This window comes from Phaseolus vulgaris, chromosome 7 (genome assembly GCF_051622355.1).
Source record: "Phaseolus vulgaris cultivar YP4 chromosome 7, ASM5162235v1, whole genome shotgun sequence".
Lineage (NCBI taxonomy): Eukaryota > Viridiplantae > Streptophyta > Magnoliopsida > Fabales > Fabaceae > Phaseolus > Phaseolus vulgaris.
This window is the reverse complement of record NC_143504.1, coordinates 9,184,577-9,314,803: the sequence shown is the minus strand read 5'-3', so window position 1 is coordinate 9,314,803 and position 130,227 is coordinate 9,184,577. Positions and strand designations below refer to the sequence as shown.

General features: G+C 30.1%; 9 protein-coding genes and 2 pseudogenes across 13 annotated transcripts; 9 read left to right on the top strand and 2 right to left on the bottom strand.

Annotated features, from left to right (window-relative positions):
• The first annotated feature begins 12,411 nt into the window (after positions 1–12,411).
• Positions 12,412–15,103, top strand: LOC137827995 (receptor-like protein EIX2; annotated as a pseudogene).
• Positions 15,104–29,831: 14,728 nt separating this feature from the next.
• On the top strand, positions 29,832–33,386 carry LOC137827994 (receptor-like protein EIX2). Of its 2 annotated transcripts, XM_068634385.2 has the most exons (3): positions 29,832–30,225; positions 31,075–32,562; positions 33,124–33,386. In XM_068634385.2, the coding sequence occupies exons 1-2, from the start codon at positions 29,913–29,915 to the stop codon at positions 32,544–32,546; spliced, it is 1,785 nt and encodes a 594-aa protein (XP_068490486.1). In that variant the 5' UTR covers positions 29,832–29,912; the 3' UTR covers positions 32,547–32,562; positions 33,124–33,386. The 2 variants fall into 2 exon arrangements, with proteins under 2 accessions (XP_068490486.1, XP_090161325.1); XM_090305199.1 differs by having other exon boundaries at positions 29,843–32,562.
• Positions 33,387–45,873: 12,487 nt separating this feature from the next.
• Positions 45,874–48,202, top strand: LOC150025764 (receptor-like protein EIX2; annotated as a pseudogene).
• Positions 48,203–50,855: 2,653 nt separating this feature from the next.
• LOC137828843 (receptor-like protein EIX2) lies at positions 50,856–52,830 on the top strand. Its single transcript, XM_090304254.1, has 2 exons — positions 50,856–52,116; positions 52,563–52,830. The coding sequence occupies exon 1, from the start codon at positions 50,934–50,936 to the stop codon at positions 52,098–52,100; it is 1,167 nt and encodes a 388-aa protein (XP_090160380.1). The 5' UTR covers positions 50,856–50,933; the 3' UTR covers positions 52,101–52,116; positions 52,563–52,830.
• Positions 52,831–56,903: 4,073 nt separating this feature from the next.
• On the top strand, positions 56,904–59,708 carry LOC137829003 (receptor-like protein EIX1). Its single transcript, XM_090304435.1, is given in 3 exon segments — positions 56,904–58,028; positions 58,031–58,117; positions 58,120–59,708. Coding segments are annotated over 3 exon segments (2,631 nt in total). The 5' UTR covers positions 56,904–57,010; the 3' UTR covers positions 59,646–59,708.
• Positions 59,709–61,277: 1,569 nt separating this feature from the next.
• Positions 61,278–62,824, top strand: LOC137829783 (multifunctional methyltransferase subunit TRM112 homolog B). The gene is made up of 2 exons (XM_068636696.2): positions 61,278–61,417; positions 62,192–62,824. Exon 2 carries the CDS (start codon positions 62,239–62,241, stop codon positions 62,605–62,607), a length of 369 nt encoding a protein of 122 aa, XP_068492797.1. The 5' UTR covers positions 61,278–61,417; positions 62,192–62,238; the 3' UTR covers positions 62,608–62,824.
• Positions 62,825–66,276: 3,452 nt separating this feature from the next.
• Positions 66,277–69,575, top strand: LOC137830033 (receptor-like protein EIX2). Its single transcript, XM_068637117.2, has 2 exons — positions 66,277–69,115; positions 69,249–69,575. Exons 1-2 carry the CDS (start codon positions 66,487–66,489, stop codon positions 69,350–69,352), a joined length of 2,733 nt encoding a protein of 910 aa, XP_068493218.1. The 5' UTR covers positions 66,277–66,486; the 3' UTR covers positions 69,353–69,575.
• A 5,414-nt stretch (positions 69,576–74,989) lies between these two features.
• Positions 74,990–78,132, top strand: LOC137828341 (receptor-like protein EIX2). Its single transcript, XM_068634864.2, has 2 exons — positions 74,990–77,705; positions 77,840–78,132. Exons 1-2 carry the CDS (start codon positions 75,074–75,076, stop codon positions 77,941–77,943), a joined length of 2,736 nt encoding a protein of 911 aa, XP_068490965.1. The 5' UTR covers positions 74,990–75,073; the 3' UTR covers positions 77,944–78,132.
• Positions 78,133–78,653: 521 nt separating this feature from the next.
• Positions 78,654–81,931, top strand: LOC137828421 (Exostosin family protein). 2 transcript variants are annotated; one of them, XM_090305345.1, is made up of 3 exons: positions 78,654–79,405; positions 79,487–79,769; positions 81,159–81,931. In XM_090305345.1, the coding sequence occupies exons 2-3, from the start codon at positions 79,521–79,523 to the stop codon at positions 81,708–81,710; spliced, it is 801 nt and encodes a 266-aa protein (XP_090161471.1). In that variant the 5' UTR covers positions 78,654–79,405; positions 79,487–79,520; the 3' UTR covers positions 81,711–81,931. The 2 variants fall into 2 exon arrangements, with proteins under 2 accessions (XP_090161471.1, XP_068491092.1); XM_068634991.2 differs by having other exon boundaries at positions 78,714–79,405; positions 79,516–79,769.
• An 8,143-nt stretch (positions 81,932–90,074) lies between these two features.
• FAB1D (FORMS APLOID AND BINUCLEATE CELLS 1A) lies at positions 90,075–100,863 on the bottom strand. Of its 3 annotated transcripts, none has more exons than XM_068636693.1 (13): positions 100,560–100,863; positions 99,086–99,344; positions 98,945–98,978; positions 98,202–98,861; positions 96,704–96,848; positions 96,294–96,635; positions 94,668–95,498; positions 94,161–94,477; positions 93,676–93,802; positions 93,386–93,523; positions 91,628–92,950; positions 91,063–91,329; positions 90,075–90,679 (listed from the first exon to the last, which is right to left on the bottom strand). In XM_068636693.1, exons 2-13 carry the CDS (start codon positions 99,324–99,326, stop codon positions 90,356–90,358), a joined length of 4,749 nt encoding a protein of 1,582 aa, XP_068492794.1. In that variant the 5' UTR covers positions 99,327–99,344; positions 100,560–100,863; the 3' UTR covers positions 90,075–90,355. The 3 variants fall into 3 exon arrangements, with proteins under 3 accessions (XP_068492794.1, XP_068492795.1, XP_068492796.1); XM_068636694.1 differs by having other exon boundaries at positions 98,202–98,855; positions 100,560–100,820; XM_068636695.1 differs by lacking the exon at positions 100,560–100,863 and adding an exon at positions 100,392–100,473.
• A 10,259-nt stretch (positions 100,864–111,122) lies between these two features.
• On the bottom strand, positions 111,123–113,382 carry LOC150025763 (uncharacterized). Its single transcript, XM_090304396.1, has 3 exons — positions 113,144–113,382; positions 112,844–113,048; positions 111,123–112,766 (listed from the first exon to the last, which is right to left on the bottom strand). The coding sequence occupies exons 1-3, from the start codon at positions 113,371–113,373 to the stop codon at positions 111,123–111,125; spliced, it is 2,079 nt and encodes a 692-aa protein (XP_090160522.1). The 5' UTR covers positions 113,374–113,382.
• Between the last annotated feature and the right edge of the window lie 16,845 nt (positions 113,383–130,227).

The window sequence follows — 130,227 nt, the reverse complement described above, 5'->3', positions numbered from 1 at the left end:
TATGGTACAAAGGAAGACTTGGTCTTGTGTTACTGTAAAAGAAAGATTGGTTGATTTCTCTTATTCAGACTGGTGTTTGGAACCTCTTTGCTGTATGAGTTATCTGAGAGATTGATGTTTGGTGATTCATATTTAACATTTTTTGTCCAAGTTTGGAAGTTTGTGGTGTGTTTTGTGTAGGGATTTTTTCTTTTTGGCTTCTGATTCTACTTGGCAAGGTTGAGCTAATGGTTTTGATCTCGGGTTACAGTAAAGAAAAGGTTATTTGTTCTATCCCACTCAGTTTGGTGTTGGAATCTTTATGATGTATGAGTTTTGAGAGATGGATGTTTGGTGATTATAGTTATGATTTGGCCACATTTGAAAGTCGTGGTGTACTTTGTGTAGGTTCATTTTGGTTTTTTGGTTCCCTCTCGTAGGGTCGGTTTGTTGGTTTAGACATTTGGATGTTTGGCGTACTTTTGGTTACTGGCAAAGTTCTTGTTTAGTTGTTGGTTTTTGTGTCCTAATTATTAGAGGGTGCGTGCACCCCTGAAGTGCCTCATTTTATTTTATTTATTCTTGACTAATAAAAAAAATTAAATTAAGCTACAATGACAACCACTTCCAGCACTAAGAAGCTAAGTATCTAGATTTTTTTATTATAGATGTTGTATTTGTTGCTTTGAGAAACCATTTTTGCCTGGTTTTGTTATTGTTCTTTTCTCTCTTTTTCATTTGTTTTATGTCGAGTATTGTGTGTGAGAGAGTGTTAATAATTGTGGTTTGGAAAGATATTATTTTACACCATCTCTTTTATTTTATATCCACTTGACAATTATTATTTATAATAAAATATTATATTACAACAATAAAATAATTATAAAAATAATGTTATAATAAAATAATAATTTATAAAGTTGTAGTTTTAATGCAATAGAAAGGTGGAAGTTTCAAAATATCACGACTCTTCTTTTAATATAAGGTCCTTATATGTTAACACCATCCACAGTAAAATATTTTATCAATAAATTAATATTTTAATTATTTTTTAATTTAAAATATTATTATATTATTATAATAGTTTGTTAAGAAGTGTATGTATGTTACTTTTTGGGTGTTAAAAGAAACCTTTTTCTTTAATATAAATTTTTCTGTATGTCAAATTCTAGTTATATGTAATAAAAAATAAAGATAAAACAAATTCTTTGATTTTTTTTTGTCCTATGCTAACATTAGAGTAATATAGTTTAAAAAAAAATTGATTGATTTAATATCTTACTTATTTCGTTTTTTTTATATCATTTGATAGATTCTACTCAGAATTAACTTTAGAGCAATGAGACACATTTTTTTTTTATTGAGACTTCATAAAACTAACTTTTGAGAAATGAGATATATTTATCTTATTCAAACTTTAAATCTCATTCTAAATGAAGAATTTTACCATTAGCCTAAAAAACCATTTAAACAATATAATTACACTATACCTAATTTCTCCTCCCAAATGTTTGGCCTCACTCGATTGTTCTCCTTGAGTTTGTCCCACAATAGTTTAACGGGGAAAATAACAAATGAAATTGGCAACATGCAAAATTTGGAGTCCTTGGATTTTCCAGTAATAATTTTTGGGGTGAAATTCCTCATGACTTGTCCAGTTTATCCTTTTTGAGTTACTTAAACCTGTTCTTCAACAATTTGACAGGCCAAATACCGTTAGACACACAAATGCAGGGGTTCAATGTCCTCAGCTATATAGACAATCGTGATCTTTGTGGACCTCCACTTACAAAAAGTTGCTCGCAGAATATGAAGCCTAAAGACACAAAGCCAACACACACTAATGCAGAAAAGCAAAACGAGTGCGACTATTTTACATTTATAAGGGCGGCTATATAACCACATTTGATGAACACGCATTTGTAAATGGAATAGATAAGAAGGCGACTATATATATATAGCCACATTCGTAAATTTGATTTATAAATGCGACTATTTACATAGCCGCATTTATAAATCGCATTTACGAGAGGCGTTTAGGGTTTCTTTTATTTTTCGCTGTTGATTGAGTTTCTAATCAAAGTTCTCAACTTTGATCTTTTTCAAAGAGCATGGTCATTATTTTAGCATTTCTTTTGATCTCTTGGTGCATATTATACATCTTCGTATTTCATCCCAATGGAAGTCCAAAAAACGCAAATAAAAATCTCTAATGAAATGCAAATATATGACGGAGCAAGGCGATAACAACGACGAGGAAGGCACAACAAAAAGCGTAAACAAAAACCTTCCCAAGCATGACCTTAGCAATGACATAAGACAAAACATAAGAGAACTGCAAAACATACAAAAATCAATGGTGAAGAAGAAGAGAGGAAGATAATGCTTACCGATGGCACGAAGACAATGCAAAGAAGAGAGGAAGAAAAGAGGAAGCACATAAGAAAAACGAAGCACGAGAGAAAGGAGAGTATCAAAACGTAAGTGACGCGTTTCTGAATTAGGGTTAAAAGGGTTTTAAGAAGGCAACTATTAGTAAAGCCGCACTTGTAAATCAAGTGTTTGGATTTACAAGGGCGGCTATTTGTACAACCGTCATTTTAAATCAAAACGCTTTGATTTACGAGGGCGGAGCAACCGCCCTTGTAAATCAAAACGCTTTGATTAACAAGGGCGACTATACAAATAGTCGTACTTACGCTTTCATACTTTCTTCCTCTTCTTTCGCTTTTTTCGATGTTCTTGCTCTCTGTTCCTCTCTTCTACGAGCTGCATTGTCTTGTTTTCATGTCATTGTAAGTTCGTTCGAACTGTGCTTCTTTTTCTTGTTTTCGTGTCATTGTTAAGTTCGTTCGTTTCTCTTACTTTTTTTGTTTCTTGCATTGGTCAAAATATTGTTTCATTGCCTTCGCGTTTCATTTCTCCCTCGCTCTGTCGCTGCTGCCGCCACTGTTGTTGTCGCTTCCGTGCCACTCTCAACGTTGCCTTCACGCACATGGTTGGTGTTTTAGACTTTTTTGAATTTGTTTATTTTTTATTTATTATAATTTGAATTTTTTAAAATTTATATTATTTTGTATTTATTATTAATTTATATGTTAGTTGTTAGTTTTAGAATAGAATTTTCGTGTTGGTATTGAGTTCGAGGGTGTTCTACCCTGGACAATTGATACGTGCTGGTTTTGAGTTTGGGGGTGTTCGACCCTGGACAAACGTGTGAGATAGAACACTTATTGGAAACACTTGAATGACTATTACAGAATATAATGGATCAAAATTGGATTAATTTTCTTCGCATAAGTGATGAGTATGAAAAAGGAGTAGAAGAATTTATACAATTTGCGCAACGTAACACGAATAATATTTGTCATGATGGAGCAAAGATCAGGTGTTCGTGCGTTAACTATTTGAATGGAATGATATAGTTAAAATAATGAGGAAACACCTTTTATGTGATGGGTTTCTTCGTTCTTATACAACTTGGACATGACATGGTAAAATATTAAATTTACCTCGTGTTTCTGTAACTGAAAAATAAATTGATTTATTTGAAAACGAACAGATTTATTTTGGGACTGTTTATGTTTGAAAACATTTATAACAGCCAAGTTAATCACGAGATTATGCAGATTGATTTTCCAGATACACACACTGATTTTAGGAGTATATTATGAAACACACAAAACAGTGACCTTCAATTTTATAGGCAAGTGATAAAGGTTCAATTATTAGCTTGACAATCAATTGGGTAACCTATCACAATCAACCTGTTCCAATTGTATTTAACAGATAATATATCTTCTTCACATAACCAAGCTGATTTTCCAGAAAATAAGAACTGTATAAACAAGCCTAGAAAGAACAAATTTATTTTTAATTGAACAGATTCAATTTCTGGCAGATTAACAGATAAGCGTGAATTAGAGTGCAGAGATTAAGGGAGAATGAACACCAAGCAATTATACTGGTTCACTCCAATGAGCTACATCCAGTCTTCACTTAAACCAAGGTGAAATTCACTAAATCACAATTCAAACAACCACAAACACCACTGTTCTTGAACCCTACAAGAACTTTGGTACACTTGCTGAAAAACACTATTTCAGCACACACACTCTTCAAGAAACCCTATCAAGAAGAGATTACAACCACACTTTTACAAGAAATGAAATGTGAAACGAATACACCTGATAGAGGATGCAGAAATCTGCCTTAACCCAGTAGAACAGATCGCTTAAACAGTAGCAACACCTCGCACCAAGCTTTAGAACCAAACAAGAACAAGCACACTTTTGATTTTGGAAATCTTTCAAGAACAAATGCTAATTCTTTGTAAATCCTTAATTCTCTGATGCAAAACTTGTTTTTTTTTTCAATTGTATTATCAACCTTTAAACGCAGGAACAAGCTTTCTTTTTATAGAAAAAACAACTTATAACAAATTTTCAAAAAACAGTTAAAGCTGTTATAAAAAGAACAGATTGAAAATAAAATGAACATATTTATTTTCAAAAGCAGTTAGAGAATTTGTTATGTGAAGGAGACTCAGTCAACCATTATGGTGTAGGGACAAAACGAAAAACCGTTTAAGATAGACATGGCACCAGAGTCAAAAAGAATCTATTCATTTACAGATGAACAGATTTATTTTTCAAAACGATAACAGAAAAGACTTAACTATTAAAACACAGTCGTTTTGAAAGAGTGAAGACTTAGTCAAAATACTTGATGCACAAAATCTGATTTTCACAAGACTTAGCCAAAGCATCAGTTTAAAAAAGAATCTGTTTAATTAGAAAAGAACAGATTTATTTGTATGCAGTAAAGGTGTTTTTTGCAAAACATGTGAAAAACAGTTTAAGAAATTTTGTTCTTGCTCTTATCACATGGTCAGGGGTTAAGAGGTGAGTTACTCAGCAAAAAAACCTACTCTTAAACAACCTCTAAACTCTACCTAAGACATTCTTAAAGCAAATGTAAATATACATGACATGTACACAAATGTCTTCATCAAACACATGTCTTGAAGGGCGACAACCATCTTCAACAGTATAAAGTATAAAAAGATACATGCATAAAGGCTTAAGCAATAGCAAAAGTGGGAGAAAAATAAATTGCATAAAACATCTTTCAAAATCTTCCAATACTCAACCCTAATATCAAATAATTTATAGCTATTTTTAAAATAGTATTTAGTTGGTAGTGAGATTATTTTTTCAAATGAGACCATTAACATAAATATTTATTTATAATTAACTATAAACTTTGGTAATTATTTAATTCATCAAATTATCACAATTTTTTTTATCATATTAATTAAATTACTTACAAATTTTCCACTTAATTTTTTTACCATAATTCAAATAATATTAATTGATCTCTAATTCTCTACCTTTCCTTTTTTTATTTTTTTTTGTGCTGAAAATTTGATAAAACTTAATTCTCTAATTCTCATGTTGTTTTACTAAATGGTTTTCTTGTTGCACCAATTATCTAACTAGTTATTTTTTACACTTCTTTAATCCACCTTACAATTTTAGAAGTATCACTTTGAAAGACACGATGACAAAGAAAATAAAATCTCTCATAGATAAAGTCATAAAATTTAAAATGTAAGATTAATTCATTTTTTTAAATATTTTTAGAAAAGATCTTCATAAATTAAATTTAAAAATAAGTTAAGAAAAATAATTCTAAATTAATTTACAAACTCAGTAAATTTGTTCCTATCTATTAACATTAGATTATTATTACTCACTTAAGAAGCTTAATACCGGAAAGAATTTTACTAGAAAAATAAATTACACTTCTTATTCAGGAGTGGTTTTGGTTTGTATGTTAATTTTGTGAATATTGTAGTATAACACAACTTTATATATTTTAATATAATAAAAACATTTCAAGCATCAATCTGATTCTTGTATAAATTTATTTAAATATGTTAAAAATGGTAGATGTTAATTTTATTTTCAATATTTGATTATATATATATATATATATTTAGTGATTCATCTCTATTGAAAGATAAAGTGTTACAAGAGATTCGATAGAAGTATACAACGATTTTTTTTTATGTATTTACTCTCAATGATTAGAGTTAGCTAACAATTTTATATGGACTTGAACGTAATAATTTTTAGTAAAGTTTATAATTATTTATGTGTTAAATTGTCAAGATTTTATTTTGAAAATATTTGCTTGAGAACTATGCTTATTGTACAGGGTATGTTATACAAGTAGAAAAATGAATATATCACAATTTTATTTTAAAAAAAATACACTTTCTATGACGGTTATTATTAAACCTGTTATAAAAAATATTACTTTTTATAACTGATTTGTCTTTAACCATCATAGAAAGTAACACATTCTATAACGATGAAAACATTATTTGTCATAAAAATAATATATTTATAGTTAAAATATTAGATGTCATAAAAAATAACATATTTTATGACGGTTCTTTAAATCTAACATAGAAAACAAATTTCTATGGTCATTATAAAAAGTACAAACTTTCTATGTTGCATGTATCTATAACGAATCTAAAATCGACATAAAAATATTTGTTTTAACCGTTATTAGAAGTGTTTATTTCATTAGTAATTTTTATCTAAATAACATTTAATATATAAAAGTAGTTATTATTTAAAAAGAATTATATTGAAAATAAAAAAATAAATCATAAGTTATTATCTTATATGTAAAAAAGTATTACATATGTTATTTAAGTAAGTAAAAAATAATATATTTTGTTTGACCCTATAAAACAACAATATAACATCAAAATTTTAAAAGTAACAAAAATGTTTGCAGTCTTTAAAAAAAAAATAATATGTATAAAGACTTAAAAAATATATTTAAGTTAATTATTTTATATTAGTTTTAAACTATGTAAAAATATAAAATAAAAAGTTTTGATATAAAGTATCACAAGAAAGGGAAGTTCGTGTATATATATATATATACTACTAGAAAAATGAAATATTTTATGGGCCAAAAGCGGACGCAACAGACCAAAAATGGATGCATAAACGTTGGATTTTCGTTGGTCAGCAGTTCCACGTAAAAAGCTTGGAAGCAAATCAAAATTAGCATGGGTCAGCGAGTTCGACGCACATTGCGTGGGCCAAACCTACGCAAAACGGACGCAAAATAAAATATCGCCTATGCGTCGGTTTGGTCGACGAAATGACTAAAAAAAATAAAAATAATATCAGATGTTGCGTGGGCCTAACCCACGCAAAAGCCTACACAAAGATTAAATAATATTAAAAAAAGTTGGTGTGGGCCAAAGGCCGACGCATAAAAGGATTAAAAATAATAATTTATTTTGTTTTCTAGCTAGTTTATCCTGTAAACAATAAATACCAACCAAATCACATTCATGTGGATTGTAAATATAATATTAATTCAACATAATCAATGGACATATCACATAACATCAAACATTCATTCACAAGAACAAAGAAGGGTGTAGCTAGGTTGGTTCATTCACAATATCTTCTTCTTTCAACACTTCTACATTTTCAACAATTTTCAAGGAGTTTGTGGCCACAAAATAATTTACAAGCTGCACCTTCAATTAATTTCTCTTGCACTCCAAAATTCTACATTTAAAGTCCAAAATCCTACATAACCGACATTCATCTTTATCCAAAAAATGCAAAGTCAAACCCTAAACATGCAATTTTTAATCATCACAGTTTCAACTCATTCAGATTAAATGAATGTTATTACGTTCACATACCAGCAATAGCAGCAAAACAACCAACACATAACAGTAACACATTACAACCCAATAAAATGAATCAAAAAAATTTGAACCTTTAAACATTTACCTCCGGCAGCAACAATGGAGCAGGAGCTGAACCGCGACGCGACGCGGAGGATGCAGTCACAAGGAGGAGGCTCGCGGAGGTGCGAAGGCGCAGAGGACGCTTGCAGAGGCGTGGAGGAGGCTCGCGGAGGAGCGGTGGAGGCTCAGAGGAGGCGCGAAAGAGTCTCGCAGTGGCAGAGGAAGGTGAATGAGAAATTAGGTTTTGAAATTGGGGGAAACTGCTAGGAATGTTGGGAAAGTGGGGGCAACGAAAATTTATAAATAGGTCCCAGCATATGTCGGTCACATCCGACGCATGACCGACGCATACGTTAAATTTTTTTATTTTAATTAAATTTAAAATTGAAATCAAAATTTAAAATTTAAAAATTAAATTAAAACTTTAAAAATTGAATTCAATTTTTTTTTTAAAAATATAAATTTAATTTATATAACAAAAAATTAATTTAATTTATAAAAAAATTAGTTTCATTTATACAACAAAAACTTTTTTAATTTATAAAAAACAGTTTAATTTAATTTATACAATAAAAAATTAATTTAATTTATACAAAATATTTAATTTAATTTATAAAATAAAAATTTACTTTAATTTATACAAAATAATTTAATTAATTTCTACAATAAAAAATAGTTTAATTTATACAAAATAAAACTAATTTATACAACATAAAATTAATTTAATTTGTAAAAAAAATTAATTTAATTTATACAACAATAAATAAATTTAATTTATACAAAAGACTAAATTATTTTATTTTATACAACAAAAAATTAGTTTAATTTATACAAACAAAATTAATTTAATTTATACAACAACAAATTAATTTAATTCATACAATAAAAATAAATACATAATTTAATTAAACTATGGTTTAAAAAACCATTTATCCTTACAAGTGTTCTTTCTATCTATTGTTATGTACAAATAATCAATTTATTAATATCTTGACGGAAGCAAAAAATAACTCTTAAGGTATGATATTGAAAAAAAAGGTTTTCTTTCAGATAAAAAAAATTCCAATAAATTAAGTATAATTTGTATGTGACATAATATCTACTACCACGAATATCAATGAACCCTATTACTGAAATTGCTCATGATACCCTCTTTTAGCCCTTATAATCCACTTCTTACTTCAACTTTGACCTTTCTAAGTGTAATAAAAAAAACAAGTACAAATGTTCCACCCAAAATTGCAATGGACTAGGGTTATGAACTTATAATCCAAAATCTAATAATCAACTTTATTCCATGATTTTAAGTTAATTCTATATACTATCACGAATATCAATGAGTCATATTTTTCAAATTGCTCATGATACCCTCTTTCAGCCTTTACAATGCACTTCTTAGTTCAATTCTTACCTTACTAACTGCAATAAAAAACAAGTACATATGTTCCACCCAAAATGACAATGGACTAGGGTTATGAACTTATAATCCAAAATCTAATCATGAACTCTATTTCATGATTTTAAGTTCATTCTATATCGGACCAAGTCGAAATTTACTTATTTATTTTACATTTATTAAGAACTAAGTCTACTAAAATTACTATGTCAAAGACCTATTATTTAGTGCATTGGGAAATTGTATTAACACACTTATAAGGAATATTGCATATGTGTCATCTCGTCACTTAAAACTTACTACATTATTATGTGTTTCAGTTGAAAAACATCAATTTCTTTTCAAGATCATACTCAGTAACTATAAAAAGGGCATTTATAGAGCATGTAGTCAACTTTGAGACACTTTGGATATTGTAGCAATCTAACAATTAAGAATAAGTTACTTACTCACGCACTGAGTCTTAATATGTTTGTATCATACACATTTTCGCTAATTCTTTAAGATAATCTTATACTTCATTTATGAGAAGTAACATCTTTAAAATTATACTGGATATCAAAGCAACATTTAAATTTATTTAAGTTACTAATCAAAAGTTTTATCTAACTTTTTTTTTCTTAAGGCAAATAAAACAGTTTTAGATAAAATTGACTCTCTATTTTTAAATACATCCATTACATTTTACATTAATTAATTACTTCATATTAAATTTATATTCTTAAATTTATGTATATTTTATAATATTTACAAAATTTAAATACGTTTTTTCTTTTACTATTTTTTACTCAATTATTATTTTTCTACATTTTTTTAAATCTTTATAAACTTTTTAAGATAACTTCTTTAAATAATTTCAAAATTAAACACTACATCAATTAAATAAATTTAATTTAACTAATTTATATAAAAAATTTAAAAAAAAATTTATGACAATATATAAATCAAATAAATTTAAAATAAATAATCTTTAAAATAATAAAATAATTTATATAACATTTAAATAATTTAAATACGTATTTTTTTTACTTAATTATTATTTTCTTATTTTTTTTAATTCTTCCTAAACTTTTAAGATAATTTCTTTAAATAATTTTAAAATTAAACACTTAATTAATTTAATTTAACTAACTTACATTAAAAAAATTATTATAATATTAAAAAAATAGATTTAAAATAAATACAATAAATAATTAAATATTAAAATATTTCTTATAATGTTGTACATTAAATAAATTTAAAATAAATAAGTTTTAAAAAACTAAAATATAAATATGCGTCAGTCTTAGCCGATGCAAATTGTTTTTTTAAGTTATCGTCGGTCATGTCAACGCATCAATTAAACTTTGCGTCGGTCGTGGCCGACGCACAATTGGCCACGAAAATATTTGACAGCTAATTTCTTATTTTCTTGTAGTAATATATATATATATAACTATTTTAATTATTTATTTATCACTTGTCATATATAATTCAACTTGTGAATTAATCAATCATAAATACTACAAAGAAATATCTACACGAAGATAGAATTAGTCAAATAATAATGAATGAGAGAATGTTGCCACCATACTTTTCCAAATTTCCACACATCACACCAAACTTTTCGCTGTGGATGGAACAAAAACAAGGTATTCTTTGGAAATTTATCTCGATACAACACCAGTGCAAATGATCCTTGTTATCTCACCCTCATACTATTATAGGTCTATCATTCAGTAAGGTGATATCGGTTATTAGAAATATGCGAAAGTTCACTTTTTTATTATGATAATAAAAAATAAAAAATATTTTTTATTATAATTATTAAATTAAATTTATAAAAATATATTCACAAAAAATAATTATTTTTTATAATTTTATTGTAAATAATTAATTTAATTTAAAAAAATACTTTCTAAATATAAAAAAATGACAAAAAAATTATATTAACAAAAAGAAAATTAATACCTAAAGTCTTAGTAGTTAACTAAATACCAATTTAAAATTATTTATTAATAATAAAAACTAATTTATATACCAATATTTTTTTTAATATATAAAATAATATTTAATTTAATTAATATAAAAATTAATAATTTTTATCTTTAAATTTAATTTTTATTTAATAACTTTTTAGTAGTGTAGTATAATTTTTTAAGTTTTTTAAGTTAGGTAAAGTGAGGTATAGGGATGAGGAGAGTATATAAACATTTTCTCATCTTAGTCGTTATATAAGTCCCGTTTTAAATTAATAAAATATACTTAGTTTATTAATTAACCTGAAAATTTTATATTAATTTTTTTAGTTTCCTAGCTTACTTCTAAAACATACGTTTAATCTTTTTAGTCTTTTTTTTTTTATAGATTTACACCATAAATGAAAATAAATACTATCAATTTTTTTTAAATCCGTTAAAAATGTCTTAATACAAACGTCTTCTTTGGTGCCTGATCCAAAATCGTTTTCTGGAGGGGGAGACATTTTATCAAGCTACATTGGCATTGATTGGTTGTTGTGCTGACTGCGAGGAAATTTCGTATCGAAATCATGTCAAACCTAAATACATTTTGTCCTTGAACACAAAATTTTATTTCTGATTGGTTTTTATAAATTTTTTTAGTATTTTTATATTATTTAACAAACTTTTAGTTTAATTATGTATAGTAAATTAAAAGTGTTTTTATTATATGATTATTCTACCAGTTGGATCCAAACGGAATCTAAAGCTGACATGTTTAAAATGCATTGAAATCAAGAGGAAATTAAAAAATTTAAACTGTATACAAAGCTAAGTAATACATCCTTAAAACATAAGATACATTGGAGAAAAATATACGTAATTATTATATATTTATTATATCAAACAGAATACTTAATATTTACTTGGAATATCTTTTGTAGGTATCCTCCAAATAACCTATAAAAAAAAGGAGAGCTTGATTGAAATAGAGCTAAACAAATCTGAAAAGTGAAAGAAGAACAGCATACCGGGATAGCTAAGTGAATGAATAAATTATTCAATTGGGTAGGTGTTTTATCCCCTGCATTTTATACTAGAACAATTATAATAATCAATAAAAATTAAAATATTTTTATAACGTTTTGATTAAAATAATATATATTTATATCCAACTTTTAATTGTCTACATTTTTTTATTATTAAAAGGAGACATGGACATGCAACTGTAATAGATATGAAAGATTTGTTGAAGGACAAAGTCTAATCTAACCAGTTTAAATATTAGTACCCTCTGAATGAAGTTAAAACCATCCTAGCCCTAGTTTGCCCCTTCATCTCTGGTACCAATGAATGCCTTTTCCTCTCAACATGCAATCATTTTGGCATGGTTACTGTGCACACTCATGCTAAATACTGGCACGTGCAATAACTTCACTATTGGTTGTAACCAGAAAGACAAGTTGGGTCTCTTGAACTTCAAGCAAAGAGTAATAGATCTGTCAGGTGTGCTCTCTTCGTGGAACCCTGATCAAGATTGTTGTCAGTGGAGAAGAGTTAACTGTGATCACATCACTGGTCGAGTCACTAGGCTCAATCTTCCATGTTCTACAACACTTGCAAATTACATTGACAAAACAAAATAAATCACACTGTCTCTCAGGTTCTATTCACCTATTCTTATTGTTGGTGGAGTTGGAATTTCTGAATTACTTGAATTTGAGCAATAATGACTTCTTAACTCTTCAATTTGATTCTATACATCAGAATTGTCATAACCTGTCTGTAGTTTCTCATTTTCATCTGTCTCTCAACTCTTCTCTTCTTGGTTATCTTGCCATCAATAGTCTTTAGTGGCTTTCTCGCATTTATTCCTTGGAATATCTCAACCTCGGTGGAATTGATCTTCACAAGGAAACTAATTGGCTTCAACCACTCACTATGCTTCCATCACTTTCAGTACTCATTATGTGTCATTGTCAACTTAAGGACCTTAGTCCATCTCTTCAATATGCCAATTTTACTGCACTCAATGCTCTTGATCTTTCAAAAATGAATTTAGCTCAGAGTTGCCTAAATGGTTATTCAATCTTACTTGTGGTATCTCTTATTTAGAATTTGAGAGAAATTCTTTAAGAGGCCAATTACCTGAGGCGTTGTTAAATCTTCGACATCTATAATACTAGAACTTGCAAGGAAATAACTTGGATGGGTCCATTCCTCTTTGGTTTGGCAAATTCCAATATCTAAAATATCTTATTATTGGAGTGAACATGTTTTCTGGACCCATTCCCCCAAATTTGGGAAATTTATCATCCTTAATTCTCTTGAGTTTTAGCTCACACCAATTCACAGGAGTGAGAGAAATTTTGCCAAATTGTCAAAATTAAAGACATTAGCTATATATTCCTCACCACCACTAATCTTTGATTGTGACTCCCACTGGGTTCCACTTTTCCAACTTGAACGATTGGCTCTCGGATTTGCAGGTCCTAACCTTCCAGAGTGGTTGTATACACAAAGATATCTTAAACGTTTATCTATTTTTGATTCATCATTTGTGGCCAAAAGCAAATTTTGGAATTTTGTATCAAGAGTGAGTGAACTCGATTTAGAATATAATTTGATAGTTGGGAACCTGTCAAATAATGTGTTGTTGAACTCTTCATTCGTCAGTCTAACATCAAATGATCTAAAAGGTTCCCTGTCTCGATTATCATCGAATGTGGCGATTTTCGATGCATCGAACAACTCATTATCTGGAACCATTTTTCCTCTCTTGTGTGATCATAAGATGTTGAATGGAAAAGGCAGTTTGATCTACTTAGACATCACTCGTAATAATCTATCTGGAGAGCTTACAAATTGTTGGAAGAATTGGAAATCATTGATTCATGTTAACTTGGGAAGCAATAATCTGACTGGCAAGATACCATCGTCAATGGGCTCCTTATTTAGTCTCACCTCACTTCATTTGCATGAGAATAATCTCTATGGCACGATTCCTACCTCGCTACAAAATTGTCACTCTCTGTTGATCTTTAATGTGCATGAAAATAACTTATCAGGAAATATACCAGACTGGATACCACATGATGTTAGGGTTCTCCAACTAAGGTCCAATAATTTTAGTGGTAACATCCCAACACAGATTTGTCAAATATCTTCCCTCATTATTTTGGATATATTGCTGACAACATAATCTCAAGACAGATACCAACCTGCCTACATAATATAGCATCTTTAGTTTTCAACAATGCTTCAGAGAGCAGTCTTTATTTTTCCTTTGCTCTTTCTAATTCTCTAACATACTTCTTCGGAGACAGTCTTGAGCTGGTTACAAAAGGTCGAGTATCAGAATACCGTACAAACTTGCACTTTATGACCTTAATTGACATGTCAAGTAACAATTTGTTCGGAACAGTGCCTCCCCAAATGTTCAGCCTCGTTGGATTGTGCTCTTTGAACTTGTCTCACAATAAATTAACGGGGAAAATACCATATGAGATTGGGAACATGAGAAGCTTGTGTTGAAGATGGTAAACCCAACAGCTTGGAGTCCCTTGATCTTTCAACAAACCAATTTTGGGGTGAAATTCCTCAAGGTTGGCCAAGTTGTCCTTTCTCGAAGTCTTAAACCTATCATTTAACAATTTCAGTGGTAAAATTCCATCTGGGACACAACTTTAGGGGTTTGATGCAGTGAGCTATATTGGCAATCCTGATCTTTGTGGACCTCCACTTACCAAAATCTGCTGGCAGGATGGTGAACATAAAGACTCAAAGCCAATAGATGAAGATGAGGATAAAGATGAATTTTTGTCATGGTTTTATATTGGAATAGAGTCTGGATTCGTCACTGGCTTTTTGGGAGTCTCTTGTGCCCTTTTCTTTAATAGAAAATGGAGGCATGCTTACTTCAGGTTTCTTTATAATATGAGAAATCGATTTTATGTCATGGTGCTCATCAAAATGAATTCTTCTCGTTGAGCTCAGACATATTCTTGTGAGTGAAACCATGCAGTTCAAATACTTATTTAAACTTCATCATTTCTTTGTTATAAATCATAATTTTTCTCATTTCATTCGCATTACATGTCTCAAAAAATGATGAAACGTTTTTCATTTTTATTTAAGACCATCAAGACATTTGGGATTTTTCTTTGTTTAGTAGTTTTAGTTTTGTTAGTGTGGAATAACTGGTTGTTTTCGGTTTGATTTTTAATAGGATTAAAACATCCATGAAATTATTATATTTATTTACTTATTTTATTGATAAAAAAATATTTTAATTTTAATTAAAAAAAGTTGAGAAAAAAAACGAAAAAAAGAGAGTAGAACTAGGAGTAGAAACATTATTTCGTGGATATTCTACGATGAATTCAACATTTAAATTTTAATGACAAACACTTTTTAAAAAATAAGGATAGAAATATAATTTAATTAAGGATATTCTATGATGCATTAAAAATGTGAAGTAACAAATATTGTACGTAAGTCCACTCAAAGCTTCTATGCATTTTGATCTGTTTTACTTTGGTGATAATGCGTTTATTATGTTATATCTTTAGGGCTTTATCGTTTCTGAAAAGAAACAAGTCATGAAGTGAAGGTAAGAGAAGAGCTATTAAGCTACAATGACAAGCATTTCCAGCACTAAGAAGCTCAGTATCTAGATCTGTTTATTATTAGATGTTGTATTTTTTGCTTTGAGAAACCATTTTTGTATGGTTTTGTTATTGTTACTTTTTCTCTTTTTTCATTTGTTTTATGTTGAGTATTGTGTGTGAGAGAGTGCTAATAATTGTGTTTTGGAAAGATATTATTTTACACCATCTCTTTTATTTATATCCATTTGACAATTATTATTCATAATAAAATATTATATTACAATAATAAAATAATTATAAATATAATGTTATAATAAAACAATAATTTATAAAGTTGTAGTTTTAATGCAATAGAAAGGTGGAAGTTTCAAAATATCATGAGTGTTCTTTTAATATAAATTTCTCTATATGACAAATTCTATTTAATCAAGAGTGGGTCAACTTATATGCAATAAAAAATAAAGATAAAACAAATTATTTGATTCTGTTTTTTAGTCCTATGTTAACATTAGAGTAATATGATTTTTTTTTTAAAAAAAAGAATTGATTGATTTAATATCTTACTTATTTGATTTATTTGTATATCATTTGATTGATTCTAGTTAGAATTAACTTTTGAGCAACGAGACACATTTCTTTTTATTGAGACTTGAAAACTAACTTTTGAGAAATGAGATACATTTCTCTTATTCAAACTTCAAATCTCATTCTGAATGAAGAATTTTACCATTAGCCTTAAAAAACATTTAAACAACAGTATTACACTATAGCTAATTTCTCCTCCCACATATGTTTAGTTTTACTGGTTTGTTCTGCTTTAGTTTGTCCCACAATAGTTTAACATGAAAAATACCAAATGAAATGAATTTGGCAACATGAAAAACTTGGAGTCCTTGGATTTTTCAGTGAACAATTTTTGGGGTGAAATTCCTCAAGACTTGTCCAGTTTATCCTTTTTGAGTTACTTAAACCTGTCATTCAACAATTTGACAGGACAAATACCGTCAGGCACATAAATGCAGGGGTTCAATATACTCAGCTATATAAGCATCTGTGATCTTTGTGGACCTCCACTTACAAAAAAATTGCTCGCAGGATGTGAAGCCTAAAGACACAGTGCCAACACATGAAGATGAACATACATATGAATTTGTGTTATGATTTTTTATTGGAATAGAATATGGATATGTGACGAGCCTCTAAGGAGTTTGTTGCGATATTTTCTTCAACAGAAAAATGGAAACACGCATACTTCAAATCTTTTTACGACTTGAGAGATCAACTTTATGTCGCGATAGTCATCAAAACAAATTCCTTGCGTCTCCCTTGAGGTTTATCAAATTGCTCGATTCTACCAATAAATAAAACCTTTCCACCTTTTCCGTTATGACTCACCTTTTCCGTTTTCTTGGCATAATTGGGAGGTTACTTACCACAATTAATTGTAATCAAAGGGAGGTTACTTACCATTAATTGTTTTTATTATTTTTGTCTCCTAGAACCACTATATATAGTGGCTTACTTCAAGCAATGTAATATAACAAACAACAACATACACTTGCTTCCTCTCTCTTTTCATATACTCTCTATTTCTTCTCTTGGGTGTAAGTGTTTAACCCATATAGAGAGAATTTGTTTTGGGACTATTTATCTATTAGTCGGAGAGGAATTCATTGTACTCCCAGTACCATTATAGTGGAAGTTTTGGCTCTCTCGCCGGTGATTTTTTACCTCTATTTAAAGGGGTTTCGCACCTAAAAATTTCTGGGAGGTATCATTCTTATTTTTCTTGTTACTTTAATTTCTCATAATCTTTGGTTGAAATTATCACGCTTCCACACACGATATGCCTACAAATTGGCATCAGAGCTTTTCGATAATTCAACCAGGATTTGTTTTTCAATAATGTTGAAATTCGATATTGAGAAATTTGATGGCAAAATCAGCTTTGCTATATAGCGAGTCCAAATGCTAGCGGTTCTCACCCAGAATGGTTTAAAGAAAGTTCTGGCAGGAAAAATGATGAGGCCAACCACTATGACGGAGGAGCAGTGGGATGAGATGAATGAAAAAGGCATTGTTTGCAATCCAGTTATGCTTGTCCCGTGAGGTGTTGCGTGATGCCATCAACGAGAAAACTGCAACAGGCATATGGAGTAAATTGGAGTCTCTATACATGACCAAAAGTCTTGCAAACAAACTCCGGTTAAAGGAGCGACTCTTTACACTCTGAATGTCCGAAGGTACTCCCATCCAATCTCACCTTGATGAATTTAATTCCATCATAATTGATTTGGAAAATTTGGATGTTAAAATTGATGATGAGGATAAAGTCGTTCTACTTATTGTTTCTATACCACCCTCGTATCGACAATTCAAAGAAATTATGTTATACGGTAATTATCTTACCTTAAGCTTTGATGATGCCAAGACTAATTTACTAGCCAAAGAAAAATTTGATACAGAAATTCATTCTGGAAGTTCTAGTGAAGGATTAGTAGTTAGAGAGAGAAACCAAGAGAAAGGTAGGAACAATAAATATAAATCTAAGTCAAAATCAGAGGCAAAAATTCCAAATATTTTCGTTATTGCAAGAAAAAAGGACACGAAATCTCTGAATGTTATAAATTAAAAAATAAGCAGGTTAGAGAAGATAAGGGAAATGGTAAACAACCAGAAAAATCTGTCAAAGCAAGTATTGTTGAAACTGAATCTGATGGGGATTGTTCTGTAGCTTCCAACACTGAACAAAGATCTAAAAATGAATGGATTCTTGATTCTGGTTGTACTTTTCACATGTCTCACAAAAGAGACTAGTTTACCACATATGAACCAGTTTATAATGGTCTCGTTTTGATGGGAAAGGATGCTCAATGCAAAGTTTTTGGTGAAGGAACAATCAAAATCAAGACATATGATGGAATTGTTAGAACTTTAACAGGTGTCATATATGTCCCTGAGTTGAAACGAAATCTCATTTCCTTAGGTACCTTTGAATCTCATGGGTGTAGATACTCAGCTGAAGGTGGAGTTTTAAAAGTGTCTAAAGGAGTTCTTGGTTACTAAAGGTAATTCGATGTGATAGTTTGTATGTGCTGCAGGGTTCAACAGTTACAGGTTCTGCAGTGTTGCCTCACCCAACAAAGATAACACCAAGTTGTGGCATATGAGATTAGGCCACATGAGTGAGAAGGGAATTTTAATCCTCAAGAAGAAGGGTCACCTTGGTAACCACTGTACTGGAAAGGTTGATTTCTACGAACATTGCATTTTTGGTAAGCAGAAAAAGGTTAATTTTTCTAAAGTCATACACAGAACCAAAGGTACTTTGGATTATATTCATTCGGATCTTTGGGGTCTGTCAAAAGTTCCCTCCAGAGGTAAATGTCGTTATATGATGACAATTATTGATGATTTCTCACAAAAACTTTGGGTGTATTTTCTCAGACATAAGAATGAAGCATTTTCCACTTTTAAAGAGTGGAAATTATTGATTGAGAACCAGACTGGCAAGAAGATAAAGAGGCTAAGGACAGACAATGGCCTTGAGTTCTGTTCAAATGAATTCAATGATTTCTGCAAGAAGGAAGGCATTTCCAAACACCTCACCATCCCAAGGACTCCACAACAAAACGGGGTTGCATAAAGGATGAATAGAACTATCCTGGAGAGAGTTCGTTGCCTGCTCTCCCATTCTGGTTTGAGAAAATCTTTTTGGGCTAAAGCGGCTTCAACGACATGTTATCTGATAAATTGTTCTCCTAACATATCAATTGATTGCAACATTCTAAAAGAAGTTTGGTCAGGTAATCCTGTTAATTATTCTAATCTTAAAATATTTGGTTGTCCTGCTTATTCTTATGTAAACGAGGGAAAATTAGAACCTCGTGCTAAGAAGTGCATTTTCTTGGGTTATGGTTCAGGGGTTAAAGGTTATCGTTTATATGGCCTCGAATCTCACAAAGTAATTTGCAGTTGGAATGTGACCTTTAATGAAAATGCTATGCTCTCTTCTGTAAAAGATACTATCATTTCCTCAATTGATGTAGATGATCAGGAAGATGCTCAAGAGAAGGTGGAGTTTGAGATTAAAACACCCGCTCATGAGGAAAACGTTCCCAATTTCTCCAGTACTCAAGATGATCAAGTCATTGTTATTGATGGTACAAATGAACATTTGAGTCCACATGAGCAATGCCCACCTCAACGACGAGGGTTACCACAACCGTGGTCTATGGCTCAAGAACTTCCACAGCAGAGACCAAGAAAACCGACTCAAAGATTAATTGTAGAATCTGCCAACATTGCTTATGCTTTAACTATTGCACAAGAGATGGGTGAAGAAGGTGAACCATGGGAACTGGTGAAGTTACCAGAAGGAAAACGAGTCATTAGTTGCAAGTGGATCTTTAAGAGAAAAGAAGGGATCTCTGGTGTTGAGAGTACAAGGAATAAAGCAAGATTTGTTGTAAGAGGTTTTGATCAAGAGAAAGGTATTGACTTTAATGAAGTATTTTCTCCTGTTGTTCGTCATACTTCAATACGTATATTACTTGCTTTAGTTGCGTTGTATGATTTGGAGCTGGAACAGTTAGATGTGAAAACTGCTTTTCTTCATGGTAATCTTGAGGAAGAGATTTACATCCAGCAGCCTTAAGGGTTCGTTGTTCCTGGAAAGGAGGACCATGTATGTCGTTTGAAGAAATCTCTCTACGGCTTGAAGCAATCACCAAAACAATGGTATAAGAGGTTTGATTCTTTCATGGTTGGACATGGCCACTCCAGAAGTAGCTATAATAATTGTGTTTATTTTCAAAAGACATTCGATGGGTCATTTATATACTTGTTGTTATATGTTGATGACATGTTGATTGCCGCAAGAGGTAAATCTTTAGTTAACAAGTTAAATGCCCAGCTTAGTAGTGAATTTGATATGAAGGACTTAGGTCTTGCCAAGAAAATTTTAGGAATGGAGATCAACAGAAATCGTCAAGCTGGAAAACTTTTTCTATCACAAAAGAAGTATGTTCTTAAGATGCTTGAAAAATTTGGAATGCGAGATTGCAAAGCTATTAATACTCCAATTTCCACCCACTTCAAGTTGTCACCAGATTAGTGTCCAAAATCAGACGAGGACAAAAGGCACATGTCACATGTCCCGTATTCAAATGCAATTGGAAGTCTCATGTATGTTATGGTATGTACTAGGCCTGATTTAGCTTATGCTGTTAGCATTGTTAGCAGGTTCATGCATAATCCAGGAAAGGCACATTGGGAAGTCGTTAAATGGATACTTCGTTATTTGAAAGGTTCTCCAGATCTTGGTTTGGTATTTGATCAACATAAAGTTGATCCCGGAGGAGCAGTTGGCTATGTTGATGCTGACTATGGTGGTGATTTAGATCGAATAAGGTCACTTTCATCCTACATTTTTACCTTATGTGGTTTTGCTATCAGTTGATATTCTTCACTTCAAGCCATTGCGGCTTTGTCCACCACTGAAGCAGAACATATCTATGCTAGAAGGTATCAAAGAGGTTATATGGCTTCGAGGCTTGGTAAGTGAACTTGGTCCTCAACAAGATGTTTTTGTTATATTTTGTGATAGTCAGAGTGTTGTCCACTTAATTGTAATCAAAAGGAGGTTACTTACCACAATTAATTGTTATCAAAAGGAGGTTACTTACCATTAATTTTTTTTATTATTGTTGTCTCCTAGAACCACTATATATAGTGGTTTCTTTCAAGCAATGTAATATAAAAAACAATAGCATACACTTGCTTCCTCTCTCTTTTCATATACTCTCTATTTCTTCTCTTGGATGTAAGTGTTTAACCCATATAGAGAGAATTTGTTTTGGGGTTATTTATCTATTAGCCTGAGAGGAATTCATTGTACTCCCAGTATCATTATAGTGGAAGTTTTGGCTCTCTCGTCGGTGGTTTTTTACCTCTATTTAAAGGGGGTTTCCACCTAAAATTTTCTAGTATCATTCTCATGAGTTTGTTGCGATATTTTCTTCAACAGAAAAATGGAGACACGCATACTTCAAATCTCTTTACGACTTGAGAGATCGACGTTATGTCGCGATAGTCATCAAAACAAATTCTTTTTGTCTCCGTTGAGGTCTATCAAATTGCACGATTCTATTAGTAAATAAAACCTTTCCACTGTTTTGATGTTTTTATATTTTTGGGTCTTACATAGTTTGGGCCTTATCTGTTTTTATCAAGCCCAATACAATTTCTGTTTTCTCTTTGTATTATAAAGTTTGGCATCATTAGATGCACAGAGGTGAATAATACAAAAACTATTCTTTTCTTTCTTCTTTTTGTTCTCTATGCATCCTTATCTTACTTATTAGTAAAGTAAAGGAATCTCATATATTCAATAGTTTCATTACTCAATATCGCAGAATCATAATATCATAAGTATTTCTCGATCATACACTTGTAAAAGGCTACACACCCATAAAGGTATCATAACAAATATATAATTGACAGTCAAATTAAAATGATTTCAGCGTAGACCGTCTAACACCAATAAAATTATATTATAGATAAGTTCAGATGACCTTAAGTTGTCTCCCAATGAATCCAATGATAAATTCAATTAAGATAGTATCCAAAACGGATCTGCAATTAAACTGGTTAAAAAATAATAATAAAGTAAAAGGGGGTTAAGATTGTTGTGTAAAAAAAAAATAGATGATTTGAGCATACTTAAACAATGTACTTATTATGATGGTGAGATGTGGTTGTGATATACAAATGTGTTTATATATGTGTTTATATGATGTGAATGATTTTATATCCATATATTGTATATTTGTTGTGATTTTACAATAAATTCTTATGTTTCTGTTTAATAAACTATTACTTGAACATTTACCTTACTACCTCATCCATATTAGTTTAGTTTGTCAACACATTAATACAATATCTTAGTTATACTTTAACCTAAAAAGAATTTGAAAAAATAAAATTTTGAAAAGATGAAATTTCTAATAAAATGAACGATTAACACTTTATAATCTATTTATAACTTTTTATTATTTATCTATTATAAAAAGTATACTAAAATTTTAGTTCTCACAACTTTTTTTAAATAAAGTATATATATATATATTAATAATTTTATTAATGTGTTTTTCATGTAAGAATGTTTAATAATTAATAAATATAAAAAAAAATCTAAGTGAATACATTATGATATAATTTAATATTATAATTCTAACCAAAACTTATTATTTATATTTAACTAAATGAATTCCTTTATTAATCTTGAAAGTTATAAGAGGTGAGAAGAAAAGGAAAAATAAATAATGTTAATAACTGATAAAAAAAAATTAAGACTAATATATGTGGAAAATTTGACAAGTTACATATCCATATTACTTATTAAACTTGTCAAATTTTCCGCATATAGAATACTACTAAATTTCTACCCAAAAAGATTATTGCGTGTTGAATTAGTCAATTAATGACAAAATATCATAACTGTTTTTCCAATTTAAGTCAAAAGTCAATCCATGTTGGTTGACTTACCTGTCCTAAATGATTCTAACAAATTTTCCTTTTACAATGGAATTGAATCAAAATATGATACAATCACAGTACACTTGCTTGTTGGTTAAGAGTAAATAATTAGAGGAAAAAAACAGAATAACTTGATAAAGATAAATAGGTGAAAAATAATATTACATTAGTTAATTAAATATAAATAAACGAGAAATAAAATAGAGGGATGATTTACAAATTATATGATTTGATTGATTTAAGAATAAATATACTCTATATAAACAAAATTATAAACCTTACTTTTATCTACATTCAAAAATAATTTAGATAATATGAACATTTGAAAAAAAAAATATGAATAACTAATTTGATTTTTTTTTCATGTATTAAATATGATATGAAATTTAATTTTATTAGTTTACTTTTTTTTTTTTTGTGTTGTGAACTCTGAATTATACACAAGCAGATGTTAATATAAGTGAATGAGCATATTAGACTACTATATTTTGGGCTTTAGTTCGGTAAATATTATATTATATAAGTTTTAATAATGTGTTTTGTCAAAAAAATTAGGCTTTATATTGAATTTTGTAGAATATGTAGTGTAATTGTCTATAATTTTTAGGATGTTACAATTGGTAAACTAAAAAATAATATACTTTAATATTTTATAAATAATTATGTTTATAATAAATAATTAAAATAACAATATTAAAATAATAAATAAATTTAATAAATTTATATTTTAATATAAATTAATTTATTTGATATATTTATTTTAAAATGTAATTTTTATTCATTAACTTTTATAATTTAAAATTAATTTTAAATTAAATATATTTTTTTTAAAATTATTTTTGTTCCTTAATTTATTTTGAAAAATGATTTTATGAATATATTGATATAAAATATACAAATCAAATTAACTAGAATTTTTTTAGTCTAAATCACTGCATTTCGTTAGCTGAGAGAATGATAACAATTGTTATAAATTTTATTATTTAAAAAATTCTAAAGAAAATGTGGATTTGAATTTTTCTTTCAGATTTCGTTTAAAATATATATCTATTATTGATTTTTTTAAATAATATTATTTAACTTTTTTTAAAAAGCAAATTTTAATTACTTATAAAATAAACTTTTAATTAACGAGCAAATACCGCTACAAGGAATTTTTCCACCTGGAGATACTAGTGTGCATTGAACTGGTCAATAAAGGAGGAAAACTGTCACTACAATGCTTGTTATTTGATAGATCACAAAATTTCTTTTTCCTACTAATGGAACGTTATACTTGTCCAAAATTTGTCAAAAGAAGTGGAAAATATTCAAGTCAAGAAATAGATTCATCACTACGAAATGACCCTAATAAATATCATAATATTAACTGGAGTTAAATATATTTTTATATTATATTAAAAAATTAATTTTTTTCTTAATCCAAACTTAACTTTTTACTTCTTCAATACTCAATACTTATAATAAAACTAATTATTAAAATAGACCTCTCCAGTATTTTATTTTTTTCTACATAACAAACTTTTAGTTTTAATAATATTATAATATTCATGTTATTCATGAATTAATATGAAATACGTTTAAAAAAATTAAAATAACATTTGTAATAATTTTTTTACTACAATTACTTAGTTTGAATTAGAAATGAAAATTAACGTGAGAAGGTATGAACGATACATATATTAAACCATATTAATTAATATATCAAAACCAAATCAATAAAAATAAGGCATACACATATAATTATCATATCACTCCTCAATTTGCTATTATCTGCTTGTCGTGATTTATTTGCAACACCACAACAGTGATATATTATTCAACTGATTTTTCGCTCAAATATTAATTAATTTTTCTCTATTGGCCACAACTATTAATAGGAAACGCATAAAATACACAGCTTTAATGAATTTAGAAATAAATATATATAATAAATAATAATTTTAAAATTAAATAATATGAAAAAATATTAAAATAATAATATTGAGAATTGTAATATAGTTATATAAAAATGTTAGTTGTTGTAACAGTATAAAAAAAAAAAGTAGAAGCCAAAGACCCACCTTCACACACATTCTTTCTTTCTCTCTCTCTCCAATTCTCTTCTCTCCCTCTCTCTTAATTTCTTTCCCAATCTTCATCTATTTTAGAATCTGATCATACCACGCTGTAGCAGAAGAGTTAAGGAACATTTCTACCCGATCAGATTTTCAAACAAAGTAAGTTCACTTTTACTCTAAATATCCTTTGTTCTCTGTTTTTCTTTAGGATTTAGTCATCAATCTTGGTGGGGTCAGTTGAGAAGTTTAATCCTCTCAACTTATTCTATTATATACTGAAATTTTGTTCTGTTTGGATAATTTGCATTAGGCCCGTAAATCTTGAAGCTTATCCAAACGGTGGGGAATAAAATTCTAAAAGTTGCTTGGAAAGCAAGCAATTGAGGTAAGGGAAGCTAAATTTAATTTTTAATAGCACCCTAGGATAGAAGATCTGAATGCGGAAGGGACGTGGTCCCAATATTCAATTCCTCTTGCAGAAATGTTGTGTGTTTATATATTGGGTTGTTTGTTTGTATATTATTTAAATTTGTAAAAATATTATATTTTGATGATTTAGTATTAAAGTGTTATTTTTTTCATGTCAAATAGACTTTTGAATATTGTGGATCAATTTTTGAATGATATTGTATGACGGAATGGTATGGAATTGAATTCATACATTTGGGATAATGTATGGACTGATGTTTGCTGTGTATTAAGTATTGATGCCTATATGGTAACAGAGATCTCCGAGCTTCACTGATGATCTAAGTCACATAGACTAAGATATTAGGTGGTGAGAAGCTGATGGGGGAGTTCATGCACACCGTGACATATGAGATGCACGGCTTGAGTTGTATTGAACTTACCCTGATCCTTTCTGTTGGATTCGCTATAATCTTTGGATCAGGTGTTAGTCTCTGGTAGGACTTACTTAATACGGGTCTTCCGGAAGACGTTGTTTGTTGAATATTCTGGATGTGTAGATCCATGTGAGATCTATGTGATTGGTTTATGTTGGAATTTGAAGAAGATTGAATAATTGAGAAATTGGCCATGTAATTTTATTTTCTCTTTTAATTTAATTTCGTATATTATAAAATTTTATTTTCACTAGCTTACCCTTGTTTTTTGTGTTGTGTTTAAACTGCGATGACTGTACTATGTACACGAGCAGATGACCATACAGGTGCAGGAAAGCCTTAGAGGTTTCAGAGTTTTATTTTGAGCTATGGATATGTAAATATTTATTTCTATAAATCCTAATCATGTATTAGGAATGTTTTGAAAAAACTCCAAGTTTGTATAGAAATACGTAGAACTTGTATTGAAATATTTAGATGTTATTTTCTGGGGTGTTACAGTTGTCAATATATCATTATTTTTTGGATAGATGTTTAAAAATCAAATTCATGATTGAATAACATTATAATCTATTTATAACTTTTCATTATTTATCTATTAAAAATATATATACTAAAATTTTAGTTCTCACAACTTTAAAATAAAGTATATATACATATATATTAATAATTTTATTAATGTTTTTCTTGTAAGAATGTTTAATAATTAAGAAAGATAAAAAAAAAATCAAAGTTAATATTATGATATAATTTAATATTATAATGCTAACCAAAAATTAATCTTGAAAGTTATACGAGGCGAGAAGAAAAAGAAAAATGATAATTGTTCTTACAACAAGGACCAAGAACACTAGAATCAGGTTGACAAGATTAACTCTTATACAAATCTTCCGAACTTTGGGCTGGACTCTCTCGGTCTCTTCTTGGGCTGGATACTCTGGGCTTCTCCTCACATTGGGTGCTCTAGGCTTCTCCTCAAGGTAGATGCTCTCGGCTTCTCTTTCAACTAGATGCTCTCGGCTTCTCCTTCAGCTAAGTGCTCTCAGCTTCTCCTTCAGCTAAGTGCTCTCGACTTCTCCTTCAGCTAGGTGCTCTCGACTTCTTCTCCTCACAGGTGGGTGTGTGTACCTGCAAGGCGCTCCGATGCCAAAGTCAGATATAGTTTTATGTTCATCAGATAAATTGAATCTTTCTTACCTCTTGAGTTGAACTTCTATTTATAAGGGGGCTTAAGAGTTACTTGGGTCTTTTCTTTTTGCACCTAACATTTTGAAAACACACACATGTATATTTGGGCCTATCTTATGGGCTTTGCTATAATCACTAATTTAATTTTACTTATTTACTTTTTATATTTAACCTTTCGGTTGAGACTTTCGGTACAACCTTTCGGTCGAGACTTTCGGTACAACCTTTCGGTCGAGACTTTCGGTACAACCTTTCGGTTGACCTTTCGGCCTAGACAGTACAATAATAAATAATGTTAATAACTGATAAAAAAATTAAGACTAATATATATATATATATATATATATATATATAGAATACTACTAATTTCTACACAAAGATTAGTGCGTGTTGAATTAGTCAATTAATGACAAAATATCAGAACTACTTTTTCAATTGAAGTCAAAAGTCAATCCTTGTTGACTTACCTGTCCTAATTGATTCTAACAAATTTTCCTTTTACAATGGAATTGAATCAAAACATGATACAATCACAGTTACATTTTTTGCTGAGAAAAAAAAAATCACAGTTACATTTGCTTGGTTAAGAGTAAATAGTTAGAGAAAAAAAAATATAGTAGAAATAACTTGATAAAAGATAAATAGGTGAAAACTAATATTACATGTTAAATATAAATAAACGAGAAATAAAATAGAGGGATGATTTACAAATTATATGATTTGATTGATTTAAGAATAAATATACTCTATATAACAAAATTATAAACCTTACTTTTATCTATATTAAAAAATAATTTAAATAATATGACAACATTTGAAAAAAAATTAGTTTATGAATGACTAATCTAATTTTTTTTTCATGTATTAAATATGTTATGAAATTTAATTTCATTAGTTTATTTTTATTTTTTTTATATTTTTTAACTCTGATGATACAAGTAGATGTTAATATAAGTGAATGAGCATTTTAGACTACTTATTTTGAGCTTTAGTTCGATAAATATTATATTATATAAGTTTTTTTTTTGTGAAAAAATTTAAGCTTTATATTGGATTTTGTAGAATATGTAGTGTAATTGTCTATAATTTTTGGGATGTTACATTTGGTAAACTAAAAAGTAATATACTTTAAAATTTTATAAATAATTATGTTTCTGATAAATAATTAAAATAATAAATAAATTCAATAAAATTATATTTTAATAATTTATAAAGTAATTTAGTTAATATATTTATTTTAAAATGTAATTTTTTATTTATTAAATTTTATAATTTAAAATTATTTAAATGAAATATATATATATATATATATATATATATTTATATATTTAAATTGTTCGTTAAATTATTTTGAAAAGTGATTTTATGAATATATTAATATATAAAAATGTTTTATTATGCAAATCAAATTAACTAGAATTTTTTTACTCTAAATCACTGCATTTGTTACTCTCTTCCTCTCTTTTTTTTTTTAGTTTTTTATTTCCCACTCAATGCAAAAACAGCATAATGGGGTGACAGATGACAGAGAAATAAAAGGAGGTAGTTAGCTGAGAGAGATAACAGTTGTTATAAATTTTATTATTTAAAAAATTGTAAAGAAAATGTGGATTTGAATTTTTCTTTCAGATTTCGTTTAAAAATATATTTCTATTTTTTATATTTGTATTATTTATTTTTTAAATAATATCATTTAACTTTTTTAAAAAGAAAATTTTAATTACATATACAAAATATAATTTTAATTAACGAGAAAATTATTTTTTATTTTTAAAAATATTTTTTTAAGAAGTTTTTAATAATAATAATACACAATTTTTGAAGTTAGGTATTAAAATGGGATGAGTATGTAATTTTTTTTATCCAATACTCATCTCAGTCCTTATATATGTCATCGTTTTAAATTATTAAAATATATTTAAATTATTAATTAACTTAAAAAATTTATATTAGTAGCTTGCTTCTAAAACATACGTTTAATATTTTTATTCTTATTTTCTTATAGAATTACACCATAAATGAAAATAAATAATATCATTTTTTTATAAATCCTTTAAAAATGTCTTAATACAAACGTGTTCTTGGGTGCATGATCCAAAATCGTTTTCTGGGAGACATTTTATCAAGCTACACTGCCATTGATTGGTTGGGCAGATTGCGAAGAAATTTCGTATCGAAATCATGTCAAACCTAAAGACATTTTGTCCTTTAACACAATTTATTGTGATTGGTTTTTATAAAAAAATTCGTATTTTTATCTTATTTAACTAATTTTTAGTTTCATGATGTATAATAAATTAAAAGTGTTTTTATTATATAATTGTAATAATTAATAAAAATTTAAATGCTTTTATAACGTTTTAATATATATTTATATCAAACTTTTAATTGTCTAATTTTTTTATTATTAAAAAAGAGACGTGGACATGCAACTGTAATAGATATGAAAGATTTGTTGAAGGACAAAGTCTAATCTAACCAGTTTAAATATTAGTACCCTCTGAATGAAGTTAAAACCATCCTAGCCCTAGTTTGCCCCTTCATCTCTCTGGTACCAATGAATGCCTTTTCCTCTCAAAATGCAGCCATTTTGGCATGGTTACTGTGCACACTCATGCTAAATACTGGCACCTGCAACAACTTCACCATTGGTTGTAACCAGAAAGACAAGTTGGGTCTCTTAAACTTCAAGCAAAGAGTAATAGATCTATCCCGTGTGCTCTCTTCGTGGAACCCTGATCAAGATTGTTGTCAGTGGAGAGGAGTTAACTGTGATCACATCACTGGTCGAGTCACTGGGCTCAATCTCCCATGCTCTACAACACTTGCAAATTACATTGACAAAGAAGATAAATCACACTGTCTCTCAGGTTCTATTCACCTATCCTTATTGTTGATGGAATTGGAATTTCTAAATCACTTGAATTTGAGCAATAATGACTTCTTAGCTCTCCAATTTGATTCTATACATCAGAATTGTCATAACCTGTCTGTAGTTTCTCAGTGCGCCAACTCTTCTTCTCTTGGTTATCTTGATCTATCACTTAACGACAATCTTGCCATCAATAGTCTTCAGTGGCTTTCTCGCATTTATTCCTTGAAATATCTCAACCTCGGTGGAATTGATCTTCACAAGGAAACTAACTGGCTTCAACCACTCACTATGCTTCCATCACTTTTAGAACTCATGATGTCTGATTGTCAACTTAAAGACCTTAGTCCATCTCTTCAATATGTCAATTTTACTGCACTCAATTCTCTTGATCTTTCAAGAAATGAATTTAGCTCAGAGTTGCCTAAATGGTTATTCAATCTTAGTTGTGGTATCTCTTACTTAAGATTTGCGAGAAATTCTTTAAGAGGCCAATTACCTGAGGCATTATTAAATCTTCAACAGCTAGAGTACTTGAACTTCGAATTTAATGACCTGGATGGACCCATTCCTTATTGGTTGGGAAAATTCCAATATCTAAAATATCTTAATATTGGACTGAACAAGTTTTCTGGATCCATTCCCCCAAATTTGGGAAATCTATCATCCTTAATTGTATTGAGTGTTAGCTCAAACCAATTCACGGGAGTTGTGTCTGAGAGAAATTTTGCCAAATTGTCAAAATTAAAAACATTAATTATATTTTCGTTACCACCATTAATCTTTGAATGTGACTCCCACTGGGTTCCACCTTTCCAACTTGGACGATTGACTCTTGGATTTGCAGGTCCTAACCTTCCAGAGTGGTTGTATACACAAAGATATCTTAAACGTTTATCTATTTTGAATTCATCATTTGTGGCCAAAAGCAAATTTTGGAATTTTGTATCAAGAGTGAGTGAACTAGATTTAGAAGGTAATTTGATGTTTGGGAACCTGTCAAATAATGTGTTGTTGAACTCTTCATTCGTCAATCTATCATCAAATGATCTAAAAGGTTCCCTGCCTCGATTATCATCAAATGTGGCGATTTTCGAAGCATCGAACAACTCATTATCTGGAACAATTTCTCCTCTCTTGTGTGATCATAAGATGCTGAATGGAAAAGGCAGTTTGATCTACTTAGACATCTCTCGTAATCATCTATCTGGAGAGCTTACAAATTGTTGGAAGAATTGGAAATCATTGATTCATGTTAACTTGGGAAGCAATAGTCTGACTGGCAAGATACCATCGTCAATGGGCTCCTTATTTAGTCTTGCCTCACTACATTTGCATGAGAATAATCTCTATGGCACGATTCCTACCTCGCTACAAAATTGTCACTCTCTGTTGCTCTTTAATGTGCGTGAAAATAACTTATCAGGAAATATACCACACTGGATACCACATGATGCTAGGGTTCTCCAACTAAGGTCCAATAATTTTAGTGGTAACATCCCAACACAGATTTGTCAAATATCTTCCCTCATTATTTTGGATATTGCTGACAACATAATCTCAGGACAAATACCAACCTGCCTGCATAATATAACATCTTTAGTTTTCAACAATGCTTCAGAGAGCAGTCTTTATTTTTCCTTTGCTCTTTCTAATTCTATCACATACGTCTTCGAAGACGGTCTTGAGCTGGTTACAAAAGGTCGAGTATCAGAATACCGTAATAACTTGCACTTTATGACCTTAATTGACATGTCAAGTAACAATTTGTTCGGAACAGTGCCTTCCCAAATGTTCAGCCTCGTTGGATTGTGCTCTTTGAACTTGTCTCACAATAAATTAATGGGGAAAATACCATATGAGATTGGCAACATGAGAAGTTTGGAGTCCCTTGATCTTTCAGCAAACCAATTTTGGGGTGAAATTCCTCAAGGCTTGGCCAATTTGTTCTTTCTCGGAGTCTTAAACCTATCATTTAACAATTTCAGTGGCAAAATTCCATCTGGGACACAACTTCAAGGGTTTGATGCAGTGAGCTATATTGGCAATCCTGATCTTTGTGGACTTCCACTTCCCAAAATCTGCTGGCAGGATGGTGAACATAAAGACTCAAAGCCAATAGATGAAGATGAGGATAAATATGAATTTTTGTCATGGTTTTATATTGGAATAGAGTCTGGATTCGTCACTGGCTTTTTGGGAGTCTTTTGTGCCCTTTCCTTTAATAGAAAATGGAGGCATGCTTACTTCAGGTTTCTTTATAATATGAGAGATCGACTTTATGTCATGGTGCTTATCAAAATGAATTCCTCTGGTTGAGCTCAGACATATACTGGTGAGTGAAACCATGCAATTCAAATACTTCTTTAAACTTCACCCTCTCTTTGTTATAAATCATAAATTTTCTCATTTCATTCGTGTTGCATGTCTCAAAAAATGATTAAACGTTTTTCATTTTTACAACATTTTCTTTTTAAGACCACCAATGACATTTGAGATTTTTCTTTATTTAGTAGTTTTAGTTTTGTTGAGTGAAATAGCTGGTTGTTTCGGTTTAATTTGTAATAGAATTGAAACATCCATGAAATGATCATATTTTTTATTTTTTTATTGATAAAAAAATATTTTAATTTTAATTAATAAAATTGAGAAAAAAATGAACAATAAAAGAGTAGAAACATTATTTCGCGGATATTCTACGATGAATTGAACATTTAAATTTTAATGACAAACAGTTTTTAAAAAATAAGGATAGAAATATAATTTAACTAAGGATATTCTATGATGCATTAAAAATGTGAAGTAACAAATATTATACGTAAGTCCACTCAAAGCTTCTATGCATTTTGATTTGTTTTACTTTGGTGATAATGCGTTTATTATGTTATATTTTTAGGGCTTTATCGTTTGTGAAAAGAAACAAGTCATGAAGTGAAGGTAAGAGAAGAGCTATTAAGCTACAATGACAAGCACTTCCAGCACTGAGAAGCTCAGTATCTAGATCTATTTATTATTAGATGTTGTATATGTTGCTTTGAGAAACCATTTTTGTATGGTTTTGTTATTGTTATTTTCTCTCTTTTTCATTTGTTTTATGTTGAGTATTGTGTGTGAGAGAGTGCTAATAATTGTGTTTTGGAAAGATATTATTTTACACCATCTCTTTTATTGATACCCATTTGACAATTATTATTCATAATAAAATATTATATTACAATAATAAAATAATTATAAATATAATGTTATAATAAAACAATAATTTATAAAGTTGTAGTTTTAATGCAATAGAAAGGTGGAAGTTTCAAAATATCATGAGTGTTCTTTTAATATAAATTTCTCTATATGACAAATTCTATTTAATCAAGAGTGGGTCAACTTATATGCAATAAAAAATAAAGATAAAATAAATTATTTGATTATGTTTTTTACTCCAAGGTTAACATTAGAGTAATATGATTTAAAAAAAAAGAGAATTGATTGATTTAATATCTTACTTATTTGATTTATTTGTATATCATTTGATAGATTCTAGTCAGAATTAACACATTTCTTTTTATTGAGACTTGAAAACTAACTTTTGAGAAATGAGAGACATTTCTCTTATTCAAACTTTAAATCTCATTTTGAATGAAGAATTTACCATTAGCCTTAAAAAAACATTTAAACAACAGTATTACACTATACCTAATTTCTCCTCCCACATGTTTAGCTTTACTGGTTTGTTCTCCTTGAGTTTGTCCCACAATAGTTTAACGGGGAAAATACCAAATGAATTTGACAACATGAAAAACTTGGAGTCCTTGGATTTTTCAGTGAACAATTTTTGGGGTGAAATTCCTCCAGACTTGTCCAGTTTATCCTTTTTGAGTTACTTAAACCTGTCCTTCAACAATTTGACAGGACAAATACCGTCAGACACACAAATGCAGGGGTTCAATATACTCCACTTACAAAAAATTGTTCGCAGGATGTGAAGCCTAAAGACACAGTGCCAACACATGAAGATGAACATAAATCTGAATTTCTGTTGTGATTTTTTATTGGAATAGAATATGGATATGTGACGAGATTCTTAGGAGTTTATTGCATTATTTTCTTCAACAGAAAAATGGAGACACGCATACTTCAAATCTCTTTACGACTTGAGAGATCGACTTTATGTCATGATAGTCATCAAAACAAATTCCTTCCGTCTCTGTTGAGGTCTATCAAGTTGCACGATTCTACCGGTAAATAAAACATTTCCACTGTTTTGGTGTTTTTGTATTTTTGGATCTTACCTAATTTGGGCCTTATCTGTTTTGATCAAGCCCAATACAGTTTCTTTTTTCTCTTTGTATTATAATGCTTGGCATCATTAGATGCATAAAAGTGAATAATACAAAAACTATTCTTTTCTTTCTTCTTTTTGTTCTCTGTGCATCCTTATCTTACTTATTAGTAAAGTAAAGGAATCTCATATATTCAATAGCTTCATTACTCAATATCGCAACCCTTGGAATCATAATATCACAAGTATTTCTCATCATACATTTGTAAAAGGCTACACACCCATAAAGGTATCATAACAAATATATAATTCATCAACTTAAAATGATTCCAGCGTAGACCGTCTAACACCAATAAAATAATATTATAGATAAGTTCAGATGACCTCAAGTTGTCTTCCAATGATAAATCCAATTAAGATAGTATCCAAAATGGATATGCAATTAAACTGGTTAAAAATTAACAATAAAGTAAAAGAAGGTTAAGATTGTTGTGTAAAAAAAATAGATGATTTGAACATGCTTAAACGATGTACTTTGTGTTATACAAATGTGTTTATATATGTGTGTTTATATGATGTGAGTGATTTTATATCCATGTATTGTATATTTGTGGTAATTTTACAGTTCTGAAGTTTCTGTTTAATAAACTATTACTTGAACAATTACCTTACTACCTCATCCATATTAGTTTGTCAACACATTAATACAATATCTTAGTTATACACTTTAACCTAAAAAGAATTTGAAAAAATAAAATTTTGAAAAGATGAAATTTCTAATAAAATGAATGATTAACACTTTATAATCTATTTATAACTTTTTATTATTTATCTATTGTAAGGACCGAGAAAAATAGTCTTAGAGTAGAAATGGTACAATTAAAATGGCACCTGAATATTTTATTATTAAAGTGAAAAGGCTATATAAATAGAAATTTAGTTATTCAGGTTTCATTTTAAAAAGAACTATCATCTCTCTAAAAACTCATTTTTCCTTTCCTCTGCCTTCTCTCTAAAATCTCGACCTCCTCGCTCATCTGTTTGACGATCGGAGTCCACCATTGGACTCGTGGCAGCGAAGACTACAAGACTGCCCAATCAGAATCTCTTATAGAGTAAGTTCAGTTTTGTTCCTCTTTTTCCTTTTCTCTCCATTCTCTCTAAGATTCTGACCTCCTCTTTCATCAGTTTGATGATCAGAGTCTGCCATTGGACTCCTGGCAGTGAACTCTACAAGTTTGACCGATCAAAATCTTAGATAGAGTAAGTTCATTCTTGGCTCTTTTTCCTTTGAGTTAGTTTTGATTTGGTTGGGTTGCCTTTTAATTTAAGTTTGCATGTTAGGTTTTTATCTTCAGAATTAGTCTCTGTTAGCTCAGGATCCTAGTGATGTAGTTAGATTTGTGATTAGGACTCTGTGGTGCAGGTTAGGGTATCCTTAAGCTTTTGGTGGGTTTGGAGCTCTTAGTGAGCATCTGCTAAAGTCCAGGTAAGGGAAGCTAGTTTAAAATCTTCAATAGAACCCTAGATTAGAAGATTTGAATGTGAGTGTGACAGGGTCACCAATTCCAGATTTTGTTGCAAGATTTCTTGTTCTGAGTAGATGGTAGTTTGTTTGAAATTGACAGTGTTGTGATTGAGAATTGGTTGTTTGATTTAAATGGTTTTGGAATTAGAAATCATATATATGTATAAATGGACATAATAACTCAATGATTCAATGAGAGTGATTGTATCATGCTGAACATGAACTGTCAATGTAATGTGTAGAATTATAATTTATGAATTGAATGAGGTATTGATTTATAATCTTATAGGTATATTAAGTTATGCAGAATTTTTCTGCATATTTCGCTCAAGCTAGCAAGTTCTAGCTCAAACTAAAATTATGGGTGCTCTCTGGAGGATTTTAGCTCAAGCTAGCGAATTCTAGCTCAAGCTAAAATTCTGGGTGCTCTCTGGAGGATTTTAGCTCAAGCTAGCGAATTCTAGCTCAAGCTAAAATTTTGGGTGCTCTCTGGTGGATTTTAGCTCAAGCTAGCGAATTCTAGCTCAAGCTAAAATTCTGGGTGCTCTCTGGAGGATTTTAGCTCAAGCTAGCGAATTTAGCTCAAACTAAAATTATGGGTGCTCTCTGGAGGATTTTAGCTCAAGCTAGCGAATTCTAGCTCAAGCTAAAGTCTAAAAATAAAATAAAATAATAATAAATAAAAATATTAAACTAATTTTTATTTGCTTTTAAAGGATTGATTTATTTATTTATATATAGCTTTTCTTATAAAGTATGTAAACTTTTATTTCATGTATAGTTAATTGAAAATCTCTTTAATTGGAAAATTATATGATTAGTCAATGAATTGTTGTGTATTTTGGATATTCTAAACGTTGGTATGATTTGATTGTTTGATGTGGATATTATGAGGTTCAAAATATGAATTCTAATCGAGACATAGTATTTTCAGGAAAGAAAATACCGTGTTAAGATTGTTTAGGATGTGCATTGACTAGGGATTCGTCTAGAAGGAGATATCCTGACTCTCCTGAGATAATGGAATCATATAGATGAAGTTATTCAGGTGGTGAGAGTCGAAGGAGGTTCATATGAATGAGTAAGTTGTTTGAAAGATAATTAACTTGACCTGTTATATGAATTAACCCTGTCATACTAGGAGAGAGATGATATTGAGATTAATTATGCGCATAGCTGTGTGGATTTCACAGTGATGTAGTATGACAGGTGCAGATCTCTGAGTCAAGTGTCTATGTGTTATGAGTCAGTAGAAGTCTGACATGAGAAAGATGAATATTGAAATTGTTGATAGACACTTGATGGTTATGTGAAATGCATGAGAAATGATGAATTTATGTGGATGTTTAAACTCATATTTGTGTTATAAGTTTTAAAAATACCTAGCTTACCCTTTGTTTTGTTTTGTGGTTGTTTTTCTTTGATCTGTGATGATCGTGTATTTTACACGGGAGCAGATGATGTTACAGGTGATAAAGTTTCTCGGTGAGAAGATGGATAATGGAAAATGTTTATTTTTCTTTTGAAATTTTGTTTTAAAATTTATATAAATGTTTCAAGTCTTATGAAGAGAGAGATAATTTGAAACATTAAAATAATGAAATTTTAGATATATTTGTATTATGTTTATATATTTATTTTAATATTTCATACAGATTATGGTTATATATATGAAAAAATATAGGCATGTTACATTTGGTATCAGAGCAGTTCATCCTTAGGATGACCTGAGGGTAGTGGGTTCATTATGTTTCTTCTGCTTATAAATAATTATTGGAGTCTTAATTAAAGCTATAGTGAAAGGTTTTCAAATATTTTTTAAAAGGTTTTTGAAATCTTGTTTGTGCTATAGTAAATGTGTGTTCTAAATGAAAATTTTAGTATTAAGAATGAAAGGATCTTGATAAAGTAGTGAGGGTGCACACTCATAACTGAATCGAGATGATTCTCTATCTTAATTCTAAAAGTTTGATGTTTAGCATATATTAAATTTTTGTGTGATTCATTTTATTTTATTAAGTGTTTTTGTATTTGATTGAAAGTTGTCTTTTAGATTAACAGTTGTACATCAATAATTATTTTGGTATAATACTTTATATTATAAGTATTATGAATTTGTTGATAAACTTAAATTCTAGATGATTTTGAGATTGCTTGCCTTTGTAAGATCTAGATGTTGTCTTCTAAATGAATTGATTCTTTATCAATTACATTTTTATGGGAATAGGAATAGAAATAGAAAACAATAGTTTCAAAAATCCCTAGAAAGTAAAAATGGATAGTTACCCTATAAATGTAGAGCAAGTGCAAGTTAGATTTAGTTGTGTCAAGGTTTAGTTTCAGATACATATAAGTTATGAAGAGTAAATAAGCAGTATGTTGAAGGTTTAAAGATTTAAGCACGTGTTTCCATGGGAAGTACCCAAGTTAAGTTCCAAGATGAAAGTATGAATTTTCTTTGATCTGAAGCTTGGAAGATGTTAGTGTTGATAACACAACATAAGATGGCTCTAGCTGAACAACAAAGCTTAAAAGAAAATTTGAGATTTTATGGAGAAAGAAGTTTACAAGTTGATTATATCATTTTGAGAAGTATCAATGATATTGAGAAAGAAGAAAGGTGAGATATCTTAATTGTGTTTAGATTATAGTTAGACAAAGAAAATTGTTGAAAAGGAGCAGACAGAGAAATTACTTGGAAAAAAAAAATCATGCAGAACGGATGTTGTTTAGTTGATATGGATTTGAAAGCATTGTGTGATTTGAAATTGACACACTAGCTTATGCCAAGTATGTAGGAGATGAATTGGATATTATTCCAGGAATGGATTGGCTATCTGCCAATCACATTTTCAAAGGTTGTGCTCAATGAAAGATAGTGTTTTCAAATTCCAATGAGTTAGAATCTATGTCTACTCAACAAATGTGGTCTGAACTGAAGAAAATATCAAGTTGTTTTATAATTTTTGCTCAGATGGGAGTTAAGAATGAAGATGAGATGAGTAGTATAAATGTGGTGAAGGAATTCGTGGAAGTATTTCCTAAAAGAAATACCTGAATTAACTCTAAAGAGAGAAGTAGAATGTTACATTGATCTGGTACCTGGAGTTGGACCAATGTCAATCGGAACTTAGAGAATGACTCCAACTATTATTAAATATTATTAATATTATTTAATATTATTTAATATGATTAATATTATAAATATTTATTAATATTATAAATAGTGTTAATATTATTAATATTATAAAAAATGTTAATTTTATATATATTTTTATTAATACTATTTATATTATTAATGTTATTATTATTGATATTATTAATTTTTTTATATTACTAATATCATTAATATTATTATTATTAATATAATACTATTTATATTATTTAAATTATTATATTAATATTAATAATATGTATAAATTAGTTATGATTATTATTATTTATGAATATGAATTATGTTTTTATAATTTTTCATATTATATTAATATTTTTAATATTATGTATATAATTATTATGATAATAGTTGGTAGGTAATAGAGATCAGTGGGTGATAGTTCGTAAGTAATAGAGATTTGTGAGTAATAGTTGGTAGGTAATAGAGATCCGTAGGTAAAAGTTGATAGATAATAAGATCCGTAGGTAATAGTTGGTAGGTAATACTGAATTTACCTACAGATTCAGAATTCGTGGGTAATAGTTGGTAGGTAATGCTGAATTTACCTACGGATTCAAAATCTGTAGGTAATGTTGTTCGTAGGTAATATCCATAGGTAATGCTGAATTTACTTACGGACTCAGATCCGTGGGTAAAAATTCGTAGATAATACTGATTTTTTTTGTAGTGTTTTAAATTAAATATATATTTTTAAAAATTATTTTTGTTCGTTAAATTATTTTGAAAAAAATGATTTTATGAATATATTGATATAAAATATAAAAATCAAATTAACTAGATATTTTTTACTCTAAATCACTGCATTTCTTACTCTCTTCCTTTTTTTTTAATTTTTTATTTCCTACTCAATGCAAAAATAGCATAATGGGGTGACAGAAATAAAGGAGGTGGTTAGCTGAGAGAGTGATAACAGGGTGACAGAAATAAAGGAGGTGGTTAGCTGAGAGAGTGATAACAGTTGTTATAAATTTTATTATTTAAAAAAAATTCAAAAGAAAATGTGGATTTTAATTTTTCTTTCAGATTTCGTTTAAAATATATTTCTATTATTGATTTTTTAAAATAACATTATTTAACTTTTTTAAAAAGCAAATTTTAATTACATATAAAATAAACATTTAAATAACTAGCAAATAGCACTACAGGGAATTTTTCCACCTGGAGATACTAGTGTGCATTGAACTGGTCAATAAAGGAGGAAAACTGTCACTACAATGCTTGTTATTTGATAGATCACAAAATTTCTTTTTCCTACTAATGGAACGTTATCTTTGTCCAAAATTTGTCAAAAGAAGTGGAAAATATTCAAGTCAAGAAATTGATTCATCACACCCTAATAAATTTCATAATATTAACTGGAGTTCAATATATTTTTATATTATGTTAAGAAATTTATTTTTTCTTCATCCAAACTTTTTACTTCTTCAGTACTAGGAAACTAATTATTAAAATAGATCTTACCAGTATTTTATTTCTTCTACATAACAAACTAATTTTTAGTTTTAACTATATTATAATATTTTAACATTTATGTTATTTATAAATTAATATGAAATATTTTAACATTTTAGTTTATATTGAAAATCTGTTTGAAAAAAATTGACATGAATTTTTAATAATCTATTTACTATAATTACTTAAGATATCTAAAATTTGAATTAGAAATGAAAATTAACTTTGTGTGAGAGTGTATGTACGATAAATATATTAAACCATATTTGTTGGGTCTATTAGTGTCTAAGTTTAAGAGGGGAGGGGTGAATTGAGCTTATAAAATTTTTGCAAGAACACACAATTTTTCAGTATTCCAGAGGCAAAAAGAACAGATTGTTTTTACATGAAACAGATTGATTCTTCAGAGCAGTCTTGGCACAATTTGAATTTGTTCAATGTAAAATTGTGATCAACAGAGAATTATAACAGAATCAGATCAGCTTAATATTGTGAGGATGAAGGATACAGCTATGCTTAGAAATCAAACAAAATTACTCAACACAAGGTTTTAAGAAGAATGATCCTTTCTCAGATTTTAATGAATGGACAGTTTGTTCACAAATCACTTAAACCATTATATACAGCAACCTTGTTTATGATCAGAGAACTTTAACAAATCAGGAAGAACAGTTTTTACTTAAACCCAGAATTAACAGATTCAATTTCAAAAGAACAGATTTAGTTTTTAACAGACTTAGCAAAACCAGAAATGAGTGCAGAGATGAGAGGAAAAGGCACACAAGTTTTTATACTGGTTCACTCATACAGAGCTACGTCCAGTCTCACCTTACCCCAAGGTGGAATCCACTACAAACAGTACCAATTACTTACAAACACAACAGTTCTTGAACACTACAAGAACAACACAAACAATGCTGAAAAAACCTATTTCAGCACACCTTGCACTCCAAGAAACCCTATCAAGGAGTGACTAACACTTACACCTTTACAAAACAGAATAAAGGAAAGATTACACCTGAAAAGAAGATGCAAGAACTCAAAACCAGTAGTTCAATTTGCTGCAGAACTGCACCAGCACCTTCACCAAGATCAAAGGTTTCCTAGAACAAGCACACTTGAAAATCTCTTGGAAAACCTTTCAAAAATCTTTCAATCCTTCTTCTCACATGGAAATTGTTTGATCTCTGTCAAAAACGTAATTGCTCAGCTTATTTTCATGTGAGAGAGACTTTTCTTTATATAGAAAACAGTTTCTAACTTCTTTTCAAAAACCAGTTGAAAAGCAGTTATGAAAACAACATATTTATTTTTGAACTTAACAGATTTATTTTGTGAAAACCGCCAACTCAGCTAACTGAAATATCTGTCTGAGTTATACCTTTGGTGCCCTAACTAACTTGTGAAAAACCTTTCAACTGACCAAAGGGCAAACCGATTCTTTCACAGTGAAACAGATTAAATGATAGCAAATGGGCCAACTCAGCTTTAACTGAAATAACGAACTAAGCTTTGTCTGTGGTGCCCTAACAGAATTTTAGAAAAGCCTTTTAACAGAGAAGAAATAAACCGATTCTTTCTCCATAAAACAGATTTATTTGTGTACTGATTTAAAACCTTTAAAAAGCTTTTCAAAAACCATTTAACCACATCATGTGCTTGATCTAGACTTGGTTAGACATCTAGGATAGGTCACATAGCAAAAGGCAACCATACACAATTACAAGCCTAATTACAAATGAATCTAAAAGCCTAATACAATCTTCAAAGCACTCAAGCCATTTTCTTCATCAAACACACATCAAGCCTTGGTAGGGAAGAAGCTTCCTTGAGCTTCAACAATATTAATTAATATACAAAGCCAAATAAATAAAAATAAGGCATACACATATAATTATCATATCACTCCTCAATTTGCTATTATCTGCTTGTGATTTATTTGCAACAACACAACAGTGATCTATTATTCAACTGATTTTTCACTCAAATATTAATTAATTTGTCTCTATTGGCCACAACTATTAACAGGAAATACATAAAATACATAACTTTAGGAAGATTTGGATAGGAAAAATGATAGTTTGACTTAAAGATGTATTTTTAATATGATAAGTTAGAAATAAATATATACAAATTATGAGTTTATAATAAGATGTATAAGTTTATAATTAAATAATATAAAAAAATATTAAAATAATAGTATTGAGAATTATAATTAGTTGTATAAAAAAAATTATGAGTTTTCAATATATCATTATGTTTTGGATAGGTGTTTCAAAAATCAAATTCATGATTGATTAACATTATAATCTATTTATAACTTTTTATTATTTATCTATTAAAAAGATATATACTAAAATTTTAGTTCTCACAACTTTAAAATAAAGTATATATATATATATATATATATATATATTAATAATTTTATTAATGTGTTTTTCCTGTAATAATGTTTAATAATTAAGAAAGATAAAAAAAAATCAAAGTTAATACATTATGATATAATTTAATATTATAATACTAACCAAAAATTATTATTTATATTTAACTAAATGAATTCTTTTATTAATCTTGAAAGTTATACGAGGTGAGAAGAAAAAGAAAAATGATAATAAATAATGTTAAGAACTGATACAAAAATTAAGACTAATATATATATATATATATATATATATATATATATATATAATTGTACTTATCACATATCCATATTACTTATTCAACTTGTCAAATTTGATAGAATACTACTAATTTCTACACAAAGATTAGTGCGTGTTGAATTAGTCAATTAATGATAAAATACCAGAACTATTTTTTCAATTTAAGTCAAAAGTCAATCCTTGTTGGTTGACTTACCTGTCCTAATTGATTCTAACAAATTTTCCCTTTACAATGGAATTGTATCAAAACATGATACAATCACAGTTACATTTTTTGCTGAGAAAAAAAAAATTACAGTTACATTTGCTTGGTTAAGTGTAATAATTAGAGAAAAAAAATAGAGTAGAAATAACTTGATAAAAGATAAATAGGTGAAAAATAATATTACATGTTAAATATAAATAAACGATAAATAAAATAGAGGGATGATTTACAAATTATATGATTTGATTGATTTAAGAATAAATATACTCTATATAAACAAAATTATAAACCTTACTTTTATCTATATTAAAAAATAATTTAAATAATATGACAACATTTGTGAAAAAAAATTTAAGCTTTATATTGGATTTTGTAGAATATGTAGTGTAATCGTCTGTAATTTTTGGGATGTTACATTTGGTAAACTAAAAAATAATTTACTTTAAAATTTTATAAATAATTATGTTTCTAATAAATAATTAAAATACTAAATAAATTTAATAAAATTATATTTTAATAATTTATAAAGTAATTTAGTTAATATATTTATTTTAAAATGAATTTTTTATTTATTAAATTTTATAATTTAAAATTATTTAAATGATATATATATATATATATATTAAATTGTTCGTTAAATTATTTTGAAAAGTGATTTTATGAATATATTGATATATAAAATTGTTTTATTAAACAAATCAAATGAACTAAAATTTTTTTACTCTAAATCACTGCATTTCTTACTCTCTTCCTCTCTTTTTTTTATAGTTTTTTATTTCCTACTCAAAGCAAAAACAGCATAATGGGGTGACAGATGACAGAAATAAAAGGAGGTAGTTAGCTGAGAGAGATAACAGTTGTTATAAATTTTATTATTTAAAAAATTCTAAAGAAAATGTGGATTTGAATTTTTCTTTCAGATTTCGTTTAAAAATATATTTCTATTCTTTATATGTTTATTATTTATTTTCTAAATAATATTATTTAACTATTTTTAAAAAGAAAATTTTAATTACATATAAAATAAAGTTTTAATTAACGAGCAAATTATTTTTTATTTTTAAAAATAATTTTTTTAATAAGTTTTTAATAATATATAAGTATGAATAATACACAATTTTTAAAGTTAGGTATTAAAATGGGATGAGTATGTAATTTTTTTTTATCCAATACTCATCTCAGTCCTTATATATGTCATCGTTTTAAATTATTAAAATATATTTAATTTATTAATTAACCTAAAAAATGTATATTACTTTTCTCGTAGCTTGCTTCTAAAACATACGTTTAATATTTTTATTCTTACTTTCTTATAGAATTACACCATAAATGAAAATAAATAATATCAGTTTTTTATAAATCCTTTAAAAATGTCTTAATACAAACGTATTCTTGGGTGCATGATCCAAAATCGTTTTCTGGGAGACATTTTATCAAGCTACACTGCCATTGATTGGTTGGGCAGACTGCGAAGAAATTTCGTATCGAAATCATGTCAAACCTAAAGACATTTTGTCCTTTAACACAAAATTTTATTTGTGATTGGTTTTTATAAAAGAATTCGTATTTTTATCTTATTTAACTAGTTTTTAGTTCCACGATGTATAATAAATTAAAAGTGTTTTTATTATATAATTATAATAATTAATAAAAATTAAAATATTTTTATAGCGTTTTTTCATAAAAATAATATATATTTATATAAAACTTTTAATTGTCTAATTTTTTTATTATTAAAAAGAGACGTGGACATGCAACTGTAATAGATATGAAAGATTTGTTGAAGGACAAAGTCTAACCTAACCAGTTTAAATATTAGTACCCTTTGAATGAAGTTAAAACCATCATAGCCCTTGTTTGCCCCTTCATCTCTGGTACCAATGAATGCCTTTTCCTCTCAAAATGCAACCATTTTTGCATGGTTACTCTGCACACTCATGCTAAATACTGGCACATGCACTAACTTCAGTATTGGTTGTAACCAAAAAGACAAGTTGGGTCTCTTAAACTTCAAGCAAAGAGTAATAGATCTATCAGGTGTGCTCTCTTCGTGGAACCCTGATCAAGATTGTTGTCAGTGGAGAGGAGTTAACTGTGATCACATCACTGGTCGAGTCATCAGGCTCAATCTCCTGTGTTCTACAACACTTGCAAATTACATTGACAAACAAGATAAATCACACTGTCTCTCAGGTTCTATTCACTTATTCTTATTGTTGGTGGAATTGGAATTTCTAAATTACTTTAATTTGAGGAATAATGACTTCTTAGCTCTCCAATTTGATTCTATACATCAGAATTGTCATAACCTGTCTGTAGTTTCTCATTTTCATCGGTCTCTCAACTCTTCTTCTCTTGGTTATCTTGATCTATCGCTTAACGACAATCTTGCCATCAATAGTCTTCAGTGGCTTTCTCGCATTTATTCCTTGAAATATCTCAACCTCGGTGAAATTGATCTTCACAAGGAAACTAACTGGCTTCAACCACTCACTATGCTTCCCTCACTTTCAGTACTCATGATGTCTGATTGTCAACTTAAAGACCTTAGTCCATCTCTTCAATATGCCAATTTTAATGCACTCGATGTTCTTAATCTTTCTGAAAATGAATTTAGCTCAGAGTTGCCTAAATGGTTATTCAATCTTAGTTGTGATATCTCTTATTTAAGATTTGCGAGAAATTCTTTAAGAGGCCAATTACCTTAGGCGTTATTAAATCTTCGACAGCTAGAATACTTGAACTTCGAACATAATGACTTGGATGGACTCATTCCATATTGGTTGGGCAAATTCCAATATCTAAAATATCTTATTATTGGAGGGAACATGTTTTCTGGATCCATTTCCTCAAATTTAGGAAATCTATCATCCTTAATTATCTTGAGTGTTAACTCAAACCAATTCACAGGAGTTGTATCTGAGAGAAATTTTGCCAAATTGTCAAAATTAAAGACATTAGTTATATTTTCGTCACCACCATTAATCTTTGATTGTAACTCCCATTGGGTTCCACCTTTCCAACTTGAACGATTGGTTCTCCGATTTGCAGGTCCTAACCTTCCAAAGTGGTTGTATACACAACGATATCGTAAACGTTTATCTATTTTGAATTAATCATCTATGGCCAAAAGCAAATTTTGGAATTTTGTATCAAGAGTGAGTGAACTCGATTTAGAAGGTAATTTGATAGTTGGGAACCTGTCAAATAATGTGCTGTTAAACTCTTCATTCGTCAATCTATTATCAAATGATCTAAAAGGTTCCCTGCCTCGATTATCATCAAATGTGGCAATTTTCGAAACATCGAACAACTCATTATCTGGAACCATTTTTCCTCTCTTGTGTGATCATAAGATGCTGAATGGAAAAGGCAGTTTGATGTTCTTAGACATATCTCGTAATCATCTATCTAGAGAGCTTACAAATTGCTGGAAGAATTGGAAATCATTGATTCATGTTAATTTGGGAAGCAATAATCTGACTAGCAAGATACCATCGTCAATGGGCTCCTTATTTAGTCTTGCCTTACTACATTTGCATGAGAATAACCTCTATGGCACGATTCCTACCTCGCTACAAAATTGTCACTCTCTGTTGATCTTTAATGTGCGTGAAAATAACTTATCAGGAAATATACCACACTGGATACCACATGATGTTAGGGTTCTCCAACTAAGGTCCAATAATTTTAGTGGTAACATCCCAACACAAATTTGTCAAATATCTTCCCTCATTATTTTGGATATTGTTGACAACATAATCTCAGGACAGATACCAACCTGCCTGCATAATATAACATCTTTAGTTTTCAACAATGTTTCAGAGAGCAGTCTTTATTTTCCTTTGCTCTTTCTAATTCTCTCACATACTTCTTCGAAGGCAGTCTTGAGCTAGTTACAAAAGGTCGAGTATCAGAATACGATACAAACTCGCACTTTATGACCTTAATTGACATGTCAAGTAACAATTTGTTCGGAACAGTGCCTCCCCAAATGTTCAGCCTCGTTGGATTGTGCTCTTTGAACTTGTCTCACAATAAATTAATGGGGAAAATACCATATGAGATTGGGAACATGAGACGCTTGGAGTCCCTTGATCTTTCAGCAAACCAATTTTGGGGTGAAATTCCTCAAGGCTTGGCCAAGTTGTCCTTTCTCGGAGTCTTAAACCTATCATTTAACAATTTCAGTGGCAAAATTTCATTTAGGACACAACTTCAGGGGTTTGATGTAGTGAGCTATATTAGCAATCCTAATCTTTGTGGACCTCCACTTACCAAAATCTGCTGGCAGGATGGTGAACATAAAGACTCAAAGCCAATAGATGAAAATGAGGATAAAGATGAATTTTTGTCATGGTTTTATATTGGACTAGAGTCTGGATTCGTCATTGGCTTTTTGGGAGTCTCTTGTGCCCTTTTCTTTAATAGAAAATGGAGGCAAGCTTACTTCAAGTTTCTTTATAATATGAGAGATTGACTTTATGTCATGGTGCTCATCAAAATGAGTTCCTCTCGTTGAGCTCAAACATATATTGGTGAGTGAAACCATGCAGTTCAAATATTTCTTTAAACTTCACCATCTCTTTGTTATAAATCATAAATTTTCTCATTTTATTCTTGTTACATGTCTCATGATGAAACATTTTTCATTTTTACAACATTTTCATTTTAGAACCACCAAATTACATTTGGGTTTAGCTTTTAATATTTGTATTTTAATTACAATAAATTGCGAAAAAAAGAGTAGAACTAGGAGTAGAAACATTATTTCGTGGATATTCTACTATGAATAAACATTTAAATTTTAATGACAAACACTTTTTAAAAAATAAGGATAGAAATATAATTTAATTAAAGATATTCTATGATGCATTAAAAATGTGAAATAACAAATATTATAGATAAGTCCACTCAAAGCTTCTATGCATTTTGATCTGTTTCACTTTGGTGATAATGCGTTTATTATGTTTCATCTTTAGGGCATACAGATTTTTTTTTTATGTAATATACTAGATTTTATTTTTAATTTTTTTAATTATATCTGATTATTATCTATAATTATTATTTATGTTTATTTTTATTATTATTAATTACAATTATTATATTTGTTATCATAATTATTATTTATGTTATACACAAACAACAGTAGACAAGACTCGATTCAATAACCAAAGAAGCTTTAACCATTAACACAAATTCTTGTCATATTATGATTTTATACTTATTATTATTAATATCATTTATATAATTAATATAATATTATTAACTATTGTTAATATTGTTAATATTATTAATATTGTTAACATTATTAATATTATAAATATTATAAATATTAATATTATTAATACTATTAAATATTATTAATATTATAAACATTATCAACATTATTAATATTAATAATATTATTAAATATGATTAATATTATTAAGTATTGTTAATATTATTAAATGTTATAAATATTATAAATATTATTGATATTATTAATATTTTAAATATTATTAATATAATAAATAATAATAATATTATTATTATTATTTTAAATATTAATATTATAATTACTAATAATATTATTAAATTATTAATATTAATAAAAATATTAATATTAATATTATCATTAATATCAATATTATAATTTTTTTTAATTAAATTAAAAGAAATATTAAACTCAAATTACTTTTCTAATTTAATTCTAACAACGTAATAAATCATAAAATTATTTCAATTTCCTATATTCGTATGTAAAAATCCGTATGTAATGCTTACTTTACATACGAATCTGGATCCGTATGTAAAAATTTGTATGTAACGCTTACTTTATATACGGATCCAGATCCGTATGTAAAAATTCGTATGTAACGCTGACTTTACATATGGATCTAAATCCGTATGTAATGCTCACTTTATATATGGATCCAAATTCGTATGTAAAAATCTTTATGTAACATCACTTTACATACGAATTCAACTTCGTATGTAAAATCCATATGTAATAATCGGTATGTGAATAACAAAGTTTTAGTAGTGAATCTTACCATTTTGGATGAAGAATCTTACCATTAGCCTAAAAAAACATTTAAACAATAGTATTACACTATACCTAATTTCTCCTCTCAAATGTTTAGCCTTACTGAATTGTTCTCCTTGAGTTTGTCCCACAATAGTTTAATGGGGAAAACACCAAATGAAATTGGAAACATGAAAAACTTGGAGTCCTTGGATTTTTTAGTTAACAATTTTTGGGGTAAAATTCATCAAGATTTTTCTAGTTTATCCTTTTTTAGTTACTTAAACCTATCCTTCAACAATTTGACAGGTCAAATACCATCAAGCACATAAATGCAGGGGTTTAATATAGTCAGCTATATAGGCAACTGTGATCTTTGGGGACCTCCACTTACAAAAAATTGCTCGCAAGATGTGAAGCCTAAAGACATAATGCCAACACATGAAGATGAACATAAATTTGAATTTGTGTCATGATTTTTTATTGGAATAAAATATGGATTTGTGACGAGCTTCTTAGGAATTTGTTGTGCTATTTTCTTCAATAGAAAAATGGAGACACGCATACTTCAAATTTCTTTCCGACTTGAGAGATCGATTTTATGTCACGATAGTCATCAAAACAAATTCCTTCCCTGTTGAGGTTTATCAAGTTGCCCGATTCTACCAGTAAATAAAACCTTTCCACTGTTTTGGTGTTTTTGTATTTTTGGGTCTTACATAGTTTGAGTCTTATCTGTCTTTATCAAGCCCAATACAATTTATGTTTTCTCTTTGTATTATAATGTTTGGCATCATTAGATGCAGAGAGGTGAATAATAAAAAAATCATTCTTTTCTTTCTTCATTTTGTTCTCTGTGCACCGTTATCTTACTTATTAGTGAAGTAAAAGAATCTCATATATTCAATAGTTTCATTACTCAATATCGCAACCCTTGGAATCATACATGTAAAAGGCTACACACCCATAAAGGTATCATAACAAATATATAATTGATATTTATCATTTAACAGACAAATTAAAATGATTCTAACGTAGACCGTCTAACACCAATCAAATGATATTATAGATAAGTTAAGATGACCTTGAGTTGTCTCCTAACGAATCTAATGATAAATCCAATTAAGATAATATAAAAAACGGATTTGCAATTAAACTGGTTAAAAAATAACAATAAAGTAAAATGGGGTTGAGATTGTTGTGTAAAAAAAATAGACAATTGAAAAACATTAAAGAAACAGGTTGACTCTCAAGTTCATTCAATTGATTTTTCTAAGATTTTCACTTTTTAAATTTTGGATCAAAACTTAATCAAATTCAACATAATCTATAAGCAAAATGTGGCGATTTTCGATGCATCGAACAACTTATTATCTGGAACCATTTTTCCTCTCTTGTGTGATCATAAGATGCTGAATGGAAAAGGCAGTTTGATCTTCTTAGACATCTCTCGTAATCATTTATCTGGAGAGCTTACAAATTGTTGGAAGAATTGGAAATCATTGATTCATGTTAACTTGGGAAGCAATAATCTGACTAGCAAGATACCATCGTCAATGGGCTCCTTATTTAGTCTTGCCTCACTACATTTGCATGAGAATAATCTCTATGGCACGATTCCTACCTCGCTACAAAATTGTCACTCTCTTTTGATCTTTAATGTGCGTGAAAATAACTTTTCAGGAAATATACCACACTGGATACCACATGATGCTAGGGCTCTCCAGCTAAGGTCCAATAATTTTAGTGGTAACATCCCAACACAGATTTGTCAAATATCTTCCCTCATTATTTTGGATATTGCTGACAACATAATCTCAGGACAGATACCAACATGCCTACATAATATAACATCTTTAGTTTTCAACAATGCTTCAGAGAGCAGCCTTTGTTTTTCCTTTCCTTTTTCTAGTTCTCTCACATACTTCTACGACGACAATCTTAAGCTGGTTACAAAAGGTCGAGTATCAGAATATGGTACAAACTTGCATTTTATGACCTTAATTGACATGTCAAGTAACAATTTGTTCGGAACAATCCCAGCCCAAATGTTCAGCCTCGTTGGATTGTGCTCTTTGAACTTGTCTCACAATAAATTAATGGGGAAAATACCATATGAGATTGGCAACATGAGAAGTTTGGAGTCCTTTGATCTTTCAGCAAACCAATTTTGGGGTGAAATTCCTCAAGGCTTGGCCAATTTGTCCTTTCTCGGAGTCTTAAACCTATCATTTAACAATTTCAGTGGCAAAATTCCATCTGGGACACAACTTCAAGGGTTTGATGCAGTGAACTATATTGGCAATGCTAATCTTTGTGGACCTCCACTTACCAAAATCTGTTGGCGGGATGGTGAACATAAAGACTCAAAGCCAATAGATGAAGATGAGGATAAAGATGAATTTTTGTCATGGTTTTATATTGGAATAGAGTCTGGATTTGTCACTGGCTTTTTGGGAGTCTCTTGTGCCATTTTCTTTAATAGAAAATGGAGGCAAGCTTACTTCAAGTTTCTTTATAATATGAGAGATCAATTTTATGTCATGGTGCTCATCAAAATCAATTCCTCTTGTTGAGCTCATACATATACTGGTGAGTGAAACCGTGCAGTTCAAATATTTCTTTAAACTTATCATCTCTTTTTTATAAATCATAAATTTTCTCATTTCATTCGCGTTACATGTCTCAAAAAATATGAAACGTTTTCCATTTCTACAACATTTTTTTTTAAGACCACCAATTATATTTGGGTTTAGTTTTTAATATTTATATTTTAATTACAAAAAATTGGAAAAAAAAAGAGTAGAACTAGGAGTAGAAACATTATTTCGCGGATAGTCTACTATGAATGAACATTTAAATTTGAATGACAAACACTTTTTAAAAAAATAAGGATAGAAATATAATTTAATTAAGGATATTCTATGATGCATTAAAAATGTGAAGTAACCAAATTATACATAAGTCCACTCAAAACTTCTATGCATTTTGATATGTTTCACTTTGGTGATAATGCGTTTATTATGTTATATCTTTAGGGCTTTATCATTTGTGAAAAAAAAAAACAAGTCATGAAGTGAAGGTAAGAGAAGAGCTATTAAGCTACAATGACAACCACTTCCAACACTGAGAAGCTCAATATCTAGATCTGTATATTATTAGATGTTGTATTTGTTGCTTTGAGAAGCCCTTTTTGTATGGTTTTGTTTTTGTTCTTTTCCCTTTTTTTTTCATTTGTTTTATGTTGAGTATTGTCTGTGAGAGAGTGCTAATAATTGTGGTTTGGAAAGATATTATTTTACACCATCTCTTTTATTTATATCCATTTGACAATTATTATTCATAATAAAATATTATATTACAATAATAAAGTAATTATAAATATAATTTTATAATAAAACAATAATTTATAAAGTTGTAGTTTTAATGTAATAGAAAGGTGGAAGTTTCAAAATATCATGATTCTTCTTTTCATATAAATATATCTACATGATAAATTCTATTTAATCAAGAGTGGGTCAACTTATAAGCAATAAAAATAGAGATAAAACAAACAAATTATTTAATTATGTGTTTTTTAATCCTATGTGAACATTAGAGTAATATGATTTTAAAAAAAAAGAGAGAATTGATTGATTTAATATCTTACTTATTTGATTTATTTGTATATCATTTGATAGATTCTAGTCAGAATTAATTTTTGAGCAACGAGACACATTTCTTTTTATTGAGACTTGAAAACTAACTTTTGAGAAATGAGATACATATCTCTTATTCAAACTTCAAATCTCATTCTGAATGAAGAATTTTACCATTAGCCTTAAAAAACATTTAAACAAAAGGATTACATTATACCTAACATCTCCTCCCACAAGTTTAGCTTTACTGGTTTGTTCTCATTGAGTTTGTCCCACAATAGTTTAACGGGGAAAATACCAAATGAATTTGGCAACATGAAAAACTTAGAGTCCTTAGATTTTTCAGTGAACAATTTTTTAGGTGAAATTCCTCAAGACTTGTCCAGTTTATCCTTTTTGAGTTACTTAAATCTGTCCTTCAATAATTTGACAGGACAAATACTGTCAGGCACACAAATGCAAGGGTTTAATATACTCATAAGCAACCGTGATCTTTGTGGACCTCCACTTACAAAAAATTGCTTGCGGAATGTGAAGCCTAAAGACACAGTGCCAACACATGAAGATGAACGTAAATCTGAATTTGTGTTATGATTTTTTATTGGAATAGAATATGGATCTGTGACGAGCTTCTTAGGAGCTTGTTGCGCTATTTTCTTTAACAGAAAAATGGAGACACGCATACTTCAAATCTCTTTACGACTTGAGAGATCGACTTTATGTCACGATAGTCATCAAAACAAATTCCTTCCGTCTCTGTTGAGGTCTATCAAGTTGCACGATTCTACCAGTAAATAAAACTTTTCCACTGTTTTGATGTTTGGGCCTTATCTATTTTTATCAAGCCCAATACAGTTTCTATTTTCTCTTTGTATTATAATGTTTGGCATCATTAGATGAAGAGAGGTGAATAATACAAAAATTATTCTTTTCTTTCTTTTTTTTGTTCTATGTGCATCCTTATCTTACTTATTAGTAAAGAAAAGGAATCTCATATATTCAATAACTTCATTACTCAATATCGCAACCCTTAGAATCATAATATCACAAGTATTTCTCATCATACACTTGTAAAAGGCTACACACCTATAAAGGTATCATAACAAATATATAATTCGTCAAATTAAAATGATTCTAACGTAGATCGTCTAACACCAATAAAATGATATTATAGATAAGTTCAGATGATCTCAAGTTGTCTTCTAATGAATTCAATGATAAATCCAATTAAGATAGTATCCAAAACGGATCTGCAATTAAATTAGTTAAAAAATAACAATAAAGTAAAAGGGAGTTAAGATTGTTGTGTAAAAAAGAAGAGTAGATGATTTGAACATGCTTAAACTATGTAGTTATGATGGTAAGATGTGGTTGTGTTATACAAATGCGTTTATATATGTGTTTATATGATGTGAATGATTTTATATCCATTTTGTACATTTGTTGTGATTTTACAATAAATTCCGATATTTCTGTTTAATAAACTATTACTTGAAGAATTATCTTACTACCTCATCCATATTAGTTTGTCAACACATTAATACAGTATCTTAGTTATACTTTAACCTTAAAAAAAATTGAAAAAATAAAATTTTGAAAAGATGAAATTTCTAATAAAATGAATGATTAACACTTTATAATCTATTTATAAATTTTTATTATTTATCTATTATAAAAATATATACTAAAATTTTAGTTCTCACAACTTTTAAATAAAGTATATGTACATATATTAATAATTTTATTAATGTGTTTTTCATGTAAGAATGTTTAATAATTAAGAAATATAAAAAAAAATCTAAGTTAATACATTATGATATAATTTAATATTATAATTCTAACCCAAAACTTATTATCTATATAACTAAATGAATTCTTTTATTAATCTTGAAAGTTAGGTGAGAAGAAAAAGAAAAATAAGTAATGTTAATAACTGATAAAAAAATTAAGACTAATATATATAGAAAATTTGACAAGTTACATATCCATATTACTTATTCAACTTGTCAAATTTTCCACATATAGAAGACTACTAATTTTCTACCCAAAAAGATTATTGCGTGTTGAATTAGTCAAAATATCAGAACTACTTTTCCAATTTAAGTCAAAAGTGAATCCATTTTGGTTGACTTACCTGTCGTAATTGATTCTAACAAATTTTCCTTTTACAATGGAATTGAATCCAAATATGATACAATCACAGTACATTTGCTTGGTTAAGAGTAAATAATAAGAGGAAAAAAATATAGTAGAAATAACTTGATAAAAGATAAATAGGTGAAAAATAATATTACATGTGAAATTAGTTAATTAAATATAAATAAACGAGAAATAAAATAGAGGGATGATTTACAAATTATATGATTTGATTGATTTAAGAATAAATATACTCTATATAAACAAAATTATAAACCTTACTTTTATCTACATTAAAAAATAATTTAAATAATATGACAACATTTGAAAAAAAAATAATTTATGAATGACTAATCTGATTTTTTATGTATTAAATATGTTATGAAATTTAATTTTATTAGTTTTTTTTATTTTTATTTTTGTGTTGTGAACTCTGTTGATACACAAGTAGATGTTAATATAAGTGAATGAGCATATTAGACTACTATATTTTGAGCTTTAGTTCGATAAATATTATATTATATAAGTTTTAATAATGTATTTTGTGAAAAATTTCAAGCTTTATATTGGATTTTGTAGAATATATAGTGTAATTGTCTATAATTTTTGGGATGTTACATATGGTAAACTAAAAAATAATATACTTTAATATTTTATAAATAATTATGTTTCTAATAAATAATTAAAATAAAAATATTAAAAATAGTAAATAAATTTAATAAAATTATATTTTAATAATTTATAAAGTAATTTATTTAATACATTTATTTTAAAATGTAATTTTTTATTTATTAAATTTTATAAAAAAATTATAATTTAAATTTATTTTAAACGAAATACATATTTTTAAAAATTATTTTTGTTCGTTAAATTATTTTGGAAAAATGATTTTATGAATATATTGATATAAAAAAATTGTTTTATTATACAAATCAAATTAACTAGAATTTTTTTTACTCTAAATCACTGCATTTCTTACTCTCTTCCTCTCTTTTTTTAGTTTTTTTATATTTCCTACTCAATGCAAAAACAGCATAATGGGGTAACAGAGAATAAAAGGAGGTGGTTAGCTGGGAGAGATAACAGTTGTTATAAATTTTATTATTTAAAAAATTCTAAAGAAAATGTGAATTTGAATTTTTCTTTCAGATTTCGTTTAAAAATATATTTCTATTTTATATTTTTATTATTAATTTTTTTGAAATAATATTATTCAACTTTTTTTTAAAAAGGATTTTAATTACATATAAAATAAACTTTTAATTAACGCGCAAATACCACTACAAGGAATTTTACTCCTGGACATACTAGTGCGCATTGAACTGGTCAATAAGGAGGAAAACTGTCACTCACTACAATGCAGTGTGATTTGTGCTTGTTATTTGATAATTCAACTGATTTTTCACTCAAATATTAATTAGTTTGTCTCTATTGGCCACGACTATTAACAGGAAATGCATAAAATACATAACTTTAGTAGGATTTGGGATAGGTGTTTCAAAAATCAAATTCATGAGCATCGATATTGGCGCACTGCGAGGAAATTTCTTTGCCCAGGTCGTTGTCATGCAAATTAATTATATTTTGTCATTGAACACAAAATTTTATTATAAATCGTAAAGGAGAAACTATTAACAGTGTAAATTGAGTTCTCTGCTCAATGAACTTCAAGTCCTCCCTTCCTAGTTGGCTTCTATAGTTCTCTTGTAACCATGAATACATCACTCTCTCAGTATGCAACCCTTTTTGCATGGTTGCTATATGCAATCATGTTGAACAAGGTCACTTGCAGTTTCAATATCCGTTGCCACCATAAAGACAAGCAAGCTCTCTTTAACTTCAAGCAAGGAATCATAGATCCATCACACGCTCTCTCTTCATGGTTCACCCAACAAGATTGTTGTCAATGGAGAGGAGTGACATGTGACAACATCACAAGTAGAGTCACTCACCTCAGTCTTCCATGTTCTACAACTCTTCCAACTTATACTGATAAAACAAATAAGTCCCTCTGCCTCACAGGTTCTATTTATTTATCTTCTATGGACTTTGAATTTCTCAGTTACTTGGATTTGGGGAATAATGACTTTTTAGCTTTCCAATTTGATTCTGTGAATCATAACTATCAGAACCTATCTGTAGCGGTTCATTCTCGTCGGTTTGTCAACTCTTCAGCTCTTCGATATCTTGATTTATCAGGTAACGAAAATCTAGCCATGAATAGTCTTCAATGGCTTTCTCGCATGTCCTCCTTGGAACATCTCAACCTTGGTGGCATTGATCTTCGCAAAGAAACTAATTGGCTTCAATTAGTCACCATGCCATCATCACTTTCTGAACTTTACTTGATGGGTTGTCAACTTGAAAACTTGAGTCCCTCTCTTCAATATGCAAATTTTAGTGCGCTTAGATATCTTGCGCTTTCTGAAAATGAATTTCACTCAGAGTTGTCTAAATGGTTATTCAATATTAGTCACGATATCTCTCGTATTGGTTTTAGATCATGTTCTTTAAGAGGCCAACTGCCAAAGGAATTGTTAAATCTTCGAGATCTGGAAGCTTTAGTCTTGGAAGATAATAACTTCAATGGACCAATTCCAGATTGGTTGGGCGAACTTGAACACCTGCAATATCTTATTCTTCGATCAAACTTGTTTTCTGGATCTATTCCCACAAAATTGGGAAATTTATCATCATTAATTTCCTTGACCGTTGGTGAAAATCAACTTGCAGAGTCGTGTCTGAGAGAAATTTTGCCAAAATGTCAAAATTAAAGGAGATAGATATATACTTATCACCACCATTAATCTTTGATTTTGAACCCACTGGGTTCCACCTTTTCAACTTGTACAGATACTTCTTGGATTTGCAGGTCCTAACTTTCCTATGTGGTTATATACACAAAGGTCTCTTGAAAGTTTAGCTATTGTGGAATCATCATTTGAGGCACAGGGCAAATTTTGGAATTTTCTATCAAAAATTCCTGAGGTCGAAATAGAAGAAAAATTGATTGATGGGAACCTATCAAACGTGGTTTTGAACTCTACATACATAGATTTATCTTCAAATGGCTTGAAAGGTGGCTTGCCTCGGTTATCATCCAACGTGGCTGTTGTCTTGTTATCAGACAACTTGTTATCAGGAGACCTCACCCCCCTCTTGTGTGATCATAAGATGTTGAGTAGGGAAAGCAATTTGCTCTACTTGGACATATCTTTGAATCATCTATCTGGAGCGCTTACTAGTTGTTGGAGGAACAAGAAATCTCTGGTTCATGTTAACTTAGGAGGCAATAATCTAACAGGAGAGATACCTCCATCAATGGACTTGTTATCCAATCTCACCTCCCTGCATTTGCATGAGAATAAGCTTTATGGACAGATTCCTTTCTCGTTGAAAAATTGTCACTCTCTGTTGATCTTTAATGTTCGGGATAACAATTTATCAGGAAACATACCACATTGGATATCACTCGATGCAAAGGCTCTGCAATTAAGGTCCAATAATTTTACTGGTAATATCCCTCCACAAATATGTCAAATGTCTTCCCTCATTATTTTGGATTTTGCCCATAACACTATCTCAGGATATATAACCAGTTGTTTGCAAAATATCACAGCCTTAGTTTTCAACAATGCTTCACGATACAGGTTTTCTTATTCCTTCCCTTCATTTCATAATCGTTACTTGATCATGGATGATGGTCTTGAGTTAGTTACAAAAGGTCAAGTATCAAAATATGAGAAAAACCTACACTTTGTCACCTTAATTGATATGTCAAATAACAATTTCACTGGAACAATACCTTCCCAAATGTTTAGCCTCACTGGATTGTTCTCCTTGAATTTGTCCCACAATAGTTTAACAGGGAAAATACCAAATGAAATTGGCAACATGAAAAACTTGGAGTCCTTGGATTTTTCAGTAAACCATTTTCAGGGTGAAATTCCTCAAGACTTGTCCAGTTTATCATTTCTGAGTTATTTAAACCTGTCATTCAACAATTTGACAGGTCAAATACCATCAGGCACACAAATGCAGGGGTTCAATGTACTTAGTTATATAGGCAATCGTGATCTTTGTGGACCTCCACTTACAAAAAATTGCTCGCAGGATGTGAAGCCTAAAGACAAAGAGCCAACATATGAAGATGAACATAAATCTGAATTTGTGTCATGGTTTTTTATTGAAATAGAATCTGGTTTTGTGACGAGTTTCTTAGGAGTTTGTTGCGCTATTTTCTTCAACCGAAAATGGAAACACGCATACTTCAAATTTCTTTACAACTTGAGAGACCGACTTCATGTCACGATAGTCATCAAAACAAATGTATTCCGTCTCCATTGAGATCTATCAAATTGCATGATTGTACCAGTAAATAAAACATTTCCACTCAAATTTCTTTTGATATATTTAAGATGAAATGTTGTACGTGTGAGAGAGAGAATGGAATGATTTTTGTTTTTTTTCGTAATTATTGAAAAAAATACATTAATTACTTGTACTTTTTGTGCTTGATCTTTAATAAAACTTTTAATATAATTACATTAAATTTATAAAATGTATCAAAAGTGGTTACGGTTATCAACCAACCCAATTAAATTAGGTTAGGTTCATTTATGAGTGAGTCATACTTAACCCAACTCAATTTTGTGATAAATTTAGTAAGTATGACCTCAAAACCACTTTTTCATAAAGTTTTATATATTTAATATTTAATTTTTAAATTTCAAATTTTCTTCTATTTTATTTTTATAAACATTTAAATTCACTATAATTTTATAAATATTTAAAATTTATTCTCCCATTTTTAATTAAAATTTTCAAAACATTTTTTACTTAAATTTTTTAAAAAAAAATCTTTTATTTTATTTTATTGGTTCTTAAATTTATTTTTATTCTATTTTATATTTCACTTTTTTCTTTTCCATTCCCTCTAAATAAAAAAAATATAAAATTCTAAAATCACCATCAGAAACCAAATTCTAAAAGAGTTTGTTTTTTTAAATACAAAATAAAACCATAGGAAAAATGCTACTAGATAAAAAAATAAAAACAAAAATAAAAACAAAAGAAGGTAAATGAAATAATAATAATGAAAATAGTCTTATTTTAGAAAAAAATTCCTATTGTTCCTATTAATCCAATTTTTAAACACAACAAGTTAACCAACAGATTTAAATCATTGTACCTTTAAATATGATTCAACAATATAATTAAAAAGACAGGTTTAGACGAGGATAATAAATATTTCTTTAAACTTGATAATCTCTTTGTTATAAATCATAAAACATATTTTTTTCTCATTTCATTAGGATAATATGTCTCAAAAAAGAAAAAAATTTCATTTTGACAACACTTCTGTTGGAGATCCTACGTCGACTAGATATTAGAGCCTTTCATTGTATATAAGTGGGTGCAACCCTATGAATCGATTTTATGAGGGTGAGTTAAGCTCAAAGTCCACTTTGTAATATGGTATTATAGCCTTTCATTGTATATAAGTGGGTGCAAACCTCAACCTTATGAGCAGGTTTTATGGGGTTGAGGTAGACTTAAAATCCATTTTGTAATACTTCCTTTTTAAAATCACCAATTACATCTGGGTTTAGTTTTTAATAAAAAAAATTGCAAAAAAATGAAAAAAAAAATTAGAACTAAGAGTAGAAACATAATTTGACAGATATTCTATGAACTGAACATCTAAATTTTAATGACAAACACTTTTTTAAAAAATGAAAAATAAATAGAATAAGGGTAGAAATATAATTTAAAGGATATTCTATGATGCATTAAAATTGTGAAGTAACAAATATTTATTTATATCCATTTGACAATTATTATTCATAATAACATATTACATTAAATAAAAAATTAACAAATATTTAACTCAGATTTTAAAAATAAAAATATTTACTAATATAAAAAAATATGCAAAATTAAAATAACAATTGCTATTCCCATGTCCATAATAATCCATTAAAAGCCTAGGTACTCATTACATACACCACCTCGCCGCACACAGAACATTGGAGTGTTGTGACTTTGCTGTTGCTAAAGCTAACTTCGCGCTCCACATCGTTTGCTGCCATCTCGTCTCGCCGGAGCGTCGCTGTCGGGTACCTCTCTTTCTTGTCTTGTAGGTCGAATCTCTTTTCTCTGTAGGGTTCTGGGTATCAAAGTTCAAAACTTCCTGCACGAAGGAATCAGCCATAATAGGGCAAAAATACCCAAATTAGTGTTTTTTTTCTGTTTGTCAATTCAAATTAATTGGTTAAGGGTTTGTTGAACTTGAAAGTTAATCCATGGGGTGATTTGGTGTGTCCCAAGGTTGGCTTAGATGCTCCTCGTGTGTTCTAATTTTACAGCGTACAAGAGTCCTTAGTCTTTCAAATTAAGTTGTAAAAAGAGAGTGTGTGCTGAATCAATTGTGTAATCTGTATTCTGAATTCCATCAATTCTGTTTGATGAAAGTTTGCATCATTGGTTTGTTATTTATTCTGATTCTGATTATACACCTTCTTAAATGCTCTGATGAGGTATGCTCTCTGTTGGGTGAAATGTGAAGTGTGATTGGATTTTGTGTACTTTCAAAAGTGGATTTTGTAAGGAAACGGAGTATGAAACCATAGTGGTGATTTAATTGTGTGTTGGTATTTTAATTTACCTTTGTTGATTGAGAGGAAGATATAGTTAGAATTGGATTGGAAAGTGCTTTCGATATACTTGTTTGTTTCTTTTGATGTGCAACAGAAAAAGAAGACAAGTTGAGCATAAGTAAGGAATTGGATTGGTATAAAACAATAGTGAACTGGAACCTGAACTAAACTTGATTCATTGGAATTAGTAGGGATGATGCTTGATTGTGTTTTATTTGTATTTTGAACTTGTAGGGCTAAGTTTCAAGTGTTGCTGCTGATATTCTGACTTGTTAGTAAAGATGAGACTACTAACACATAACATGCTGTCATCAAACATAAAGGGTGTGGTGAATGGATTCCCATTGCGCATTGAAGCAGAGAAAGTGGCGGAAAAGACTGTGGAAATGAATGGGGAATTTCTGAAAAAGATGTTTGAGAAGGTTGATTGGAAGGCTTTCGTTGATGCATCAAAGGCCATGGGATACACTGAACTACCTGAGGAGGCGGACTCTTCCATGCTGGACTCTGATGAATTTCTGAACCGGTTTCACCATGCTCTCTTGGAACTCCACCTTGAGGAAGGGGCTCTTGTATGCCCTGAGACTGGGCGACGCTTTCCTGTCAGTAAGGGCATTCCAAATATGCTTCTTCACGAAGATGAGGTCTGAGTTTTGTTATTATTCATCACCCTTACCTGTTTAGTGGCACTAGTTATGAATGCTGGTAATGGAACTGCAGACTTTAAAAGTTGTGGATGTCAAGTTTACCTTCTTTTTGTTGACCCGTGATGTATCCTTTGGCTGGGCTGTTCTTTGGATAGTTTGACTATTCCTGAATGCAGGGTACATGAAACTGCAGCATAAGAAATAGCTTCAAAGTTTTTTTTTTATATGCATGTGTTTTCTAGTACTAGTTACTGTCTTTTGTGTTGATGCTAATGGCTATTGATTGGAGTGTTTATCTCCTCTTTTGGACATGTCATATGCCCCAAAGGCATAATGCATGTAACAGTTTTGCCCGGATGCTTCATATGAAAAAGCATGTGCTGGATTTTTATTGAAAAAAAAATCAGTAAAGTTTTATAGCCTAATAGTGGTACCCTCACTTTTTTTTATACAACAAAAAATAATTAAAATAAATTACTGAAAGTTATACTAAAGTTATATACATAAAAAATAATTATAAAAATAACTTTTATAATGTTATAATTATATAATAGGAATACGGGTAAATTTCCATCAAAATAAAAAGTAAAATTATAATAAAATGTATAAAAAAATAGTTATAACATTTTAATTTGTTATATAAAATCATTATTATAATTATACATAAAAACAGTTTCATTTTTATGGATAGTTTTTTCAGATAATAACTAAAGAAATGATTAATGAATATTAAAATATAAAAGTAAAAGAGATTATATATATAATTATAATTATAATTATAAAATTCAATGTAAAATTATTATTTGTTATAGATAAATTATGTAGATGTGATAACTGCATAATGTTTTATTTGAGAACTTCATTTTTATTTTTAGAAATTTCTTTGTTCTTATGGTTAGATTTTTAAAAGATTTTTTTTTCTCTTTTTAACTGTTATTTTAAAATTTAAAATAATATAAATTATTTTTACTTAGTTTACTTACATGTAATTTATTATGATGTATACATGAAAAAGAGTAAAATAAAAAAAAGTCTTATAAACATTTTATTAAAGTAAAGAATTTTTTTCTATATTGAGTAATGATTTTTATACATTAAGTATTAACTAATCAGAAATAATTTTATTTGTGACTTTATTTTTTAATTCATCAAACTTATCACACATAATTTTTAAATAAATGACAGCGTAATTTCTTTTCTACCCTTCTTGTATTTAATTAAATTCCTAGTTTTATGACTTTCCATTCTGAGTATTTTTTTACATACATTTAGAAACAGTGTTTTGTCCAAATATCTTGGAATATTTTAGTGAGGGTATAATAGGCTTGGATTGTAAATATATTGGTTTTTATATACTACTAATTAATGGGGAAACTCTTCTGAAGAATATTTATTTAATTTACATTTGAATAAAATAAATTATTGTTAGTAGCTTAAAATAATATATCAGGACTATGCTTCAATTGGAATAAAATAAAATAAAAATAAAAAGTTAAAAAAAATTGATGATTTAGAAAGTTGACTGCAATTTGTATTAGAAAGTGAATTTTAAGCCTAACTCAACCCCATAAAACCGGCCCAATGGGATGAGGTTTGCACCCACTTATATACTATAAAAGGCTCTAATCTTTAGTCGATGTGGGATCTCCAACACACCCCTGATACCATATTACAAAGTGGACTTTAAGCCTAATTCAATCCCATAAAACCGACTCAATGGGATGAGGTTTGCACCCACTTATATACTATGAAAGGCTCTAATCTCTAGTGGATGTCGAACAATTTGTTTTGTTCCATGTTGAGGTTTGAGGTATTGGAGTGCCTTGTTTGGTTCAGGTGTGGGATTTATCCTTCAGTTACATCTCTATTGTAATACTGATTTAAACTATTTTAATATTTAAGTTTTAATTGAAATTTAAGTATTAATATAAAGTTGAATGTAACTACATAGAACTATTAATTTACATACTATGCAATTACACTAGTCAATGGAGTGTCCTTGGTTGTTCAGAATTGACAGAGACAAAGCCATGTGACTCACAACTGCATCAAAGAAAAAAAGAATTAACTTTTATTGGATGGAAAAACAAAATCTGCAGCCTGATAAATATTTGTGTATAATAAGTAAGAGAATTTAATTATTTATTTATTAATAGAATAAGTATGGGTATTAAACTTGCTAAAAATTATTAATGAAATTATTTTAATATATTTTTAAAAAATGAAGTGATAAAATTAAAGTTATTAGTAAGATAAATATTAAATATTTAAAATTTGATTTTATATATTTATGCATTTTTATTTAAATTTATGAAATTAAATTTATTTTAAAAAGATTAATTTTTTAAATTATATATATTTTAGTGCAACTCATTTAAATTTGATTTTTAGAAAGATCAAATTTATTTGGATTAATATTATAGTGTGCCATTTTATTTGAATTATTATTATTTTTTATCAGTGTTTATATTTATCGTCATTGACCTAGTTAATGAAAAAGTTAGTAAGAGCTGTAGGTGTACCAAAATAATAATGATGAAAAACCTATTCCTTCAAAATCTATTCCTTCATTATTCTGATGATAGCACGTAATAGTAAATCTACACTAATTCCTTCTTAATTTAATTATATGACATCATCATATAAATCTAGATAAATGATACATAAATTATCAGGATTGACTCATTAATTATTCATTATTTTTTTTATAATGAACTCTTTCTCTTCTTCTATATAAAAGAAAATTTGTGAGAAAAAAAATATATAAGTAAATAAGAATAACAATATAGAAAGTATAAGAGAATTGATATACATACTAGAATAGAAATCCTAATGAGCTAGAAAGACATTCTATTATATTCTAGTTTGTGAGATTAAGTTTTGTGTGATGTTTCCCATCTTAACTATTTTTAGTATCATTAATCTATTTTTTTCGTCTATTTATTGCTTATTCTACTATATTTTTGTCTCCTAATTCCTAGGAAATAGCATAATTGCAAGACAATTCTTGGTTGCAAAAGTTAATATCTGTTTCATCCTATAAAAAGAAACAGTGGAATTAAAGAAAATACAAGATTGAAAAAAATGAAGATAGAAATTTATTGGTTGAAAAAATAATGAAAATAAAGATATCTTACATTAAAAAAAGAAAAAGATAGTACTGTTATTTATTATTAATACTTCTATTTTTACTGTTATTATTACTGTAAAATTAATCAGAAGAAGAAGAAAACTGTGATTATACATAATCCACTATAAACTTGATTTGCAATCAGATTTTTTATATTCTTTTTTATCATTTTGTTAACATTATGAATTATTCAATGTTGCTTTTGGTGGATCTACTTTCAATTTGTCTCCCAAATGAATATCTCTTTCTTGCTTCCTCCGCTTTTCATTCTCATTACATGACTTTCTTTGGTAACATAGACGAGTTTAATGTTATATTTGATTAGAGAGAATAAAAGAAGAAAAAATGTAGGATAAAGAGAGTAAAAATATTAATGATCTAACAGCAATAAATTTTTGGTAGGTCCTCCCAAGACTAGATGGTTGACTTGATTAATGATAGAAAAGAAAAGTCTTGAAAAATGCTTTGATTGAGAAAGTTCAAGTTTTGTAAACAATGCTATGAAGTTTGGTCGCCCAAGTAGTTGGCTGGCAGCAATACTGATAATATTTTCTTATTGAAAATGAAATTTTAGCAGAGATGAAGTTTTTTTTTCCTGTTATCCAAAGATGAAGATATATGAACTACAAACTCTTTAACAGTATAAATAGAGTTCTCCCTGAACTTCAACTCATCATCCCTAGCTCACTCCTTATTCATCAATTTATGTCAAGACAAACTCTCCTTATTACTTCTTCAGTTATCTTCTAATCATGAATACGTTTTCCTCTCAGTATGCAATCATCTTTGCCTGGTTTTTATGCGCAATCATGTTCAACACTGGCATGTGCAACTCCAATATCCGCTGCAACCATAAAGACAAGGCTGCTCTCTTAAAGTTCAAGCAAGGAATCGAAGATCCAGCAGGTGTGCTCTTTTCATGGTCCACTCAAAAAGATTGCTGTGAATGGAAAGGAGTCATGTGTGACAATTTCACAAGTAGAGTCACTCACCTCAGTCTCCCTTGTTCTACAACTCTTCCAACTTACATTGATACGATAGATAGATCACACTGCCTCACAGGTTCCGTTTACCTATCATTGTTTGTTGTGGAGTTTGAATTTCTATATCACTTGAATTTGAGTAATAATAACTTCTCAGACATCCAATTTGGTTCTCTTGATTGCCATAATCTATCTATTGGTGCTCCTTCCCATCAATGTGTAAACTCTTCGGTTCTTCGTTATCTTGATTTATCATTTAACCATGGTGCCATCACTAGTCTTCAATGGCTTTCTCATTTTTCCTCCTTGAAATATCTGAACCTCGATGCCATTGATCTTCACGAGGAAACCAAATGGCTTCAATTAGTCACCATGCTTCCATCACTTTCAGAGCTCCACATGCGTAATTGTCATCTTAAAGACCTGAGTCCGTCTCTTCAATATGCTAATTTTACAGCACTCAAAGTTCTTTCTCTTCCTGGAAATGGTTTTCATTCGAAGTTACCAAAATGGCTGTTCAATTTAAGTGGTATCTCTTCTATTGACCTCGGGTCAAATTTTTTAGAAGGCCAACTACCTGAGGCCTTGTTAAATCTTCAACACTTGGAAATCTTGAACTTGAATGGTAATCACTTCAATGGACCAATTCCACATTGGTTAGGAGAATTTGAACATCTGCAACATCTTAATCTTAGAAAAAACATGTTTTCTGGATCTATTCCCACAAGTTTGGGAAATCTATCATCCTTAATTTTCTTGGCAGTTAGCTCAAATAGATTGACAGGAGTTGTGTCTGAGAAAACTTTTGCTAGACTGTCACAATTGAAGGATTTAGCTATTTTCATATCACCACCATTAATCTTTGATTTTGACTCCCACTGGATTCCACATTTTCAACTTGAGCGATTAATTCTTTCATTCTCAGGTCCTAAAATCCCTGTCTGGTTATACACACAAAAGTCTCTTGAATATTTAAGTATTTATGAATCATCATTTGAGGCCAAAGGGAAGTTTTGGAATTTTCTGTCAAGAATGAAAGAAGTCCATTTAGAACATAATTCGATAGATGGGAACTTGTCAAATGTGGTGTTGAATTCTACATTCATATCATTGTCATCAAATGATCTGAAGGGCCGGTTGCCTCGATTGTCATCCAATGTGGTCGTTGTACGGTTGTCAAACAACTCATTATCAGGAAACATGTCTTCTCTCTTGTGTGATGATGAGATGTTGAATGGGAAAAGTAGTTTGGTGTACTTAGACATATCACTTAATCTTCTGTCAGGAGGTCTTACAAATTGTTGGGAAAATTGGAAATCATTGATTCATGTTAATTTGGGAAGCAATAGTTTAACAGGCATGATACCTTCATCAATGGGCTTGTTATCTAATCTTACGTCATTCCATATACATGAAAATAAGCTCTATGGAGAGATTCCTTCCTTTGAAAATTGCTACTCCCTGTTAATCTTTAATGTTCGTGAAAACAACTTTTCAGGAAACATACCAAATTGGATACCTCATGGTGCAAAAGTTCTCCAATTAAGATCCAATTATTTTACAGGAAATATCCCAACATATATATGCCAAATGTCTTCCCTCATTGTTTTGGATATTGCAAATAACACAATCTCAGGACATGTACCCAACTGCCTTCACAATATCACAACCTTAGTTTCCAGCAAAACTTCACTCAACAAGCTTTCTTTTTTCTTTCCCATGCGTGATGGTGACCGCTACACCTTTGAAGACAATCTTGAGCTGGTTATAAAGGGTCAAGCATTAGAATATGGAAAGAACCTTCACTTTATGAGCTTAATTGATATGTCAAGTAACAATTTGTCTGGAACATTACCTCTCCAAATGTTTACCCTCACTGGATTATGTTCCTTGAACTTGTCTCACAATAAATTAACAGGAAAAATACCAGATGAGATTGGAAACATGAACAATTTGGAGTCCCTTGATTTCTCAACAAACCAACTTTGGGGTGAAATTCCCCAAACTCTATCAAATTTGTCCTTTTTGAGTTACTTAAACCTGTCATTCAACAATTTCAAAGGCAAAATACCACTGGGAACACAACTTCAAGGATTCAGTGCACTTAGTTATATAGGTAATCGTGATCTTTGTGGAACTCCATTGACAAATATATGCTTCCAAGATGGTAAATCTAAAGAAGCAAAGCAAAATCACGATGATAGATCTGAATTTTTGTCATGGTTCTATATTGGAATAGAAAGTGGATTTGGCACAAGCTTTTTGGGAGTTTGTTGTGCCCTTCTCTTAAATAGAAAATGGAGGCATGCTTACTTCAGGTTTCTCTATGGTTTGATAGATCGACTTTATGTCATGGGACTCATCAAAATAAATTCCTTCTGTTTGCATGTTCATATTGGTAAGTAAAACTTTCAATTCAGGTTTTATTTTTCTATTTATAGAAATTATCATGTTAGAGGTTTTATATCACACAAGCCATCACTCCTTAGGTTTATCATAATGATAATGCTTTTATTATATTACATCTTCAGGCATTCCTCATTCTTCAAAAGGGAATAAGTCATCAAGTGTAAAAGAAAACAAAGACAGTGATGCAATTTTGATGGCAACAACTACCAATGTCCATGTTGATTAGCTATTAGCTCCAGACTTAGATTTTGTTTATTGTTAATTATTTTTAGTCCATTGAGAGATTGTGATGAGAGTTATGTACTGCTATTTTGCTTCTTTATTTTCCCATGTAAGGATCTTAGAGTAATACATGATGGTGTTAATCTTTGCAGCATTATCTTAGGAAGCATATAGTTTTTGAATAAGTTTATGAAGATATGTATCCATTTTCATTTCCAAAAACCTTTACTTTACTCTCCCAATTTTGAGTTTCTTGTTCATTTATAATACTAGTTTTTTTTTTATCTGTCAAGTCTTTAATTTATCTGGCACATTTTATCCTTCTCATATTTTAGGAAATTTAAAATGTTTAAAATTTGAATTATTTTTTATTTAAATTTCTTTTATCTTTAAATTAGTTCATTTTCTAAAATTTAGATAGGATAATTTAATTTTTACTATATAAAAAGTTAAATAAACATTTTGAAAATTTGAAATTATAATATTTATTGTTCCCGTATGCCAATATAGTCTCACATCGCTCAGGAATCGAGGTCAATGACACTTTATATACTCCCTCCTCTCTTCACTCTTCGAGGCGCCTTTTAAGGACAAAACCGTGATAGAGCACCGACCTCCAAAGCGGACAATACCTCGGATGTGGTGATTGACCCTAGCGATACTGTTCAACGACCTGAGGTCGGAATATTTATAATAAAAGTTATATAAGTTAAAAACTATAGTATTAGTAAGTATATATTATTTATTCTAAAATATATACTAGATGAACTACACGATCATCACATATTAAAAAAAAACAACCACAAAACAAAGCAAAGGGTAAGCTAGCTATTTTTAAAAACTTAATATAACTATAACTTTAAACATCCACATAAAGTCATTAATTCTCAAGCATTTCACATAATCAAATGTCTATCAAAGAAATTCACAATTCATCTTTCTCTTGTCAGACTTCTACTAATTCACAACACATAGATACTTAACTCTATTTTAAAATGAAACCTGAATAATTGAATTTTTATTTATATAGCCTTTTCACTTTAATAGTAAAATATTCGGATACCATTTTAATTGTACTATTTCTATTATAAGACTATTTTTCTCAATCCTTATAAACATTCTATATACTTTACAAGTTGCGTTATAATTTTATAATTTAAAATGAAAAGTTCATATAGTGAAAAAAGAAAAAGTAAAAGACAAAATATAGAAATGAATATAAATGAAAATACTCAAATGATAAAAGAAGCATACTCCTTTCCACAATAAAATAGGTAAATTTAATGTTAACATTAAAGTTATCAATAATTGTTTCCATTTTTTAAATGATTGTTAATATTTTGGAAATAATATTTTTATTTTTATTTAATATTTATCACTTCAGTTATTATTGTTTGGAGAGAGAATACTGATTATGTAATTTGTGTTTCTTTCTCGTATCCTCTTGTCTCAATAAAAATAGTTTACCATATTAATTATAATATTTCTTATTTTTATTAAAAAATATAAATTAGTTAAAATTGTTTGAAAAAACACTTAACAGACCATTATAAACAAATCTCATGATAACAAATAATTTTCTAAAAGTAATAATTGGACGTCTATAGGATTGATCAAAAGGATAGAGAAATGTGAATATTACTTTGTACTCTAATTTATATATAAAAAGTGAATTAATATAAGATATTTGATCGGTTATAACAAAAGTTAAAATAAAAAAATAAACACTATTTTCTTTTAGAAAATTTAATAGCCATTAACAAATACAATTTTATTGGCGATTTGTAAATGCTAAAAATGTCATTATTCTATTAGCTGAAGGAAGGTGAACATTAATTTAAGAAAACTAAGAAACTATCATTTCCTTTGACTTTATAACTAATTATCCTGCAGCAATATTAACCAACCATTCATATAAATTTAACATTAAATCAACCAAAAGTCCAAAAGTACAACCCTGCTTTGACGCCGAATGAAAGAAAAATTACAAAAATATTTTATTTATTTAATTTGCATTTCAATTAAATAAATCATTGTTTAAGTAGCTTAAAAGAATATATCAGGATTATAATTCAATTTGAATAAATAAAAAATTTTAAAAAAATGATGATTTAAAAAGTTCATTGCAATTTATTTTCTTCCCTGTTGAGGTTTGAGAGAATTTTTTTGGTGTAATTTGTTTCATTTCTTACGAGTAAATTTTTTTAAAAATTATTAAAAATAAATAAGTGAAGGAATATGATTTTAACTTAGAAGTTCGTGCATATAAATTCCGTTTTAATAAAATCTTCCTCTTTTTTAATAAGAAATCGTGATCTAAAGGGAGATTTTTTATTTTTTTATTTTGTTTAATTAAGCACGATTTCCGTAACACCCTATAATTTACATATAACTATCACAATAAAAGTTCTTCCAGTTTCTGTATAAACTTGGAGTTTTTCAAAACATTCCTAATACATGATTAGGATTTATAGAAATATAAATATTTACAATACAGGTTTCAAAATCAACACCTTAAAGCTCTTCAGACCCTCCGACACCTGTAAGATCATCTGCTCGTGTACGTAGTACAGTCATGCAAGAAAAGCAAGGGTAAGCTAATGCAAAAAAAATCCATAACATAATTCATGAAAATATAACCAATTTAGACTAATAATTTATAAACATTTCTTTAGTAATTTCATGTAAAATTCCAATACCAATTCCATCATTCATATAGACCACACATGGATCTATTTTCAATCACAATCATTGGATTTCATTTCAATCCCACTTCGTCTTCCGGAAGACTCATTAAGTATGCCCCTATCAGAGACTAACACCTGATCCAAAGATTACCAACGAATCCAATAGAAAGGATCAAGGTAAGTTCAAACATCCAATACCGAGGGTCTACAGTGGGACCCGGTGTGTATGAACTCCCTCTCAACTTCTCACCACCTAATATCTTATGTATGACATCACTTTCATACAATTTACATCATCCCCATATAATACATATCATTCAATCACATAACATTTAAAAATTCATATCATTCCAGAACTTTTCCAACGTCAAAAACAATATTTAACTCTCAAACTACCAAAATATAATATTTATAAAGTTTAAATAATATATAAACAAACACACAATATATAAACAAATAACACCCCTGCAAGAGAAATTCAATATTGGGACTACGTCCCTTCCGCATTCAGATCTTCTATCCTAGGGTGCTATAAAAAAATTAAATTTAGCTTCCCTTACCTCAATTGCTTGCTTTCCAAGCAACTTCTAGAATTTTATTCCCCACAATCTGGATAAGCTTCAAGATTTACGGGGCTAATGCAAGTTATCCAAACAGAACAAAAATTCAGTATATAATAGAATAAGTTGAGAGGATTAAACTTCTCAACTGACCCCACCAAGATTGATGACTAAATCCTAAGGAAAAACGGAGAACAAAGGATATTTAGAGTAAAAATGAACTTACTCTGTTTGAAAATCTGATCGGATAGAAATCTGATCGCCAGCTTCAACATGGTCTGATCAGATTCTAAAATAGATAAAGATTGTGAGAGAAAATTAAGAGAGAGGAAAAGAAGAGAATATTGAGAGAGAGAGAAATGGAGATAAGGAAGAAAAAGAAAAAGAAAGAAACTGTGCTGGGTGTCTCTGTGGTTTTTTTTTTAAACGCTTTTACAATTTCTAATTTTTTTTTATATTTTTTTTTTGTTTTCAATTTTTTTGTTGTTATTTTGTTTTTCATTGTTTTTGGTTTTTCATTATTTTTTTATTTTTCAATTTTATTATGTTATTATTAAATATTTATTTAAAGTGTAATAATTAATTAAATATTTATTTAAATTACAATAATAAATTATTTAAAATGTATTTAATACAAATAACTAAATATAAATTTATGTTATTTAAAAAAAATAAAAAACCAAAAAAATTAAAACAAATAATTCTTTTTAAAAAACTAAAAAAATTGGAAAAAAATAAATAAAAGTTTCAATTAAACAAAATTAAAAGTCATTTTTTAGCAACTAATGAATTAAAAAAAAATCAATGAAACAAAAGTGATACATCTAATCACCACTTCTTTAAATTAAAATAATTCTCTCTTAAACTATTTACCAATTTTTGTAATTTTTATAAAAATGATCTGTTTATATAAAAATCAAAATTGTACCACATCAGTAGATGTTTTGAGATTTAATTTAAAATTTAAATGTTAATATAAAATTTAATGTAACTGCATAGACCTGTTAATTTGATACTATATAATTACATTAGTCAATGGAGCTCCTTGGTTGCTGAGAATTTACTGAGATAAAGCCATGTGACTCACAACTCCATCAAAGACAAAAAATTAACTTTTAAGGACTACATTCACTTCATGAGAAATTAGAACAAACCCATATGAAATTTTATTTATTTATTTATTTAGTAATAGAATAAGTATGGGTATTACAGTATCTAATTCATCGATATTTGCTAAAAGTTATTAATGAATTTTATTTGAATATATTTTAAAAAATTAATTGATAAAAAATTAAAATTATTAGCAAGATAAATATTCAATATTTAAATTTTTTAAATGGACAAATAACATATAGACATTGCTTACCAACCAAATATAACGAGGACTTTATCATTGACCTAGTTAATGAAAAAGTTACCAAAAACATAATGATGAAAAATTCCTAGCTAATCTTTCATTAATTTCTTACAAAATCTTTGTTTGAGAAATTGTGTGATGAAACACCAAAGAAAATTATGGTTAGTAAATTCAAAAAGCTAATGTGAAAGAGCTATTCCCTCATTATTCTGTTAGCACAGATGATAGTAAATCCTTTACAAATTTGTCCTCTAATTCCTAGGAAAAAGCATGATAATTGCAAGACAATTCTTTGATGCAAAAGTTAATATCAATTTCTTCCAATAAACAAAAACAGTGAAATGAAAGAAAATACAAGAGAAAAATAAACAAAGATAGAAATTTATTGGTTGAAAAAATAATAAAAATAAAGATCTCTTACATTTAAAAATTAAAAAAGAAATTACTGTTGTTTATTATTAATACTTTTATTTTTATTGTTATTATAAATATATAAAATTAATCTGAAAAAAAAACTGTGATTATACATATGATTTTCGTAACATTATGAATTATTCTATGTTTCTTTTGATGGGGTCTACTTTCAATTTTTCTCCCAAGTGACAATCAATTTTTCTCCCAAATGACAATCTTTTTCTTGCTTCCTCACCTTTTCATTTTCATTAGGTGACTTTTTTTAGTAACTTTTCCGATTGATTTAATAGGGAAATTTATATTTTTATCTTTTAATTATTTAGAGTTATTTTTTAAGGACATATGATAAAAGAGTTATGATCTTTAATGAAAATATAAATAAAATGTAAAACGTTTTAAAATTAAAAAAAAATTATAAATAATTAAAATATTAATATTTATTAAAATGTTGATTGGAATATGGATGTGAAATAAACATTTTTCAATCACAAAATTACGAAGTGTGGAAATATTAGTGGGGTGGGGCCAAAGAAATTCCAAATATGAAGTTTTTTTCATGATATGTGAACTACAAACTCTTTAACTCTATAAATAGAGTTCTCCCTGAACTTCAACTCATCATCCCTAGCTCACTCCTTACTCATGAATACACTTCCCTTCATTTTATTATATCAAGACAAACTTTGAATGTTACCACTGTTCTAATCATGAATACATTTCCCTCTCAGTATGCAATCTTCTTTGCCTGGTTTTTGTGCGCAATCATGTTCAGCACTGGCATGTGCAACTCCAATATCCGCTGCAACCACAAAGACAAGGAAGCTCTCTTAAAGTTCAAGCAAGGAATCAAAGATCCAGCAGGTGTGCTCTTTTCATGGTCCACTCAACAAGATTGTTGTGAATGGAAAGGAGTCATGTGTGACAATTTCACAAGTAGAGTCACTCACCTCAGTCTCCCTTGTTCTACAACTCTTCCAACTTACATTGATACGATAGATAGATCACACTGTCTCACAGGTTCCGTTTACCTATCCTTGTTTGTTGTGGAGTTTGAATTTCTATATCACTTGAATTTGAGTAATAATAATTTCTCAGCCATCCAATTTGGTTCTCTTGATTGCCATAATCTATCTATTGGTACTCCTTCCCATCAATGTGTAAACTCTTCGGTTCTTCGTTATCTTGATTTATCATTCAACCATGGTGCCATCACTAGTCTTCAATGGCTTTCTCATTTTTCCTCCTTGAAATATCTGAACCTCGATGCCATTGATCTTCACGAGGAAACCAAATGGCTTCAATTAGTCACCATGCTTCCATCTCTTTCAGAGCTCCACATGCGTAATTGTCATCTTAAAGACCTGAGTCCGTCTCTTCAATATGCTAATTTTACAGCACTCAAAGTTCTTTCTCTTCCTGGAAATGGTTTTCATTCGAAGTTACCAAAATGGCTATTCAATTTAAGTGGTATCTCTTCTATTGACCTCGGGTCAAATTTTTTAGAAGGCCAACTACCTGAGGCCTTGTTAAATCTTCAACACTTGGAAATCTTGAACTTGAATGGTAATCACTTCAATGGACCAATTCCACATTGGTTAGGAGAATTTGAACATCTGCAGCATCTTAATCTTAGAAAAAACATGTTTTCTGGATCTATTCCTACAAGTTTGGGAAATCTATCATCCTTACTTTTCTTGGCGGTTAGCTCAAATAGATTGACAGGAGTTGTGTCTGAGAAAACTTTTGTGAGACTGTCAAAATTGAAGGAGTTAGCTATATTCATATCACCACCATTAATCTTTGATTTTGATTCCCACTGGGTTCCACCTTTTCAACTTGAGCGATTAAGTCTTGCATTTTCAGGTCCTAAAATTCCTGTCTGGTTATTCACACAAAAGTCTCTTGAATATTTAAGTATTTATGAATCATCATTTGAGGCCAAAGGGAAGTTTTGGAATTTTCTGTCAAGAATGAAAGAAGTCCATTTAGAACATAATTCAATAGATGGGAACTTGTCAAATGTGGTGTTGAATTCTACGTTCATATCATTGTCATCAAATGATCTGAAGGGTTGGTTGCCTCGATTGTCATCCAATGTGGTCGTTGTACGGTTGTCAAACAACTCATTATCAGGAAACATGTCTTCTCTCTTGTGTGATGATGAGATGTTGAATGGGAAAAGTAATTTGGTGTACTTAGACATATCACTTAATCTTCTCTCAGGAGGTCTTACAAATTGTTGGGAAAATTGGAAATCTTTGGTTCATGTTAATTTGGGAAGCAATAATTTAACAGGCAAGGTACCCACATCAATTGGCTTGTTATCTAATCTTACATCATTCCATCTACATGAAAATAAGTTTTATGGAGAGATTCCTTCCTCGCTAGAAAATTGCCACTCTCTGTTAATCTTTAATGTTCGTGAAAACAACTTTTCAGGAAACATACCAAATTGGATTCCTCATGCTGCAAAAGTTCTCCAATTCAGATCCAATCATTTTACAGGAAATATCCCAGCACATATATGCCAAATGTCTTCTCTCATTGTTTTGGATATTGCAAATAACACAATCTCAGGACATATACCGAACTGCCTTCACAATATGACAACCTTAGTTTCCAGCAAAACTTCACGTGACAAGCTTTCTTTTTTCTTTTCCAGGCGTGATGGTTACCACTACACCTTTGAAGACAATCTTGAGCTGGTTATAAAGGGTCAAGCATTAGAATATGGAAAGAACCTGCACTTTATGAGCTTAATTGATGTGTCAAGTAACAATTTGTCTGGAACATTACCTCTCCAAATGTTTACCCTCACTGGATTATGTTCCTTGAACTTGTCTCACAATAAATTAACAGGAAAAATACCATATGAGATTGGAAACATGAACAATTTGGAGTCCCTTGATTTCTCAACAAACCAACTTTGGGGTGAAATTCCCCAAACTCTATCAAATTTGTCCTTTTTGAGTTACTTAAACCTGTCATTCAACAATTTCAAAGGCAAAATACCACTGGGAACACAACTTCAAGGATTCAGTGCACTTAGTTATATAGGTAATCGTGATCTTTGTGGAACTCCATTGACAAATATATGCTTCCAAGATGGTAAATCTAAAGAAGCAAAGCAAAATCACGATGATAGATCTGAATTTTTGTCATGGTTCTATATTGGAATAGAAAGTGGATTTGGCACAAGCTTTTTGGGAGTTTGTTGTGCCCTTCTCTTAAATAGAAAATGGAGGCATGCTTACTTCAGGTTTCTCTATGGTTTGATAGATCGACTTTATGTCATGGGACTCATCAATATAAATTCCTTCTGTTTGCATGTTCATATTGGTAAGTAAAACTTTCAATTCAGGTTTTATTTTTCTATTTATAGAAATTGATCATGTTAGAGGTTTTATATCACACATGCCATCATCCATTAGGTTTATCATAATGATAATGCTTTTATTATATTACATCTTCAGGCATTCCTCGTTCTTCAAAAGGGAATAAGTCATCAAGTGTAAAAGAAAACAAAGACAGTGATGCAATTTTGATGGCAACAACTACCAATGTCCATGTGGATTAGCTCAAGATCTAGATTTTGTTTATTGTTAGTTATTTTTATTCCATTGAGATTGTGATCAGAGTTCTGTACTACTCTTCTGTTTCCTTATTTTCCCATGTAAAGATCTTACAGTAATACATAATGGTGTTAATCTTTGCAGCATTATCTCAGGAAGCATAAAATTTGAATAAGTTTCTGAAGATATGTATCCATTTTCATCTCCAAAAACCTTTACTTTACTTTCCCAATTTGAGTTTCTTGTTCATTTATAATCCTAGTATTTTGTTTATCTGTCAATTATCGGGCACATTTTATCTTTCTCATGTTTTTTAAACTTCTTAAAGGTTATATCTGAAAAAAAATTATATTTTAGGAAATTTAAAATTTTTAAAATTTGAATTATTTTTATTTAAATTTATTTTATCTTTTAAATATTTTGTTTCAATAAATTAGAAATTTTGAAATTATAATATTTGTAATAAAAGTTAGATAATTGAAATATTTAATTATTAAAATATTTATATAAAATAAAATTTAATAATTGAAAATATGTGTCACTTTACTTCAATATTAATTATAAAAGAAGAGAAATAAAAAAAGAACAGATAAAATGGAGAGATAAAACTTATAAAAAAAGAGAAAAAGAATAAAATATAAATAAATACAAGTTAAAAACTATAGTATTAGTAAGTATAATAAAATAAATACTAGATGAACAAGAAAGGAATACTGTAGAAATTTGTGTACAGTTAAGTGTAGTAGTGTATAAGCTTCTTTTTTTTTACCAAAATACCCATCTAGTGTTTTCTTCTCCGGTGTGTCTCCTTGTGTTCCAATAGGGAGGGAGAGAACAGTGAGAAAGCAATTGCTACGATGGTGAAGAGTAACAAGAGCACCACCTCCTTAACCGTCCCCAATCTCTTCCTCTTCTTCACCCTCCTCTCCCTTTTCTCCCTCTTCATCTTCCTCTTCTTCCCCACCGCCTCAATCCTCCACTCCTCTCCCTCCCCTCACGCTTCTCCCACCATCAACGTCTACGTCGCCGACCTCCCCCGATCCCTTAACTACGCCCTACTGCACCGTTACTGGACCTCATTCTCCGATTCCCGACTCCCCACCGACGCAGATCACCAGGCTCCCCTCTCTCTCCATCCAACGGCCAAATTCCCGCCCTATCCCGACAACCCTCTTATCAAACAGTACAGCGCCGAGTTCTGGATCACGGGCGACCTTATGACCCCACCTCAACATCGCGCCACTTCCTTCGCCAAGCGCGTCCTCGACCCGCGCCTCGCCGACGTCGTTTTCGTTCCGTTCTTCGCCACGCTCAGCGCGGAGATGCAGCTCGGAGCGAACAGGGGCGCGTTCAGGAAGAAGACCGGGAACGAGGATTACAAGCGGCAGAGGGAAGTCATGGACGCCGTTAGAAGCACCCAGGCCTGGAACCGTTCCGGCGGACGAGACCACGTGTTTGTGCTAACCGGTGCGTTTTGGAAACCGTTTTTTTTTTGCGTTGAATGTGAGGGTGTTTCGGCTTATGAATTTATAGTCTTTGGATTCTCAGGGTATTAAAACTGAAGCGTTGTTTGGCAGACCCGATGGCCATGTGGCATGTCAAAGATGAGATTGCCCCTGCTGTTTTGCTCGTTGTGGATTTTGGTGGTTGGTATAGGCTTGATTCCCGAGGTTCTAACTGTAGCGAGAGTGGTGTGGTTCCTCATACTCAAGTATCTGTGATTAAAGATGTGATTGTGCCTTACACGCATTTGCTTCCGAGGTTGGATTTGTCACAAAACAAGGAGCGTCACCAGCTTCTGTATTTCAAAGGAGCTAAACATAGGCACCGGGTTAGTATTGGACTACCCATGTTAACTTCGGTACATTTCGTGTGTTTCATGTTGTGCTTGCTGTTACCATCATTGATATTATTGTGGGAAATTGCGAACCATTGTGGCTGATGCAGCAACAATTGTAGAAGCTTGATGTTGGGGTCGCAATCGGGGTTGTGGATTTTTTTTAAAACCTTGTGACTTGTGATTGAGTTCGTTGAGTGAGTGTTGTTCCTTTTGTCTAATTGTACTTGATCTTGATAGGATTTTCACATCAGATACATATGGTCTCGGATAAATTTACCTTTGAACTGTAGTGACACTGTCTTATCAATGAAGTGGTTTATCTTTTTCGAGTCAAGATTATATGAAAAATGCCATCTGTGTCTGCGTTTCTACAATTGTTTTCAGAAAAGAAAAATTGTGTTGACCACCTCTATTCTTTAGAGTATTGTTGTTGCTCAGAATTTTTTAGGCAAAATGTTCTCCTTTCTGTCTCTGATTATAAGACACCCTCCTCCTTGCTTTGGACGTTCTTTGTGATAAGAATTAATCATCTTAGTGTACCTATACCAATACAGAAGGCATTATTCAATTATTTGGCCACTTCTTTGCAACTTGCACGTCAAGTAGATAATATCTGTTACTGTGATATTGCTGTCTTCCTGCCTTTTTCGCAATAAAGTCGGATATGCCTCTAGATATAGATAATTTTAATATAATGCTTGTTTATAATTTATGATTGCAATATGAGCATTATGGTTTTTGTTTTCATCGTATAGCTTCATACATGCACTAGAAGTTTTATCTGGACAAATGTTATTCATGACTATTAAATGACACTGAAAAATCTGTTATGGGAAGTATAGCATTGTTTTCCTTGTTCTAAATGTATGATGTATGATTTACTCTTTGAGAACCATTAACAAAATAGGTCCAATATTTCCTACCTCATACATCAAACCTACCTTTTGTCACTGCAAAGATATTTACTTCAGATTTTTGCAGCTTAATTATGAAGTTAAGGTTAAGGATTGATTTGACCTATATAATTTACTTAACGAATATATCTAGTTTTGTAAACAAATTTTATTCATCATGTCTTCATTTGGCAATTGGGGGGCTACTTTGAAAAACTTGATTGTCATAAGTAGCCTATAGCATAATGTTGGTGATAAATATTTAACGCCCTTGGAGGATTTTTTCCTCATGGAAACTTAAGCTAATTCATTCCGGCTCAACAAAGCATTTGAAATTCCATTCCACACTGTATTTTATTGTAAATAGAAACCAATAATTCATTATACTCATCCAACATACATATGGTCTTTCTGGTCCTTCTAATTTACCTAAAAGCATATCTGTTCCATGCTTGTCTCATTCATTGACAAATATTTCAATTTTCAGGGAGGTATAATTAGAGAGAAGTTATGGGATCTAATGATTAATGAGCCTGGTGTTATAATGGAAGAAGGTTTCCCTAATGCAACTGGCCGAGATCAATCAATAAAAGGGATGAGAACATCAGAATTTTGTCTGCATCCAGCTGGAGATACACCGACTTCATGCCGACTTTTTGATGCAATACAAAGTCTTTGTATACCTGTCATTGTCAGTGACAACATTGAGCTTCCATTTGAAGGTATGGTGGATTATTCGGAATTTTCTGTCTTTGTTGCAGTTAGTGATGCACTGAAACCAAACTGGCTTGTCAATCATCTTAAAAGTTTTTCAAAAGAGCAGAAAACTAGGTTCCGCCAAAATATGGCTCAGGTACAGCCCATTTTTGTCTATGATAGTGGTCATCCAGGTGGTATTGGACCAATACCTTCGGATGGTGCAGTGAATCACATATGGAAGAAAGTTCACCAAAAACTGCCAACGATAAAAGAAACCATAATTCGAGAGAGAAGAAAGCCACCTGGTGTTTCAGTTCCACGACGTTGTCATTGTACTTGAATTTAAGAACTTCTTTCTGTTTTTCTTCTTTTAAAGGGACGAGATATCGGTTAATATCTGGATCGGTCTTGGACCAATTTCTTTTCTTTTGGTGAGGGGATGCTGTTAAATCTTTAGATGGTGAATACTTATTTATATGGTGTAGAAGTTAGTTGCCATTGACCATGAATAGTGTGTTACTAAGTATTTCAATCTTATTGCACCCAAATTGATATGTTTCCATTGTTCTCTTTGTATGTTAGACTGGTAAATTAACCACAATTACGTAATAGACTAACTAAATACTGAGTTATTATGTCTGCATTCACCATCATTTGTTAGTGTAGATGCAAAATGTTGAAGGTAAGGATAGTGACTGTGGGTAAGAGAGAACATCGAGCCTAGTAGTGCTACTCAGTATTGTATTGATAAGATAGAAGTAAAGATTCATCCATGTCACAATCCTCAAGATCATCATAATCATCCTCATTACGATCATAGTGAATAACCATGTTTTGGCTGGTTCAGTTGTTCATCTCCAAAAAGCAGCTATTCAGAATTCCAAAGAATAAGGCTCACTAGGAGAAAAGGAGAGCAAGTTTGTGACTGTCCCAAAATGTGTATAAGGATATTTTCAATCATGGTAGTGATCGTACGATTCACGATACGTATCGTACGATTCACGATACGTATCGTACGATTCACGATACGTATCGTACGATTCACGATACGTATCGTACGATTCACGATACGTATCATACGATTCACGATACGAATCATTCACGATAGGAATTGTATGATACGATACGATTCATAGTGTTCGCGATACGAATTGCAAGAATAATTGTTTTTGCTCCCGTATCGCAGTTGTATCGTGTGAATCGTGATACGATTCCGTATCGCGACTTGCTTTTGTAAAATCCTAATTTTAATTTTAATTGTTTTTTATAGTAGAATCGAGATACAAGTAGTGTATCGGAGAGCTGATATTATGAATCGTAAATCGTTTCGTATCGTGAATCGTAAGATTCATAAACATTAAAAAATTTAATATATACTTAAATATATAAGATATATATACATGCAAGATACAATAAATTATATAAATTATATATATGTATATATATATATGCCACACAATTTCATCAAAACAACCTCTATGGTGCATACATGTTATTAAACAAATTATGTCTATCTTTTTTTATTTACTCATTTTTTAAAATCCACACTGATTCACACAATACAGAATTGTTTCGTTTCGGGATTCAGCGATTCTTTGTGCGAATCGCATGATACAACTAAGATTCAGGGACGAAAAAGATTCTTCACACGATTCAAATCGTGGGAGGGTGAAACCGTATCGTTTCGTACGATACGTATCGTGAATCGTAAGATACTAACTACTATGGTTTTTGTAAATAAAAGTCCTAATTTTAATTTACCCGTGAACCTGGTGCGTCATTTCATTCATTCCCTACCCATTTAAAAAGTACAGTCATTTCATTCGTCCCCTACTCATTTAAAAAGTTCTTTTTGTAAGTCCTTCCCTAAGTTTTTCTTCTTTGTGGTATATATATGTAGATAATAATACAACACTCAAAATGAAATATGAGGTTATTGTATCTTTGCATTTTTACACATCTCAAATACAAGGTCGATTCAACTACCATGTTTTCAAGTTTTCAATACTTAAGTTACGGAAACAATTCCAATATATACATTACTGTTCAACTACCATGTTTTCAATACATAAGTTATGGAAACAATTCCAAATGTTTTTTTTTTTTTGAGGTTCCTTCCTTTGGAATGAAAATTCTTGTAGGAATATACATTTCCTTCTACAGCAATTACTTTTGGTGGCAATTTGCTTTCAACTTGGGCAATGCTTACACCTCTGCGTGATTGCGGTTAGGCAATTTTGCGTGATTGTGGTTAGGCAATTTTTTCCTCCACTGAATCTTTCGATTCCAAAAATACTTTGAGCAAAAGGTGCAGGGATTTTTTTTTTTTTTTTCATTTCCAAATTGTATAATCTGTAAACCTTCCGAATTTTAAAATTTGGAATACATATAAATTTAGAGTTTGGAAGGTATTTTTTATACTTTTCGAAGTCTAGAATATAATTTTATATTTTAAATTTTAAAGTTTAAAATACATTTTTGAACTTGGAAAATATATTTTGAATTTTAAAGCTTGGAATATAATTTTTGTGTTCTTAATTTTAGAGTTCAGAATGCATTTTCAAACTCTAGAATTTATAATATAAAATTGTATTTTTAAATTTTAAAGTTCAGAATATTAGAATTATAAAAAAGGGTGTCAATAAAAAAATAAGGAAAAGGACAAAATTGTCATTTCATATTTTATTCTATTTAAATAAAAATTAATTAAATAAAATAACTCATGTGAAATATATTTTAAATTTTGGGACAAAATGTGATTTAATAAATCAAAGGAGTTAATTAGTTAATGTAGGACATTATTTGATAAAAACCTAATCTGAAGGGATTGAAAAATATTTAAAAAGTCTTTATTAAGAAGGTTGTTGTAAAAAAAAAAGTGTGATAAAAAAGGAATTGTAAAAAAAATAGTTTGAAGAAACTACTCATATTATGTCTCTCATAGATTAGGATAAATATTTATTTTTATTATAATAAATATATGAAATGTGAGGATCATAGATTTAATAACATCCTTATTATGATATGCATTAAAATTTACATGGATTATCACAGTATGTTTTCTCAAACTTATTATTCTTCATATATATATATATATATATATATATATTTAATTTTATGAACCCTAATTTTAATTTATGAATGAAAGAATTTTTTATAATTAAATTATTAGAAAAATATTGTAAAGTATTGTATGAAAATGATTATTTCTTTTCACTACTTGTAAGATCTCAAGAATTTCTAATTATTACAATGTTTTTCAAATTTTCAAAATATTGATAATACATAGTTAATATTTATATACTTATAATCTTATACAAAGTACAAAAAATTCTAACATAACACTATGATCTTGGCCTTTTAGATACTTTTGCACTTATATCAACATCAGCTCATGTATAGTTATTGTAGTTCACAACACAACAAAAAAAAGTAAGAGTAAACTGATGAAAAGAAATTTCAAAACATACTTAATAAAAACAAAAAAAACCAATCAGATTAATTATTAATAAGAATATTTTCAAATGTTGTTGTCATGTAAAGTTTTAATATCAATTACATCATTCATATAAACTACACATTTATCTATTTTCAATCATAATCATTAAATTTCATTATATTTTAATTGACATGATATTGAATTATGACGATTGTACTACGTATAGATGAATATCTGGAAGGGCTTTAAGATTTTATTTTAGGGTTTGGTTCTACAAATACTTGTATTTATATCTTCTAAATCTATATTAGGAATTTAAAAAAAAAACACTCTAAATTTTGAATAGAATTAATTTGTATTGTAATAACTAGTTATATTTTCGAATTGTTATTCAATTGTATCAAATTTTAAGTTACAGAAATGCAAACCACATGCATTGAATATGGAGGTAATGATTTCACGCCCATCAAAACACTTTATTGAATTGAAATGCTAAACCACATTAATATCCGACTTGTTACAATTTTTTTTTAATTGAAAGAAAGAGAAATAAGGTGGGAGGAGGATAAGGTTACGGTAAACAAAAATAATGACATTAAACAAATATATATTTGTGTATTTTGTTTTATGAATGTAATCGTTATTCAAATTTTTATGTTTTATTTAATTCTAAAATAATGATGAATGATATTTTAATTACATATAGAATAAATATTAAATTATAAATGATTCATGGATTAATTGAAGTTCATTATTATAAGATATTTATGGATCACTCAAAAGTTGATTAGTTGTTCTTATGATTAATGGATATGAATATTGGTAGTGAGTATGCATTATTAGTTTTATTTATATATTCAAAGATAATAGATATTTCTAGTAAATGCATATATCTTATCAAATAATGTAGATATCATTAGCATCATGTTTTGTGTATTAATGTATCACCAGGAGAATATTAGTATGCATAGAATGATTGTTTATTGTTTAAACATTTATTGTATATTTAATTTATGTCTTAAGGTATATGTTATCGTTGGTTGAATCTCCCGTCGTTTAACTAGGTTGGACGTCTTCTCTTGGACTACCTCTTCGGGAATCAAGCTCACGTATCCTTCTTGATGCTACCTGTTGGGACAGAGGGCGCCCTACCTGTTGATTACACTCTGACGATCACGTCAGCTAGGGTTCACCAAAAGTAACAGTTTTGAGTCTAGTATGCAAAAATAGCGTACCTTCCTCTGGGGTCTTAGGCCCCTTTTATAACCGCACATGCAACATGTAACCACTCTCCCTGGAGATAAGCAAGTCTTAACTGAAAAATAATCACGTTAGCTTTTATTTTTAACAGAAAGCCACATGCAACAGGCACTAACACTCCTTCGGTGCTATCCGTTGGCCCACTTTCCGTTATCAATGCATCTCCCTATCTACTTAGGGTTACTAGCAACTGGTCACGTGCAACAAACATATTGCCACGTAATAATAACAGATACCCAATAATATTAAATATAAATATACGCAATAATAACAAACATACGTAATAATAACAAATATTATATTCACCACCCCAAATATATCTATAAGCACGTGTATATCGATTTAATTACGTAAAGACCTTCATGCGCACTTTGGGCCCATCCCTGAAAAAGGCCACTTACGCGAATTTCACCCAAGTCCAACAACCGAGTTGTCCCCCGGTTCTATCCAAGAACCGAGCTGTCACAGAATTGCTACCGAGAACCAACTATGACCAACGCACAAGCCCCAGGCTCGAGCTGAGCTTTGGGCTAAGCGAAAAGTCTCCTGAGAACTAATTGATGTGACTGTTTCTCAGAAGTAGGTGAGGCACGACACACGAAGCGTCTTTGAAGTGACGTTATACTGTATTCGACCCCACACGTACATGTGTCCTGACATTACTGGTAGCAGAAACTCCATCGTTCTAAATTCTTTATTCCTCTTAAACTTCGTCCAAAACGTTCAATTTTAAACTTTCAAAAACTTCAGACTCTCCTTACTCATTAGTCAAAGTTCCCCACGCATTTCTCAAAGCTTCTTTTCCTCCAATCAAAAAAGGTATTCCTTTTCGTCAACCCCGATTATTCATCTTTTACAATTGCATGCTCTATCTGGGATCATTTTTTGCTTTTATTTGTTCATATATGTGCTTGATGTTGATCACTCGTAAGTTGTCATATGAATTCCGAAATGCATGTTAGGTTTTGTTCTTTTATTCTTCTATTGTATGAATTCCTAAATTTATGCTTGCCTTGCTTGTTTCTTTGTTGTGTTGGGTCTGAGTTGTTTTTCGCTTTCTGCGTGTGATTGTGTTTAGATGCAACCAGCCATGGATTATAAATCTTTGTACCCTTAGACTCCGCCAAACCTCCTAACCGAAACCTCTTCCTATACCTCCCACGAGAAAATAGTGACCCTTAGGAAGAGTAAATGCCATTTCGGCAAAGAAGACAATTGGATTTTCTTAGACCCTTGTGAGGTAGGCAGCTCGTGTGTTGTGATGAAGCCATATCCCCTAATAGACCCTTTTGCTACTTATACGCCACTGTTTTTACAAGATTCCTTCTTCGCCTCCCTTTATCAGATTTTGAAAAAGAGCTTCTAACCGAGTTCAACATGGCCCCTATCCAACTACATCCCAATAGCTGAGCATTCGTCTGAGCCTTCTCTATCCTCTATGATCAGCTCGACATCCCACCCTCTGTTGACGTGTTCCTTTACCTCTTCAAGATGAAGAAACTAGGTTGTCAACTATGGGTCTCGTTAAATAGTGTTTCTGGAAGGGGAATTCTTACCTTTTTCCAATTGTCTTACAAAAATTTCAAAGGTTATTTTCCATGTACTAGACTCAAAAACCCAACTTCAAAGTTGCTCGGCGCTTAGATGACTTAGCTTCTACTGACCAAGAGGTTTGCAAATTTTTCTCAAGCCTCCCAGTTACCTTTGATACCGCTTACCTTCTGGCTGACGAGTTTGACCCAAACTCTTTAAAGAGTTATACTGGTACACTTTTTTCCTTTAACCTTAGAGAGTAAGATTTTACGTATTAAACGTAGGCGATTCTTCTTATGTCTTTTTGCAGATAGAATGTTGACACACTTCAATAAGAAAGATTTGTTGAAATTGGCTTCAAAGGCAAAGGTGGCGAACCAAATGCCACTGAAGGCGGTGATCGCCCCAACTTCTTATGAAGAAGACGATGACACTACCTCGGACTTCGTCTTCACTAAATGTAGTTTAGTGAATGATTGTTTTGCTTACTTGTGGCATAAGCATTTGGGACACATTTCCAAAGAAAGGATGTAAACATTTGTAAATAATGAAATACTTATGGTTTTAGATTTTACTAATCTGAATGTATGTGTGGATTATATTAAAGGCAAACAGACAAAACACACAAAGAAATGAGCCACACAAAGCACTCAACTTCTTGAAATTACACAATGATATATGGAACTTTTTTATGTACATTTTGTTAATAAAGAAAGGTACTTTATCACCTTTATTGATGATTTTTCATGTTATGGGTATGTTTATTTGCATAAGAAATCTCAAACAGTGAATTCATTGGAAATTTATATAAATGAAGTGGAAAGATAATTATACAGAAAGGTGAAAATTGTCATGTCAGATAGAAGTAGTGAATATTATGGAAAATACGATGAAAGTGGACAACATCCTGGTCCATTTGCTAAGTTCCTTGAATAAACGTGATATTTGTGCTTAATACACAATGTCAGGTACACCATTGGTGTGTTAGAAAGGTGTAATTGAACCTTAATGAATATGGTTAGGAGCATATTAAGTAATTCATCTTTATATGAATCATTGTGGGTGTATGCTTTAAACATTGTCATGTATTTGTTGAATAGGGCTCCTAGTAAGGCAGTTAAAAAAAAACACCTTTTGAATTGTGGACAAGTAGGAAACTCAGTTTGAGACACCAACATTTTTGGAGTTGCTAGGTAAAAATAGAATATACAATTTGCAAGAAAAGAAACTGGATGCAAGAATAATCAGTAGATATTTCATTAGTTATCCAGCAAAGTCAAAATGGTATATGTTTTACTATCCTTCCCATAGTACGAGAATTGTTGAAACTAGAAATGTTATGTTCATTGAGAATGGTTAAACTAGTGGGAGTGAAGCTTCACGAAATGTGGAGATTAAGGAAGTCAAAGTACAAGTTCCTTTAACTAGTACATCTACTTCAAAAATTGTTGTTCATCATGTTGAACCACACAATGATAAAGAAGAAGAACAAATTAACGATCCCTAGATTAACAATGAATTTGTAGTAGAACAACCACAAGAAACACTATTGAGAAGATCCCAAAGAGAAAGAAAATCTACTATTTCGAATGATTATGTGATTTATCTACAATACTCAAAGAATGACTTAGGCATCAAATATCTAATTTCGTTTTCAGAAGCCATCAATGGTGATAATTCTGATAAGTGGTTAGATGTCATAAAAGATGAACTTAAATCAATGACACAAAATTGTATATAGAACCTTATGGAATTGTCATAAGGATGCAAGAGAGTTGGGTGTAAATGGGTCTTTAGGACTACGTGTGACTCGCATGGCAATATTAAACGTTACAGGGTTCGACTTGTTGCCAAAGGTTTTACTCAAAAGGATGGCATTGACTATAAGGAAACATTTTCATTTGTTTTCAATAAATTCTTCCAAATCATTATGACATTAGTAGCTTATTCTGTTAGAGTTACATCATATGGATGTTAAAATCGTCTTTCTAAACGGGAAGACCAACTAGTGTTGTTCGTTGAAGAAGGAAAGAAACACATGGTATGTAAACTTAAGAAATCAATATATGGACTTAAACAACCTTGTAAGCAGTGGTATCTTAAGTTCAATGATATTATTATATCCTTTGGATTTAAAGAAAATATTGTGGTCGATGTATATATCTTAAAGTTAGTGAAAGCAAATTTATATTTATGATTCTATATGTTAATGATATTTTGCTTTGCAACTAAAGATCTTAGTCTATTAAGTGAAACTAAAAAGTTTCTCTCTAACGACATTGAAATGAAAAATATGGATGAGACATACACTTAATATTTCCTATCACTTTATTCTATCTAACTTTCCTATTTTTTATTTCTTGTGAAATCCTAACTTGCAGCTTTTCTTTCATGTAACAGTACTGTTTATACAAATAGTAATTACAATTTGTAAATAATGTGCTTTAATCTGTAAAGAAGCAATAAACAAGGTTAGGGGAGGAGTTACAACTCTTCATTGATTAAATAAACCTTTACATTTACCTTAGTCTTTACAAAAATTTACTCTTCTCTTACAGGGAGAGGATGGACCTGTAAATGACAGCATCCCTAGAAATTCGCTAAAAAATGCAGAATAGCAGGGCTAGGTTTACAATCAAATATTTGATTGTCTATATACAGTGTTAACTACTTGCATAAATTCTCAAATTTGTATATATATTTTGGAGAGAAATAAAAAGATTTGGACAGAGAAAGCACTTGTCACTCTTGTACTAGGGCTTTTCCGGGGAAGGATGATCATCATCCTCTTCCCCTGAGCAACAAAGTTTGCACGGAATGGAGGATTTCTGAGAAAACCAGTGATCTGGAATACTAAAAAAATATGTAGACATAAACTTTCTGAACCTCTTTTTGTACTCTTTAGGAGAGATTACAGTTGGCAACAAATTTTTTGGAACAACAAGTGATGACTTCATCCATGTCTCAAGATGTTTGTCCCATGTATACTGTCTGAGATAATCAATGATCCCGCAGACTAGCTCGCGCTTCTGAGAATCTACTCCAAGAAGCAAGGAGTAATCCATCACATTGATTGACTGCATATCGAGCAAACAACGAAATGAACAATGTCAGATAATCAGGAAAAGAAATCCAAAACAAAACAAATTCAAGAAAAATATAAACACAAGGGTAACATAAAGCATGATATGATATATACTGTTTATTAAGAATTTAGGTACAAATACCAGCGATGGATTGCAGGTATGTTTAGTAGGCTGAATTGGGGAGGAATGAATGAGGGCAAGGTATAAGAATTCCCAATATTTGAAAATATTGATCATATTCTAATAAATTGCCAATTTATTCAGTGTTACCAACTATACTTCATGTAATAACGCAAGAAATTAGTTCAGAGAAATACTACAATTCAATCAGAAAAGTTAAGCTTACAGGCAAAATTCTTCTAATGAAGACTTACATTCAGAAAAGATGTGTCATTCCAAACAGCGCGTTGAAGAACACGCTTTGCTTTATGACTGACATATAATGGGGAAGAGTTCATGTCATTCACAAAATTCTGATCCAAAAGAACATCTCCATCACCATAAGCAGCAGAATTGTACCGGGCAAAAAGAGCACCTTTAAGATCATACTGGCGAGTAATATTTCGATTGTAGGTAAGATTTTCCATCACCATGAGATCATATTTAACCTCTTTTCCACTTTTGACATGTCTTTTAGTAACCTGCATTCAGGTTGAAATGCTTAAAATTCCATGAAGCCAGAAAATGTACAGTGCCTTAATTATATTTTTGGTTCCGGAATATCATTTTCTTTTGCTTTAGTTTCCCTATCTATTTGCTTTTATTTCAGTTTTAATCCCAAAAAACTAGGAAAGATAAGATCCCTGTTAAGGGACTAGAATACTTTGTTAAATGTAGGAACTAAAAGTAAAAAAAAAATGTAAATAGAGACTGAAATTTAATAAATAAGTGAAAAGTTGGGCAATGGAAAAGACAAAGATGCGCAAACAGCTCACCAACCTGATAGATCCCCAACACTTTTGCAAGACAAGTTTGACTTCCAGATTCAAATGACTCTCTCATGTGTTTGAAATACAAAGAAGAAAACCCCAAAAATGAATCAAGTTCTGTCCTCTTTATTTCCTTTATGATGAATCTGTCATCAAGTGTTTTTGCAAAATAGGACTTGCTTTTTCCACCTTTGGCATCCCAATTCCTACAGCGGCTTAAAGAAGCAATAAAATCAAGCTCAGATGGGCAACACCAATTTCTTAGTTCACGAAACTGCTTGAAATAATGACATATCACTGAATATTTTTCCCTGCCAAGTGATTTTGCACAACCCATAGCAATCTCTATGCTATGGTTTTCTGTAGCACGAGAGGCTCGTAACTCTTCTGACATGCTTGCAGCAGAATGTACTGCCTCTGAATCTGAAGAACTCCTTGAAAATGATTGTGAAGAAGTTAAGGTGGCACCATGGGTCAAGCTATGCAAACTTTCTGTTGACTTTGAAGTTATTCCAACTTCATTTCTATCGTCCTCATCATTAACTTCTGATACCTCATTTGTATCTTTCAATAAGGCTAATGCACAAGCAATAATACTTGAGGATTCACCCTCAAAGTCAGACACAACATGATTGTCACTCTTGAGCGGGATATGCAACCGTGTACCTTCCTCAGTGATTAATTGATTGGCTGTGGGTAAATATTCAGCAATAGAGCTGCTTACAGATTCAAATTTTGGCAATAATCTTTTCTGGAATTCCCTTATGCCTATCTGCCGAATCTCGGTAAATGGCTTCCAGAACCAATCATTTGAATCCAGCAAGTTGGAAACTGGTGAATTGGAAGCACTTTTATTTAATACCTTTAAATCTGCAACTGGATGATTAGTATCTGTAGAAACTGGAGAGTTCTTGCGCACTTCAAGATGATCTGGTAACTGAGTGGAAACATCCAGACTCAATTGCAACTTTTGGTCAGAAGATCTCCTTGATATCAAATCATCAACGACAGGAATTTTCACATCCTGTGTGTTAGATGGATCATCCTGTTCATTACACTCCAGAAGAGGTCCTCCAATAGGAATTTCCTTCACTGGTAGTTCATGTACTTGAACAGATGTGTCAAACATAATTTTTATATCCCCATCTTGCATAACTTTCTCAGAGACATCAAATTCAAGTCTTGAACCACCAGGTGAGTGTAATGGGTACAACCGTTGAACCCACACATAGGATTCAATCAAAAGATCCCACATTAACCGGTTTAAACTGAGAAGTTTGAAAGCAGCCTGGTCTAGATCCCCTTTTTTAGCAACAGCAGTCTTGACATTTGCCTGTTATCAGAACACAAGAAGTCGGAGGAAATTAATACTCATCATAGTAATCACTATATGTGTAAGGCTTCCATCAGGGGGGAAACTTGAAATGAAATGAAAATCCAAAACTAATGTATCACTGGACAAATTAAACATTTCCACACTAAACTAAAAACTAAATCTTTCATTGGCAATGAAACTTTTGTTAGAGCTATAGTGATAGCAATGTCAAACTTCAGACTTTTATTGTACTAATTCCATCAGAGTAAATTCCAACACTGTTGTTAATGCATTCTAGAATATCATAGTAAACAAATATAAATCCAAATTTAAGGTTAGAGCAAGAAAAGAGAGATTTGGGGTTTACAACTTCTATAGACACATTCAAATTAGGATTTGAGTTGGTTCCATGTCAAAAGAAATTTCTAAATCATTTCCAAACAGAAAGCTAACCTCAAACTCTTCCTGCTCTTGTTTTAACATCTTCTCAACCTCGGAGAAATCTCTAATTGATCCTCCAAGGTCATCAAAATGTATTGTCTTTAAACAGTTTGCAACTTCTCTGAATAATGATATGCCTTTCATATACACCTTAAAACAGAAAAAAAAAAAAAAAAAAAAGTTAAGTTAAATGCAGGCAATGTATGAGAATTAAGAACATAACTGATCTCAACTTATGTATACTATATTTCAGCCACTACAAAAGAAATATCTAAATGAAAATAGCCTAATAGGAAGCATACATTCTTGGTCTCTTTCAAAAGCCACTCTTGTTTCATTGCACCATTGAACTCCAGTTTTTGAGGAGGCATAGACACGGTATATGTGGTGACAGAAGAATATCTGAACATAGCAACCATGTGACCTAATCTGCATATAAGCAGAGACATAATAAAACACATCAATAAAACCCTCCTTGAATTTATTAAGCCACAAATCATGGAACCTATACAGAGCACAAACAAAAATAAGCACCTTACAGTAAGGAGCATTCCTAAATCTTAAAAGTAGTTAGGTGGCACTTCAAATTTGTATCAGCGCAAAAGGAAATAAACTAAATGTTACGTAATAACCTAATTCATAATCATCAGAACTTAGAAGTCTATGTGACATGTTAAACAATGCATCTGCTTCTCTAGAACTAACATTGAACATGTTAAACATAAACCAAAACAAGTACAAAGCGGATTATATTATACTATAAAAAGGAATATGCAGATTATTTTACCCAAAGAAGTAGAGAAAATCCCTATCAAGCGAATGGCCACAACTCAATTTTCTGCTAGAAGAATAGTGAGAAAGGCCAAGCTCCAAAAATTTTCCAAATGATAGACTACGGGCAGTGGTAGATATCAACACTCTTTTTGTAGAACCAGAACTGCATTTTCGACAACGGCTCCACATCCAAATTTTCCCTTCTGCCTCCCCAGGCAAACGTTTTTCCTGGGGCAAGCTTTTAACTTGTATAGTAAGCTGTTTATTGTGATGAGCATAATAATAAAAGTGGGAATCTGGCAATTCTTGGCAGGCGTCACAAAGTCTTGTCTGTATATAAAACAACAATCAGTTAGAATAAAAATGATATTGCATTTTGAAACTTCAGTCCCAACATACTTTTTAGCTAGCTCTAATGTAACTATAACTTTATCCAATGATTCAGAATCACCCACTGTATCATATGATTACCATTAGTCAACTAAATAAAGTAGAGGAGGATAGAAAAAACAATGAAAACCTGATTGAGCAAGTTGTCCTCTAGAAACTTTCCAAGTGGAATATCAAAATTATCGTAGAACATAATATGGGAAAAATGACTTTGCTTGCATACAGTCCCTCTTGAGGCATTCCGACTAGACATCAAGACCAAAATACTCTGAGAATCCAACACTGAATCGATATCATCTTTACTTTGGAGTTCTTTTTTGTCATTATGGCCATCTTTACTTATATTCCCACTGGAGTCCAAGCACGCAGGTGAAGACAGGGATTGTCCATCATTAAGTGACTTCACTTCATTAGAATGATTTTTTGCTTCGATCATGGTAATTCCATCTGCCTCTGGAGAGTTTAGAACAGAAATTGACTCGTCAACCTGATCATCAGGCTTCCTTCCATTGAAACCAAAGTATGCTGATAAAGATTGAGCAGAGGGAAAACTATCCCCCATAACTTTCTTAAGAGAAGATGAAATAGCTGAGAACCCAGACAGGACAGCTGGATTATATGGTTCACAAGAGAATGGAGAAAAACCCTCTGATCCTAGGTTGTTTCCATTTGTGTGTTTTTCTTGAAGTCCATTGCATATGGGAATATCAGTACTAACTATTCCATTTTCACCAGAATACTCGAGAGATGGAATGCTTGAATTAATCGCTGCTGAATCACAGGACTCTTTATTGGTTGGCAAGATATCTGCGACACTCACGGCTGGAATGGTAGAGAACATAGCTTTCTGATCAGCAAGAAAGGAAGTTTCGAGAATTAAGTGATATGCCATGACAACTGCACAGCGCAAGACACATTTAATCCTCTTCAGTTCATCACTGTGAGTTCCTTTCAGTAAAATCTGCAATTGCAGGTAAAGCAGCAGTTAACTCTAGATAAGAAGAAAGGCCACAAACTATAACTTCATGTTCATATCATGACAGATGATGGTAGAATAAAAATCAATAATAGTTGAGATAGACCTAAATGAAGCAATGATTAGAGAATAAACACACTGTAGGAGCATCTTAGAAATAAAGGATTACAAGCAGCTTTTAAGTTACTAATATGCTGATGATAATGAAGCAAACATTGTGTGAAATTTCCTTCATCCAAAGTCACTAAACCAATACTCCTCAGGCATTTTACTGATATATAGAAGCATCTATTCATTGAAATTTTTTATTATGTGAAGGAACAGGAGTGATTTTATTTTAAATCTAACTAGTCTTAGGCGTGAAAAGTTTGTTAAGATGTTCAGCATTGGCCAGGAATATAAGTAGAATACTCATTGTGACACTTGACTTGTTATGCCAAAATACATCAATAATTCTATACTAAATTTCTATCTTATACTTTCAAAGTGAAAATCAGAATCAATTACGTAAAAGTGCTAATTCATTATTCAAGATATTGCCTTATACAGCTGTAAGTGTAATATGGTATCCACATCCAAATTGAGGCTTCATTATCATGCCATGCTAAAGAGACAAAATGTTCAACTATACAAGCATGTGTATACTTTCAAATAAATGCACTTCAGTAAACACATACAAATTTGCAGCGTCACCAAAGAAAGAAAAAGAGTTTAGTTTGGAAGATTAAGAATTAGAATAAATAAGAAAACAGAGATTCCGAGTAAAAGATAATGGCATACCGTGCACCCCAAACGTGTAGGACAGCCCTCAATGAACATCAAAGTCTTTATGGGCTTCTTTCCTCCCTCACTAACCCCATCATGTTCCTCCACAAACTTCTCAAAGTAAATAAAATCACAGTGTCTTAGCTTTTGACCGTTCAAATTATCACATGATAAAATTGGTGAACCAGTACAACGTGCAACTCTTTCCAGACGGTGAAGCTTCATATCAAGCACAAGTGTCATTCCCTTTGCCAAAATTGACTCTTGTATATCACGAGAGACAGTTTTCTCCACTAATATAACATTTGGATGGCACATTTCAATACGATCCATTTTAGATTTCAGATCATCCTTCTCCTGTAAGCAACGAAATAATCAGCTAGAGAATGGAAGGTGAATAACAGAATGTAATCTAATTAAGTTACCTGGTCCATGGAGTCAAATGAGGACAGCCCATTAATAGAATGGCCAAGCATGCCGCTAATCAGTAATAATCTTGGATTTTTATACTTAGTTGGCATATGCTTGTGAGCAGCATGTTTTTTGAAGACACAACCTCTGATTAGTTGACTGCAGCACAAAATATTTTCTTTAAAATTTGCTATTGTGACTCAAAAGCGCATGCTAATTTTTATATGCTAGTTTATTACAAGAGATGAGAGGGTGTAATAGTAACTATTAGGCCTAAATCTAATTCCAAACTAAAAATAGTCACATGACCCTCTTCCACGTTCATCATTAACTTCTCTTTCAGTTTTCACGCTTCGTCTCTGTATTTCTCACTTACCGTGTTTTTCTCCTATTTCCTTCTCTTGCATTGCACTATCTGTGGGAATCAAAAGATAATTGAAACACAACAACAAACACCTCCTTGCACATTGAAAATCTAATCACGACTTCAAAAAATGTGGGTTCAATTTAATATGCTAAATTACACAAAATTATAACTCGTAAGACATTTTGCCAATATGGTCCTTGCATTGGATTTTCTTCCGTTGTGTATGTTGCAGGGATATCTATAATCCGTGCAAGGTCACATGACAATTTTAATTATATATATACCAAAAATATTAAAAATAGAAATTACTAGTCATAATTTACCCATTTTTAAATTTTAATAACATTTAAGTCTCATAAATTTGAAACAATTAAGTGACACATATCAAGAATTTTAGATTTTAAATATTTAATAATAAAAAACACGATTAAAATTTAAAAAAAAAAAAAAAAATATATATATATATATCATTAAATCATGATATAAACTTAAAAATCACTATCATGTGTATAAAAAAATATAAGCATATAAAATAGTATACTATAATAAAAGTTTCGCCACTACACATCGGTTTAGAAGGAAACATAAAAAACATACAACATATAAAATAGATTACTGGCCTCAGATAAAAATATAAATGTATTTAATTAAAATATATTATAGTGAAAAAGAAAGAAACGTGAAGAAAAATATAGCCACAAATGTATATTTTTGATTCATGTAGGAGTTAAAATTTATATTAATTAAGGAGAAGAAATGAATAAAATAAAATATTCAATTTTAAGGAAGAAAAAAAGACTGCGTATTTTATATTTTTGGCCCTGGTGAAATTTGGAGGTTGGTCATTTAAGCTTCAAATAAAGCTATCTTTCGGAGATTATTAAGATCAGCCAAAAACATCTTATGGGCAAGTCATGAGATATTTTCATAAACTCTCTCAAACAGCCTCATAAACACTTACAACACAAGTCCAACTAAGTTGTTGATAAGCTCTTCCAAACGAGACCTATAACCATTATGAATTTGAAACAAAAATTCTGTGAAGTAAAAATTCCACCATTTCCTAACCGGATAGTGCGAATATATGTAAAAACAATAAATAGAAATGTCAGAAAGCAAATTCTTAATGAACAAATTGCATTTACCTTTGGCCACGAGAACCAGCAGCAATGCACTTCACTTTAACATATCCATCAGGATTCATTGTACTACCTCCTACTGCATCAGGCTTCAAAAAAGAAGCGGCTTCCCATGATAAAGATGTAACTATGTCCACCCAACTCTTATCACCTTCATCCCAAGAGGAAACTCCTACAGATTTAAGAAGCTGACCAACAAGTACCTTGAATTTCCCATTCATCATTTCTTCCATTGCTCTTTGTTTTTCCTCTTTGAACCTATAGCTCCCACTTAATTCATCCTCAGAACTATTGATAGAAATTGGCTCACCCCAGTTTGCAACCCCTATGCCGTGGTCTTCATCATCATCATTACAGGTCACACTATTGTCCATGTCATCCTGTGGGTTCTCCGGTTCAGGAGGTTCCCAAGTTTGGACTTCCAAATCATCAGGAAGAGAATATTCAGTTTCCTCAACAGAGGATTCAATAGGGTCTTCAGAACGATAAGCTTTCTCTTCTTGAAAGTTATGCCCTTGTACAATCTCCACATCTCTCACTGTGTAACCCTCATTGTTGTTATTGCTTTCTTCTGAATAGTTATCCATCACTTTTTGTGAACCATTCAACTGATAACCGAGATCTTCCACACCACCACCTTCAACTGTACATTCTTCTTGACTATTCCTAGCATAAGAAACAAAGCAAGTACTTGAGCATATCTAGGATAAACATTTTATTCACACCTCTGTTTGGACGTAGCTAAGTACCTGTCAGATGAGTTCACATCAACTGAAAACTCACCTGAAATATCAGACATTCAAGAAAAACTTGGTTATATAAAACCATCTTGTACTATAAGACTAACATCATCAGCATTATAAAATGAAAACAGAGGGATGGTAATTTACTGCAGGTGGACACACAGCTATCAGTACTTTGCAACGATGTAGTTGGACTGACATATGGTGTCACATATGGACTATTACTACGCCACTTCGCATTTGCTCGCTCTAGCTTCTCTCCACATGATTTGCAAGGCCTAATGGAAACTTTGACATTGAACTTTAGACTATTCTCATTACCCTCTTTCTTATTGTCAAAATTTGATTCTGACAAGCCCGCACCACAATAATGGCACATAATACACATCCGATCCAACACTTTCTTCTGGTGCAACAAAAAGTATGAGTACTGAATGAGATTTGACATTCTTTTTTCTCTCAAATGAATTAATTCATAAAACTCCCAAAAGTCAATTTGAACATAACCCTACTTCTATATAAAGCCCAACTAAAATAAATTAAATCCTCCAAAGAAAAGAACGTAGATGCATAAAATTCAATTTCAGTTCACTTTCCCTTTTCACAAAAATAATAGTTATTAAACACTACATATACAAATTAAAACGTGTACATATAAACAAAAACTGTCACATGTAATTTAAAGATTGAAAAGAAAGAGGAAAAAGCATATCTACCTAAATAAATAAAAGCTGAAATTATCAATGGCACTCAATATCAACCAGATATTCGTTCTTATAAAATCCTAGAGTCAAACAATTGTTTAAAGACCCTAACTGTTATCATAGAGTATAAAAGGATCATAGAAAATTGGAAAGCATTGTCTGGGCTTAATTACTTTATTTTATGGAAATATTTTCAGAGAGAAAGAGGGGGAAGCCTCTTCGTAAAATATGAACACGTTGAAATTCATGGACGACAGGTAAATGATCAAACATTTTAAGAAGTGCACGGAAGGTAAGAAATCAGTCTTTTCTTGTGGTATGGATTGATGCAATAAACAAAGGAAATACAGAATTTGCAGTAAGTTGAATCAAACAAAGCTCGAGGGAAAGAAAAAGAAAATACTTATAGTCTAACAGTGCACAAAAGAATTATCGATTAAGGTGATATGCTTGCGATAGTAATTTCCAAACAATAGCCAACATTCCGTACAAGATCAAAAGATTTGGTAAAAACAACTGAGAAGGCCCAGATTCATTAGTCCCGCAGAAATTAAAACACAAGATAATATAAAACTAAACGAAGGACTACAATTGCAGATTTGTTTGCAAACAATGCATTGACAAAGAGTTGAGAACCCAAAATCTTAAATTGGAATTTTTAAAATAGCAAGCAATGCAAAGAGTAATGAACAAATGAATCAAAGCTCAATGTAGAAATAACATTAGTGGACAAAAGGGAATCCACATACGACTGATCCACAAAAATCAGAAAAAACACTCAATCAAATCTTCTGTTTCCAATCAAATCTTCCATGATAGACCAGGAAAACTGCCATTTTCAACTCCCGTCAAGGCGTAAAATAAGTGTACGAAAAATGATTTTAAAAAAAAAAATTATGAAGAAATGCACACCGTACCGTCAAAGCAAACCCAAAAACGAATACAAGGATGTGACCCCCAAATGAATCCCAGCTCCTAAACCCAAAACCATGCACTGTTTTGAGAGATACGCAAAGAATTTGGTGTGAACGAGTCAAAGAAACCGAGCCTCATAAAAGTCGCAATCTTTTTTTAGGAAAGAGAAGAGGGTAAGCAAGAGAAAGGAGAGATATGAAGAATGGAAGAATTGTTGAATGGAAGAAAAATAAGCAATGAAAGAACTGTGTGAAGCCGAGGAGAAGAAGAACAAAAAAACCAAAAAGAATAAGAAAACACAAGGAGAAATTTTTCCCTCTCTGGGACCCACTCTAATTGCTTGCCTCCGAAAAATATCAAAAAATTATTATTACTTTCAAAATTTCTTATCTGCAACAAAATGTTATTTATGTGCTACTTGATGGGTCGCGTGTACCCTATACTGACAGCTACATACGCTAGATTTTTGGCTAATCTTTGTCCAAATACGTGATTATATACGGGTCATCGTCGTCAACAGTATTTTTTCAAATTGCAACTACAACTTTCATCTTTTCAATATTACAAGATTCCCCCATTTTCTTATACTGCATCGCGTCCCATTCCTGATTAAATAATTATACGTAAAGGTCTAAAATGTTTGTAATGGGTTTATAATATAAAATCTCCCTATAAAAGTAAATCTTAAAAAATTATTATAAAAGGTAAACTAAAAGGACAAATATTATCTCAATAATTTGACGATAAAACTCAGATCAAGTTTTAAACCTTCATCACATATTGCTATAGTTCTTACCATTTTCAAGATCTCGAAATCAGTGTTGCAATGAATATAATAATAATAGTAATTAAATCATTTGAACCAAAATATTACTTTTAATGAGGTCGTGGAAAAATTAATAAATAAACTTTAACATTCACGAGGACAAAAATAAATAATGAATAATCTTTGACATTCGCAACAAAATTATAATAACGACAATTTCTTATTTTAAGGGAAAAAGATAGTCTTTGATAAAATGATAAATTAAAATTCTACTTTTTCCGTTAAAACGCGTGTTTATAGTTAATGTTGGCATTTACAATTCAATTACGTGATTTTGAATTATTTTTTTTCAAGTTGCTCATCAATATATTTTCTGTGATCATTCATTGTTACGATATAATTCCCAAATATATTTCTTAATTTAGAATTCTTTTAATCATCATAGTGTAATTTGATGAAAAAATTACTGAAATTGGTAAACAAAATTGAATGATATAGATAAGTATTGTAAAAAGTAAGGTTTTTGGTGTGAGAGAAGAAATTGTGTAAGTCAAATATTACTTTCATAATTTTTAATTTAAGTTTTATTTTTTTATTTTTAAATGAAATTGTCTGACTCTAATAACATCTCAATTTAAAATTAAAATTGTGTCTTTAATTTGAAATTTGAAATAAAGTCGTTTAAGGGTGATTGTTTTTATATTAGATTCAAGTCATACACTCTTTATACGTTTATATAAAAAAATTGATATATATTATTATATATATTAATATTAATACATGCGATTTTATTTTTTAACATTAATTAATATGTTTTTTTAGTATAAAAATATTATTTATGAAATATAAAAATTATTATTATGAAAATATTTTTTTTAAAAATAAGACCAATAGGTAGTTTTATAAAAATTATAAAAAAAATAATATATGTTAAAAATGTAGAAGTTATTATAAAGATTGTCTTATACCTTCATTTTCTCTCATTCTCCGTTAATTTCCCTCTTCTTTTATTTTTTATTTTCTTCCATTCTCCTAAAAAATAATCAAATAAATATTAATATTATAAATTTAGTTATTTTTAGTTTAAGTTAACTAATAGACTTTCTTAATTAAACATGTAAAAGGTTGTAATATCTTAAAGTATCTATTTTACCTTAATTTAATTATTCTTTGTCGATAAAAACTAATAATTTTTATGTTATCTTTAATTATAATTTTTTATAATAATTTTTATATTTTTAACAGATATTATTTTATTTATAAAATTATCTATTGGTCTTGTTTTTTTTAAATGATTTCACAATAATAATTTTTTACATTTCACAAAAAATACTTCTATAGAACACAAATAATAATAATTTATTAATATTTTTTAAATAAAATTGCATGTGTTAATATTAGTATAAATAGTAATATAATAATTATATATTAAAACTAACAAAATATATGCAAAGTTGTGTAAATAGTACGTAACTTTAATCTAATATAAAAACAATTAAAGTCTCACTTTTCCACAATTCCATATCAAAATAAATTATAACTAAATAGGAATGGTATAATTTTATTTTAAAAAACAAGAATAAATACAAACGGAGTTGTGATTGACTCGTAAAATTTGTACTTTTAGACAGAAGTATGTCTCAATTTAATAAATATGAAGTTATTTTTGCACAACTTATTTTTGCATAACTTATTCATACAAAAATGTGTCAATATAACACAATTTACTCATAAGTAAATTTTTTAAAAACTATTAATTTTGATAATTTATTTGTAAAATTACACTTTGTTAAAAAACCTTACATAAAAGAATATTGTATAACTTGAATTGCTAACCTATAGGTTGCATCCAAGGATATTAACATAAAATTGTTTTCATTTTCATTATGACATTAGACTATAAATAATTTTGTCAACATGCACAACTTAACATGCATTTTAAAATAAATTCCAAATTCACAACTCTACTAGGGATTAAGAAACAAAAGAAGAAGAAAAATCAAAATTTTATATAATTTTTTCATGTAACGTCATGATCAAAAATAACATTAAATTTTCTTAATATTTTATATAATCATACACAATAGAAGTGATCACGTCCACATAAATTTATGACGCAAATGATAGATAAAACATCATGAAACTACATTAATTTCTCAAAATTGGTTTAAACTCAATCAGTATGAAAATTAATACCTATAGAAAAAAATTACGGATATGAAATATGATAAAGAAAATGTTTATTACGTGTAAAATATACGAATTTAACCTAAAATACAATTATTAAATAATACAAAGATGAATGCTGGTGTAGAAGCCCCACGGGGTTCTTCCAAAATTTCCAAACTCTCTACCTTTTAATTTCATGCTAAACATCTTTGTCTTTTTTTTTTTGGGTGAGTGTAATTTGAGTTTAAAAAATAAATAAAAAGAGGGAAAGAGATAAAATTACGAAGATACAGGGTAGATCCAAAACTAGAACAGGATTAAAGTTTGAAATTCAAAACAGAAGTTTGAAATTCAAAAAAGGTAGCTACATGTTGAAGTGGGACCACGAACAGGGTAGTAACACATATTTAAGGTTTAATATATAAAGGGATTATACTTTCTTTTCAATTTTTTTTTCTATTTTATCTGTTACTAATATTTTATTTTACTTTATTATTATAGGTATTGTGTAATTTTTTATTTTTTTCTGTTTAACTGTTTTCATTTTTTTCCTATTTTATTTTTATATTAAAATTTTATTTTATTTTATTATTATAGGTGGACATGTCATATTTTTTATTTTTTTAAAATATTTAAATAGATGGTTTTGAATTAAAAAAGAGGTGAAACAATTTTTTTTATATTTCAATCATTTTTTATTTTTTAAATATTTAATAAATACTAATTATTCTTATAATTAATTGAAATCTACTTTTAAGAAAAACTAATATAAACGTAAAAACATTCTCACGATGAAATTTTTTTTCTTTTTTATCTCTCTTTAAAATTATAATTTTGATCTCTTATTATTATTAGTTTAGTTTATATTTTTTATTTAATTTTTAATATTAAACATAATTATACATAAATGATAATTTTAGCTTAATTGACTTCTTTTATTTAATTTTTAATATTAACCCTAACTATATATATAGATGATAAAAATAAAGGTGTTTGTGTTTTTTATAATAATAATAATAATTAACTACGGAAAAGGTAGACAATGCGCATGAATAAATTGGAATTAACTGTATTTTAACATTTATTCGAAATTTTGTTCTCAATTTTTGTTTTGGATTTAGAAAGTATCCTAAATTTTATCATTTTCTAAATATCAAGGAGTGTAATGACATAACTTTTTTTTACAATTTTTAAGGGTGACAAATTCATATATCATACATTAAACTTTATATATATATATATATATATATATATATATATATATATATTATAAATATATGAATGATATATGTTCTTACAAAAAGGACCAAGAACACTCGAACTGAAACAACAAGATGGCCTTTTACACAAATCTTCTGATTTCGGGCTATACTCTCGGTTTCCTATTGGGCTGGATTACTTCTTGGGCTGGACTCTCAACTGGGCTAGACTCGCGGTTGTTCCTCTCGGCTGCTTCTCTCGGCTATTCATCTCGGCTGCTCCTCTCGGCTATTCATCTCGGCTGCTCCTCTCGGCTATTCATCTTGGCTGCTCCTTTCGGTTGGTATTCCTCACAGGTGGGGGGATGTACCTGCAAGTCGCTCCGATGCCAAAGTCAGAAACAATGTAATGGTTTTTCAGATAAAATCACTCTTACCTTTTTCTTGTGTTGACCTCCTATTTATAGGGTTTCGTTGATGGGCCTTCTACAGTACTTTTGGACTTTCTTCTCACACCTTTTTATTACTTTTACACCCCCTTGTGTAAGTTCCTTATTTAAATTGGGCTTTATTATGATTTCTATTATCCTTTCAGGTTTCGGTCCAGACCTTTCGGTTTTAATTTATCACTTTGATTATTGAACATGTAGTTCTCGGCCTATACCTCTCGGTTTTAGGCTACCAGTACCCTGGCCCCCGAGACAAAAATAATTGATTTATATTGAAATTATTTGTGTCTTAATATAATATAATAGTTTTGAGTGTTGATTTGATTTGGTATTTAATGCCTTGGTTTTCGTAATTTACTTTGCTGAAAGTACATGATTTGACATGAGATGTCTATTTTAACCGTTAGATCATATATATTTTTGAATAATTTTGTGTGATCATAACGTTTCAAATTCTAGGGTTCACGTGGGTTATAAATAGGTTCCTTTTTTAGCCTTTTTATGATTGTGAAACTTATCGCTATTAAACAAGAAGCACATTTTTCATCTTCAGTTGATTATGGCAAAGGTAATGTCTCTTTCAAGCTTTTCTGCTAGTGATGATTGTCCGAGCGCGGGTGGTGAATCAACTGGGCGAGTGGTTCGGGAAGAGGATCATCCAGACTCAAAGTCTTCATCTGCTACCCCTTCTTGCATGAATGACTCTAATGGAGCCCCTACTATTGATGTTCCTCAAGAAGTCGATTTTATGTTGCCTCGGAAAAACCTTCGTCCAGGTTATCAGTGGGTTAACCCTAGAGTTCGGGAATATTTTTCGAAGTATCGTTCTGCTACTGAACTTCGTAGTTTTCTTTCTCATTCTCAGATTTATTATTCTGATATTGAAAACGATATTATTTCTTTTCGGCGTGTTGGAGATGTTGATAACGTTTGCCATGGCCGAGAAGATGATAGCTATGAATTTTTCTATTTTTATGCTTGCTTTTTTAGAGACCTTCATATTCGATTGCCTTTGAACAACTTTTAAATAGGCGTTCTTAATTTTCTTAATGTTGCCCCTACTCAGCTTCACCCTAATGGTTGGGCTGCCATGCAAGCTTTTAGTATTTTGTGTAAATTACTGTCGCTTTCTCCTAGTCCGGCTCCGTTCCTGTATTATTATAGTTCTCGGCCTGGTAAACGACCAGGATGGCTTTCTCTTATTAGTAAATCCAACATTTGCTTCCTTAAACCTTTTACATCATCATATAAGGATTTTAAGGGAGGTTTTTTCAAAATTCTAATAGAGCCAATAGGGAAAGAGTATTTTTTCAATGGAGAGTCTCCAAAATTTCCTCTTTACTGGACAAGAGATCCCGTGAAGTTTAATTCAATATCTTTTCACTCAATGGGGGCGGCCGATCGTCATGTTATTGAAGTTTTCAGTCACCTCTCGTACCAAGTTCCCACTCGCGCCTTGCTTCAATTGTATACTTCGTCCCATCCACGAGAAGATCTTATTGGTAGGTGGTTGTTCTTCATTTACTTGTTTTATAGGATATGTTTTTTAACTTTGCTAAGTTTTTTATTGATTTTCAGCTTTGATGGCAAGCACAAATCCGAAAGCTCGGTCTTATTTTTCGAAGCTGCTAAACAAGGTAGGTGATGTAACTCCTCGGCGTGAAAATGTGGTGAATCCTGTTGTTGAAACGGAAGAAGCGGAGCGTGTTGCACCTGTTGAAGTGGTTGAAGTTGCGCACCATATGATGTTGCTTGGCCTTCGAAAAAATCAAAGAAGCGAGATAGAAGCAGCAAGAGATCACACTCTTCTTCTCGGCGTCATCGTCGTGTTGAGAATGTGTCGTCTGAACCGCTTTCTGAAACCATTTTTTGTGCATCAACTAAGTATGCGAAGTTTGTCCAAACTTCTTTTAACGAATCATCTTATAATATGTTGAAAAATATGGATGCTGCTTCATTGGCTGATTCCATTATTGAATTGTCGAGTAGAAGTTTGTTGATTGGAAAAATGATGAAGGAGAAAAATGGAAATTGTGTGTCTTTATCTGAATTTGAGAAATTGAAGACTGACCTTGCTGAATATAAGGAGAAAATGAGCTCTTTGTTCGAGCAACTAGAAGAGATGAAGAAACAAAAAGTTGCAAAGGAAGAGTTTAAAAAAGAAATTGTTGAATTGAAGAATGAAAGCTTGAGGTCAAGTGAAGAAAACGCTCAACTCCGTAAAGAGAATCAACTGCTGAATGAGAAGGTGTTAGCGTTATTGTCTATGAACGAAGCCGACAAGAATGCCATCAAACTTATGGATGAAGAGATAAATCAGCTGAGGACCAACGTTTTTGAAGCCGAAAGCTTTATATTTGAACAACATCAACTGGGTTTTGAGAAAGCGCTTCAGCAAGCAAAATATTTTTACAAGATTCCACTTGATGAAGGCAACTTTGATGTTAAAAAGGATTTTTACAAGGGTGAATTGGTGCCGGCTAACGAGATCCCAGACACAGATGCTGAAGATGTCAATATTGAGAGCTAGAAGGGCGTAGGTTTGCTTGCCGAAAGTAGATTTATTTTGAACTACGAATCCATGTATGGATGCTTTTTGATATGCTAATCCATGTGGGGGGATTCGTTTTGTTAAATGTAATGTCTTTTTTAGAACCTTAATACATATAAAGTTTGTTAGATTATCAACTGTTATATTATTTTGCGTTATTGGTCGTATACTACATAATTGTCACCTACCGATTTAATTGTAATATTTTTAATGCGATGATGTTTTGTTCACACGCCGAGTATCCGTCGGTTTTTATCCAAAAGTTGTTTTGAAATAGCGGATTCTTTGCGGATTTTGTAATCTATGAACACATGAAATCAAGGTTATGTAAAATATCATAATGGGTTATTGATTCATAATTTATTAGTGACTTATCCAATTTATTACCAACATAAGTATGATACACGAGTGAATTTTTTATTGGAAATGAGAGCGTTCGAGATCACTAGTTTTTATGAATGTACGAATTTTCGGGTGGATTTTCTCTTAGAGTGAAATCATCCAAAGCCGAGAGTTTTATGAATACATTTCTTTTCGAGTGGGTTTTCACTTAGAGGGAAAGCATCCAAGATACATTTCTTTTCGGGTGGGTTTTCACTTAGAGTGAAATCATCCAAGATACATTTCTTTTCGGGTGGGTTTTCACTTAGAGTGAAATCATCCAAGGCCGAAAGTTTTATGAATACATTTCTTTTCGGGTGGGTTTTCACTTAGAGTGAAATCATCCAAGACCGAAAGTTATGTAAATACATTTCTTTTCGGGTGGGTTTTCACTTAGAGTGAAATCATCCAAGACCGAAAGTTTTATGAATACATTTCTTTTCGGGTGGGTTTTCACTTAGAGTGAAATCATCCAAGACCGAAAGTTATGTAAATACATTTCTTTTCGGGTGGGTTTTCACTTAGAGTGAAATCATCCAAGACCGAAAGTTTTATGAATACATTTCTTTTCGGGTGGGTTTTCACTTAGAGTGAAATCATCCAAGACCGAAAGTTATGTAAATGAACGACACATTGTTAATGGATAATGCTTCTTCATTGATGGATAGATATATATACAGCCTTCTTTGTACATCTCCGAATTTCAACTAAAATAAAACTTTAAATGACTTGTATTCCATGTTCTTGGTACTATTTTTTCTTCTAAAGTTTCCAATCTGTATGCTCCATTTTGCAAATTTTCGAGTATTCTGAATGGACCTTCCCAGTTAGAGGCCAATTTTCCATGTCGCGGATCTTTTCGTGCATCAGTTCGCATTCTCCATACTAAGTCCCCCTCCTTAAAATCTCTGAATTTTACTTTCGCATTGAACCTTTTCATTGCTCTTCTTTTTACTGTTGCCTCTTTTATCTTTGCTCGTTCTCTAAGTTCTTCAATGAGATCAAGGTCGGTTCTCAAGCATTCATTGTTAATATTCCAGTCTTCTATCTGCCTTCGTAACGTTGGTTCATTCACTTCTACAGGTAACATTGCATCCGTCCCATATGTGAGGTTGAATGGTGTTTCACCAGTTGAAGTTTGTGGTGTGCATCTATATTCCCATAAGATCTCTGGTAACTTCTCTGCCCACAAACCTTTGGCATTTCCTAACCTCTTCTTCAATTGTCCCAAAATAACTTTGTTTGCAGCCTCCGCTTGTCCATTCGTCTGCGGATGTTCAACTGAAGTGCTTGTTGACTTGATTCCCAAATCTGCATAAAATTCCATAAGTTTTTTGTCAATGAATTGTCGGCCATTGTCAGTTATTATGGTGTGTGGGATTCCGAATCGACATATTATATTTTTCCATATAAATGTTTGAACTTGCTGAGCTGTTATCTTAGTCAGTGCTTCTGCTTCTATCCATTTTGTAAAGTAATCTACAGCGACTATCATGAATTTAGTTTGTCCCCGGCCAAGTGGAAATGGACCGAGTATATCAATTCCCCATTTTGCAAAGGGCCATGGAGAAGTAATTCCTTGTAACGCCTGTGCTGGTATATGGTTCAAACTTCCAAATTCTTGACACTTCTTGCATGTTTTAACATAAATTTCACAATCTTCTCGGAGTGTTGTCCAATAATATCCAGCTCGGCAAACTTTTGTTGTCATTGTTCGAGCTCCACAATGTAAGCCACATATTCCTTCATGAAGTTCTTTCACTACATATTGAGCTTGCTCTTTTGAGAGACATTTCAACAAAGGTATTGAATATCCGCGTTTGTAGAGTTCATCTCCAATTAACACAAAACTAGCTATTTTTTTGGTCATTTTTGTATCTAATTGAACACCTTGCTCTTGATTCTTTATGGCTTCCAAATATGTTTCTATCCATTCATCTTTTGTTGTGGTGACATTGCAACATTCCTCGAAACCGACTGTCGGGTGACTGAGGGTTTGTTGTATAACCGAATTGTGTTGGAGTTGCCGCTGTTGACTTGCCAATTTGGATAATGAATCTGCTTTCATGTTTAGTTCTCTCGGAATATATTTTATTTCAGCTTGTTTGAAACATTGCATGACATTTAATACCTTATGATAATATTGCATCAATAATGGATCTTTTACCTGATAATCTCCTCGTACCTGTCCCACTGAGAGCTGAGAATCACTTTTGCAAATGACGTTTTCAACTCCCATGTCTCTCGCCAGTAGTAGTCCTGCAATAAGAGCTTCGTATTCGGCCTGGTTGTTGGATGTTCTGAACTCGAATCTCAATGCCATCTCTATTTGGAAGTTGTCTGGTCCTTCAAGTACTGTCCCTGCTCCGCTTCCTTTTTTGCTTGACGCGCCATCTACATACAATATCCACTGCTCCTGCTGTGCTGTTGTCGGCATCTGAATGATGAAATCTGCAAGGGCTTGAGCTTTGATTGGTCCTCTCGGTTCATACTTGATTCCATATTCGGAAAGCTCCATTGACCATGTCACCATCCTACCTGCAAGTTCTGGTTTTCTCAAGATTTTTGATATTGGATAATCTGTCCTCACAATTATCTGATGATTCTGAAAGTATGGCCGAAGACGTCTTGCGGCGTACACCAAGGTCAAGGCAACTTTTTCTACTTTGGGATATCTGGTTTCAGCATTTTGAAGGGATCTACTTACAAAGTATATTGGTTTCTGGTCTGGATTCTCTTGGATTAACGCTGCTCCTATGGCTTCATTGGAAGTTGCTAAGTAAACTATGATGGGTTGGGTCAACTCGGGTTTGATTAGGATCGGTGGTTCAGCTACCATGCTTTTGATTTGAGAGAAGGCTTGCTCACATTTTTCATTCCACTCAAAGGTTTCAGATTTTTTTAACAAGCTTATTATCGATTTAGTATTTTCGGCTAAGACCGGTAAAAACCTTGACAATGAATTTAATTTTCCCACTAACCTCTGCACCTCTTTCAAGTTTTTCGGGATCCTCATCTTCATAATTGCTTCACATTTATCAGGATTAGCCTCAATCCCTCTGTTGGTTAACATAAAACCTAGAAATTTTCCACCTTTGACGCCGTACACATTTTTCTGGGTTGAGACGTATATTGTACTCTCTTATGCGTGAAAACACCTCCTCAAGATCTCCCAAATGTTTCTCCACTTCCTCTGACTTCACAACCATATCGTCCACATATACTTCCATGTTTCTTCCAATTTGATCTTTGAACACCTTATCCATCAATCTCTGATACGTTGCTCCGGCATTCTTTAAGCCGAAAGGCATGACTTTGTAACAATAATTTGCCGTATCTGTGGTAAAAGCTGTTTTGGGAACATCCGGTTCATACATCTGTATTTGGTTATACCCTGAATAAGCATCGAGAAAACTCATCATTTCTTGTCCAGACGCCCCATCTACCAATCGGTCAATGTTGGGCAATGGATATGTATCTTTCGGACAAGCCTTATTTAAGTCTGTATAATCTGTACACATTCTCCACTTTCCATTCGGTTTTTTGACAAGCACCACATTGGATAACCATGTCGTATATTGAGCTTCCTTAATGAAACCGGCTTGCATTAACTTCTCAGTTTCTTCCATTGCCACCTTTCTTCTCTTTTCACCTAACTTTCTTCGTTTCTGAGATATCGGTCTTGCTTCTCGGCATACCGACAACTTATGACAAATTACCTTTGGATCAATTCCAGGTATATCAGACGATGTCCAAGCGAACAAGTCTTTGTTGTCGTGTAACAATGTGACAAGTTTGTTTAACAATTCTTCGGGCAAACTTCCACTTATATAAGTGCATTGCTTCTCGTCCCGACCTAATACCACGGCTGTAGTCTCTTCTTTTGGTTCCAACCTTTCATCATTTAATCTCGGGTCCAAATCCGCCATTGCCACCATTCTTTCGGTATCTTTGTGTGTTTTTAAATTCATCTTCAGACCGGCTGCATAACATTCTCGAGCATCTCTTTGATTAACATAAACTGTTGCTATCTCCCCCTTTTCTGTTGGAAATTTCATTGCTAGATGTGGCGTTGAAACTATTGCTCCCAACTTATTCAAAGAAGAACGTCCTAACAACACATTATACGATGTAGAAGCATCCACCACCAAATATCTGATTTTAATCTTTTTAGTCTTACTCCCTCTTCCAAACGTAGTCATCAAATCCACATAACCTTTCGTGCTGACTCTCTCCCCTGAAAAACCAATGATTTGTTCTCGGAAAGGTACAATGTCTTCTTCTTTCAGATGCAATCTTTTGAAAGTATCCCAAAACAGAATATCAACTGAGCTGCCTTGATCAACCAAGGTTTTCATGACGGCATATTCGGCTATTTCAACTGTTATCACCATAGGATCGTCGTGATCGGGATGAATTTCTTGAAAATCTTCATCTGTAAAAAGCATTGGTGGCAAAGTTCTTCTTTTAAAAATGTGGTTAATGGTCCTTATACTTCTCCAATGTTGTTTCCTTGCTGATGATGATTCTTTTCCAGAGAAACCACCTGAAATAGTGTTTATAAACCCCCTGACGGGTCTCCCCAAGCTTCGTTCCCTACTTCTCCTTACCGATTGTGTGTTTTGATAAACCCTGTCATTTCTTCTTTCTGATCTTCCACCTCTTCTATCATCTCTTTTTTCATTCTTTTTTCTCTTTCAAATCTGTCTGCCCTTCTTCCCCCTGTTTCGATTCCTTTCAATCTTCTCTCCGGACTTGACCTCAGTCTAACATTTCCTTCTTGAACAAAACGCTTCAACTGTCCAGCCTGAATCAATTCTTCTATTCTATCTTTTAACCCGACACACTCCTCTGTATGATGGCCATGATTTTTATGATATTCACAATGTTTGGTGTGGTCGGCCCTTTCCGGTGTTCGCGCTTTTCTAGTTGGTGGTATTATCTCTGCCGCCATGGCTTCTTGTAAGACTCTTGTTCTGTTTGTATTTAAGGGTGTGTATTGCTGGAACTTTCGGCTTCTGAACTCTTCCCTGGCTCTTCTAGCCATAGGTCCACTTTCTTTTTCTATCACCTTTTTTCACCTCCATCCATCCTTGCCTGACTCCGGAACTCTCTCAGTTCTTCCATTTGCATGAACTTTGACGCTCGTTGTCTTAGCTCATCTAAACTAGTCGCGGGTTTCTTGCAGAGACTATCGGCAAACGGCCCTGGCTTTAGTGCTATTATCATATGATGCATGGTAACCTCTGGGCTGAGGTTTTGAATTCCCAGGGCAACCTTCCTAAAGCGTTCCATGAACATTCTTAACGACTCTCCCTTTTCTTGCCTTATATTCACCAAAGCAATCGAGGTTAAATGATGGAGACGACTAGTTGCGAACTGAGCTCCAAACTTTTCCACCAATGTATCAAAACAATCTATGCTCAAAGGCGGAAGGCGTGTGAACCAACTTAACGCTGTCCCTTTTAATGTTGTAGGGAACACTCTGCACATAATAGCATCGTTCCATGTATATAGACTGATCTGCGTGGTATATACCGCAACATGTTCATCAGGGTCCGTGCTTCCGTCATACTTGTCAATAGTTAAACTTCTCCAATTGTCAGGCAATGGAGTATCAACTATAACATCATAGAAGGGATGTTTTCTTGAAGATGCTCCTGCAAAAACTTCAGACTCTCCAAGGAATCTTCTTTTCGTTTGGGAACTTTCATTATGATAAATCCTCTCATTGACTTGTGCTCTCGGCTGAACAGTTTCAAATGATGTATTCAAAACTGTCTCCTCTTGTAGTTTTCTCCTCATGCGTGCATTTTCGGCTCTTAACATACTCAGCTCTTCTTCATTACTCTTTTTTAACGTCTCGAACTCTTTCTGCAGCTGCACCAACATTGTCATTGGCATACTGACATTATCTACTTGCTCTCCTTCTTGTCCTTCTCTCTGATCCATCTTGTCTTCTACCTTTCTTTCTAACTAGTTCTCGGGCCCCACGGTGGGCGCCAAAATGTTCTTACAAAAAGGGACCAAGAACACTCGAACTGAAACAACAAGATGGCCTTTTACACAAATCTTCTGATTTCGGGCTATACTCTCGGTTTCCTATTGGGCTGGATTACTTCTTGGGCTGGACTCTCAACTGGGCTAGACTCGCGGTTGTTCCTCTCGGCTATTCATCTCGGCTGCTCCTCTCGGCTATTCATCTTGGCTGCACCTCTCGGCTGCTCCTTTCGGTTGGTATTCCTCATAGGTGGGGGGATGTACCTGCAAGTCGCTCTGATGCCAAAGTCAGAAACAATGTAATGGTTTTTCAGATAAAATCACTCTTACCTTTTTCTTGTGTTGACCTCCTATTTATAGGGTTTCGTTGATGGGCCTTCTACAGTACTTTTGGACTTTCTTCTCACACCTTTTTATTACTTTTACACCCCCTTGTGTAAGTTCCTTATTTAAATTGGGCTTTATTATGATTTCTATTATCCTTTCAGGTTTCGGTCCAGACCTTTCGGTTTTAATTTATCACTTTGATTATTGAACATGTAGTTATCGGCCTATACCTCTCGATTTTAGGCTACCAGTACAATATACTTAATAGTCTTTGTAAAAAAAAATGTTTAATATCTGTGTTCTAAATCTTAAATAGCTTCACAATTGTCCTTTTATCTAAAGAGATTGAATGGAAGTATCAGACACCTGTTATTCAACAAAATTATTTGATGAGCGATGTTGTTCTAAAATTCAAATGAACTCTTTAGTTTAAAAGATAAATGATTAATTAAAATATAACTTATAATTTATATAATTGTTTTCTTAATTAATTTTAAAGAGTGAAGAGATGACCTAAAAAAAACATTAATTTTGAAGTTTAAAAGAGTGTTTATAAAAGAATATACATATAATTTCAAAAATGTAACGATAACTCATAATATTAATCATAAATTAAAATTTGGTTTATGGATTCCACAAAATTGTCTAGATTGAAATTGAAGCATATATGAAAATATCAGAAGCTTGTTTCCCTCACATGTTCGCCATATGCCATTTGTCGATTAGTTTGTTACGACAAAAAATAATTAATCCATAGTTAAAGGGCCTAGTGTTAAAATAATTGTTAATATTTGGATTGCTTCTTACATTAATTATTCACCAACTGTGGCCTTTTGGGAATCTAGTCCTGTATCACGCTCTCTCTCATCTATTTAAATACATATTCTATTGAAATCTATTTACTATTTAAAAAAATAGTATATTAAGAATTGTAGTTTCTCTTTTAGATTTTTGTTTGATTAAACAAACAAATTTAGAAGCTGATTAGCTGTGAATCACGACTTCTTACGTGAACACGAGTGAAATAATAAGTCGTTGGTAACTTAAAAGGGCTTAAATTGTAAGTATCCCATTATCATTACTAAATAAGTTAAATAACATTATATATAACTAAATATATAAAATAAAACATATATATACATACACATTATAGAAAAAGATTAATACAATTTATTTTATTGGATTTTTCGGTTAGAGATATAAGTTTGTTTTGGATTTTTATATAATACAAAATTATTTTTGTTCTTCCACAATCAGTAAGGGGTTGTCTCTTCTCTTCGTCTCTCTCGATGGTTGGTGATTTCAATCTTCGACTACGGTCCTCAGTTTTCATTAGAGGTGTGATACCTATAAAAAAGACACTTTGACGTTCAAATTAGGGTTCGATATACTGTGGTTGGAATATTAATCGCTATGAAATGTGTTTCTTTGTATTGTTCTTGAACGTGCGTTTACAGGGATAATGAGGTACCTGTGCAGGTGGGTTAGTGTTTGACATAACTTACCAAGTTAATCTTGTGATTAAGGAAGGGTTTCATATATATGTCTTATGCTTAATTGATTGTCTTTGGTGATCGACCCGTTTGATCATATGTTGTTGATGCCTCCTTGACCACATAGTTGCAGTAGTATGTGTCAACGTCTCTTCGACAACTTATGTTATGTTTTTTTGGACTTTTTAGTTAGAGATAATGTTTTATTTTTATATATAAATTTGTATATAATTGATTGATAACAGGCATGATAAACTATAACACACAAAAATAAATAAGAGAAATATAATAAGACATTAAGATTAAAAAATACACACTTCATTATATGAAAACACTTATTATATTCCATGTCTGCCAATAATCTTACATAATCATACATATGATGATGAAATAAAATAAGAGAACTTTCTTCTATAATACAATATTAAATTATAACATTTAAGATTAATAAATGTTATACATTACATGAAATAATAAACTCTCAAATTGGCAACATGAAAACCAATATATTATCATGCCCCAATTTAATTCATATAGTAACCAAGTTATGATAAGGTAATTTCAATAAATGTCATATATTACATGGAATACTAGACTCTCAAATTGGCAATGTGAAATATATTATAATGCTATAACTTAATTCATATAGTAACCAAGTTATGATAATGTATGTTAAATAAAATGACACAAATTTTTCATGATTTTTTCATTAACTAGTATCTTATTCTATGTGATTCAAGTTATTACTACATTTGGGTAACTAATATGTATGCACGACAAATCAATACTTACACTATATTAACCTAGATCAAGTTATTTTCCTAACAATCACCTCTCACATAATAACATCATTGATTTCATCACATAAAAAAAGGTTCAACGTTATTCATCCTCATCTCAATATATATATATATATATATATATATAATAACAAAAATAAAAAAATTATATGAAGTAATGTAATTATGATACATCATACAATATTTGTTACCACTTACACTATTATTAAAGGATAGGAATACCAGATACCAGAGTTATAGAAGGATCCTAATATTAATTGGATGTCTTTTCTAATTATCAGTTGTGTTTCTCTTTATAGGATGAATAACCTTTATTTTGTCTTTGTGTGTTATGATTCTAGTATTTAATTATTGATTTTTCCCCTCTTAAGTTAAACCTAGAATGAGTATACTACTTGTATATATTCAGACCATGTTTTGATTTCAATAATAAGAAAGAAGAGATATTAATTCTCCTATCCTTTGTCTTCCTTTTACTCTTTTGTTCATCTTTGTTCTCTTTTATTCATCTCTGTTCTATTTTATAATATGATATCAGAGCTCTGGTTGCTACATTTATTTATGGGTGAAGTTGTTGAAACCTCACAAGATCTTTGTTCACTTTACCATGTTAGTTCATCAGATAATTCATCCTTGAATATAGTTTACTCTCTCATTACACAACAAGAGAGACAAGTTTTTGGTGATCAATCCAAGGCAATGATTGCTACTAGCAAAGGAGAAAAGTTATACAATGTGAGATATTTGCTTTAGAGTCAAATCAAATTTGGGAGACTGCTCTTCTGCCTAAGAACAAAGTTGCCATAGGTTGCAAATGGGTGTTCAAAATAAAATATAAGGCTGATGGGACAATTGAAAGGTATACAACAAGGTTAGTGACAAAGGGATATACACAAATAGAAGGCATTGACTACCTTGATACTTTCTCTCCAGTAGCAAAGATGACCACCATAAGGTTGCTTCTTTCTTTAACTTCTATTTATAATTGGGAATTGAAACAATTAGACATAAACAATGTCTTTCTTTTTACATGGAGATTTGAAAGAAGATGTATACATGGTTGCTCCTCCTGGATTTACTTCTATTCCACAGGAAAAGTTAATGGCTTTATATGGTCTTAAGCAAGCCTGTAGAGAATGGTTTGCCAAACTATCATCATTTTTGCTTTCTATGGGATATACTCAATCTATGAATGATCATTCCTTGTTCATTAATTATTCTGAAGGATCTTTTACAGCATTATTGGTATATGTGGATGATATAATATTGGCAGGAAATGATAAAGAAGAGATTGCTCGAATCAAACAAGCCTTAAATCAGATATTCAAGATTAAAGATTTTGGGAATTTAAGATATTTTCTTGGTCTAGAAGTAGCAAGAAGTAAGACAGGAATAATGGTAAATCAAAGGAAATATGCATTGGAATTATTAACAAATGCTAGTCTTTTAGCCTGCAAACCTGCACCCACTCCTATTGATAATCATGAGAAATTCTCTTCTACTGGAAGTGTTCCTTTCACAGATATTCAAGCCTACAGAATATTGATTGGAAGACTTATGTATCTCACTAATACCCGACCTGACATAACGTTTTCTGTGCAACAACTTTCTCAGTTTCTTGCTAAACCTACAATTGGTCACTATAATGCAGCGATTAGAATTCTCAGATATATCAAATGGGCTCCAAGTCTTGGTCTATTTTTCTCTTCCACTACCTCTGTTCATCTCAAAGCATTTTGTGATAGTGATTGGGGCACCTGCAATGATTCAAGACAATCAATGACTGGTTTTAGTGTGTATCTTGGGAATTCTCTCATATCTTGGAAATCAAAGAAGCAAGGAACAATATCAAAGAGTTATTGTGAAGCTGAATATAGGGCAATGACAGCTGTTACATGTGAAATTCAATGGCTAACTTATCTTCTTCAAGATTTCAAAGTTCTTTTTTAGCAACCATCTCTTTTATACTGTGACAATGACTCAGCAAGATACATTGCAGCAAATCCAGTGTTTCACGAGCGTAGAAAACATATAGAAATAGATTGTCACGTAGTCCGGGAAAAATTAAAGAAGGGTCTCATCCATTTGCTTCCCATTTCCACCACAGAGCAACTGACTATATTTATACCAAAGCTTTAAGTCCTCAATATTTTAAGAATATTTGTTCCAAGCTGGATACCAGAGTTATAGAAGAATCCTAATATTAATTGGGTGTCTTTGTGTTTCTCTTTACAAAGGAGAATAATTGGGTATCTTTTCTAATTATCAGTTGTTTCTCTTTATAGAGGTGAATAACCTTTATTTTGTTTGCGTGTTATGATTCTAGTATTTAATTATTGATATTATTGTTGGGTTTAATAGTGTCAAAGTTCAAGTTTCTCGCGGAATCAGTATTTATCACAGTACACAGAAAATAAATCGATTTATTTGGTAATGATCAGATTTATTTTGACATTGTTTATATTTGAAACTCGTTTATATCAGCCAAGTTATTCTCAAGATTATTCAGATTGATTTGCAAGCCACACACACTGATATTTAAGTGAAAATCAGTGAATCACAAAAACAACAACCTTCAATTTTAAGCAAGTGATTAAGATTCAATTATTAGCTTGACAATCAATTGGGTAACCTATCACAATCAACCTGTTCCAGTGGTATTTAACAGATCATATATCTTCTTTTCATAATCAAACTGTTTTTCCAGAAAATAAGAACGGTATGAACAAGCCCAGAAAAAACAGATTTATTTTTAATTGAAAAGATTCAATTTCTGACATATAAGAAAGAATTAGAGTGCAGAGATTAAGGGAGAATGAACACAAAACAATTATACTGGTTCACTCCAATGAGCTACCTCCAGTCTTCACCTAACCCAAGGTGAAATTCACTAAATCACAATTCAAACAACCACAAACACCATTGTTCTTAAATGGTTCTTAAACCCTACAAGAACTTTGATACACTTGACGAAAAACACTATTTCAGCACACACACTCTTCAAGAAAATCTATCAAGAAGAGATTACAACCACACTTTTACAAGAGATGAAATGTGAGACGAATACACCTGATGGAGGATGCAGAAATTTGCCTTAAATCAGTAGAACAGATCGCTTAAACAGTAGCAACACATCTCACCAAGCTTTGGAACCAAACAAGAACAGCACACTTTTGATTTTGGAAATCTTTAAAGAACAAAGGCTAATTCTTTGTAAATCCTTAATTCTCTGATGCAAAACTTGTTTTCTCAAATGTATGATCTCATTTTAAAAGCAGGAACAAGTTTTCTTTTTATAGAAAAACAACTTATAACAGATTTTAAAAAAATAGTTAAAGTTGTTATAAAAAGAACAAATTGAAAATAAAAAGAACAGATTTATTTTCAAAAGCAGTTAGAGAATTTGTTATGTGAAGGAGACTTAGTCAACCATTCTAATGCAGGGACAAAACTAAAAACTTTTTAAGATAAGCATTGCACCAGACTAAAAAAGAATCCATTCATTTAAAGATGAACAGATTTATTTTTCAAAACAATAACATAAAAAGCTTAACTATTAAAACACAGACGTTTTGAAAGGTAGAAGACTTAGTCAAAATACTTGATGCACAAAATCTAATTTTCACAAGACTTAGCCAAAGCATCAGTTTAAAAAAGAATCTGTTTATTTAGAAAAGAACAGATTTATTTTTATGCAGTAAACGTGTTTTTGTAAAACATGTGAAAAACAGTTTAAGAAATTTTGTGCTTGCTCTTATCACATGGCCAGAGGTTAAGATGTGAGTTACTCAGCAAAAAGCCTACTCTTAAACAACCTCTAAACAATACCTAAGACATACTTAAAGCAAAAAGAAAATATACATGAATTGTACATAAATGTCTTCATCAAACACATATCTTGAAGGGGCAGCAACCATCTTCAACAATTATTTCCCTCTTTAATTAAACCTAGAATGAGTGTATTACGTGACTTTACTCCTTTATATCAATTTATATTTTATGAAAAATCAGAACCTAAATATTACTTTAACGATATAATTAAGTAATAAGTGATCGTTTGAGAGAAATGCATATATTAATAAATCACAAATTCTAAATTTAGGATTTGATATATATAAACTTTTCTCATTCTCAACTTTTTTCACCTACAATTACTTAACTCAAATATACATTTTTCTCACCTTTAAAAAAAATCCTATCCTAAAACAATAGCATTTCATCTAAAAATTATAAGAGCTTTATTTTATCTACATTAAATTATAAGAGTATAAGATGTCACTTTTAAAAGTTAAAAGACTCACCCATTTTTTAACATTATTAACAATTCAAGCCAAAACTAGGTTATTATTTAATATATATATATATATAAAAGTACAAACTTTTAATTAAAAACTTACTTTCAACTCTAAAGTCTATTAACACAACAACAATTCAACATCTTACCTTAAACACTAAATTTTATAAAGCCATTATTTCACGTTCCAAATATGTAACTATGTTCAAAATAAAAACCCACTCAAAAGTTATGAAGTAAAATCCAAGTGCATATAAACAACCATAATATTTGAAAACCAAATAATTAAACAATTACCAACTCATCATCAAATCATTACTCACGTGTAAGAGTTTTCACTAAAAGTGTGTAAGTTAAAATAATACTAGTTTTTCTTATCTTAATTTTTATGTATATACAAACGAAACAAATGAGTAAAACAAACAAACGAATAAAAAAATCCAATATAAAGTTGTCTGTGTTCATTATTTCTACCTAACTTAAAAGTTAAATTTTACAAACAAAGGGAGAAAGCGTAAAAAGGAAAAGAGAGTTTTTATTAAATATGGAGATAAATGTTTTTCTATTGAAAGAGAAATAGATAAATAACCTATTAAATAACACATTTTTAACTCATATTTTAATGCTGTTTTTCAATTATAAAATCTCATGGAAACTTCCTTAAATAAAAAGTGAGGCATATAATGAATACTTTATATTTTCAATAATTGGTAACAAGCAATAAAGAGTTTGTAAAAAGAAATATTAAAGAGAGCGAAAGCATCAAAATTCTCTTACTAATATATCTATTTTCTTCATATAATAAATATTAGTGCATTTTATATTTTTAAAATGTTAAATACATTTATTTTTTATATAATATTTTTATAAAATAAAAGAGAATTTGTGGAATGCTAAATTACACTCACAACTTTACTATCATTTCACTGTGTAAAGTGCATTATTTAGCATTTGGAAACAGAGATTTGAGAAAGTTTGGTAGGTGTTTTGTTAATGAGAAACTAATTTAATGAAACAATTGATTATATGATTTACATAATTGGTTAATCTATTTTTGTCCATATAATTGGTCAACGTTTAAAAAAGTTTGTAACATATTAACCACTGATTAAGTTTGGTATGTAAGGTAACATGAATGAGAATATAAATGAAAATGTGTTACTTGTTACATTTTCCCTTGAAGCATGTTGGACACAATTTAGATGATTAAGTCACATCTCATCATGTGATCATCTCATCATTCCTTTCTTTTAATGGAACAAATTTATTTTGTTTACACTTTTTTATTCCTCTTTATCAGACCTAGGGTAAGAGATAATTCATTATTTTTGCAAAATTTTAAATTATAATCAATACTTATATACAGAATATTTGTATATTTGAAGATATTTTTAAAACAACAAACATATTTTAATATATAATTTAAATAAAAAGTTAAATGTTTACTGTAAAGGGCACTTTCAGTTTTCAAATTAGTATCACGGCTTTAATGATATATGTAAAAAATATTTGCAAATAAATAGAATAAATATATATTTATCTGGAACATTATACTTACTATAAAATTTAATGGATATATGGATACTATAGTAATTAACTCGCCTCTCTCACACACAACATATATGTGATTCAATAATTTACTTATATAATTTAAATTTATTTTAAATTATTATATTAAAATATCGCGTTTTTAATATGTTTTTAGTTGGTACTTATATTTGAATGACTTAAGATTGTGCTTTCAATATTATATTTGAAAACTTTAACGTTATATTTGAGTGCTTAAATTTTAAAAGGGATGGTTATAAATTATGTTATATCTAGGTGGTAGAATGAAAAAAATGACAAGAAAATGTTGTGAGAAAAATGGTAAAAGATTAATGATATGTGGGTGTATATATATATAATATTCAGAATTAAAATTTAAATATAAATAAATAAATTATGGTCTCCGATAAAGATTTACATAATTTGCTTTTTTTATAACTAATAAATGTATGTTAAAGTCGCAATTTCAAAATATGATAACATGTTTATATATCTTATGGGCAATAAATAATCATATTATATAATTTAAATTAAAAAAATAAGTTTACTATATTACTTAGTTATGATTTATGTTTAAACATTTTTTATATAATGTTTAAATACTTCTAATGTTATTTTATTTAAAAATAAGAAATTTCAATTTATTAAAAGATTTTTTTTATTTTTAATGATATATTATGTCTAAATGCAAAACATAATTAAATATTAAAAATTATTGTATAATTGAACATTTGCAAGTGATCAAACAACAAATAAAAGAATTATGCGTATTCTTTTGAAATACGCGTACTGTGTTACTATACTACTATACCCGAACCCTAGTAATTGAAATCCGTATTCGGACGTTGGCATTGATAGAAAATTTAGGTAAATACGTTGAGGTGGAGGTGTCAAACTTGAATTAAAGATTATTGGGTGGTCTGAAAAAGAAATGGATTCTGGTTGTGGAAAGACGGCGTTGTCTTTTGCGTGCATTTATTAATGAGGTTTCATGTCTCTTTCTTTTTAAACCTTTTTCAATATTTAATTCTCTTTCACACCTTTTTTCTTTGCATCCAACACCTTATTCATTTCACCATAAATCGTTTGTTGGGTGGAATTAATGACTCAAAAATTAAGGCAAATCGACAGCCGTTTTGGCCAACTTTGAAGGAACATGTACACTATCTTCTCCATACATGATTAACGGGTAGGTTTTTACTTGAGAAAAACCTCAAATTTACTATAATATTTATATTTTATTTTCATCAACCTATTTATTTATAATCTAATGTAAGTTCTTTCATTTTAGGGAAAAATTTGTGCTAGACGTTGTCGTTGCAAAAAATTCAAAGATTGTGGAAGAGATTGTAAAAATGAAACAATTTTTCAAAAAAAACCAATGAATGTTTCACTGTTAGGATTTCTCTTTGACTCTTATCTTCAGGAATAGGTTTTCCATCCATGCAAACTTTCCTCCTTCTCCTACGATCCTCGCACGATCTCCTCCGATTTTCTCTAGAGTTTTGGATTAAGATGCTGAAACGGAAGCACGTGGGTGGGGAAGTTGCAACAAATTTGTTGGTTTCTCTGCCTATATAAAAAGAGTTTCATCTGCTTCAGAAACACGTCTCTCACTCACGTTTCTTCACCTTCCTCAACCCACCCACTATGCACCTTTCTTCTTCCTCTCACCTTTTTCTCATTCTCTCTCTTTATTTATTCTTTTATTTTATTATAAATATTTTTCTGAGTTTTATTGGAGTCTTACTCTTTTAAGAATAACTTGCTAATTCTGATTCTAAAAAATTGATAGGGAATTCTTGTTGCATATTGGGAGACTTGCGCAATACATCGGATAAGTCCTTACGGATAGTGATCACTCACGTTTCAAAAAATCAATTTTCTTTATGTTTTAAAGCCTTACTTACTAAAAAACATCACTTAGTTTTATCATATCCCAAGTGATATCTTACATCGACAAGTGATAAAAATATTTTATAATATATAAATGAGTGCAAAACTCATTTTATGAATTGATTTTATAATATTGAATTATACTTAAAGTTTACTTTTAATCTAGTGTATAATCATTTATCGTCCTAAAAATACAAGCAATTAAAAAAAATTGAAATCTCATTAAATAAAGATATAGACATTTTATAATATAAAATAAATACAAATCTCACTTTTTCAAGGTATAATTAGGTTTAAAAATAACTTTTTAATATCACTTCTATTTTCTTTTTACATATTTTCTTTCAATTTTTATAATGATGGGCTAAATAAATAGTAAATAAAAGCGATTCAGTTAAGATTAATTTTTTTGAGATAAATAAATAAACGATAACTTTTATTTATTTATTACTACTAATTAACCTGGACGTCTACATGAGTCTTTATGGATTATACATATTTATTGTATTTATTAATTATTAAATGATATATAATTTAATTAAAAATATTTATAATTTGGAAAGGTAGAATGACGATGCTAATTAAATATTAAAAAAATTTATGTTTATTGTCTAACTAATTAAGAATCAACAACGTATTTTCCATATTATTAATAATATAAATATATTATTCTTTATTTTTTTTCATATCAGAAATTGAATATATATTAGAATATACAAGAATAATTTTTTTGTTGTCAAATTTCGTACAATTATTTGTTTATAATATGTCATCGTATAAAAGGAGTGTTGTATTATTCAGTTAGTTATTTTAATAATTAAATATATAAAAAATAAGCAAATTTGGATATTACAAAGATGTAAGATGTGTGAGGATTTGAGGAAATAGATGTGTGAGGATTTAAGGAAATAAATGTATGAGGATGTGAAGAAAGTGAGATTGTTTGGATTGGGGTATGTTAGAGTGAATGTTGTTTGAGAAAAATTTATGAGAGTTTGTGAATGATGTGATAACTGTGAGAGAATAATTTTTTTTAAGGTGTAAAATGTTATTTTATAAATTTACTCTTATATATTAAAAAAAAATTAATAATGAAACGAGTTATTTGTCTTTAAAAATAAACAAGTATATTTAAAAATTACAATTAAAAAATAAATATATATTAAATGTAAATAGGTATAATTTAAAAATTATAATTAGAAAAAAAATATTCAATAAATGAAATAAAAACAGAACTTCAAGTAATTTATTAAAATATTAAACATATATTGTAAAATTGAAAAATAAATCAGATTTTATATAAATAAATAAAAATATTATTTTTTAATATTAAAAACAATGTAGTAATGAAAAATAAAAAATATTACAACTACAAAAGTATAATGTAATTAATAATATAAAATAATTTCATAACAAATTATTATCAAATAAATTATAAATCATAAACATAATAATTATACAAAAAAAATATATTAATATAAACACAACAACAAATTAAATAAAAATAGAACATCAAGTAATTTTTAAAAAATATTTAACATACATTATAAAATTAGAATATAAATCACATCTTATATAAATAAAATATTATTTTTTAATATTAAAAAACCTTACAGTAATGAAAAATAAAAAATACTACAAATAGTAGAATAAAATAAATGAAGGTAAATTTGAAAACAACACATGCTGATTTGATTTTTCTTCTACATATCTTCATTTTGTAGGGAAAAGATATTTATTGTTCACATGTATATAATTTCCTTCTCTTCTCTACAAAATTATAGATCCAAATGACAGATATCTTTTCATTTCTTTACTTGTGAACAGTACATTCACAAAGACAAACAAGATCTTAAGCATCAAGTAATTTTTTGTGTGAGAAAACACAAGAGAAAATGATATAATCTTTCTGCCTCATTTTTCGTTTCAACAAAAATATTTAAAAAATAACATCATGCAAAAACTCAACCAACTAGGGATCATTTGAGTAAAAAAAAAAATTCCTAGAGAGTAAAATCAAACCTCCCAATGTGTGGAGATGAACAAAACTTTATCTTTTATGTTAATAAGAAAAAATATCCCATGTTCATTCAATAATGTGTCAATCCTAAAATATGTATAAGAAAATATTATTGTTGAACTGCATGCAAGGATAAACAATAATTAGATAATAGGATATTTGATTAAGTATGTTGATAGGTCCTTTTATTTTATATGTATGAATTTTAGCCGAAGATGTGTTCGAATATGTAAAGAAAAGCCTAAGTTGGAGTAATTTTTGTTATGAAGAATTTTGTTTATAAAGTAACATAATAATAATAGTAATATAATGTTTATGAAAAAATAACTTAAAATTTGTGTTATTTTATAATTTTTTATTTGTATCTGTATGAAATGATAATAAATAAACATAGAAAACAAAAATTAGAAAGTATTTGTTTATTTGAAAATAATAAAAATCCATAAGTTGAAATTTTTTGATTGAAGGTAATGTGGTAATTAGCAGTTGATAACATGGGTGGGAATGACGTACGTGGCTGAAGTGCGTGGAGTGATATGATTGGGCCACTTGTTGGGGTGTGATTAGAAGGTGGTTAGGATATGTAAGAGACGCTGATTTGTTATGTTGGTTCAATGATTGGGATCATAGGTGGCTCACAACGTGACATCATGGATTAATGTATGATGAATTATTGCAAATAGAGTTTGTGAAGATGATGAAAATACGTTATGAGTCGGAAGAAGGTAATTGGATGTGTTGCGTTTCGTGTGTTGAATGGAAGCACGTAATTGCATCCATAATTCATATTTCTCACTCTCTTCTCTTCTCTGCCACTACAAATTTCTAACCAAAATTTTAAATTAAAATTCAAATAATACACGTTCCTCTTAAAAAATTAAAATGTCCCTATTTCAAAATAATTGAATCCAATAATCTCTATAACCTACTAAATAAATAGAAAATTTTAAATAAATAAGATGATTTCTGTAAGGAAATTTTAACTCAAAATTCGTTATCGTATTTTTCTTTCATATCCAATTTTGACAAATTTAACCATTTTTAATCGAGTTTGGAGTTTTTACTCATTTTTTATTGCTTTTTCTATTATATTTATATATTATATATTAATTTTAAAATTTTAGAATTTGTTAAAAATATTTTTAATATAACTTAAAAATAAAGTAGAGACATGCAAAAACTAATACAAGTAATTTTTAATCTGTAACGGATCGCAGTCTCCAAACTTCAAAATTTTTATCAAGGGAAGAGATAAAAAGTTTTATATATAAATTAGGAATAGAGGTCAAGTTGTCTATTTTGATTGATGTGTGAAGAAAAAAAGTTTGAGTTTTATCGTTCTTTTCCATTCATTGCTAATCAATAAGGAATGTGGGGAAAAAAAGAGTTGATTTAATATATTTGCCATTATTTTTATATGACTATTTACTTGATAATATTATTTGTGGAGTGCACATTAGATTTGACCATGTAATGAGAACTTTACAAAGATTATGAAATTTAAGTATAATGTACAAAAGTTTGAACCACGTTTTTGAAGAGAGTGTGAACACTTGATCAAAGAGTTAAAGAGTCCTTGCAAGACCATAATAAAAATTTGTCAACATGAACTATTCTTCACACCCTTGCTTCTCTTGAGAAAGTTTGGTTATGGTGTTGGGTGATCAAGTTATTTTATTTCTTCTGATAAGAAAATTATTAAATTACAATTTTTTCTAATAAAAAATTATTAAATAAAAATTAATTTTAAAGATTAAAATAATTAATTATTATATTAATTAAAATATATATTGTTTAAAAAACTAAAAATTATTAATATTTAAAATAATTTCTATTATTAATAAAATTTTATAAAATAATTTTTAAATTGTTATTTAATCATTAATTATAAAGAATTTAGTTATTAATATTTTAGATTATAAATTAATCTATAAAAATTTAATTTATCAATACTTTTTAGTTTATAAGATGATATCAAATTAAATCAATATAATGATTAATTAATTTTTTCGATTACTGTTTATTTTTTTTTATAGTATATGATAATCATAATTTGAGTTAAACATTATTGTACCTCTACACGTTACACGTGCTGTTGGAAGCATTATTTGTTAGCATTATAGGGTTCGAAAAGCACATAAATAATTGGTGTTGACTATGTTACTTCTATTATGTAATTAATGACATACATTGACGAGTTTTTTCATGTGTAGTTTGGTATGTTGTTACTTGGATGAGTTTTGTTGTTGTCGATGGTGGAGGGATAAAAAAAAACATAACTAATTGTGTGTAGAGTGCATGAATTATGCTCCAAAACTTCCATAATCAATTATAATTAATTATGTGAACATTTAGTATGATCATGTATAATTAGTTATGTTTATTTTTAAGTATAATTGATTATATAAATATTCAAACATGATGCATAAATTTGAATAAAGTGATATTTTGAGATTAAAGTATGTATAATAAAGCATAATATTTCACAATTTGGGATTGGCAATTTGAAAGTATTTTATTATATTTTAAGATAAGAAATTAAGTTATTTTATAAAATAGAATAACTTTTTAAGATGGAGAATAAATAATGTTTTGGATTTTTTAAGATAGATACTAAAATTGTAAATTTTGGTTTAACTTGTATGTATAATTTAATTTGAAAATATATTACAAGTATTTAAAGCAGGGATTAAAATTTAAAATTATTTGTTAATATTCTCAAGTAAGGATTAAAAAATTAAAATAGAGTTTAATATTTTAAATTATAATTTAATATTTTTGAAATAGGGTTAGATAGGTTAGGTAGTGTTTTTGAAATAGATTTTTTTCTTGTATTAAGATTTTATAATTTTTTCCATTTTAATTTGAAATGTATTTAAACTTTAATTTACACTTTTATAAATTATTATTTTTACATCAAGTTTTCTTTACATAATTACGAACATTGATAAATATGAAATAATTAATTATTATCTTATAATAGACGATTGAACAACTTTTTAAGTTAATATATGAGTATTTAAACATTTCTTAATATTTAAATATATTTTTATTCTATTACATTAATCAGATAATCCAAGATTTTTTTTATTTATTTCTCTCCAATTTTCTTTCTATTCCTTAACAAACAAATATTTTTTCTTCCCTTCGTTTTATGCTTCCCATTTTTATTCTTTAAATAAAATAAAAGGCTATTGAATTCAAATAAGGCTAAATAAAGAGGTTAAAAATCCAACCTAAATTAAGGCACACAAATTCATGAAATTCATTTCACTACAAATATTTTTTAGTATTTCAGACCGACGATGGAACTAATATTAGTCGATTTTTCATAATTGAATAGATTTTGTCGACTACCCGTGCAATAATATAATACAAATAATATTTATTCTTTTATTAATGCTAAAGTGAAAATGATTTTTGGTTAGATATATCTTGGAATTGGAATTGATGAACAATTTTCCAAGGATACGTAATTTGAAAAGGACACGAAACGAAGTAAGCATAAATGATGGTTCATATATAGTACAAAATTGGGTTATCCCTATTGTGTAGAATGTGGATAATTAGGTTACCCATGATCACCCCTAATTAGATACTTAACCCAGACAAACAACATTTACCCAAATCACAACATACTCTAATATGTACCATAAAAATTAAAGAGACACCACATCCTAATAATTAATAATCTTCAACTCTTACTCAATAATTACTTTTTAAATAATGATTACTTTAATTTTTTAAACGTTATTTTAATATAAAAATTATCATCAG

Bases quoted from the DNA above. Each gene is read 5' to 3' on its own strand.
- LOC137827994 (XM_090305199.1), top strand. From the start codon at position 29,913: ATGAATGCCTTTTCCTCTCAAAATGCAGCCATTTTGGCATGGTTACTG.
- LOC137828843 (XM_090304254.1), top strand. From the start codon at position 50,934: ATGCTGAATGGAAAAGGCAGTTTGATCTTCTTAGACATCTCTCGTAAT.
- LOC137829783 (XM_068636696.2), top strand. From the start codon at position 62,239: ATGAGACTACTAACACATAACATGCTGTCATCAAACATAAAGGGTGTG.
- LOC137830033 (XM_068637117.2), top strand. From the start codon at position 66,487: ATGAATACGTTTTCCTCTCAGTATGCAATCATCTTTGCCTGGTTTTTA. The intron at 69,116-69,248 runs GTAAGTAAAACT...TTACATCTTCAG, and splicing joins CTGTTTGCATGTTCATATTG to GCATTCCTCATTCTTCAAAA.
- LOC137828341 (XM_068634864.2), top strand. From the start codon at position 75,074: ATGAATACATTTCCCTCTCAGTATGCAATCTTCTTTGCCTGGTTTTTG. The intron at 77,706-77,839 runs GTAAGTAAAACT...TTACATCTTCAG, and splicing joins CTGTTTGCATGTTCATATTG to GCATTCCTCGTTCTTCAAAA.
- LOC137828421 (XM_068634991.2), top strand. From the start codon at position 78,796: ATGGTGAAGAGTAACAAGAGCACCACCTCCTTAACCGTCCCCAATCTC. The intron at 79,406-79,515 runs GTGCGTTTTGGA...GTTGTTTGGCAG, and splicing joins CCACGTGTTTGTGCTAACCG to ACCCGATGGCCATGTGGCAT. The intron at 79,770-81,158 runs GTTAGTATTGGA...TTCAATTTTCAG, and splicing joins GAGCTAAACATAGGCACCGG to GGAGGTATAATTAGAGAGAA.
- FAB1D (XM_068636693.1), bottom strand. From the start codon at position 99,326: ATGTGTATTATGTGCCATTATTGTGGTGCGGGCTTGTCAGAATCAAAT. The intron at 98,979-99,085 runs GTAAATTACCAT...CTGATATTTCAG, and splicing joins TAGCTGTGTGTCCACCTGCA to GTGAGTTTTCAGTTGATGTG. The intron at 96,636-96,703 runs GTAACTTAATTA...CGTTGCTTACAG, and splicing joins CATTTGACTCCATGGACCAG to GAGAAGGATGATCTGAAATC.
- LOC150025763 (XM_090304396.1), bottom strand. From the start codon at position 113,373: ATGTTCATGGAACGCTTTAGGAAGGTTGCCCTGGGAATTCAAAACCTC. The intron at 113,049-113,143 runs GTGATAGAAAAA...AAATACAAACAG, and splicing joins ATGGATGGAGGTGAAAAAAG to AACAAGAGTCTTACAAGAAG. The intron at 112,767-112,843 runs GTTAGACTGAGG...CAGATTTGAAAG, and splicing joins GTTTTGTTCAAGAAGGAAAT to AGAAAAAAGAATGAAAAAAG.